Source organism: Copidosoma floridanum, unplaced genomic scaffold (genome assembly GCF_036245765.1).
Source record: "Copidosoma floridanum isolate Cflo_tuat_1 unplaced genomic scaffold, Cflo_Japanese_pri ptg000030l, whole genome shotgun sequence".
NCBI classification, from domain to species: Eukaryota; Metazoa; Arthropoda; class Insecta; order Hymenoptera; family Encyrtidae; genus Copidosoma; species Copidosoma floridanum.
In genome coordinates, this window is record NW_028321907.1 from 5,733,517 (window position 1) to 5,841,728 (window position 108,212).

A 108,212-nucleotide genomic window follows, 5' to 3' on the forward strand; every position below is an offset into this window, starting at 1 on the left:
TTATACATACCTAAAAATAATCGTATTAAAAAAAAAAACAAAAAAAAACAAAAAAAAAAAAAAAAAGAATAGAATATGATGAGTGAAAGATCGTGAGCCATGTTATACAAATAATGAAGCATGTGGCGCATTTTGTAATCTAGTGATAGCGGAATCGTCCAACTATTTACGTGCAAATTCACAGTAATTCGACAAAAAAAAAAATATACATATTTTTGCACCAACTTAGTCGTATTTAGTAAGATGTTAATAAGGGAACAGACTGGACAAACACAAGACTTTGAAAATCAATCATTTCCAACAGAAAGTAAAAAAAAAAAAAAAAAAAATCATACGTGAAATTATCAAAGCAATACAAGCACTTTTTATAATTAAATTTATGTTGTAAAAAAGTCTGATCTCTTGAGCGCAAAATACTTACGTGTAGGGTTGCACGATCTTATCGTGTGCTATTCGTGTAAGAATAATATTGCATAATTGGTAGCATTATTAATAGCAACAAAAATTAATTATCTGCTAGCGTGATTTTCTACGAAACTTTTTACCTTGTTCAAAATTTACATACCATTACTGTCTTGGTAAACAAATATTTTTTAAATTACATCTTGCATATTAAATTTACCATTTTTTACGGCCCAAAAACTTTTAACTTTTTGAACCTTTAAAAACTTTGAAAAAACATGTGATGGAACAAACCTTTCGTACGAAGAAAAATTGATTTTTCCTCGACACGCAATAATTAATACTAATTAAAAACCCTGTTTTATGTAGTAATCATTTTTATTTATCAAACAACATTCGATAAACTTTGTTGAATAAGCGTGTCAACCAATATCAAAATTTGTAATACTGACAACTTTTTACTGCGATTTTGAAAAAAAAAAAAAAAAAAAAAAAAAACCTTAAATTCTGAAGATTTCCCTGCGTTTTTGTACTTTCAATTGTATTAGCGTCCCTTTTACATGTATGCGAAAAAGTGTAACTTTTGTGTACTTTTGTAACATGTATAAACAAAAGATGTGCATCTTCTGCCTACCAACAGTATTATGAATTAGGCTAAGGATCAAGAATTTTGTGAGTCTTCATGAAACGTCGAAAAAAATCACAACCGAATGGTCTAATTGCGTGATTATATATAATATAAACTCACGTTAGATGCTCGCAAGTAGCACCACGGAAAAAATTTAGTCGTTAGGCATCAAGTCATTGTACGATATGGTCACTTAATTAAGTATCTCCAAGGGTTTACAGCTCTTCATGTTTATTAAGAATACTTGTATTAGGATTATAAAATAAAGTTTAAAACACAGTAAATCCCGATTAAGTGATTGTTTTAAAAAGTGCCTCGAAATTTTGATTAATTAAACAAACAAAATCGAGTCTTCGAAAAAGTGACGTCCTCATTCATACCTACACAAAACAGTAGGCACCTGCTTTCTTGCGCAATTTATGTAAAAATTATATAAAATAGTGCTCACCAAAAATGTTGATGTAAAGAAAATTTAGTCGTATAAGAAAAGGAAAAAAAAAAATTACACACATAAGAAAAAGCATGTATCTTATCTTATATAACTTATAGATAATAAAAAAAGCCGTATTAGACGTATAAAATTATAACGTGTAACTTTTTGTTTTCAATTTTCATTCATAGGCGTTGCTGTACATGTTGATGACGGCAGCGTCTTGAAAAAACGTGAATCACGTGCCAAAGCTTAGCATTTACTTAGTAGCGTAATTAGCGCGTAATCGTAACGAATAACGCGAGAGCATTTGTGCTTATTATCAAAGGCAAAAAATGCAGCCCAAACTTTATAAAGAGGCTTGTAGTACATAAGTTGTAAGTAATTATTAATTAGCCATAGTATTACGTTAAGTAATTTATTAAGTAATACTGTAATTAAATGTCTCTTGTATATCTTGTAAGCGAAAATTTTTCTTTGTTTTCCTGTTTGTGATTCTTTTAAAATTTGCTTGTCTTATACAATTGAAATTGTTTTGTTACTAAAAATTTTTTAAATACTTGTAAAAAAATGTAGAATTTAAAAATAAAACTTTTTTATCTTAAGTACAGTTATTGGATATACTTGGATGTTAACGTTTATGATAATAAAATTAAAAAAAGTGTTGAAAAAAATGGTTTCAAAAAAATTTTTCAATCGACACAGTTGATACTTGCACATAATTACACATAATTATGTATAATTATATGTGTACACACTTATAGATATTTAGTATTTTATAATAAAAAATGTATTAACAAAGAATCCAAATTTTACACAAACCCTAAGAACTATGTGAGGGTTTGAAAAAATTACGAGCATAAAAAATGTAGAAAAAGTATGTGTAACGTTTATTATTTATAGTGACTGTCGGATCAGTCATACGCACTTCATTACAAATAATCAAAATGGCGATGCACTCTCGTAAGCATCGAGACGATATTTTTTTACTCGTTATCTTATTTCAACCGATACAGTTCGGTGATCCGAACATTATTTTACCGAGTACTTACACAACTAAATTTAATTATCAATTTTTTTGTGTTTAATCATTTCGTGATTACTAACAACTAATTTGCAAGGAATAATAATGACGTTCGGCTTATCATAAGGTCGAATGAAAAAGCGTTGACAACTGCAACTAGACACGAAATACTAAACAAATAAGTAAGCTTAACAATTGTATTGTTTGTCGCTACATGACACATCGGTTAATCTAAAGTTAAAAATAGTGGGGTAAGAAGTTTACGAATTCTTACTTTTAAAAATAAAAAGTTTTATCAAATATTTTTCGATTTCAATCATCCAATGAAATTATTTGCCAAAATATTTTTTATTAAAATTTAAGCGTTGAACAAAAAAATTTTTAAAACTATATGAAATGATTTTGCTGATTTGAAATAATAAGAGTTAGCTAGTATGGATTATACCAAAATTATATTTTCACAGAACCTATTTTAACACATTATGCAAATATGAGTTTAGAATATTGTAATAGCAAATTTGTCATATAAAAAAACAAATTCTGATTAACAAAATTATAAGGGTAATGCACTACATAAAAAAATGTTATTCATTCAGTGCAAATTTTGTATCAGTAAGTCTGAATTTCCAAATTATCTTTAAAAAATTTCATTACATAAAGTATATATTTATAAATGTATATAATAGTAATGCAATTAGTGAAAAATCTTTACCCTAAGAATTACGACCCTCACTCGAGATAAACATCTCAACGGTTGCGTCTTGCATACCTTACATTATGTATCAAACTTTACGTCTCCAAGTATAAATACACTTCTTTCTCTTAATGTAAAAACTCGCATCTCTATAGTATTTTAACGATACACATTTACGTTTATGTTTCATTCAACCTGACACAATAAAAATAGGCGTCGGAAGAGTTTTATGACTAACTTTCCAGTAGTCGTATTTTGTTATTTTCAAAATCAACTGTTATTTAAAACAAAAATAGTTTAACACTCTGCCTTGGGAAAGAAAAATTAATCATGAAACAATAACGGTTTTTTTTTCTTCAAATACAGTTAAATTTCAGTACGTGTGGATTCTCAATTGAAGTTGTGTCACCCAATTAATTACAATTAAACTTATAGGTAGCCAGCTCACATAAAATAAAAAAAATAAAATAAAGAAAACTATTTCAAAATAGCAAAGAAATTTACACTTATGAATTTGAGGAAAAAAGCCACAGAATACTCGTCCTGTCATCTTCGTCGCACTTAAGAAAATACAAAAATTCTCGTCTCTTTGGAACATTCATTGGGTAGCTAGCGGATCGGTTTCTTCGATCTCGCTAGCATTCAACGAACATCAAGTGGTCTTTGAATGCGCTTCAGCGATATGTGATTTCAAATCATCGTGGGAAGGATACCTCTTTTTGCAATTCTGACAGAAGAAATTGTGCATTTTGTTCATGTGATCGCGCAGATCCGCTTCTGTATTAAAGAGCTGAGGTCTCGGACAAAAATCGCATACATAACAACAAACCTGTGAAGTTGTGTTTTGAGTGTGAGCAGTACCGTTGTGCTCCATCAATTCGCTATTCGTAACAAAATAAAGGTTACAAAGACGACAACAGAAACGCTTGTCCATGTTATGGACACTAATGGTCGCCCCACGGCTGGTCGGCATCGCATGACGCGTCCGCTCAGGCATCTGACAAACTGACACGTGCTTGCCAGAGAGTCGTTGTTGCTGGACCTGATATTGTTGTTGATGGTGCTTAACATGATTGACTGGTGTTATTTGGCTCCCCGCGTGGATTTTCTCATGCGTGCGAAGCACGCCATGATTTTCTGAACGGAAGTTACAGTTGGGGTACTTGCAAGAGTAGACCTTTGCCTGAGGCTGTTGTTGCTGCTGCTCTTGGACTTGTTGCGATTGAGTGGAGTAGTTCATAGTACTATTGTACGGATTGGCATAACTTCCATCACCCTGATGTCGACTGTAGGTTTTTCCTTGGTATTGACTCGGCCTAGACAGTATATTAGGCAACATTCTAGAATTGGCTTGTGAGGTAATTCTAGCTTGATCTTCATTTGTATTAAAACGAGCACGAAAATCCTGTTCAAAGAAAGCAATAACGTTATTAAAACGAAATACAAATATTCAACGTAATTAGTAATTCAAAGAAATTTACACTTTGACGTTGTTCAATGACATTTTCGTACGGAGGTGGCATACTCTGCTGAGGTATCCTGGTCGCAGCACCAGATGGTCGTTTGGTAGTTGGTGCATTATTGCTCATTGCATTTCTCTCGGGCAACTGTATGGCACCTGTTCTACTGGGCGACATTGTGCTTGGAGCAGCATTAGGATGCGAAGGTAATGGACCTCGAGTAGAGTAATTCATAGGAGGCATCACGTTGGCATTTGAAAATTGTCTTCGAGCAGCGTTTGACTGTTGCTGTTGTGCTCGATTGACACTAGTGTAGTTCACTGTGTTGTAATTAACGGTAGGCTGTTGCTGGACTGTGTCACTGTTGCCATTGCAAGCAGCAAACCAATATCCTTGCTGCTGAGTTTGGGCTTGACTAGGAATGGCTGACGAGTTTGGCCTTGTACCCATATCTGTAGTTAATAAATACATTTATACGAGTTAATTATAAAATTCCTTGAGAATAAGCAAGTTAATATCAACTAAATGAATTTTCTTACTGTTTGAAGACCCTTGACCTCCCGTGGAGAGCAACAACTTGTGTCGCAGCTGTGCAATCAGTGTAGTTTCATTAGCGTTCTGCTTGTTTTGCATCACCATCGGTGTGATCATTTGAACAGGCGTGTCGCGTCCCATTTCACTACCAGCAGCAATGCTCGATACCCCAGAATCTTTATCGTGGACACGTTGACGTCCGTCGAAAGCTTGGGGTGAGTCGTGTATCTTCATCTGTTGTAGTTCAGCCACTGAGCGCACTCGTAGGAATGACTTCGTAGAGGAGGAACCGTCGTTCGACGAGTCCGGCGTGACCGCTGTTTGCTGGAGTTGGTCCACAGGGGACGCGGTTTCTGTGAGTGGTTCTAGGATGTCGTTCATGGGAACGTCGTCGCTGGCGTTGTCTCCGAGTTCATCCGTTACGAGAACTATTTCAAACGGCTGGGGCGACATTACGTCCGTGTTGGACTGCTTGTCAGCGCCACTGCTTGTATTTAAGGGATCTTTATTTTTATTTGACGAAGAACTATCGCTGCCATCTGACGTCTGATTATCGTTCGTTCCTAATATAAATTCGAAATCTGGATTGACCATCGTCATATAAGATTTGCGCTGCGCCGTGGTTTCAGAAATGGACGACTTGTCGTTCGTAGCAACTGTACTCGACGTCGTTGGAGCTTGATTTTCCAAAACTGGACTATTCGATCGTGAGTCGAGGAATATCGTCTCTGGACTGGCTCGAGCGGCTGCTTGTTGTTGTACTGGAACTTGATTAAACGCATTTGAGGCCAGCAAATTGCGCAACACGTGATTCGGACCATTACTGTTTGACGCCTGTAATACGGTAGAGCCAGGTACTGTTACGTAGCTGACGTTGCTGTTCAGCACTGAGCTTAAATTGTGGTTCGACATTGACATCTGCTGCTGGCTTTGAGAGTTCAGTGGAACTAATTAAAAAAAAAGCAAAAAAAAAGCTATTAGTAAAATAAAATCCAAACTTGTACCACTCGACATTGAAAAAGAACACCTTACCTGTATTCTGGGGTAATTGAACATTGACTGTACCATTAACAGATGGGTACTGGAGATAAAGAGGATGCACTTGTCTACCACCATCAGGTGCTACATTCTTGTCAGTAACCCAAACCATAGCAGTCTGGGTATTGTTTGTCGAAAGATTAACGTTGCCCGATACTGTGTTGACAGTAGAAACTGTTCCAGGTGTCTTCTCATGAATGACTTCGTGTTCCTTCATCGATTTTTCCGTTTCAAAACCAAACTTGCAGATACTGCACACATATCGTGCAGTGACAAAGTATATGAGACACGTAATAACTTCGCTTTTGTGTACCAACTTGCAATGCTGCATGAACTTTTCGTACGTGTAATTGGTCACGTCGTTGGACGGTACGACGTTACAGGTTTTACAAGTGTAGAGCTCCATAATTGGACTGTGCACACGTTTCCAGTGTTCCCTCATTTCGTCTATAGACTTGCTCATTGCACGACATAAACTACAGACGATAGCTTGTTCGGTTTCGCTTACGGGTACACGTGAAAATTTAGTGATGGGCGTTTTGAGATGATTACGCTCGGTGCAATGACGATCAAAGCCTTCCTTGTTTACGTAATACTTTTTGCACAGATCACAGATTAGCTTTATCATCTGCGTGTTTTTATCTAAAGTATCGGTACGAGTAATGGACGGTGCGGGCTGGCAAGGTGTTGCCTTGTGTTTTTGTAAATCAGGTTCCGAACTGAATGGTAGTCTATGAAAAAAAAAAAAAAAAAAAAAATGAAAAACCGTAAAACAGCTAATGTTTACAGTAAGCTAAACATTTATCTCAATATGCGAACCAAACGTACCTGCATTGACGGCAAACATGTTCCGCTATGTAGAAGAAACCTTCTTGACTTTTATTCTGCGCCATGGCAATGTTTGAATCTTCAAGCACGGAGACGACGGATAGCTTGGGGAACGAGTATTTACTGGCCACGAAGTTTGGGCTTTTCGTATGGTTGTACCAATGATTATAAAAAATGCCACCAACACCAAAGAATGCGACTTTACAGATGTTGCAAACAAACGTAACCGTTCCTTGACAATTTTTTTGTGCATGCATCTCCAAATGTGTTCGCATATCCATCAACGAATTCAGGATGGATGGACAGCCACTGCAGAAGAGCTTCGGTGTTTTCGTGGTTTCATTCAACTGGCGCTTCTGTCTGCACTCGGAACTCGTGCGATAATGCACTTCGAAACAATCACGACGACGGAAAACAATGTTGCACGAATTACAGTGTAATACCATTTCAATCTGCAAATCCTGACCAGAATTTTCATGCGCATGACAAGAACATATTAAAACGGGCAATGTCTCTTGAGCATTGTTTGCTGATGCGTGCTCGGCTGCTGCATAATGTTCTAGACTAGCAGAGTTCGAGACCTGTAAATTTTTTTTTTTTAATTACTTTTTTATTTAAAACTAAAATTATTTAAAATAACGTATTCAATTATAAATAAAAAGACTAACCAGCTGCTCTCCTACAACAGGTACAGCGGTGTTACTTGAATCATCAACAATGATTTCTTCAATTTCCACAGACGATCTGCTACTGCACACAACGCTTTCCGTACTCTTCCTCTTGTCATTACTCTGATTGGTATTACCAACTTCCAAAGGCGGATTAGTATTCAACCCCTCGGATACATTTTGTTCAAGGCTCCGCTCGTGGGCAAGTTTTTTGTATGCCGCTTGCAGATCCTTTTCACTATGTTTCTGCAAATGCTGCCACAAATCATCTTTGGACGTAAATTCCTGCTTACAGACAGAGCATAGTGAACTGGTGGAGAAGCACTTCATCATCTTCTTTCTGGCCTTGGAGGCCTTTTTCAAAGCAGCCTTTTCTTTATCCTTTGTTTTGGAAGCATCGGAAGTTGATACAGGGTCTTTGTTTTGTAAAGGTACTTGCTCCTCGTGATCTGTCAAAATAAATTAGTTTATGATTGAAACATATCGATTCATATTCTGTATGTACATTATATTTATATGAGATGTTGTATGGCACTTACCAGCTTGCTTTTCTTGATTCTCTTCCGGGCCTTGGTTATTGTCCGCCACTTCACCATTTTGATTAAGAGCTGTTGAATCAGCAACGGTTGCAATGGATTCTTTTTCGATAAGCTGTACTGCTGCTCCATCTTCACCCATTATGACAATTTCATTTGGTAGACTCGACGTATCATCATCACTGGGAATGTGAGGTGATTCGCTTCGAGGAACCTGTGGAGAGGTGCCTGGCTGATGGTCGGGCTTCTTGGGCGTCGACTTCTTGGGTGATTCAGAACTTTTCTCAGTAATAACCATTAAAGGATCATCGTCAGCATCCTTAGTAAGTTCAACTATTGCGTCATTGTCATCTTGTGTGCCAGGATCAGACACACAGTCTGAATTGTCAATGAGATCCGTGACACACTGGAGTTGTCTATTATAATTAACTGGAGCCCGCCAATCACAAGTGAAATTTGAGTTCATCAAGAGATTAACATACTTTGTAGTCAATATTTCGAATTCAGTTGCAGAAAGATCTTTGAAGTCGTTACAAATAGTCTCCAGTTTAATCAATTGAACCTTTAATTTTTTCAGAGGTGGCACTACCAAGTCTATACATTCTGAATCGGGTTGCTTGCCAAACAAATTACTTCGAGGCCTATTGGCAGTCTTTACTAAATTAGCACATCTGTCGTCAACATTATCTAGCCTGTCCCTTTGGTTTGGAGTTCCTTGAATTGATTTCTTCGGAGTATCCGTCGTTTCATTGTTATTTAAAGACCTGGATTCATTTGAGGGAGTTACTGCGCTTTTAGGAGTGCCAGGTTCTTGCTGTTCTACTATTTGCAAAGCTGGAGTGAGTTTATCACTGAGAGGAATTTCTGCGTTGTTGATCTCGTTATTATTAGATTTAGATTGATTATCACAGCTTGTTAGTTGATATTCCAACTCCAAAGTAGTACTACATGATGTATTTTGTTTGTCTGCAATGAAGGCCTCTTTCTCTTTGTTTTTCTCGAAACTGACCTGCAAAATTTATTGACAATAATTTAGCTTAGTCTTTAAAAGTTAAAAGCCAGAAATAACAATAATAATTTTAGAAAATGAAAAAAAAACTGTTGTTCTTACCAATTGAGTTTCGTGGTGTTCATCAGGAACTTCTATTTGATTCTCCAACCCTTGAACCAACGAACCCAGACAAGGTGTCTTTGCTCTAACCTGTAGCACTGGTTTGACGATTTTCTTTTCAAGCACACTCTTTGGCCGTACTCTATCCTTAACAACATTCTTATTAATCGCGTCATCTAGGGTAATGCCAGCAGCTCGACTCTTTGCACGTGTCACGCGTGTGGCTTCCTGATCTAAACTTTCATCGTCATGATTTCTCAAATGCGTTTTACGAGTGGTCGGTGAGCACGCTTCCTGATCAGAGTCTTCGTCTCCGTTGGAGTTTAGCCAGCCCTGACGAGAGAATTCCGCCACTTCCATGTCATCTTCGTCTTGCTCGAAATTCAATCGCTTAGAACGCTCAATTCCGGCTGACTGTTTAATTTGTGACTTCGCTGCAGAGGAATTTTCCTCTTCCGAATCGCTGTCGATGCAGTTGACAGTGCGTTTACGTCTTCTGAAGGTATTGTCAACGGATTCGTTGGATTCTCTAGATTCGGTGCTGATTAACCGATGTGCCAATCTTGAAGTTTCGTTTATTTCTTTTTCTATGCTAGTTTCAGTCTGGTCCATTGCAGTTTCTGCGGTTGGAACTTCATTAATAGTATTTACTTCGGTGTCCATCGGTTTTGTTTTTTGAGGGGAAGAAACCTGTTGAGGCTTCTCTGGACTTGGCTGTTCATTATCATCCGGTTTGCGACTTTCTGAGGCCAACGGCAATTCTGTCCTACCGCCAAGAACTGGCTCAGCCTTTGTAAGGTATTGATCAACTAGAGGATTGTGCGAATCCTCAAGCTTGGTCAAAAACACAGCAACGTCCTTTAACTTTGATTGCTTTATTTTTCGAGACATCAGACATTCGTTAGTTTTAGCGTGATGATCACTTGGGCATTTTGTACAGTTCTTTGAAAACAGTGTACAGATGGTGTGTGCTGGTGAAGTGGGAATAGATTGGGGTGGTTGGTCTGTTTCCTTGGATATCGCTGATGGTTTATGTCTTTTGGTCTTGGACTGTGTACTACCGACCTGCTGAAAGAAATAAGACAATCATTTTATTGAAATAAATGAAGTATTTTTGGTAGAAATCGTAAAAATTTGTTTTCATTACCTGAGTATCTGTTTGTGGGTGCTCGCTACGTTTCCTTCTGAATTTCCACTCTTCATTACTGATTGCTGAATCGGATTTTGTGCCATCATTCAAAGTAACGCTAGAATCACAGAGTTGACTTGTAGGCTGATTATCCAGATTTGCAGGAACGTTATCACTGTTGCATTGTTTGACTTCTGCAATAAGTTTATCAGCATCAGTCGTAAGTGTCTTATTTTTTTCAGGTTCACGAAGCGAACTTGTGTTAAGTATATCAGTACTGGATCTTGCGTTTGGATCCCTCACTTTACGAGTTATCAGCGCAAAAGGTACTGTTCTGCTACATCTGTTCTTTCCTAGATAGGGTCTTGTTCTACAGCAACTCGATCCTGTATCATCATCGTCACTGTTGGCTAAATCCATCAAGTTTTCATGGATTTTTGAAGTTTCAGCTTTTTTATCACTCATGATGTTGCTTGAGTCCGTATTTTCTTCATTAGATTTAGCAGTTGCCAAATTACTTGATTCGCATAGTTCTGAGACAATTTCATTATTGGAGTAATTCAAATCAGTACTTGTGACATTCGACGTACACATGTTTAATGATGTATTGAACTCTGCAACTGACTCTACAAGAGTCGAGTTTATTTTATTTGTTTTCGAAGAAACGTTCATTTTTTTATTTACACTATTGGAAGAGTTTGATTCCGCGTCAACATCTTTAGAAGAAGAAATTAGATTTCCATCATTATTTTCAAGAGGAAGACGTATCCTCTTTTCGACTCCGTTTGATAAATCTAGTTGTGTGGAAGAGTTTGCCTTTTCTCTAGCATCAGTCGCTGAAATTACTTCTTTCTCTACATCTGGACATGGGCATGATGATGTGGCTTCAACGCTTTCAGGTACAGAATCCGACTTTTGATTAGAATCACTAGGTCCATCTAGTACGATTGGTCTGTCAGGAGCACCAGGTGGTATGACCTTGGGACCAGGTTTCGGATTACCTCTAAATGGAACAGTGCGGCTACAACTTTCAATCTCTTTGGTTTCATTTTTCTTGGGCACATCACTGGATTCTATTTCAGTCAATTCTTTATCCAAACTCTTGGCAACATTTACATTTTTTCTTTCATTACCACTCGTGCTTTTGCTTTTGTTTAACTCATTTTTGTTAACGCTTGCAGTCTTATTTTTTTCTGTTGTATTACTTTTAGATTGGTTTGCAACAGAGGTATCACTTTTAAAACTTGTTTCAGGTGAATCCTTATGTTTTTTGTCAGGAATAGATCCAATTTCGGCTATTATGATTTTTTCAGCATATGCCGCTCTAGCAGCTTTTGTATTTAATTTTCCAATAAACGGTAATGTTCGCCTGCAACTATCTTCCTCTGCAGAAGTTGCACTTTTTACACTTTCAATTTCTATATTTTCTTCATAAAGCACTGATTCATTATTTCTCAGACTTTTTTTTCGATTTTCTTTTTTATCTTGATGCACTGATTTTGACTTTTGTTCATCAATTAGTTTTCCTCCGAGTGATGCATAGATTTGTGTCTTTTCATTGACACTGACTTCTTTATTTTTTTGACAAACATTTTCATCGCTAGGACCCTTTGAACTTGTACTGGCTTTAGCTGTTTCACGATTTTTAGACGGTTTTTTCTTTTTTTTCATTATGCCCAACTTCCATTGACTTTTCTTTCTTCGACGAATCTTATTTTCCACTGTAGTAAGGATTTTTGGTACAGCCTTTGAAGCAATTCGTGTCACTTCAATGGAAACTGGTTTGCAAGAGGTTAGGACTTCTTCAGAACTGAGCTTTTTGAGTTTTTCTTCTTTTTTTCTGTTCCTCATTTTTGCTGCAAACACTGTATTACAAAATTTTTTCTGAGGTGGCTTCTGCACATTTTTTTCCACCAATGGACTTTGTTGTGAGTCCTTATCACGTGGATTTAGTTGTGTTTCTTCCAACAAAGCCATTATGATTGTTAGCTTTCTCACAGCTATTAAATATAACTTGTTTCATGCAAACTCATGAAAATAATTTTATAAGTTCACGATATTGTCAAAGCCCAATAATGCAATTGTTTGATTCCTGAAAGCACATATTATTTATTCTAATTGCATGTTAAATCTTTATAGAGGTTTTGTAAAATAACATAGTGACATAAATGTAAATAAAATAAAAACTGTTGGTAGGTACTCTAGCATAGGTAAAGAATAACAGACTTTTCTGGTGTGGTATTGATCACCATTGTATTCTTTGTGTTATTCCATGAAAAATTGTAATCGCACGGTTTGTAACAATATTGAATTTTATCATTTAAATTGTTGCTACTAAAATGATCATGAGTTTTTTCAAACAAAATTTTAGATAAGCTATTTCAAAAGCGTTAAGAAAAAAAAAAACTGAAAACTGAAAAAGTCCCATAAGAAGAATAAAAAGACAAAGGCAATAAGTATATCTGTGCCAAACATACAAGTCAGAACAGCGATGGTTTTAAACGCTTACCAATTCGAAAATTACGTCATTTTATACAATTTAAGTATATATATACGAGTTAAAGATTAGACAAAGACAATTAAGGATAAGCTGACTCAAAGTAATCCGAGGACTATACCTTAACGCACGTCGTCAATCTTGAATTTCTCAAGTAACCCAACACTAAGTGAAAATCACAGATACAAGGGCACATGTGTCTACATGAAACAATCGCCCTCGCAAATGGCGACGAATAAGAGAGAAAAAAAATATAAGATGCCAGAGTCTGATACGTATAAACAGTGATACGTGCTATGAGTAAGTATGCGGTTGCAAGTGGGATGAAAATTAATGTGTGTGTGGGTGCAATGTAAAAATGAGATCGCGATATTCGCGATCATGTCACATCATGAAAGTGTTACCGTGAAAGTCACATGGAACGAATACATCATGTTTCAGCTAAAATACTTTGACGAGGTAAGACTTAATTAGTATACCTACACGAAGATGAGGCGACCTAACACATTATTTTGCGTGTATATCGGCATACCTAGAGGAAGTGTGAAAAAGATACGAAAGGAATACGGTACTCGCTACTCGGTAACACACTCACCATTTCAGACGACAGGGGCAAGTTGATTCTTATTATTCTCAGACGTGCAGCTTATTTATTGCTTCTGTCCGAAGAACCACAGCGAAATTTAACACGTTAAGGAGGACAGAAAAAAATTAAGGCATGGGTTAGTAGTTAGTACTTATGTGAATGTATACAACAACACACAACCCAGAGCCGAAAGTCCTTCTCACTCGCACAGTTTATGCATTATCATACGTAAGAAACAATACGCGATGAGTAGGTAAGTATGCAGTGCAACACACAAGTAAGTACGACTACTTTCGATTCACACGTTGCAAACTTGCAATTTTTGCATGGCTGCTAAGTATTAGTATAGGTATAGCTAACAGAGTAGGTAGGCTAGTACTGATTACTGATCTGCTGATTTGCTGCGAAGTGACGAAAGACGCTGCAGTCTGCACACTAGCTCGTTGTGTATGTACACAAATATACATACCTATGTACCGTACTGGACTGGATGGCATTCAGAGACATCAACGAATCGGAGATGGAACAAATGGGAGTTCCACCAATCAAAAGAGCGGATTACAAAGTTGGTATTACACTCTCTCCCTCCCCTCCGCCCCGCCACTTTATGTTGTTGGTTGGTGCGCGCGGGAATATTTGAATCTTGTGGATTCGTAGTAAACCTCTTTGGTAAAATTTCAATAAACAAAAATTTTGTTACATGTTTACCGTACGAACATTAAAATAAATCAATCGAATGAGAAAATTGTGCTATTAGAAGAATAAAACAAATGTGAAACTTGAACTCGTGATTGTGCAAGGGGTATCAAAAAATAGTTTATGTGAGAGCCAACTTAAATACACTTTGTACTCTGTAGATATGGGCCTTTCACTTTGATAGAAAAAATAACAAATTTTGGAGAATACCCGGCCTGGTGTTATCTGCTTTCGGTGACGGATTAGAAATACATGCAGAAAGAAAAACACGCCAAGGTTAGAAAACGCACGTGTTGGTTTGATCACCACACACTAAGTAAGGTATGAAAATAAGTTGAAGACATTCAATATACAATCATCGACACAATTATTCATTACTTATATTCGATGACAGCAACAACGAAACATCCCAATAGTGTGAGATAAACAAACGAATTTTTTTTTTTCTTAGTTTGTATCGCTATAGGCTTACTACTACTAATACTTTGCTAAAAGATTTACAAACATTATAAGCATATCACCCAAGTAAAACAACAAAAATAGGTACACACTGCAACATTGCGTGCAACTTTTAAAATGTTTTTCTGTTTTACTTAAGTATTTATAATATTGATGATGGGCGTGCGATGAAGGTGTAAGTGTTTTGTGTACTTACATGAACGTGACGTAAGTATACTGTCCAAGTAATTGTTCGGTTGAACCGAAAATGGCAAAAATATAGCTTGTTTATAGTTTGCAGTTGTTTTGTTTACACACCCCGAATACCCCGACTTAATTCACATATATTTTAGCACGCTCAAGCACAAAGAAACGAAACTACTTCCCCTTTTCCACCACAATGACACAAAAATAGGCTTCTTTTTCTAATCCCACAGACTCCAACTCCATCTTTTACTCACACTCGAATTGCAAATTAAAAGAGAGTATATATAGTTAAAGTTGCCGTATGCCGCATCACACACTACCTGACCACATTCACCACACCGATGGAGCACCAAAAAAACTGCCGATCTATACAATTTAATGTGTATGATAAATACTCATTGTATTAATCAGTATCAGAAACAGACAGAATCTCTTTATATATATAGCTTTAAATAACTTCCATTGAGGACTGATAAAGTGTGTTTTTTTGTTAATTATGTTACCTTTATATCATACCTAGCATACCTATAACCGGTCGGCATTTTCAATCGGCAATCGATAAAACGATATGCAAGTATAAAATGTACATAATTAATATTATATGTATAATATATTATAGTAGCTTAATCAACAATTGCCGGTGTGAGTGACGTGAGCGGTGATCGGTTTGATATATATTAATAATGTTGTAGTCTCTTGTGACCATTACAACCGTGCCATATATTACGTTATTGCGTATTTTTCTCTCTCTTGCTTGCAGATGACGAGAGCTGCAAAAACATAACAGCTCACAGCGCGCCAAAATTTTGATGAAATTTAAAAAATTTCGGAGCACGCAATTATAAAAGCTGCAAAAGTACTGCAAGTAAGCTTAGATTTTATAGATTTTTAGATAACTATAATGCCTGTGTATTAGATGATGTGTGTATATACTTATACGTTATCAATTTAAACGCATAAAGAGCGAAAGAGAAAGAGAGAGAGGGTGGTTATTGAGGGGGAGGACCGGAAGACAGAGGAAGAGAGAGAGAGCTAAGGAGAGACTTCGTATACCTATATAAGATGAGAAGAAGAAAAAAGCGAAGATAGAGAGTAGAGAAAAGAGAGAGAGAGAGCTCTACGCGAATAAAAGACAGAAAGAAAGAGACGTACAGAAGGACATTATGGCTTCTACTGTTTCTCCGCCCTTTCTTCTTCTTCTTATTCTCATACAAAAACTTTTCTCCTTATAGTGCACTCTTTTTATTATTACTCATTGTTATCTTGATATTGAATAAAAAAAGATATATAAAAAGTGAATCAAGTGCTAGTGTTGTTGTTGGTGGCTAGATTTTGATAAGAAAAGGAGAAGAGAGGGTGGGGGGGTTATCAAGCTACGGTTGCTGCTGCTGATATGGATATTGAAATTTGAGACCGAGATAGATATTTTTTTTTCTTTTTCTACGAATAATTAAAAAATGTTTCGGGTACGAATGCGAGCGAGACGCATGTAAAAACAAAAACGTCGATTTTTTATCCCTTCTCATTCCGCGGCTCAATTTTTTATTTTCTTCTCTTGATCAAGCTTTCTGTCAGGAACACACTTGTGTAAGTATATATTTTGGATTAAATAGTGCATTTTCGTTGGATTTCTTTTTCTTTAAAGCTCTTGAATTTAAATCAAAAAGCTTGCACATTAAAATACAGAAAATAAAGATTCAATGAAATACTTGATGTTGACTGATGTTTTATTTATGTGATTACAGAAATGATCAAAATGTATGAGAACGAACCTGTGGAATATATTGTTATAAAACCAGAGTCCATTGAACTATTTAATGAGGATTGGATAAAAGATGATTCAATTAACCCTGATCAAGAGTTTCCAAGTGACAATATTGATGAGTGTTGTTTTGTGATTCCTTCAGGAGAAGTTATTAGATTAAATAACGAAGACACAATAAAAACTCCGTTTTATTTGGAAAGTTATTTTTTGGACAGTGATAGATTTAGGAGTAAGTCTCCTAGTGTACCTACTGTCCAGTATATCGTGGAAGTGGACAGAGTTTCGTGTTTTGAGTGTGACATTGTCTTTTGCAACGAGCACAAATTACTCGAGCACCTCATGACTCACATAGACATACATAGGATGGGATGTAACGTTTGTGATCGGGTAAGTTGTTGTAAATCTTGTACATTAATTAATATATTAGTATGTGTACTAAAACGTTGTTACTTATGAACTGTTATATGCAGGATTTAAATTCGGAAGAAAAGTTTCATCTTCATACTATGGCTGTAACTTGGCAAAGCGTGTACTATTGTGATTTTTGCAGAAAATCCTGTGCTGGTGTGGTTAGGTCCAAGGTAACGTATTTATTTTTGTATTGACCCATCATTTTCTCTACATTAAAGTTGTTTTTATTACAGAGCCAACCTCCACCTCCAGGAAAGACATACATGTGCCATGATTGTGAATACTTAACAAATCCTTATAATGTGAATTTTCAAAGTTTAAAGTCTAGAGCCATAAAACCAACATTCATCTCACTTCCTCCTCTAGAAGTTCCAATACTTAATCCAGTCTCACAACCGACAGAAGTGCTACAAGACCATAAACAGAAACCCGCCAATGAGGCAAAACACGAAAATTCCTCAACCGAAAATTCAACTCCCGAGATGCAAGACTGCTGCAAGCCCCACAAAGAAAACAAGAAAACAACGGGATCGAAACCTAGAGTTAAAGTTGTGAGTGAGTGCATGAAACAGACTCCAAAAATGACCACGCGATCACGGGCAAAAGAACAACTAGTTGAGTCTTATGAGTGCAGTGAGTGTCAAATTTCATTTAAAGATGAATATTGTCTGATGCAACACATGAAAAACAAGCATAAGTTCCACAAGCTCAGGTACATCTGTAAGTTCTGTGATAAGGAGTTTACTCAGCAGCGCAGTTACGAAAAACATGTAAGGATCCACCAGCTTGCAAAAAATTACATGTGCTTTCTCTGTAATATTGCATTTTTGTCTAAATCTGAACTCGTACATCATGCACGTTGTTATCATAACGTAACTGGGTTGATTAATACCTACTGTGATGATACGAACAATGTAGCTTTGGAGTTGCAAAGATCGTGAACTTTTATTTTTCTGTCAAAGTGAAAAATGTCTAAGGTATATTAACGAAGTTTTCAATGTAATAAATTACTTTCGTTATTTTCATTTTGATAGTTGCTGTAGCGTTTTACGGCGTTATCTGATAACGGTTAGAGCGCTTTCAGGACAGTAACAGAGCATTTATTATGATTATGGTTATTTTATTATTATTATTATTATTATTATGTTGCACTGTTTATAAAGTTTAGTTATTGTAAAATTAAATAAAAAAAAGTATATCATTTTGTTAAAAATTATGTAATAGTATTTTACGTAAAAAGTGCAGGAACTACGCTTTTTCAGCATGAATAATGATCTCGCTCCGACTCGTCACTATTGTCAATGAAGATAAATGATGAGGGCAATCGATCGCACAAGTTACCTTTTTTTTTTAAATGAGAGGGAAATTTTGACTATAACTTACACATAATGTATGCAAATATGCATAGGGATAGGCCATCATGTTATGTATGTACATGGTTTCAAACATGAGTATTGAGATCGTTGTATCCACCAACCTAATGTATATTAGTGAACAATATTTTGATAAAAATAGATTGCAAAAAATAGTAATGTGTATCAAGAAGAAGTAGGCCCTAAAATACGTTATTTTTAATTACTTCAGTGATTAAATTAATCTAATATTTGTTTTATCAAATAAAATTTTTACCAAATTTTCAGTCATGTTTTAATACCCAAATTCATCGGTTTTCTTTTTACATTAAAAAAATTAATATTTATTTTGATCTTACAGGATGCATTAAAAATTTAATAATTGCGAGATATTCGCAATCATACATCTGTATACAATATATAAACCTGAATTAAAAAAAAAATTTTTTTTATATATGGCTGTGAAAAACGTTTTTACAATTTTTAAACTACTAGCTCTGATGCCTGTTGTGTACCTTACAAATCCTGATTAACTCTTGTGAGATTTCGAAAACTTGCACTTTGTCATTAAGATTTTCTTTTCTTTTCTTCGAGATATTATCGATACAAATTGAACAACTGATAAAAAAAATGTTAAGTTAAAATGCATAATTTCCTTTATAATTAACTTGAAAAGTTATTGTAGCTAAAGCAAAAAAAAAAAAAATATTTTTGGGTTATTAACAAAATGTTCTTTTTATCCTCTTGATGAGTACAGCATAAAATATCTGCACTATTACATCAAAAAATTAATGAAAAAGTTTTTATGTGCAAAAGAAGAAGTGGGTCATTTAGTGGTTTCTCAAACAAAAATGGAATAAGAAATGAATAAATTTTCTTTTATTTTACATGCAAGTTAAATTTCTTAATAATTTACAATGCCAGTGATTTAAGGAGTACAAAAATAGTTTACAATAATGTGTCGGTCGAGCAAATGTGTGATCGTTACATTTGTTTCTTCTTAATAAACAAGGATGCATAATACCTTTTTTATTGTAATATATTTTTTTCCTAACTTATTTTTAAAATATATAGTTTTATATTTTTCGTTTAATTATATTTTATTTCAAAGCCCGATCGCTATGGCAAGCTTTTAGTGGCATATAACATTCGCCAAAGTTACAAGTGCTGTATAAAAATGGCTTTCAAGTCGTTTCTTTCATTTAATTATAACTTTTTTTTTTTTTTTTTTACTTGATTAATGCGTAATTTGAACGTATAATTTATTTATATTAATTCAGCCATAATTTTATCGACGCAAAATCATAGGCGAATTTTGCTCGTTCATCATTTTCACAACCGAATGAGGAGACGATCTCGATTTTAATTTGTTTATATACCTGTTATGCATTTATCATTACACAGCCCATTCGGGGATTTCGTTCAATACATATGCATGTGTATTATTACATATCCATATACACACATATATACATACACCATCGATTTAATCAATGACAACTTTTTTTTTCATTTTTCATTAAAATATTTAAATTACAGGTACAAATTCAAACATATTTTCATTGAATTTTCTATAATCTTATTCGATGATTAATTAAAGAAACATAAACCACATTTTCAACTACATAAAGTTTCAGTCCAAGCACAACCTGTTAAAAATTTCAACAGCTATCGAATGTATAAGTGAAATGCAGACATAAATTGACGGCTTGTTTATTAAATTAACAATCACTGCGCGCCGTACAAACTCTTTAATATATTTGAATGAACCACATCCATGCATATCGCGTTGGCGTTTCTAAACGAAAAACACGTAAATAGCTGGATCACTGTATACCTTATGTGGTTATGGAGTGTGCAGCTCATACGAATAATAAACTCTTGCTACGTACAAATATACAATATTTATGTAAACCAATTGCACAAATACTTAATAACGGTCGAAAAATTAATCAAAATTTCATTTCATCCATGGATTAAGAGGTGCTAGGGGAAAACAATTTCAAGGGATTATTTACACGCGGTTTATACATGATTTTTTTTTTTTTTTTAAATTTGTTTTATGTTTTTTTTTCAGTCTTCGAAGCAACTGATTATCATTTTTTATCGAGCACGAGCGCCACAAATAAAGTCCCATCAAAATCGGATGGAAAAACATCGACCAGTTACACGCTTCAAATTAATTAAATGTTAATGCACAACTTTTGCCGCCCCAAACGCATTTCAGTGCAATCCCAATCGTCAAACTACTGCATTGAAATTTCCCATACGATGCCCGATCAAGGTTTTTTCACTCTCAAATAGCCAATAAGCAAGATGCGACCTTCAGGGTGAACAATCTTTTATTCCACAACTAGTGCTCCTGCATTTCCTCCCTTCAGTTGTACAAATCATCTTCTCCATTTAGGTGAAAAAAAAAAAAAAAAAACTCTATTGCACGAATCACCAGCACGACGCAATCACGTTGGCCATTTTAAAATGCTGACACGATAAATGTTCCTTAAACATACTTGAGAGATAAAAAAAAAAAAGAAACTAAAAAGAAGAAGTACTGGAAAAAAAAAACCAATGAATTCAACTACAAACACTTGTCAACACGATTGTTTCAAGCCCATCGGCGCAAACGCGAGATCAAAAAGCTAATTGAAGAGAAAAAAAAAAAAAAAGAAAAAAAAATACACACGATCATTCTCGTCATCATCACAGAGCGCCGTTTGTCGTCCCCTGCATCAGCAAGCAACGGCGTACCGCAAATCGCGCATCATCGTCCCACGAACGTCGGCAACAATTGCCGGCGAGCCCGTACTGCCCGACTATCTCGCGGGCACGCTCGGCATCTTCTCGAGAAAGTCCTGCTCGATGACCGACTCGAGCTGGCCGACGTTCAAATTCGTGGACGATTCCTCGGAGCGGTGGCTTAGGGCCACGAAGAAACGATGCAGGTCCTGCAACGAGCGGATGTTGCTCGAGGTCAGCAATAGCTCGCCTTGGGGCAGGGCGGACGGCGACTCGCCACCTTTGAACTACAAAACACCATATATAATATATATATATTTAATGTACCTGTATATAATATAATGCCACGAGAGACGACGCACGCGTTACATATAATGTACACTTGGACGCAATCCAGATAAGCGCTAAAAACCGCGTCCACCTTACTTGCACTACACATACATATGTGTATGCCCCAAGAAATAACATAAAAGCTACCGCGCGTTATTTATAAACCCACGATATACAGCCACATGTCCAGTATAGATTCGCGAGGGAAGAGCACGTCATAAGACTTGTTCATCCGACGCTTTCTTCGTCAGGTGTAGTGCCGCTTGTATCATTTCCGTTGGGCTCGAGCTTTTTTCGTATTATTTTATAATACATTGTGGCAATGAGTGTCGCTTGCTAAGCTGTTTTCAATGCGCCGTTGGCAGAAGTAAGACAACGTATTTTCGTGTACCGAAATTAGGAAAAAAATGAAGGACAAGCATATCGCAAGTACAGCACAATACGGTATACATATGGTTGTACAAAAGTGAAGAATCGTCTCTTCCATCACATATGACAATGAGCCCTCGATTATTCGGCACGCGTCCACAAGCGCGTACATGTGTACAATGGACGAAATTAAATTTGCGGAAGCCGCTCTCGTACAAAGCTCTACTCTGCGTTGGCGGAGAAGCATCGTCACCGGTCGCGCGGCTATTATACGTGATAGTCAACGCTCGGTCGGCGTCATGGCTGGACCATCGCGCGCCAAGGTGCTCTGGTTCGTTTTGCTGTTCTGTCACCGTTTGGCTGCCGCCACGCGTAAGTCTATTACAATAATATTAACACCGTGCAACAACTATACCATGTATCGTTATACATTTTCGTTATTAAGATGCACAAATCGGTAATGTTACTGGATTACATTTTTTTTTTTAAATCTTATTTTCGTATAGTCGTCGATAGTGGAGTTATTGGATATAATCCATCGGGTGGATTAGATATGAGAATGTTTGATTTACTTGTGCGCACGATTGTCAACCGCAAGCAGCTGTAATCGGCTTTAATCGACTGTACTTGTAGAGTTGTACAGTAACGTCTTGATGTCGTAATAGTTTACTGGCCAAACTAAATGATTGATTAAATATGCTGAATCATTTTTACGATTAACAAAGAACCAAGGTTTGTTAAAAATAACACGTGTGAAGTGTACAAAGGTGCTCGTGAGAAAAAAAGCATTAGATCGAGAGAGGGAGATTTATATATATATATAGGTACAGGCAACACTTTGGGCAATTAGAGCCAACTGAAATTGCGACCGGTCATCTTTTGTCAGAATCTGTTGAGTGAACTTAAACTTGCGTCACGGCTGTTGAAAAACCATGTGACAGTGAAACGCTGTGAACATGAAATGATTTATTGTTGTTGTTTTTTTTTAATCTAAATCAAATTCAATTGAAAAATTTGACGCGCAGTCTAAGCACAAAAGAAAAATAAATCGTTTCAATAACTAACGTGATCGTTTCAAATTGGATTATCTCAAAGTCAACGAAAATCATGGACACGTGCACACTCGAGTAAAATCGTTGTTAGTAATTGAAACAAAGAAAACAAATTGTTTTACCAATCTGAAATTCTGTTTCAAATAAAAATGCTGTTTCAACATGTCATTAAAATCTGACTGAAGGAATTGATTGATCAAATAACTTTGATTAAAAGTAACATGAATCATTCAAGGGAGTCTTTAATTTATCAAACGCTGCCTATACCTCTGGATGCAGTCAACAAAAAGAATAGTACTAGTCAAATTAGTAAACAAGTCAGGTAAACGATAACAATGACTGAGGAGTACAATTACATCCTCAAATGGTCCACGTATATACTTCACTTCCTCCCAATAAATAAAGTATACACTGCAACTTGCCGCAAGAGCATAATAATACCTATACCGGCGAACAACCAAGTGAGCTTAATTCCTAGCCAGTTGGTATTAATTACAAACGACGAGCGCGAGAGGTCAAAGATAATTAACCAACAGATCGGAAAAGCACGTCTACGCTCCACCCCCGTAATCACGTGTTGGCGCAAGTTTGAAAACGTTTTCCCTTGATTGTTTCAGAGTACACCAACGACGACTCGGATTACAATGACTTTGATTTTTACAAAGACGGCCTGCCGGAGAAACGAGTCGATAGTACGGCTTATCGTCGACCCCAACAGGATGACTTTTACATGGTTGGCGACTCCGAGCGCGCGGACGATCCCAACAGACGTTCAAGCAGCGACGCGCTCAGAGATGAGCCGGCGATGTCCGACACGTCCAGTAGGATGAGCTCGCGCGAGTCCACTAACCCGGTAAGAAGGACATTCGTCGCTCAACTCTGGATTACATTGAATTAATATCGGCACTCGTGCGTATACAGCAAACAAAGTGGCCGTCGGCCGAGCGGGTCTACCGCTACACGAAGCACCGGATTCCTGGCTACGACTACGAGGAGTTGGACTTTTTGGAGCCGCGGAGCCGTCCAAGGAGATGCGACGAGCGCTCGGTTTACACGCACTGCCTATGTCAGTTCACCTGTGCCGAGCCGAACGTCGTCGATTGTTACACGCCTTGTTCGAGCGGATGCGAGTGCCGCGAGGATTACGTTTTTGATGAGCAGCTGGGCGAATGCGTCTCGCCCGAACAATGCCAGCCTGACGACGATTACTTGCTGTATTGACTGAATCAACCTCGAATCATGATGAGGGGCATTACTTTTAATAACGGGTTCTCTGAACAATTTCGCTCTCTATTGAATTTTAAGAAAATTTACGTGATCCCCGAGAAACGATATTTTTGACCATCAAGCACCTACTTGAAGTACTTTTTTTACTGTCTTTTTTTTTTTTTTTTTTTTTTTTATAATATACTTTACGCTGCTTTTTTTCTTAATTTAATCAACTACGTGTATCATTTACTTACTTTACTGTCCATGAGTTTGGCTATCCTGGTTATGTGCGGCACAAAGTCCGAACTCAAATTGTTATTATCCGTACTGCCCGACGCGGCATCTCCAACGAATGCCCAACGGTACCTTTAAAAAATGCAATCGTCGATTAATATTAAAACTTACTCTGTCGAAAAATAAACGATGATTCCTCGCAAATGCAAGCACTTACATTTGAAACTGGGGCAGTCGATGGGCCGGCAACAGAAGCGCTAGATCCAGCAGTTTGGCGGCTGCGAGCTGCAGCTGTAACCAGTGCGGATGTCCGTGCGCCTGGAGTCCGTTGTTAGCGTTAACGGCCCACGAGGAGTCCAGTGCCGACAGCAACTTGATGTGCGAACTTTCAATGTGAACAGAGAGAAAAACAAAAGATTCTTTGTTATTACAGTTGTAACGAGCTTTCCCACTGCGATACTAATGACTGTTTTTTTAATGGTAATAATACTATTTTTTTTTCGGAACGGAAAAATAATTTAGAACAATGATATCAATGTTCATTTTTTCTATCCGTGTAGACGACGAACAATAGCTTTTTTTTTTGCCCAATTTACGTTTGGGTGAGGAAAGTACTGATCCGATATTTTAGAACAATCGATCCTTTTTTTAACTCATTTTTTTAAAAGTACGTCTACTTTTTTACTAAACGGCTATATTTTTTTAAACTTAACACTCAATTTTTATGTGTATATTGTATATTGTTACTTATGTACGATGATAAATAAATAAATAAATAAATAAATAAGCGAGAGAGTAAATTTACTCTCATAATGGAGGACTCATTAAATGATAGCAGTCAAACAAATTGTTTACAAAACATTTTATAATAAATTACCTGTTCTGACGACTGCCAACCCAACACCGAACAACCACGTTGGCACCGTAAATCCCATCAAATCGAAGATGCGAAAACAGAGGAAAACAAAAGATCACATCATTAGGACATGTTGATTGTTAGTAGGAGACGTTTGGATATGATTGTAAGTTTTTTTTATTGATCGAAACTGAATTTTTTTTAATGGAAATTTTTTATGATCATAGAGTTTTCGCAAATTTAAACGATTCGATTTACGTATGATTATATTGAAAACCGTGTCCAAAGTATCCACTAATAGTATGTTACAAAATGCATAAAAAATTAGAAAGTTATATTCCTCATAAATCGAAAGATATATTTTCTTATTCATGTATAAAAAATACTTAAATTAAAATTAATATCCATGATTCATTGTGCACTGAAAGTTAGCGTACATTATGAATATTTTTAGAAAAAATTTTATTAAACATAGAGTGCATGTAGATCAAGAGATCATGAATTTTTTTTAATAGGGCTAGGCTTTTTCCTAGCACTATTTAAAAAAATTCATGATCTTAAAGGTTTAGTATTCTAATAGCATATGCAAATCTATTCTTTCCATTAATTTTGATAAGAATTAAAGTTTTAAATATACACCCTTTTAGAATAGTTTTTAAGGTTCTAAACACAAATGGTAGATGTTATTAAGGAAATTTAGTGTTAGTAGGATTACATTAAGTCTTGTAGCTATGGAAAATCCCAGATGAAAGATAGCACCATAATGACCATGAAAAATAACACAATAAGCGGAACAATCAACATGCAGTATTATTCATTTAAATAAAACATACCCAAACTCCTCAGTGTCGGTGCTCAATTCTTGCTCGATGTACAAAAACACTTGGACCAATTCACTGACTATAACTGGCCACAGCGAGGTAGCGTGTTGTGGTGATACACGTAGTAGCAAAACTCGAAAACATAGGAATACTTGAGCCTGAATTGAGGGCACTACCTGAGGTAATCGGAGACTGTCGGCAAGGCGTTCTATTGACAAAATAAAATCATCGCTAGCTTTTTGAAAAAGTTGGTTATTGTTAAAAATAATGTAAAAGGCAAAAAAGTAAGTTATCAGTTGATTAATGTGTCAAGGAGCATACAATCACATGTTGACTCAAAGTTCCTTGAACTTATTAATAAATTGCTGTCGTTACATTATACTCCATTATTAATTTCGAAAGCGCGTCGTCTTTATGACAATTTATCTAAACTATGGGTACTCGTTATTGAATTAAGTAATACCTTGAATTTCTGGCATGTATTTGTGATACTGGTCCATTTCACTGCACAGAATAACGAATGCTAGTCTTTTTAACAATTGTGCCCTCTGCTCGTACTCTTGTTCCTTTGACGAGAAAATGCTAATGCTGCTACTCTGTGCTAGTGATACTTTGGCTGAAAAATACAATACAAAGGACGCGTTTAAATGAAATAAACGTGTTGGAGATTAAACTCATAGAAATGTTTTTTGATAATTTTAATTTCAACTCACTCAATAAATCTCTAAACGTTGTATTGTCGTGTGTCATCAAATTGTCGATCACTGTTCTCCAGTAGGGTAAGCAAGCAGCTGTCATTTGGAAAAAGGCAGGATCCAAAAGTAGATCTAGGACGTCTTTACGCCATGCTTTGCGCGTGTATGGATATCCGGAGAGCGAGCTCAAGAGCTGAGAGCAGGCAGTGAACGATGCAATATTTTTCGTTCTGCAAAAGCACCATATTTATCAGCTTACAAATCACTTTTCATCTAATCCCAAAACTCAACCAAGAAAAATCGAAAGCTTGTACTCACGTGTGATTCTTCAGGTAAGGTGTGACGTTGTACATCAAATTGGTCAATAGAGTAGCGACGCGTTCTTTTTCTTGAGATCCGTAGCCAACATCGAGAAGCGGCGCCAAAATTTCCGCTAGCACGGCTTGCGCTTGTACGCTGTATGCGGAGTTTGGTGGAGTGCCAGGTGTGACTAAGAAAAAAAAAAAAAAAAAAGTAGTATAAAATCCAACAGCTTGAGCTAATGGACTCAATATGTATTTTATTAATGGAGGTAAGGCTCACTTGTGCCGGTTTTTCCCTCTTTACCCTCGGAAGAAGAGGGTTCCGACGTGTCGAAAACATCTTCACGCACAGCCAAGTTTCTTCGTAACCAAGTAGTTTGTTCGAGACACGCACCGGCAATTTGAGAGCACGATTCGACGAGCTAGAAACGAGAAACGAGGTGGTTGCTAACGATGTGTCATCAATTATATCACTAATTACTCAATCTACTTGAACATGAGGATGATTATTTGATCACGATGCGATCATTTTTTTATTCGATTTTGCAATGAAATGGGTAAAAAAAAGTTGAATATAATTATAATTCATCGATACCTTAGCCGTAATATCTAGTAAATCCCTCACATCTTTCTTCTCCTGCATTGGAGGGCACTTTTGTACATATTCATTCAAAATTGCTAACAGTAGAAATTGTGCAGGAGCAGTCAAAGAAATGCCATCTTTTAACAAGCCAAGAAGCGACGCCCACGACTCGACGAGAGTCTGCGACGTATTGCTTTGCATGTAAATGTAAAGTAATTCTAAAACCGAAACTTCCAGACAAAAGTCCTGCTTCACTCCATTAACGGGCGGTGGGGTTTTAATAACTTGGTGAACGGTTTGTACTAATGTATCAATAGGCATGACGCGAATTGCACTAACTAATTGAACTAAAACTTGCTGGTTTGGACAAGCCTCTGGTAATACCTGGATGATCAAAAATAAAAAAAAAATTACCTAACAAATAAATTACTGTGAAATAAATAAATAAACAAATACCTACCCTCTTAGAATTAGACGAGGGTTGCCTCCTTTCGTGCCAAGCTACGGCGACTGCAGCTAAGAAATTAACACCATGGTGGAAGGAAATGGGAGAAAGAAGTTCCAAAAGTTGATACTTAACTATCCGAGGGCTGCCTACGACGCACGTCGCCTGCTCGCTGTAAAAGGAAAAAATAATAATTACGCTATATCCACTTGATCAAAAGATAGGTAAAAAAAAACAAACATACTTGTCCTTAATAATTAAAACCGCTTGCCAGAGCGTAGAAAGCGAAGCTATTATCCTAGGTAGGTGACTTAGCGCCATTCTCCTCGCAGCAAGGAATTTCTCGTTTGTAGCATTTTTATCTTTGGGGCCATTGGCCTCGGTACTTAAAGAAGTGGGCATGAAAACGTGCATGAGGTTATTAAATATCTGACCAGGATTGGCCCCAGGCATTCCAGTTTGTATCGCGCTGCTTGGCTGATTGAACGAGAATACAATCTGTTGCGAGCTGTCGAGTAAGCAATAATGCAGCAAAAAAGTCAAAGCCTCTAAATGCGTGACGGTGTAGTCTGCGGGTAGGCAGCATTCAACCACACTGATATCCTCGCTTTTACGCGACAAAAGTAACGCGTCATCGCTCACGTAGTAAGATGCTAGCTGCTCGATGTTGCAGCAGAGCTGATGAATGACCGACATGACGATCTGCGTCAGTGATGAGCCCATGAATGGTAGACTAGATGTGACGAGCGTCGTCCAGTACTGATGCAGGTGTCTCATGTGCTCTAACTTTAAAGCACTGAGAATGCTCGCGATAAACATAGGTTGCTGGGTGATTGGAGCTCCAAGAACGTATTTCAACGTGTTGCTGGATAAGCTGTGATTATTCCGCGATGGGCTCGACGGTGTCGACGCAGCCGCCACGTCTTCGCTCTTCAGTGCTCCGCATTGATGCTCAAGCATTATCAAAGCTAACAATAATCTGTAGTAAAAGGAAAAAAACTGTAAGATTTGTACGAATTTTTTACAATTTTAATTTCGTTTTGTGAAAATATCATTTACCTTAATAATTGCATTTGGAAGGCTTCCGTATGATCGCTCGCTCTGTATTTACACTTATTAACATCGTTTTCCGTGACAGGATCGTTAAACTGCACAATTTCCTCGGTAAACGTAAAAATGTCGTCGCTGTCCTTCTGAGCGTTCTTCATCGTTAGCACACTCGACACAAGGCAGTGAAGTGCAACTTTTTGCACCTTACATTTCGTCAATAAATCCATGATATAACAACTAAAACCTTTTCCAGAATCTCGCACTATTGGTATCAGTTCCGAAAATATAAGCGTCAACAATTCCGAACTTGCCAGCTGAACCTGAAAGATACCAGACGAATGTAAAAAAGATTTAAACTCGGAAAAATTATCTCTCAAATTGGTTAATTAACTCACCTGTCTGTTGCCCGATATCTCCTCTTGTGTCAATCTCATCTGACCGAGATTTGGATAATAACTCCGCGAAAAGTAAAGGCACACGCTGATGAGCAGCTCCAAGTACATGCTGCTTCTGTACGCAGCGACAAACTCTGTATTCGCAACTTCGCCATAAAAGTTCCTGCCAAACACACTTTTACGATGACGAGCCAACAAAGTAAGGAGAGAAGCACTTCGTGAGTTTGTTGACACGCCGGTTGTCGCCGCGGCGCACAGAAACATCCGGGCGTTGGTTAGCACTTCGTTACGCAGGATTCGTAGGGCGTAAAGGGTACGAGTCGAGTCGTAAACACCGCAATACAGAAGCATGTGCGAGTGTAAGTTGTGCACGCCCACGCCACCCGTACTGCTGCGTTTAATGCCACCACTGTCCAAATGTATGGATTCTTCATTCTGAAAACATAATTTACAAAAGATTGAGTGCTTTTATTCATTTAGATGATATTTTTAAAAGTTGTCTAAAGTATTTAAAAAAAAAAAAAAAAAATGCACGCCCTTGCATACGTAAGATCCTTGCATAATAAGTGTCAGAGACTATATGAACATTATCAAGCGCACAATTGCGTAACTAAATATTAAAACCATTTCTTTGCTCGTCAAATCCTATTAACGGCTCATAACATCTTTATTTGTTTTCGAAATCCATTTTGTGTAATCGAATTATACTCTGGTACTAAATTTTAATTCACTTTTTTTAAATTCATGTCCGAAAATGATGTAATCCGCCAATGTAGAAAAATGTAAATTGTTTTAAATGTAGAGTGACAGCTCACCAATTTAGTCTCGTTGTTCTCCTCGCATAACTCAACAGCCTTATTGATTACTTCGTTGAGCACATCCTCTACTATACTGACACCGCTCGAGTTGCTGAAATATTCCTCGGCAGTAGTGCTTGTTTCCAGATCGCCCTCTTCATCTCCCATCGTCCAACTCGGTACCTCGTTGGTAGTCTCGAAACTACCGACCGTATCATTCATTTCATACGATGTAGCATTCAACTCGTGATTCGTTATATTGTATTTTCCCTTTATTATCGTTCCGGCAACTTCGCGTGAGCTATTGGGCATTAGCACTGGTTCTTTCTTCGATTTCTAAACGTATAAGAAGGTAAATGTAAAATTATACTTGAAAAATGTATGAAAAATTTTTTTTTTCAATAGGTACCAGTGTTATTTTATTGGTAGCAACGATCTCAGGACTGCTGGAAGCCAAACTATTCGTGATGGAGTCCAGAGACGACGAACCCGCCTCGCCATTCAACTTTTTCTCGTCTTCTTCACCTTTGTCTTTCGTTTGAACCGATTGCGTCACCGAATCCACAGACTCGAACAGACTCTCGTCCAAACTGCCCGTAGATCCTTTGCTGTATTCCGGCTTTTTGAACCTCCGGACGTTTCTCAGCATCTCATTCGTAAACGCGTTATGACCAGAACTACCTACAGGAGTAGAGGCATTTTTCTTCGACGTATGCTGGGAAGAGTCGTCTTCCGTGAGCGAATCGTTTGAGTTTTCATTGCCATTCATCGACAATGGATTCACAAAGACCGATATCCTACGATTGCCCGAGATTGCGGGTGGTACCTCGAGCTCGCGCATCGTCGTTTGATTTCGCTCGGTCACGTATTGGCTACCCTTGCTGTCGCTTGTTAACGTTGTTACCGCGAATATGCGTTTCACCTTCACTGGATTTATTATCGATTTTTTCTTGCGGTAGCCTTGAAAAATTCATAACTCATGCGATTAAAAATATTTGCGATTGCGCAACGATACTTGATTACTACAAATCTTATTATTAAACTTTTAAACAATAACTTTGACGTATATTAACAACAAGGTATAAAATTCGTAGAGGGTATCTGTGTAGTTAGTGTAAAAACAAAAAGAGCATGTGTACATTAATTACCTCGTTTCCATTTTTTGTCATCGTGCCGCTCTTCTTGGCTATTGCTCACGTGGTAGATGACATTACCATCGACAGAGCTAATAGCGTATATATTAGCTGTGCCCTCAGCGTCGTCCTGCGCGTTTTCAGATTTTTCTTGTAGAGTTGCTGGGTCGCTCCTCGTCAGCACGATGTTGCTGTGCTGGATGCTAACGTGAAGGACACTCATGCGACACGTAGAGGGATCGAGTAGCATCATCAGCACGGGGTTGACAATACGCGAAATGTCATTGCGCACAAGGCAGTGCAACAGCCAGGATTGCGACTGGAGTTTGAGCGGCGAGTTGTCAGCTAATTGAAGATTGTCGAGCAGTTTGAGCAGTGATCTGCAAGGGTGATGAGAAGCGTGTTAAATTTGTTTAAATTTTTGAGTAAATTCGCTAATTTGACGGGAAAATCTGCTAGCTTACTTATCAAAACCTCGTAAACATCCTCTCAATCGAGGATTGGTTTCGATGTCCCTTCCAAGATGCCACAGAGTGGAAAATCGATTGCACGCCTCGATTCTTTTCTCCATGCTCTCGGCCATTAGCGCTGACCCAATTACATCCTCAACAGCGTCGCAGGAATCACTCAGCGTGTGATGCAATTCGTGTAGTAATTCGACACAGCGGATTCTGTACTTGTGCACGGGGAGCTCTCCAAGATGATGCCACAAAGAGTGAGCCAAGATCTGTCATAACATGAATTATTAATAGATTCGCACATTTACCTAACGTTGTACGGTATTTTTTTTTATTTTTTCTTTTTTTTTATTCAAGACACCAATTAAATCACAAAAATCATTATACATACCTGGAATACGTTCGTGTAGTTTTTCAAGCACGACACGTGCCAGTGTTTCAACAAGGGCACGATTACAACTGTCGTTACACCCTCGCCGTGTGTCTGACTAGCCGAATCGCTGTGAGCCTTGGATAACGCGATCAAGTCCAACAGAGTCGCGATACTCGTGAGCTGGAGAGAAGGCTGCTTTCCAAGCCAACAACTGCACACTATTAGTACTTTCAGCCACTCGGGCAGCACGACTTTTTTATTCTTCGGCTCTTCCTCTTCAGGCAGACCGTCGCCCGACATAAAGTACGTTGGAAATGTGGACAGCTCGACAAAAAGACTCGAGGCAACCTTTAACGTATCTTCCCAATCGGATTGGTCCACCGATTCCACGTACGGATGCAATATGTCTGATTGAATAAATAATTATCTTACAAAATCGAGGCCAAAGCTTTTAATCAGCGTAAAACGGGCTTTTTCTTACCCAACTGCTGGTCCTCCGGCGAGGGAAAATCGTGACTGTAGAATCCCGAGTCCTCGGAATCAAGTTTCAACTTCAACAGCCGTTCCAAATGTCTGGTGCGCTCTTCGAAGCTCTCCTTGCAGGACGACACTTTCAGACAGTCGAAAAGTTCAGAAACGGACTTGTCGCGATCCAAAATCCTTCTCTCGACGAGTTTGACGTAAAAGAGCTCGTACAGGCGTAGGCACTTTTCAAGCATCGAGTGCTGAAGCTGCTGAGCCGGCGAGGGCTCCCGGTTCAGAGAGCTCAGCGAGCCAGCCCCCGAGGACGCCCTCTTCGTCGTATCGGAATTCTGGGCCTCGACGACCGCGCTGTTCTCCTGCTGATAGTCCGTCGACTTGAGATCCTCCATGCTCTTGTTCCGCGCCATCGTGGGAGACTTGGCATCTTCGCTCACGACCACGGATATGTTGCTACTGTCGGCTTGAATAGAGTAGGAATCCGAGAGCTTGGACGTGCTTTTGCTGGACTTCTTTTTGGACTTTTTGTCGTTCTTTTTCGGCGCACCGCTCGAGTTTGCTCTCCTCCGAGGACTTTAAACAACAAGATACACCATACGTTAGATCGAGCGTATCCTCGCACGGGATGAAACACCCACACACACACAACATACCTAGAGTTTAGAGCATTCCCGGTCAAAAGGTTGGTTACACTTTAGAGGGGGAAAAACAGAGTAAGGTTGCAACATAGAAAAACACAATCATGCAGTTATTAGTCAATAGTACAGTTCAGAGCAGCTATACTGAAAGTCGATGTAAATATTACATGAACAGAGAGTAATTTGAGACAAACATCGAGCTACGACTTGACACTTGTGTCAAGGATAAAAAAAATCCTCACCTGGGACTGCGATCCTGGAATGAGCTGTTGGCCGATTCGTTGAGTATCGGCTTGTTGAGTTTACTGTCCGATTGGCTCTTCTCCAAGGAAGTCGTACCCAAGTTACTCTCGACCGACACCGCAACTCCGTTTGCGTCGACCTTCGTCTCACCTTCCGGCTTCTCGGAGCTCGCGTTCGCCGCGACCACGGGTTGCACCTTAAGGAGGATTTTACTGCACAGCTCGAGACTTTTCGTTATCTCGATCGCTGAGAGGTAGTCGATGCGGCTCGTCAGTTTTTCGATTATGTGGTGAAACAGGCTGGAAACGAAGAGCGGTGGAACACCACCGTTATTATTCATCTCTCTCTCTCTCTTGCGCTGCATGTTAGTCAAGCGCAAAAGTTTGCATTCGCGATGCGATCGGTGGTACATGAAATCGATAAAAAAAAATACTGCAAGGGACATTTAAACGACTTATTCTCGTTAAAACTAAAAAAATCATCGCATAATTTTTTAGCCTGACCTCTTCTTTTTCTTTTTTGCATCACATTTTCTAATAAAAGATACAAAACTCACTAGACGTTTTGATACGGGCAGATATATTTTTATCTCATCCTGATAAACATACAGGACGCGCGATAGTAAAAACGCTCCACAATACTAACTGTATACACGCGCGCTACAAAATTTATAGATAATGTATGCGGCAACGATTACTATAATTTACACTGTGGCATAGATATGTGATGAAAAAAAAAAAAAAAAAAAAAAGAAAAAGAAAACCTATTGAAAAGCATTAAACAAGTACTTACGTCGTATTACGAAAAAAAAAATGATTCGATTGGAAAGATAAAAAATCGATTTGCACCAATGTAATGTAGCCTTAAAGATTTCTAGTAAAAAAAGGTAAACAAGAGTACAATCGAGTGCAAAATGAATACAATACCTCGGCAGGTGCTCGGACGGTGTGTCGATGAACGCGTCGAGCGAGACGGTATCGAGCAAAAACTCCGAGAGCAGGCAGACTTCAGCGAGATCGGGCATCGAGCTGCCGATTTGTTTGACCGAAGGCTCTTGATAGGTGCGCCGTAGCCTCGCCGATCTGCTCCCATAGTCCCTTTCGCAAGCCTTTTCGAATAGGTAGCCGCAATGGATCCACACGTACTGCGGCTCGAGGGTTGAGAACAAGAGGTTTACCGATTTTATCACCTCCGTCGATTTAGAGCCTTTGCCCGTCGCTGCGGTACAAGCGTTGTAAAATGTTCTGCAAACCATTTTTCGAGTTACGTATAGAAGTATACGGGGGATTACTCTCTTTTTTTTCTTTTAGCGAAGCTTTGAAAAACTCACTCGATTTAATACGATTCGATAGACGTTGGGATAAAAGTATAATTAAAAACTAATCTCCCGGCACTTATGAAAAAAAATACCACAGACAATTTTCCGTCTAGATAAGAGATACGCGCGATACCATTTTAATGGATAGTATACAAAATCATACAAAAGTTTTATCGAAAAAGTTGTGCAGGCAGAGTTGTTTATTTTATTTTTGTTTACTTGAGCATCGGGTAATAATGACAAACGCGCGCAAGAAATTTAAATGGCCACGGCTTGATTCATTCGTGCGAACATTTATTCCTTTAAAATTGTGCACTCGAGTTTTTATGGGAGATGAATAAGCACGAAAGGAATGAAAAAAATCTTTTATAACACATGTTGGACATCAAAGTTTTGTACTTTTCGACAACGAAGTCACAAAGAGATACGCATTCTGTATTTTCGAATTTCGAGTCACCTGTTTTAACATATTCGGTGTGTCACGTTGGATCATCAAACAACGAATACAAGAGGACTACGTCATTTCCTGTGAATCTATTCTGTAATTGTAAGGAGACAAAATAATCTCATACTGACACTTTGACAATATGTATACAGCAAGTGACGCTCGATTGAAGCGGTTTAACAAAAAATTTTCTTTAAAACAAAAAAAAAAAAAAAAAGTTTTAAATGAGCAAGTACACCATATGTAAATTTTTGACGTCGTGGCATAGGTATGTGCTTATACATACGCTATTTCTCTTCAATTCGACGTAGCTGAGTTTAGAGGCCAAGCCCGAGTTGTATAAATACGCAATTCTTTCGTTCATTTAATATTAAACGAATAAAATAAAAAAAAGAACAAACAATGACGGCTGTTTTCATTGAAATATATAACTTTTTGATGACTTTCAAAAAGACATGAAAAGACAATTGAGCAAAAAAATTTTTTAATTGACAACCGATCGATTTAAAGCAAATTGCAATACATACTTTGACAGCGACAAAAGCAATTACCCACGAGTGCATACCGAATAAGCGACGACAATCGTTAGAAACTGTAAACGTATTTATATACATTATACAAGCGAGTGCAGCAATATATAGATCGGGGGGGGACCTACAAAGTCTACATTATGTAAACAGTGGACGGACATAGCGTGAAAAAAAGAAAAAAAAAAAAAAAAATCAATAGGCAGGTAGAGTAGGCACTTGGAGTACACCGCAGCGGCAAATATATTTATAACCAGGACGCTGAAAACACAAAATCAAAGTTTCGAAGGGAAACTAAGTGGAGCGAGAGAGCGCATATACGTGTAATAGCCCCGATCGCCAACAATAGCCGCATCAGATTTTTTTACTAGGTATGACACACTGCATTTGTATGGTATACATTCGTGTAGGGTATACCTGTAGACCTCGTAGAGTATGTCGTCGAGTATGACGGGCCCGATGTCGGGCTTATCGAGCAGGGAGATGAGTATCCGGTAAGGCTTGAGGTCTTGCGGGTTGTCGGCGCATATGTTCCTGAGAGTCGCCTTGATCGCCTCGATCAGCATGTCCTTCGAGTACACCTCGAAGTAGGCGGCCGAGCTCTCGGCGGCCGCGGGATCGGCTTTCTTCTTCAGGATCGACGTGTTGACTTCCGTGCCCAGTAGCCAGGCGAACAACCGCCTGAGTGCGATTGTTTGACAAAAGAGAGAGAGAGAGAGAGGAAAAAAAAAAAAACACAATACCGCAGTGAATCATGATGATGATGAAAGAAGAGTCCTCCTTAGAGATAAAAAAGAAAACAGCATGTATAACGAGCGTGCTGGGTCATCATACCTGTTCAGGCTCATGTCGCGTCGTAATATCGTGGTGAGGGCGGCCGTGAGTATGTTGACCATGTCTTGGCGCGACAGTTGGCTATTGTGCACCGGAAAGCCCACGAGCAGCAGGTCCAAGGCGCTCCGTTGTACCAGCACCGAGTTGTCTTGAACTCCGGCGCACAGAGCGGCGACCTAAATTTTTTTTTTTTTTTTTTTTTCTATTTTGTCATGTTTATACTTGGAGTACATGTTGTTGTTTTTTTTTTTCTTTCTTTTCCCACCGTTTAAATGTACTCGGAGTGGACGGTAAAGTTTAACAATGAAGCGAAGGAGAAGAGAATGTCGCAACGTGACCTGTACACGCGTCCGTGATGGCTTTTGCGATTCCGAAGCACGCGCGCGTCTTGATGATTCGTACTTTCTGTACTTGGCGGTTGGGAAAAAAAAAAAAAAAATTAGGCTGATAAATGGTGATTTTTTTTTTTTTTTTTTCTTTCTTCTTAAAGAGCTGGAAGCATGAGATTTCGGCTTTTCTCTCCCGGCAATTTCGTAATCCGGCGATATGCCATTGCGAGATTAATGTTCGTAACGAGTCGGAGGTTTTTTAAAAACGTGCCGTTTGTACAAGAAAACTCGTTTGGTCAAGTTTGCGCGTACGATACTGGAATTAAGCGATAAAATTTTTTATGTTTTCACCGTTACCGATAAAGATATATGATTCACCGTCTCTTATCTTTTTCGCTTATTGTGAAAAATCCAAGCCTACTTGGGTTCGTTGAATAGAGTACGTATACTGACGTGTTATTTGTTTGAACAATAAAACCTACCATGATGTTGACATTGGTTCCCATGATGTAGAGTTGATCTTCCATGGTCGACTTTTTGTTAAAGTGCGACAGAGCAAACGATATGGCGGGCAGTCTGATTCCAGAATTAGAAGCCAAACAGTCCCACAGGCACGTGTAAAAATGTTCCGGACCAACTCCGTCGCAAACTTTTTCCAACAACGAATTGGTCCTGTCAAAGTGATCCGAACCCTCTTCCAGTCCTGGAAGGACCCCACTGAGAAAGCCACTCAAGCCAGGTCTCAGTCTTTCACCCAGAGGAACAAAATGTGTTTCGTAAACTGTTAGAAGCAATGGTCTCACGTTCATTGCTGCATTGCCCAACAGTGGAAAGAGACCTTTAACGATATAACTACAAGTTAAGCGGGGGAAAATTCGTGCAATGTATCAAAAAATTTATTACTATTTTTCAAAGTGATTGGCACAAGAGATTCCGTTTTAAAAAAAAGTCATATCAAACGCTTCTAAGTGTTCTGCATACCCTTAAAATAATTCTTACAAATAAATCAATATAGTTGTTAGTTTTTACTAAAATCTGGCTAAAATATTTAAAAAACATAAAGATTTTAAGAATCCGATTTTTTTTTTCTTTCAAACAAGTTCAAGGACAGTTACATGTACTAGAAAGCATTCATATGCGCTTGGAAATGTATACATTTCTACTGACAACCTGGCAACTGCCAGACTACTGTTGATTGAAATTCAAATTCAAGCCCATAAAATGTACTGACACAGATAAATACGTTTTAAATTTAAATTTTAAACAACTACTTGTTTATTTTATAATAAAAAAAAATAAAAATAAAAATAAAAAAAAACAACAACAAATAAATTTTCAACATAAAAATGAACATACCAGCACTGTAAATAAAAAGCTCGTGGCTTAATCTGTTTGTTCCCATGCATTTAAATATAATATCATAAGTTTCTAGAGCTTTTAGGTGAACTCCAGCTGGTAGGGCTGGATGCATACATTGAGCTAGCCTCTTGGAAATTTTAATCCTTCTTGGGATTACTGGAAATTTCATGTTAGTCAAGAGCACTTTGTTAAGCTTGCCCAGTGCAGATATTAAATCTGCCCATTCGCTGGTGTACTCAAAGCTTTTGAGTGCCTTGTCCACAGATGACACATAACTACAAGAAAGGCAAATATTATTTAATGCCCAAAGCTGATGATGCATGAAGACCTATTACTTTTACATCAATATCAACATTTGAATTGAAAAAGTTTGTTTGGTGTTTCTTTTACGAAAGCAAAACAATCCTTTGTATACCATCTTATCTATGCCAACATATCTTTTGTTTATCATTCTCCGTGATTGTGTGCCATAATTGTCATTACAATACTGCATATGAACAGTTTAAATAATAAAAAGTAAGTACATATGACGAGGGAGTAATTGTCAAAGAAAGTATTTACTATAATGTCAATTACAAATTATTTTTTTCTCATAACGTACAAGTTAACATTGAAAACTGGCTCTAGAGAAATTATTTAAAATACGTAGTAAAAAATAAAAAATTTGCTTAGTTTAAAAAAAAAAATATTTCCAATCATTTAGCATAGCAACAGACGATTTGTCATTGCTCGTAGAGTTAAGGCAGCCAGCAAAGCGACTCATTCACTCTGCTGGATTAACAAATGCTCAGCTACCTTCAAGGTTTCGATCTTGACATACTGTGACAACTGTTTTGTACTCTAATGTAACTTACCGCCAGCTTGAACCTCTCTTGAAAAACCAAACAAAACTACACCAATGAACAAACAGCAAAAAAACTAAAACACTGTGCACTTACACTCGATACTTTGAGTCCTTCATGAGTTCAAACTCTTCCAGAGCTATGGAACCCATCTTGACGGATTTTTCTGTTGTGACTTGTTGGGAGGAAAATAAACCAGCAGCAGCAGCAGTTGGAGTTTAGATCACTCGCACGTCCTGATGAGATTGCTGCTCTCCATCAGCATCCTTTCTCCTCTCTGCTGCTGTTCTTCTCCTTTGTCACTCATCAACTTTACAAGAGGTGATGCCACTACAGCTGATTTCATCAATCTGTATACACCAGCAGGAAAGAGACGCGCACGCTTTAAAAAAAAGAACCAATACCCGAGCACAGCACCCACACACATATACACATCAGCAGCATGCAGAACTTGCAGAAGGAGCGAGAGACATTACACCGTGCAGTGCACCGTGACAGAATAGAATCATACGAAAAGCAAGAGGCTGAGAGAAACAGAGAGAGGGGCACCATGTCTGATGTAAGCGAGCAACAATGAGGGCAGAGAGAGGAAAAAAATTATAGCAATCGAGCTAGTGGAGGTGGAGGGAAGGAGTAGAGGACAAAAGGTGTACAAGTATGCACTACAACTACACAGTACACAGACTATTTCCCTTCATGTAACTTATACAGTATAGACTGTATTTACAACTACAAAGTTGTTGTTCCAATGTCAAAGTCAGTGTGCAGACTTGCAGAGTTATCTGCAGCAGCTGTTATATTATATAGGTATACCACAACACCAAAATGTTGTGATGGCATGCACCGATACACGTATCATAATGTTTATCACGATATGTGGGGGAAGAGCACAGATGACAGAGAGAAATAAACTGCTCTCAGCTGAAGCAAAGCACGAATATCAGCAAATGTAAATATAGCATGTCACAGAACTGACAGAACACGCACAATCCACGATCATGAACACAACACCACTCCTTTTTTTCATTCCTTCGATGTATCATCTACAATTAACATGCACACACGTTCCGTTATTTTTTTTTGTTTTGTTTTCTTTACAAAAAATATATCATGCATAATACGCATGCAAGCACATTGTAAGAGCACCTGCAGTCATTGAGAGAAATTTTACAGAGAAAAAAAGCTCTTTACCCCCCAGAGCACAGTTGATTATTTCGGCAACGTTGGGTAAACTGTTCTGACTTTACACTTCTCGAATCTTTATACCTTAACTCAGCTAATGAACTGATAATTATTGAACATTAACATGCCACGCGTGAGATATGCGAAGGCGAAGCAGAGAGTAAAGAGGTAACGTGTCGTCTGCAGGAACGACGTCAAAAGAGAGAAGCTGACGGTGGTCGCGGGTCGACCATCGACACGGCGGACGGTGACGTCGGCGACTGCTGGCGAGCTGCAAACTGCGATTGATGCATGTGAAAAAATAAAAAAAATAAAAAATGGTGCACGAATGGTGTGCTACCTGCTACGTGCGACATTCTCTGACGGACGGTCTGAAAACTCGATATACAGTACTCAGTCAGTCTGTCAAGTAAATATATTACATAATATGGAAATATTATTGTCTCTTAATATCTATGCTATATATTTTTTCAGCATCTAATGTAATTTATATAATTAGATAAAGCGGTAATTGTCAAATGTAAATTTTAACGTAAGGTGGAGGCGAATTTTGAAAGCTCCAGAGTCTTGTCTTAAAAAAAACATACGTCTTCAATGTTTGACGAATTGACATTAGTTTGAACAATATCAGAGTAATAACCGCCATCATTTATACCTGTACTTATACGTAACGTCTCTCAACTTCAAAATTTGAAATAAACAAAGTGGAGAAAGATAAAATTGATAAGACCTGCAAGAAAAGCTCCAAGTCATTAATAGTGTACAACATAATTATATCGTTTTTCAAAATCATAAAATATTTTTTTACAGTAAAGATGAAATGTTAAGGAAATATTTGAGAATAAAGCAAGTCATGGGTATAGGTTGCATGTACTGTTGTACAACGTAAAATACGTGAGATGATGATTATAGGTATTATTTAGTGAGATTAAAGTTATATGGAATACCTATAGCTATGTGCATGACTGAATACTTTTACACCTATAATCAAAAGGTTTTATAGGGATCGCGTAATTTCATGTTCCAGTGTAAGTTGAATTTTTATTGCGGTGATGTCGTTAGAGGTCAAAATTGAAACAACGATCAACTCAACGATCGATGTATTTATTACATGAGGGAGTATACGTCACATGCATATGCATAGGTAGGTACAACAATATTCAGCACTCGCCGGTTTTTTTGGATTTATAATATTTCATATACCTCTTGCACAGCGTGTCTGATAGTGTACAAATACGGTTTTTGTTGTGTAGATCAAGTTTTTCATAATGTGTATAATTTCAACAAATGAATACAAATAAAATTTACACGCTTAGGTGATTTTGATGACGAATGCGATACGATTTAATGTGTAATGCACATAATCGTATGTTTGTTAACAGTAGATTTTTTATTATTTTTGTTCTGGTAAAAAATATAGCAATCATGCAATAAGTGCAAAAGTTTGGTTTGATTGCATAAGCTTATTGGCTGTTCACTTATTATTATGATACAATGTAATTATTTATCATTTATCTTTTCGTTATTACCTTATATAATACGATGTTTGGCTTCATTCCTTTATTTATTTGAAGAAACTTTATGTAATTTTATTATTGTATAAATAATACATTAATGACCCACTGGCTAAAGAATTGCTGCTTTTTTATTTCTTAATTACTTGTAATTGCACAATAGAAAAAAGTAAAGTGCTGACTGTCCTCATCATGTAAGCTGTTAATGCAATTGATATGTCCACCATGGTAGTCCAGTAGTCTCACGTATTTTTAAAAGTATTTGCTGAGCAACCTCGACAATTTTCGACTTTGAAAAAGTTCTGGTAAATTCTGGACAATTGTCCTATTGAAGGTTTTCTGCAATTCGGTGGGCATCAAGTTTCACTTGACTACTTTCTCTTTTGGAAATAAAAATACAATGGAGCTGATACAAGTAAGTTTTTTTGCAAAGCATATTTAGAAAATCCCAGACCAGAATACCGGTTTTTTTTTTGTAATTGTATTATATTAGAAGAAAAGTTAACAAACGACAAAATTTGTTTCATAAATTTATTAACGATTTTTTGATTCATTTTTTCAATTAAAACAATTGTTTAATAAACTGTTCTTTCAACTGAGAGTACAGCATTGTTTACAAAAGAACAAAATGCCGCTATCAAAGTTACAACTGAAGCAGACGACAGTGTAGTAAACTAGCTCATATATATATGTATTTGCTTATATAAAATGCATTAATTATAAGCGCGCTATTGATAGTATCGATACACTTGTACCTATATCAATACCTATATACATATACAATAAATTACATGATAGATGATAGGTCTCAGTACTTATGGCCTAGCGACTTGAACTTAGCACGACTTTCGGACGACTCTTATCTGCTCGTCGCCTCGTCGGCTACATAAATATGTTAACTTTTTTCATCTAAGTACCTATACTCACGATACCCTACGCTCACTTCCTGTAAAACTCACTTATATATATATAAGGCTAGTGTCCACCGCGGAGGGTCTTTGGAGCCGATCTACTAGACCCTATACGCTCACTTTCTAAAAATTCACTAGTTACACTCACTAGGCTAGTGTCCACAGCGGAGGGTCTATTGGAGCCGATCTACTAGACCCTATACAATCACTTTCTAAAAATTCACTATAGTTACACTCACTAGGCTAGTGTCCACAGCGGAGGGTCTATTGGAGCCGATCTACTAGACCCTATACGCTCACTTTCTAAAAATTCACTAGTTACACTCACTAGGCTAGTGTCCACAGCGGAGGGTCTATTGGAGCCGATCTGCTATACCCTATACGCTCACTTTCTAAAAATTCACTAGTTACACTCACTATATAGGCTAGTGTCCACAGCGGAGGTCGAGGTGGAGGTCTATTGAAGCCGCTCCAATAGACCCTGGGTGTATTCCGCAAATGCTGCCAGCAGTTAAGTTACGTAGGTCGTGGTAACGCCGCATGGTCGGGCAGCGCTAGCGTCAACCTGTACTAACTGTCGGTGGGTTCCGCATGTCAACAAACTTTGATATTTTTTACTATTTTCTCTCCCATGCCATCTGATATTTCGGAGTTTGTTGACATGCGGAACCCACCGACAGTTAGTACAGGTTGACGCTAGCGCCACCCGACCATGCGGCGTTACCACGACCTACGTAACTTAACTGCTGGCAGCATTTGCGGAATACACCCATAGTCCGCAGGCTAAGTATACGTCCTTAACCGCCTTTTTCACTAACGTTTAGAATAATGATTGAGACAATCAATGATTGTATCATGAGTTTTTGTATAAAGTTCAATTTATACAAATAAGTTGGTAAATATAGGCACACATGATTAATATTTAAACATTTTAAGCTGTATAAATATATAACATAGATTCCAAATATGCATTATTACCGCTGGAATATGCTAACAAAACCAAATATCCGTCTTTCTCACCCAGCAAAATAATAGGTATCTGTATAATCCTGTATCAATTTATTGCACACATGCGAAATGTTCAATGACAGTAAACAATGACATAATTTCAAACTTTACTTTTAACTCTTCATTTCACACGTAATTTTACAATGCAATTGATAAATTATTATTCATACAAAAGTATTAATATTCTTATAGGAGGTCGATTTTCAGGCAAAAGATTATTTGTAAACTTGCCGTAAACAGCACAGCCAATGTCAACTTTTTATTTTCTATCTACACAACTAGTTGCGGCTGGTTTTAGCGTTTCAGATTTCTAAACTAAAAAGTGGCCCTAAAATTCTGAAGGAAAGCTTTAGATATTTTAGGCCCTAGAGCCATGTTGTCAATTATAAACCAGCCGCAACTTATTTGACAGATACAAAATGAAAATTCAACATTTTCTGTGCTGTTTGCGGCAAGTTTACAATTTATTTCTATTACTCGAAAGTATACATACATAGGAGGTTAATATTCGTATAAAACATACACTGCAAACTTGCCGCAAGTAGCACAAACATCGTTAATTATTTATTTTGTATCTATTTCAAGAGTTGCGGCTGGTTTATAAGTGACTAAATGGCTCTAGGGCTAAGCTGCCTAAAGCTCTCCATCAGAATTTCAGAAGCAATTTTTGGCCAAAAAAATCACGACCGCTAGATGGCGCTGATCCAAATGATTATTACTATACTTATACTAGAGCCATTTAATTATTTATAAACCAGCCGCAACTAATTTGATAATTACAAAATAAAAAGTTAAAGATAATTGTGCTACTTGCGGCAAGTTTGCAGTGTATGTTTTACACCAATATCGACCTCCCTTATATTTACACTTTCGGGTAATAGATAAATTGTAAACTTGCCGCAAACAGCACAAACATCGTTAATTATTTATTTTGTATTTATCAAATTAGTTGCGGCTGGTTTATAAGTGATTGAACGGCTCTAGGGCCAAGCTGCCTAAAGCTCTCCATCAGAATTTCAGAAGCAATTTTTGGCCAAAAAAATCACTACCGCTAGATGGCGCTGATCCAAATGATTATTACTATACTTATACTAGAGCCATTTAATTATTTATAAACCAGCCGCAACTAACTTGATAAATACAAAATAAAAAGTTAAAGATAATTGTGCTACTTGCGGCAAGTTTGCAGTGTATGTTTTACACCAATATCGACCTCCCTTATATTTACACTTTCGGGTAATAGATAAATTGTAAACTTGCCGCAAACAGCACAAACATCGTTAATTATTTATTTTGTATTTATCAAATCAGTTGCGGCTGGTTTATAAATAATTAAATGGCTCTAGTATAAGTATAGTAATAATCATTTGGATCAGCGCCATCTAGCGGTAGTGATTTTTTTGGCCAAAAATTGCTTCTGAAATTCTGATGGAGAGCTTTAGGCAGCTTGGCCCTAGAGCCGTTCAATCACTTATAAACCAGCCGCAACTAATTTGATAAATACAAAATAAATAATTAACGATGTTTGTGCTGTTTGCGGCAAGTTTACAATTTATCTATTACCCGAAAGTGTAAATATAAGGGAGGTCGATATTGGTGTAAAACATACACTGCAAACTTGCCGCAAGTAGCACAATTATCTTTAACTTTTAATTTTGTATTTATCAAATTAGTTGCGGCTGGTTTATAAATAATTAAATGGCTCTAGTATAAGTATAGTAAAAATCATTTGGATCAGCGCCATCTAGCGGTCGTGATTTTTTTGGCCAAAAATTGCTTCTGAAATTCTGAAGGAGAGCTTTAGGCAGCTTAGCCCTAGAGCCATTTAGTCACTTATAAACCAGCCGCAACTAATTTGACAGATACAAAATGAAAATTCAACATTTTCTGTGCTGTTTGCGGCAAGTTTATAATTTATCTATTACTCGAAAGTATAAATATATAGGAGGTCAATATTCGTATAAAACATACACTGCAAACTTGCCGCAAGTAGCACAAACATCGTTAATTATTTATTTTGTATCTATTTCAAGAGTTGCGGCTGGTTTATAAGTGACTAAATGGCTCTAGGGCTAAGCTGCCTAAAGCTCTCCTTCAGAATTTCAGAAGCAATTTTTGGCCAAAAAAATCACGACCGCTAGATGGCGCTGATCCAAATGATTTTTACTATACTTATACTAGAGCCATTTAATTATTTATAAACCAGCCGCAACTAACTTGATAAATACAAAATAAAAAGTTAAAGATAATTGTGCTACTTGCGGCAAGTTTGCAGTGTATGTTTTACACCAATATCGACCTCCCTTATATTTACACTTTCGGGTAATAGATAAATTGTAAACTTGCCGCAAACAGCACAAACATCGTTAATTATTTATTTTGTATTTATCAAATCAGTTGCGGCTGGTTTATAAATAATTAAATGGCTCTAGTATAAGTATAGTAATAATCATTTGGATCAGCGCCATCTAGCGGTAGTGATTTTTTTGGCCAAAAATTGCTTCTGAAATTCTGATGGAGAGCTTTAGGCAGCTTGGCCCTAGAGCCGTTCAATCACTTATAAACCAGCCGCAACTAATTTGATAAATACAAAATAAAAAGTTAAAGATAATTGTGCTACTTGCGGCAAGTTTGCAGTGTATGTTTTACACCAATATCGACCTCCCTTATATTTACACTTTCGGGTAATAGATAAATTGTAAACTTGCCGCAAACAGCACAAACATCGTTAATTATTTATTTTGTATTTATCAAATTAGTTGCGGCTGGTTTATAAGTGACTAAATGGCTCTAGGGCTAAGCTGCCTAAAGCTCTCCTTCAGAATTTCAGAAGCAATTTTTGGCCAAAAAAATCACGACCGCTAGATGGCGCTGATCCAAATGATTTTTACTATACTTATACTAGAGCCATTTAATTATTTATAAACCAGCCGCAACTAACTTGATAAATACAAAATAAAAAGTTAAAGATAATTGTGCTACTTGCGGCAAGTTTGCAGTGTATGTTTTACACCAATATCGACCTCCCTTATATTTACACTTTCGGGTAATAGATAAATTGTAAACTTGCCGCAAACAGCACAAACATCGTTAATTATTTATTTTGTATTTATCAAATCAGTTGCGGCTGGTTTATAAATAATTAAATGGCTCTAGTATAAGTATAGTAATAATCATTTGGATCAGCGCCATCTAGCGGTAGTGATTTTTTTGGCCAAAAATTGCTTCTGAAATTCTGATGGAGAGCTTTAGGCAGCTTGGCCCTAGAGCCGTTCAATCACTTATAAACCAGCCGCAACTAATTTGATAAATACAAAATAAATAATTAACGATGTTTGTGCTGTTTGCGGCAAGTTTACAATTTATCTATTACCCGAAAGTGTAAATATAAGGGAGGTCGATATTGGTGTAAAACATACACTGCAAACTTGCCGCAAGTAGCACAATTATCTTTAACTTTTAATTTTGTATTTATCAAATTAGTTGCGGCTGGTTTATAAATAATTAAATGGCTCTAGTATAAGTGTAGTAAAAATCATTTGGATCAGCGCCATCTAGCGGTCGTGATTTTTTTGGCCAAAAATTGCTTCTGAAATTCTGAAGGAGAGCTTTAGGCAGCTTAGCCCTAGAGCCATTTAGTCACTTATAAACCAGCCGCAACTAATTTGACAGATACAAAATGAAAATTCAACATTTTCTGTGCTGTTTGCGGCAAGTTTATAATTTATCTATTACTCGAAAGTATAAATATATAGGAGGTCAATATTCGTATAAAACATACACTGCAAACTTGCCGCAAGTAGCACAAACATCGTTAATTATTTATTTTGTATCTATTTCAAGAGTTGCGGCTGGTTTATAAGTGACTAAATGGCTCTAGGGCTAAGCTGCCTAAAGCTCTCCTTCAGAATTTCAGAAGCAATTTTTGGCCAAAAAAATCACGACCGCTAGATGGCGCTGATCCAAATGATTTTTACTATACTTATACTAGAGCCATTTAATTATTTATAAACCAGCCGCAACTAACTTGATAAATACAAAATAAAAAGTTAAAGATAATTGTGCTACTTGCGGCAAGTTTGCAGTGTATGTTTTACACCAATATCGACCTCCCTTATATTTACACTTTCGGGTAATAGATAAATTGTAAACTTGCCGCAAACAGCACAAACATCGTTAATTATTTATTTTGTATTTATCAAATTAGTTGCGGCTGGTTTATAAGTGATTGAACGGCTCTAGGGCCAAGCTGCCTAAAGCTCTCCATCAGAATTTCAGAAGCAATTTTTGGCCAAAAAAATCACTACCGCTAGATGGCGCTGATCCAAATGATTATTACTATACTTATACTAGAGCCATTTAATTATTTATAAACCAGCCGCAACTAACTTGATAAATACAAAATAAAAAGTTAAAGATAATTGTGCTACTTGCGGCAAGTTTGCAGTGTATGTTTTACACCAATATCGACCTCCCTTATATTTACACTTTCGGGTAATAGATAAATTGTAAACTTGCCGCAAACAGCACAAACATCGTTAATTATTTATTTTGTATTTATCAAATCAGTTGCGGCTGGTTTATAAATAATTAAATGGCTCTAGTATAAGTATAGTAATAATCATTTGGATCAGCGCCATCTAGCGGTAGTGATTTTTTTGGCCAAAAATTGCTTCTGAAATTCTGATGGAGAGCTTTAGGCAGCTTGGCCCTAGAGCCGTTCAATCACTTATAAACCAGCCGCAACTAATTTGATAAATACAAAATAAATAATTAACGATGTTTGTGCTGTTTGCGGCAAGTTTACAATTTATCTATTACCCGAAAGTGTAAATATAAGGGAGGTCGATATTGGTGTAAAACATACACTGCAAACTTGCCGCAAGTAGCACAATTATCTTTAACTTTTTATTTTGTAATTATCAAATTAGTTGCGGCTGGTTTATAAATAATTAAATGGCTCTAGTATAAGTATAGTAATAATCATTTGGATCAGCGCCATCTAGCGGTCGTGATTTTTTTGGCCAAAAATTGCTTCTGAAATTCTGATGGAGAGCTTTAGGCAGCTTAGCCCTAGAGCCATTTAGTCACTTATAAACCAGCCGCAACTCTTGAAATAGATACAAAATAAATAATTAACGATGTTTGTGCTACTTGCGGCAAGTTTGCAGTGTATGTTTTATACGAATATTAACCTCCTATGTATGTATACTTTCGAGTAATAGAAATAAATTGTAAACTTGCCGCAAACAGCACAGAAAATGTTGAATTTTCATTTTGTATCTGTCAAATAAGTTGCGGCTGGTTTATAATTGACAACATGGCTCTATGGCCTAAAATATCTAAAGCTTTCCTTCAGAATTTTAGGGCCACTTTTTAGTTTAGAAATCTGAAACGCTAAAACCAGCCGCAACTAGTTGTGTAGATAGAAAATAAAAAGTTGACATTGGCTGTGCTGTTTACGGCAAGTTTACAAATAATCTTTTGCCTGAAAATCGACCTCCTATAAGAATATTAATACTTTTGTATGAATAATAATTTATCAATTGCATTGTAAAATTACGTGTGAAATGAAGAGTTAAAAGTAAAGTTTGAAATTATGTCATTGTTTACTGTCATTGAACATTTCGCATGTGTGCAATAAATTGATACAGGATTATACAGATACCTATTATTTTGCTGGGTGAGAAAGACGGATATTTGGTTTTGTTAGCATATTCCAGCGGTAATAATGCATATTTGGAATCTATGTTATATATTTATACAGCTTAAAATGTTTAAATATTAATCATGTGTGCCTATATTTACCAACTTATTTGTATAAATTGAACTTTATACAAAAACTCATGATACAATCATTGATTGTCTCAATCATTATTCTAAACGTTAGTGAAAAAGGCGGTTAAGGACGTATACTTAGCCTGCGGACTATGGGTGTATTCCGCAAATGCTGCCAGCAGTTAAGTTACGTAGGTCGTGGTAACGCCGCATGGTCGGGTAGCGCTAGCGTCAACCTGTACTAACTGTCGGTGGGTTCCGCATGTCAACAAACTCCGAAATATCAGATGGCATGGGAGAGAAAATAGTAAAAAATATCAAAGTTTGTTGACATGCGGAACCCACCGACAGTTAGTACAGGTTGACGCTAGCGCTGCCCGACCATGCGGCGTTACCACGACCTACGTAACTTAACTGCTGGCAGCATTTGCGGAATACACCCAGGGTCTATTGGAGCGGCTTCAATAGACCTCCGCCTCGACCTCCGCTGTGGACACTAGCCTATATAGTGAGTTTAACTAGTGAATTTTTAGGAAGTGAGCGTAGGGTCTAGTAGATCGGCTCCAATAGACCCTCCGCTGTGGACACTAGCCTAGTGAGTGTAACTAGTGAATTTTTAGAAAGTGAGCGTATAGGGTCTAGCAGATCGGCTCCAATAGACCCTCCGCTGTGGACACTAGCCTAGTGAGTGTAACTAGTGAATTTTTAGAAAGTGAGCGTATAGGGTCTAGCAGATCGGCTCCAATAGACCCTCCGCTGTGGACACTAGCCTAGTGAGTGTAACTAGTGAATTTTTAGAAAGTGAGCGTATAGGGTCTAGTAGATCGGCTCCAATAGACCCTCTGCTGTGGACACTAGCATGTAATAAGTTTTCTTAGTGAATTTTTAGAATGTGAGCGTAGGTCTAGCGGAGCCGCTTCAATAGACCCCCTATGACACTATAGCTTAGGAAGTTTCACTAGTGAATTTCTTTGAAAGAATTATGGTGTGTTGTTACGTTGTTGGTTGTTAGTTAGACTAAGTTTGAAATCAGCCTCGCTAGATAACGCTGATCATGTGGTAGCTGGATAATAAATAATAAAATACTAAAAATTTTATTAAATATAAAACACATCTCAAATCATCTATTTATTAAAGAACCATTAACTGAACGAATCCAAGTGTCCGTTCTCAGAGATTTGTAACAAGTTATTGTAGTGTTTAAGAGAAGGTGGCGTAAAAAATCACCTTTTTTCTCTCTTCCTTACGATGATGAAAAATACGTCCGCTTCTAGAATGTATAGTCAAAAAATTTCTTTGGGAACTTTACGATTAGCCTTGAAACTCTTTCTCACGATAAAAATAATCAATATGTTTATTACATGTATACATATGTTTCAGACTTTAGAGGGTGAGCTGAGGGAGTTTAGTAATTTACCGCGTTTTTGGGCTCCTTGGTGTCCTTGGGCATCTTCCAATGGGAATGGATTTTGCGAAAGAAAAGGACAGCGCTAATGGCGTCACAGTTTTCAGTATGGCGTTGTTGTTCGTGCTTGAAGGGAGCTAAAGCAAACATCTGCAGCTGCAGCAGCTCTTGTGTTGTGAGGGTCACTTTTATCTTGTCTCGCAGAGCAGCGTTAGCTTCGCTGAAAACTCGGTAGAATAAGCACACCCTCGTGCACCATCACCAAAGAGAGTGACGGAGAGAATCGTCAAGATAATCTCTCCCTACGGGTGTTCTCTAGGAGACGAAAAAAACCGTGGACGGGATCTGGTGCGCGTGTGTGTAGTGTGCGAGTGTGTGCGCGAAGAGCGCAAACAACAGCCAGCACGACGACGAGACCTTCGGCACCGAGGAGCTGCTGTAGGCCGCCTCAGGGTCGCCCTGCTGGCACGCGGTCGGTCTCGAGGAGAAACAGCAGCGGCGTCAGTAACCACGAGAACGGAAGGAACAACTGCTACGACAATAGCAGCAACAACAGCAACAAGAAAATGACGGATCCCTCGGAATTGCGCATGAATGTTGCCGCGCTCAAGCGCGTCGATCCCTATGCCAAGGACATCCTCGAGACCGCGACCCACGTCGCCCTGTACTTATTTATCAGTGAAGCCAACGAATGGGAAAAGACCGAGATCGAAGGCGCTCTTTTTATCTACTCGCGCATTGGCGAGCCCTACAACAGCTTTCTCATCATGAATAGGTTAGTGGCGTCATATTTTTTTTTAAGTTGGATTGTACTGAACAAATTTGGAAAGTTCCTTGAATAAGTACTGCACTTCTAAATATTGTTCCCGCGATTCGTATCATACGGTAAAAAGTAGAGAGGTACACACATAAGTAATTATGCTCTGCCGTCTACACACAAAACGTGCGCAGAAACGAGAGAAATGATGGAGGAAGCGGGTTATTTTTTGAAACAGCATGTATGCGTGTGTAGATGTTTTGCTTGTTTCTGGTTTGTTTACGCGTAGATGAGTATGGTATACAAACGAGAGTCGTTCGTTTATAGAATCGATATTCGTGAGAGATTCAGTTTTTAGTTAAAATTAAGAGGCGTTATAATTTCTCTTGGTATGATTGCCTGATCTTGAATGTGAAATTCCATAATCATTTTAAACCTAAGATGTTGGTCATGGAATAACCAGGTGATATGTGTTTTGTTTCAGATTAAGCACTAACAACCAAGTAGAGCCAGTGACTGAAGCTCTAGAAGTGCAGTGTCAAGAGCCCTTTTTGCTGTACAAAAATGGAAAGGGCATCATTTATGGTATTTGGTTTTACGACAAGGACGAGTGTATAAGAGTAGCAAGCATGCTGACAAAACTTGCCAAGGAGTCGTTCCAAGATACTCCGAACAAATCGACGCCAAAGAACAAAAAGCAGTCGCAAGGTGTACAGAAAAAGTCCAATGTTGATATATTTAGTATGCTGAGTAAGGCCCAGGAAGATTTTAACTCCAACAAATGTAACAACGTCATCAAAGGGTCGAAAGTTATGGAGCCCAAGTCACCCATGAGTAATGCTATTAGTGAACTGTCTGGAGTACTATCCTCTACGGCTCCCGATGTCACGTCAAAGAGCGTTATGGACTTCTTTGCTAAGGCTAAGGTCAGCAACACAGGACAATACAATTCTGGTGAGCATCAGGATTCACCGAATGCTGTTAACGAAGGAAAGCCACTGTTGGCACGTTTGATGTCTCATCCGGCAGCACACACGGTCGAGCACATTGAAAAACAACAGAGATCAACTACCCCTCAGCCAACTCCTTCTCAATCAGGAATGATACCCGTAAATAATCAAAGGTAGTTAATCTTTTGAATATTATTTTATGTTAAGTTTCAAATTAAAGTTAGAGTTCTGAAAATTTTTTTTATGTTGCAGCTGTGAAAATTCAATACTATCGAAATTACAAAAGTGTAAAATGCCAACAAAAAATTCAAATACAGTGGGACATCTTTATAACCAAGAATACAGTGGACTGAATTTATCAACGTGCAGTGGTGCTATGAACCGTTCGGAAATCTCCACTATTCCTGCTGAGGAATCAAATTCATCTGGTTTCCTTAGGATACAATCTCCCGTAGCTACTCCGAGCAAAATGAACAATCAACACAAAAACTCAACGAATCTCGAAAATGCGTTTGACAAGCTGTTTAGGGCAGGGAGTCCAGTTACAGCAGCAGAAAATGTTTATCAGCATAATTCAACGGTAATAAGTCAATGAATTATCTATGAAAAAACTAATTTCAACAAATTGGATGGGATAAATTTACTAACAAACAATTACTCTTCTCTTGTAGGCCTGTGATGACTTGTACGCGCCGCTTACACCGAAATCTTCGACCGCAGGCAACGACACGGCACCCGCATTGATCCCACCAGGTATGTTTGCAGCACCAAGCCCGGCCGCAGACCTTCTCAATCGACCTATTGAGCCCCTCACCAGGAATCAGTTACTTCAAGCCTTCAGTTACCTGTTACGCACCGATCCCGAATTTGTCAACAAGCTACACGAAGCGTATGTCAAATCCTTCAGTGAAATACTTTCCTAGATGTGCACGAAAGCATCAACGAGAGAGCGCCGCGACGAGCCATTTATTTAATTTTTTTTTTTTTTATCATTAACGTTGTCTTGTTTGTTGTCCATGTAAGAGGAAGTCGGATGAAATGAACTGGCAAAAAACTCTGAGACAAGAGTTTTAAATGCGTGAGCATGTCTTGTATGCGAAACATACGTAGCATTCTTGTTGATGCTCCCCTCGTGATTTTACGCTTGTGACTTTTTATTTTGTCTGTGTGTGTTACACGTACGAACTCACCGTTTGTTCGTTGCTGGTGACGAAATATATTGTAAATGCAGACTCTAAAGCATGTTGACTGAAAAATGAAGCACGCTCTCGCTGATCTACTGTTTTTTCGTTGAGCGAAGTTTAACGTAAATGTTATTCCTATCGAACTAAACTTGAATTGTGATGTATCTATCGTCCCGACTTTTTAAAAGCGTCCTCGTAACTCGACAAATGAAGAAAGCCGAGCGTACTCAAAGCAGTATTTTTTTATCACAATGTATGAGACAGAACGAATGAGTTGACGGGACGCTTAAATTTACTTCAAAGAAAACGCATGAAGGGATGGTCAGCACGAGGACTGTTTCGGCAGATAGAGCGTGATATCCTGTTTGTCTTGGTAGAAGAACGTGATAAAAAATTTTACTAAAAAAAACCTCTGATGCCAAAAGTAAGGAAGATTTGTAAAAATAATGAAACAAAAAAATTGAAAAACTTTTTTACTGCGATGCTTCAGAGATTGACGCTGTACTTACTCCGTAGTACGACAAGAACGATTCATTTTATGAAGTATGGTGCGCACCAGCTCTTTAACGAAAAAAAAATGGAAAACGTTCTCTGGTTGCGTACAGATGTGTTTATGTTTGAAATTAAAAGAAAAAAAAAGAAACGATTATCAACAGTAACAAAAAAAAAATTGAAGATTAAAATGTGGCAAGAGAAACAAATAAAAAAGATTACCAGATTTTGCAAAAATTGTTTCGTGTATTTCTTATTTTTTCAGTACCCGATCTCTCTCGAGAAAGACCATTTTACATGTCATGTTGTATCATATAACGGTGTACAATTACCATATAACCATTAATTGATGAGACATATCATTTCTTATTATCACAATATCGTGTTTTTTTTTGTAATGGAATACGATTAGAGTTATTATTGAGCTTCACTACACTTACATATACAATATATAATATACGTACTCATCTCTACATATGTTTTTTTTATTTTTTAGCACTGTATTTGTATTTCTAAGTAACATAAATTCTTTCTGACAATAAGTTCACGCGAATTTGTGAGCAAAAATAACGAGAAAATTTATAAGACATCCGCCGCATCAATAAATCGACAAACGAGATATTTTCATCTATTCGCGTTTCAAGGCAGCCAGTTGGTGTAAAATATTTGTTTTATTACGCATAACGCTGATACATATGGTCAACTTTTTTTTTTTTTTTTTTTTATTAATAACAGTTTTCATATTTACAACGTACGATCCTCGTACTCGATGAAGCAACAACTTACGTTTATACATTACAATCTCATTCATACAAAAATGACGTGTCGCTGGTATTTTTAGTCTTTTTTTTATTTATTTTTTAATTTTTTTTTTACAAAAATCTACATACGTATATTTTCTCAACAGACAAACATCATTGCAAGTATAGCAAACTTATGATAAAATTCGTGTACATAATTTACAATGTCGTTCCCCTTGAGAAAAATTCACAGCCGTATGGAACCAAGTGAGGCACGCTGTAATAATAATCATAATGTCATGATTCTTTATTTTTCGAACGGTTTTTCCTTTGCTCCTGAAAAACGTAAAATAACTAAGGGACAAACTTACATTCTTGAAATAGAAAAATGTTTCATTTGGGGCAAAAAAATCTCGCAGAACCTCGACTATACGTCCATAAATGCCACTTTTTTTTCACTCACACATATTCGACCATCGTATATATATAATATATATATATTCATCTTACAGATATAAATTTATGTTTATGCCTACTTAATAAATCCTAAGTAACTAGAAAAGGCAATAATTTAAAAGTTCTGTACAAATTTGAAAAATCTCTCAAGGCGGCACTCGTTTTTGCTCGACTACACAAACGAGACTCGCTGTGGTTGTTGCAAATATGTAATGTCGACGAATGGACCAAAAAGCACAGATTCAAGACATTATAAAAAAAAAAAAAAAAACCATAAATCAACACACACACATCCGGAATGGCTATAGATCTCCCAATGCGATCTTTCGCGTTTAGTAATGAATGAAAAAACCAAAAAAAAAAAAAAACCCACCCACGAAAGATCGGCACTTGGCTTCTACGATCAAACAGAAAAGCGAGTTGCACTTACGCACGAGCAGTGTACTGCACAAGAAAGATGAACAAGGAATCAAAAGTTCCGAGAGATTGAAAAAACATCGAGATTCGCGTCGCTATCGGCAATACCGATCCCTTCCCCTCGAAAGGGAGGAAAGAAAAACCATGAGCATCCAGAGGGGAAGGGAAAAAGAAAAAAGAAAAATAGTTGAATCAAATTTCCCAGCCCGTCTCCCGATGAAAGTCTTTGGCCCGTGGTGTGTGCAAGAGGGTTGCTCCTCGATTAGACGAGCGGCATCTTGGAGGGCCCGAGCAGCGGCGGCGCGTTCTCCGGCATCCTCAGCCCGTTGAGCTTGTCGGACTGGAGGGGCATCGGCTGGAGCAGTCTAATGGCCAAACTCGCGAGTATCACGAGGATGACGAAGCCGCAGATCGGTATGGCGATCGTCGCCATTCGGAACCAGCTGTCCGCACCCAGGAGCTCGTCCTCGCGACCCGAGCCCAGGTACGCTCGGCGCTCGCCCATCAGCACTGCAACAGATCATCAGAAAATCGGTAAACATCATCATCATCATCATCATCATCATCGCCGGCCACCACGATAAAATAAACGCGCATTATTCCAGTTGGCCGTTAAAATATCCCGCGGCAGTGACTCTCGGTAATTATTATTTATGAGTAAACACCAGAGTAACTCTTTTACAGCATCTGCGGTGTATATATTATTACTGTAACGCGGCACGTTATCACAAATTATCCAGCTCTTATCCGATCCTATCGGTTTTGCCAAACGGTATACGTATATATAAAACTTTGGCCGATACCGATTTTTCTCATCCTCGCGTCGAACAATTGTAAAATTGCAACCCGTAGTTATAGGTATACCGTACCTTGGAGTGTCTTGTTGAGCCTGAGCCTCATGGCCGGACTGTCGATGTGGTTGCAGAGGTCCTGCTCGCAGCACAGCTTTCCGGGGGGACAGTCGCGCTCGGCGGAGCTTCTATCGAGGCAGCCGCTGTACGAGGCGTGCTCGGGCCTGAAGGTGAGCTCGGCGACCGTGGAATCGGAGCCGAGGATCGGCAGATCGGTAAAACAACCCCGGCCACGGCACATGTAGTTCGTCGAAACGCAGAGCGGCTGGTTACAGTAACACCGTACCTCCCGGTTGTGCTTGCTGTTGGTGTGGTGGCCGTGGCCGTGGTGCTGGTGCCCGTGGTGCAGACCCGCGGCGTTTGAGCCGGTGCGCGCATGGCTGGAGAAACGAGGGCCTTCTGAAACATTTGACAAGAAGATTTTTTATTTTATTTATCGTTATAGCTGTAATATACATTATATGGGATAGGATAGGGTTGTCCTAATGTCAACACCCCCTGCAAACGGCGACAAATGAATCAAAGCAGGGACAGTTCATCTAAACAAAAGACGGCTGTCGATGCGGTGTAGATCCCGTGCTCGATAACTTGGGGCCCCTTTCCTTTGCGAGGAACCGCGAAAGACGAGCGACCGAGTTAATCCTCTCAACGAGAGAGCGGCCACCGACGGGATCGGGAGGAAAAAAAAGTTTGGGGAACAAAATAACCTCCCCCCCTCCCTAAAAAAAAATAAAGAAGAAAGGAAAAAAGAGCAATCAAAGGGACGACCCTTGGCGCACACGAAAGTATAGACTCGCGGGTGGTCCGCGTGTCCTGGACGTATACACACTGAGCCTGTGTGTGTGTATATATGCATGTATAAACTGTATCGGGCTCGCAGAGACGAAATTACGATGTACCGACTACCCGATGCTCCCAGTATATATATATGAGGTGTATATTGTGCACGTGGTATAAAGAGAGCTGCATTATTCGCGACTCTTGGGCCCCGAAAAAAGAAAAAAAGAAAAGATCAAGTATGAGACAAAGTAGGGCCGTTAACTTTGCTTTTTGGCGCACACGGCGACTTTGATGTATAGGGTGTACGACTTATATGTACATGCAGGGGGTATAAAATATAATGTGCGCGCGATTATAAAATTACAGGAGACACAACGACTTATTGGAAATAATTTTCGATCCCACGTGCATATACTGCACTTGAGTGGGGCCACATTGATACGCGTGGTGTGTGTGCAAAAAGAAAAAGAAGTGCAATTTACGCAATTTAATTGGATTTCTTTTTTCTTTTTTTTTTTTTTTTTTTTTTTTTTTTCACGTCTACTGGCCTTTTTTAAGAGTAAATTTTCCGAAACGAATACGATGATTTCCAACAAGTATTCAGCTCCAAGCCGAGATTGGAATGCCTATAATCAAAGTATTGGCTCTGGCTCTCATTTTTTAACTACTTACGTAATCAACTAAAGTCTATGCACAAACTTGTATTTATAAACTTTATTTTCCCCATATACACAGACCCACACGTTGCAATTGATGGAATAACGTATAAACCTGGAGCACGTTCGGTGTATATACATATACAATATACACATCAGCGAAATAGTAGACGCGTATACGCGCTGAAGAAATCAACGATAATACACGATTCGCTCATGGGCACCGATTTGGCCTGTTTGGTTTTACATTTTCTAGTAAAAAAATGAATCATGTTACACATGTAAATGTGTGTTTATAGGAACCGCATTTATCTAAATATACTTTTTGTCATGTTTAAAATAGTAGTGATGAAAAAAGCAGAGCATAATAGTATGGTCTTTCAAATGAGTATGTACGCACAACTAAGATCGCCAAAATCGTAAAAAATAATCTCTATGCTCCTCCCCCTCATTTCGTACTTTTTTTTTTATACACAAATGTGTTTATACCCAATGTAGTCTTGTCGTATAATGTACCGCCTTTCGCAACTTACTGCCGATTTCTAACAAATGACATTATTGTTGGATGCAAATATTCCACTCGTCCGCACGTTGAAAACCCGAGCACGTATATGCGTACACCACGAAGACTCGCTACGAATTCAAATCGACAAGTCTTTTAAAGGAATCAGCGCAACTCTAATTTTTTTTTTTTTTTTCATTTTCACGCTTATTCAATTTACTATTCGCGTCGCGTGCAGAGAGTCCACTCGCGTCGTCGGCGATAACGCGACTCCAGTGTTTTTACATACTTATATCGTATAAACGCATTATACAAGTAAATGCAAAACTCGGGCTGGTGCAAAGAAAAAGCTCCATCGATTAATCTACATTGGGTAGAGTACAGTGTGTTTTCCCATTTCGATAATACCTGATATATGTATAAGTGCGTGCAACATACGTACGGAGGATCAATCAACGTCGCGATGTTTTGTCTGCTACCGATTTAAGTACAAGGAAACGCGACGATAACGGTGTGTTATTGATATTTCTCTGTTTGCGGTGAAAGCGGAAAAAAAAAAAAAAAAAAGAAAGAAAAAATACAGCCGATCTCTACTGTAAAGATGAGTTACTGGTGTAGCGTGTGTTTTGACATACCGCTGTTTTCGCAAATGTCCAGCGATAAGGGCGCAATAACAATACATAACGAAGAGGGATCGCTTGCCGCGCCGAAGATAGCCGGCGTCGGCGATTGCAACCGGAGCTCTCCGTCTCCCGTACAACTCGTCAAAGTGATCCGTGGACTCGATGGACTTGGATTACTCGACAAAAATAACGAACCCATGATTACTTTCGCCAATAACGATATTACTGCAACAATGTATTTTTCGAAATTCACTCGTACCTTGCACGTAAAACACGGAGAGCTAATTAACGACATAGAAATTGAAGAAAAACGCGAGCAACATCGGCTAATCGAGCGCATACACTAATAAATATATAATGACTTATCATCATCAGAGTACCTACAAAGGGACGAGGTAAGTAGTGGATGATGCACAGTTACACGCGAGACGATATAAAACACAAAGCTTATTTCCGAGAATAGAGAGTTCTCCTTTTCTCTCGGAAAGCGCGGCGATCAATAATTCATTAATTAAATGCACCTCCACGTGCACGTGTATATATATACCTCATACATACATACCTATACGTACGAAATACCGGAGAGCGAATTTTAAAGAGGCGCCGTGGCTCGCGAAAAAAGAGCAAAGCCCGCGGAATTGAGGTGACTAACCGGCTCTTTCTCTCTCTCCAGTGCACGGCCCCGGGCAGCAACGCATTATCATAATGCAGGCCGATCTTTTTTTTTTTTTTTTTTTTTTCTGGCCCCCAACGTTGCACGTTCCGCGCGTTCCTCAACCCCTACACATACTCTCTTGTTTATCTTCTCTCTCTTTACCCTTTCTGCGCCGACCGGCTCGCGGTTCGTACCACGGTACATTATTTTGTTGTGTATAATCGTATACTTGGAGAAAATCGGCGTACACATATTATACACGACTCACTCTGCTATATATGCCTTTACCGTATACAAGAGAAACAAAACCAAAGGCACCGTCACTCTGTTTTAATTTTAATTTCGTCTCCGATTTTTTTTTTTTTTTTTTCTTTTTTTTTTTTTTGGAAAACGAGGAAAAATCAAGAACTATCGGCGTGTTTTTCCTTTCGCTCTCATCGATGATTAATCGCATCAGCGAGGGCAATATCAAGATGACGCTGGTGCTTTCTCGATAGATCCTCTCTTGTGTTTTTGCGGCAATATATATATTCTCCCTCCAACTTGTAAATGTCGTTTGGGCGCTGAATCTCCGATCCTCAGGTCTTGAAAAAAAAAAAGGAAAAAAAAGAACTTGGCAAAAGTACACAGACGATTAATTAATCCACCGGCGAGATCCGATCCCTCCGATAGAGAGAGAGAGAGAGAAAGGGGGGGGGGGAAAGAGACGAAATGAGTTTACGATCGAACTGGGCCATGAAGTATCTATATGCCCTGCACATGATATACGTGTATACGTAAGTACCGGGACACACATACAATGCCCCGTGGCAGCTGGTGAAAAAATGTAACGCACGACGAGCTCGACGTATCCTTTGTCTTCCCCCCCCCTCCACCGCCAATCGCGCACACACTTATGGACCTGTTGAGAGTAAATAAGGGTGGATTCAGGGCAGAGACTCCTCGCTAATAAGCTCGCGGCGTGTATCTTACACGGATACACTCACACAAGGAGGGAGGAAGATGCCAAAGAGAGAGAGAGAGAAGGGAAGGGAAGAAAGGATCGAGGTATGTGTGTGTGCATGGGTAAGGGACCATCGCTGGCCGGCTGACTCTCTCTCTCTCTCTCCCTGTCCCGGTCGGCGTTTCGTCGAATAAAAAACGCTAAAACAGTCGAGTCACAAAAGAAAGATCAAAGTGGAGGAGAATATATATGTATATTACTCATATGGGGGAAAGAAACGAGGAGAATCGGAATACCTGCACCGCGAGATAGTACACAATATACTAAGGTATATTATGTTTGAGGAGGGAACTTCACATCCACGTTTTCAGAAAGATATCAATGATTATTGTCTGCGAAAAAAAAAAAAAAAAAAAAAAAAAAAAGTTATACAATAAAGCCCTTTTAACATCCATACAGCTGTGCAATTGTAATCGAGAGTACTTTTATCGGCGATGAAAAGTACATCACTTTGCATAGAGCTCCGCGAAACTCGAGAGTGCAAGTACGAGGACACCGATGCACAACTCTAGTCTCTACGTTTCGCGTTGCAATTAAAATAATCCAGCAACAATGGGGGAGAAAAAGGACAACACCTCCCGAGAACGTGCAGTGTCGCCCGCAATGCCCATACCGATGTGGATGGCAACATTATTATTATGTATATATGTATACATACTTAAGGTATAAATATACGCTCGAGCGAGTGTCCACTCTCTTTAATCCCCCCGTGCACGCTTGCCTCTCGATTTCTCTCGACTCGTATACGTATACCTATACATACTTATAAGTAGGTATCGGCCGCCGTATATATAGTTGGACGAGTGCATTCACATGCACACACTTACTGGATCTCAATACCCGGGGCGCTCGTAAATTTTCCCACAGCAGGCACATCGTCGCTGTGTCCCTCCTCTACCCATGGTGTGTACCACCGCGTGGCACATAATGAAAATTAATTACTCCTATATATGTGTAAACATATAAGTTCCCCGAGAGAGAAAGCGAGAGCCCGTGTAGGTATATATATATATAACTTAACGATCGGTAAGGGTTATTGTGGGTACTTATTGGGTACAACGAAAGTTTTTCACGACTTTCAAAACCATCGATCGTTCCTCCGTACCGCACTCTCGCATCACCTGTACTTATTACACCTATGCTTGAGTATAACATTTTCATCATTTCATATTTCTTCCTTTTTGTTTCGTTACGCGCTCACACGTGTGTGTATATAATATATACACGATGCACGATGCAATCGCATCAATATAGCTGTACGCATTAGCAAGCAATCGTCGGAGCTCCATGGAAATAATTATCAAAAAACAAAGAAGGAGCCAGCGAAAAGGACCGAGCCCTGGAATGTACTCGAGGGTTTACACCGCGGACCCCTGCAACTATAACCAGTGCGTTTCGAAATGAGACCAGAGAGAGAGAGAGCAAAAGAAAAAAAAGAAACGGCATCAGCGGGCGGTCGACAAGAGAGAGAGAGAGAGAGGGGAAAGCTTATACATGTATAATTCAAACTTTAAAGAGAAGAGAGTGTATTATATCTGACGAGGACACTGCAGGACGAAAGGGAGGGAGAGGAAGCGCGCCCCCGAAAACAAACACGCGCCCTCGCGTATATACACATGACATGTATGTGTATACAGGTATATATAACGCGAACACGCGCGCAAGTTCGTTATATTATATTCCTCTCGGCAGCGCGGCATATTAATTATTTTTCGACAAGCTCGCCCGTGTGTAACGTTCTTTCTTTTCTCTACCTCCCTTGTCTCGGTTTCTTTTCTTTTTCTTTCTTTTTTTTTTTCTTCTTCTTCTTCTTCGTCGTGTGCTGCCGCTTTATATCGGGGCGATGAGAATCGAGAGATGGTTATCGCAAGAGAGAGAGAGAGGGAGGGTCCACAGTCTGCCGTACACGTATATATACATGTATACGCTGCTCCGCTGTGGGCCCTTGTTTTAAGTTTTTTTTTTTTTTTTTTTTTTACGTGGAAAAAAGAAAAGGAGGAAAAGTATTTCGACATGGTCATCCTCGTTTTTGAGGTTTACACAGGGGGGGGGCCAAAAACGCGGCTGTCGAGTCCACTGATTACCCAGTGTGTACACGATGCGAAGGGAGAGAGAGAGAAGGGGATGATTATAATTTCATCGCGTGTTCTGTGCGATTTGCTGCTTGAATTTTTTTTTACGAATTTTCAATATACTTAAACATAGTACTGTTTGATCGGTAACTCGTGCGACTGATATTTAAAGCACCGTTTCATTCTTTGAATATTATATTCTTTAAAATTCATCGATACACCGATCGACAACTCGATTGATCAACGGGGAACAAAAAAAAGCCAATTGTAGAGCACCTTCGCGGAAAAATCGGTTAATTAAAAAACAGGGCGCACCGAAAGCACCAGCGCTCAATTACTTTTCAGGTAATAAAATCGATGCCAATGTAAGTAAGCGCAGTTTCCGACCAAACTGGTATGTCCATATGAATATATACATATAGAGACGCTGGGCGCTTGCGTTGCTCAATCATAATTCCGTTCGACTTGACTTTTCCTCACGGGGTCCTGGAATTTTCTGCGGTTGCGAAACTCCCTGCGGTGTATATAACATTATATATACCGTCGTCGATCGGCTCGATTTATGCGACCGTACGTATAATGCGTCGCTCGAGCGTATATATATACAGATCGGATCGGCCGAGCGGGTGATACTAAATGTATTTTTTTTTTTTTTTTTTTTACATATATATACCTCGTGTACGGTAATTAGTATACATCGATGAGATGGAGCTGATTATTTGTATTGGGCAACGAGACACCTGCCTGACGGTGTTTTGTGTGGTGCGACTGAGGCAGGTGACACTCACGGTATAGGTATACAATATCATGAGCTTTGTCGGCCCTCTCGGCGAGGACGACTGTTAAACGTATATCATACCGATCGGGGGTATTGTGTTGACTTTTTTTTTTTTTTTTTTTTTCCCTAAGCGCGGTAAGGATAATTAGGTATTATAATGAGACGTGTTTTCGTAACCACGTACAATACATTACTGTAGGTGCAGGTGTTCTTTGGTGATTTATATTATATTGTACATGTTACATGTATACGGATGACTCGGGGAAGATTTATCAAAGAGAGAGAGAGAGGCCTCACCTCGAATTTTCAAGCACAGGAAAATCGATGCTACGGGTTAAATTTATATCAGGTGTAATTAAAGATGCGGGACAAAAGATACAGGCATTTATCAGGCAAAGAATTTTTACCGCACACATCCAGGCTACTGACATTTTGCACGTGTGCGCATATCTCATTATCCCTAGTATACATATAGGTATACAGCACGCGAGGTGCGGTATATATTTATACGTATACGTGCATACTACAGAGCTCGGGTGAAGGGACTTATATATACATGTGTACGTATATTATATACTGTGTTCTTTAATATATATTATTTTGTAGATGTTGCACAAGCTACGGAGCGACTTGAAAGTACTTTGCTCCAATCGGGCATTATTATCTTTCGACTCGCGAGGACATTTTTTTTTCTTTTTTTTTAATGTGTGTGTATGGGTTACGCGATATACAAGTAATGTGGTTGCGGTAACTTTTGTGATTGTCGCTGAACACGTGCGGGTGACTGTTGCCCATACCAGCGGCAACAACCGATCGCGGTAATCGTCCATCGGTTCGTTGAGGTGAGAGAGATGTCTAGACGTTGTATTTTTTTTTTTTTTTTTTTTTTTTGTAGGCTGTGTACTGTATAACGATGGCCGACAGTTTTGCGTATTGTGTAGGTGAGGTTTGAGCGATCTGTTTTTTAATATACGATTGTTTAAAGCTACTCGATTTTATACACAAAAAGACAAAAAAAAGGATGATCGTCAGTAGTAACCAGAAGCACATAATTATGTATGATAGTTAAAACAATGTAAATGCTGTGTCGATTTATCAGATTTTCTGCTAATCGAAGGAGGAGCAAGTGCTGTGTTCCGTACGATGTGTATACATATACCGATGCACAGAGAGGGACCGGTTCGACTTTTACCGCCGATCGCGGGCTGTATATAACCGTATACACACAGCCGCGGGCTAAACAAACTCGCGCAACGTTTTAATGAGCTTAAAACGCTTCCTCGAACACTTTTTCTTTCTTTTTTTTTTTTTTTTTTTTACTTACGCGATTTTTTCTGTATATACGTGTTTTCTTTCATACGTTTCGGGGTTTTTTGACACTAGGACTGTTCGCCGATGTGTACTTTGGCTTGATATTGAGAACTATGAACGATATAGTTTATAACAATCGCTTATCTATACTCACAATGTATCCTTATGTGTGTTGACACAATAAATACTAACGCTACTTAAATTAACCACTACTTATACGGGTCGAAAAATATTTTCCAAAAATAACCGATTTGGTTTTGTATTTCCTACAATAATTGTTTTTGCAGGCGCGTAAAAGTTTGTATCTACAGGGTCTTTGTCAGAAATCCGAGGTCATTCACTCGTGCGAGTCGTTTTCAACATTTTACATCCCAATCGCGTATTCCTCGTGCGAAGCTGCGGGTTACGTGTATATACGTATGCACATGCGATAGCGCGCCACCGTCCAAGTTATTTTTATGCCGTTTACTGGCTTAAAACTGCGTGATACTTTTTTTTTTTTTTTTTTTTTTTTTTTTTTCTTTTGCGTCGACTCGTTGTGGGTATATAAGTGCGTGCAGCGTTTAAAAAATTTGGTGAACGTAACGTTGAGCTTCGCACGATTCAAGTGAAACTTGTTACTTTTTTGACTTTTCGAAAATCATACCGATCGAAATTCATGTATTTTATAAAACACATAAATAGTTTCAACAGGCGTTTCACCCAATGTGTAAATTACTTAGTGAAATCTGAATAAATCAATTGGTTTTATTAACACTTGAAAAAAAAATAATGCTCGTGCCATCTGAGTTAAATCTGGAGTAAAAAGCAATTCAATTCAACTACCCAGGAAATATATCGACGTTGTCTGACCAGCGAGTCATTATTACTCTATATGTCAGTTCGGTCTTTTCAACACCTCTTAAAAAAAAAAAAAAAAAAAAACATTCACGCGTAAGCCAATGACTTGCAAAACGGTGCCGTCCTCGAAATTTTCGTTTACATATAGGCCTAAACAGCCCGTGTCCGTGCAACAAGCTCCCGTACAAATTCCGGCTAATTTTTCGCCTCTCTTGGGGAGCGATAAAATCGAATAAAATCCCGCGGTAGCACACCACAAAAAGATGTCTCCTCGTAGATAAGTGTACATCTGCAGGTATAGGGGCGCGCAAAAATGCGAGAAACGCCGGAAATAGAGTCATTAGAGGAGATAATGTATGTACGCGTGTATAATATACACATATCTTGTTTGTAGCTCTCCCATATGTGTACATTGTAGGTAGGTATACGAAGGAAGGATATGTGGAAGGACCTTGTGCGTGAAGACACATACAGAGGCAGGCAGGTATACACGAGAACCACCTCGAGGAAAAAAAAAAAAAAAAAAAAAAAAAGAATTCCGTGCCTCGCGGTCTGCGGAACTTCTCTCAGGAATGCGCGCTCGCGAAGGGACTCCAAAAGAAAAGGAGCGAAGGGGAGGCTCTCTCTCTCTTTGCCCTCCTGCCTTCGAAAGGCAAAATAAGAGCGCGGGCTGGGGGGGGCTCCGCGAAAGGGGCATCGTGAGAACATCACGGCTCTGGACCCGTCCGTGAGAGATTTCAGCCCAGGCGACGCTGATTAATAATATACACATAAGAGATATGTATCTCTCTCGCGTGATGGCCAGCTTCTGTGGTGTTTCGTCATAATTATCCCCTGTATATAGAGTCGTGTATTTTACGATGAGTTTTCTTTTTTACTTTTTGCGGAAACTATTGAAATTTCGCGCGATTTTTTTGTTCCATTGGATTCAGCAAGGATGGTGGGACTGGGAAAAATCAAAACGGACCATTAGGGCTTCTTCGACATGTATTTTAAAATTATAGGCTTGGGGCCTCGATGATCTTCCGAAGAGAGAGCCGATAACTAACGAAAAGGAGGGATCCCGAAATTAGTGCGAATTTCGTCGACTCATCGTCCCACAGCGACGCACGTGAATTAAAACAAAAAACATACCGGGATTTTTGATTTCCGGCGGGTCCCTCTCCCGAGTCGCTGAGAGAACTCTATAAAAAGCTCGCGTCACGCGTATACCCAAGTGTACACGATAGGAGGGCAGTTGCGAAAAGGGCTCGTGTCGAGCTTCAAGCATCGAAAACAATGAAAAAAAGAAAAAGAGGAGAGAACTGCAACGACCATCATCTCTCTTTCTGCAGCACTGCAGCCTCGGTAAATATTATATTCATAAAGTCTCTTATTAAAAAGAGCCGGGAAAGAAGAAGAAGAAGAAGAAGAGGAGGATGTGTGTATACATGTCGATGCAAAGTGCTTCGGGGAACAGAAGGCCCCTGCGGTTCTGGGCTCTCTTAGGCCCGACGATAAGTGCACGCGCGCTTTTATAATGCCACACGTATATATACTGCTTTTGCTCTCCTCGAGAGAGAAGCTGCGTTGTGAATGTACAGGGGTTTTTTTTTCCTCTTTTTCTCCTGGGTGGGACCTACGCATACATCGACAGTATTCGGGAGGATAGGAGAAGAAAAAAACGTGTACAGGTGTAGTAGGCTCGCATAATATCTATACATGTATACATATATACACAAAATACACGCGATACCGTAAAAAAAAAAAAAAAACGTGGTCGCGGCTATGTCGCCAATTTCTCGGGAGGTATACACGTACAAGACGTAACATGTTACGAGCGCATATATAATTAGCGAGTCTCCCTCGTGTACAAAATTGTGACAGCTGGACGTTGATTTCGAGTGTTATTTTTGAAGGAGAAGCGTGTCTCTTTTATTATTTTAACGAGCTGTACACGAGGGAGACGAGTTAATACGATCCCGAGATCGGACGCGCGATTATCGGGGATTGGGGCTTGTAAAACCTATTGGATCGACAAGCGTCTAATCGTCCATCTCGCGGCATAATAGAGGTACATACACGTTGTAATCCATTGCGATATGGTATGAAAGTTAAAGTTATGGTATATGGCGGAGGAACGGCTGCGCTTTCAGCGATATTTATGACAAAGCAAAGAGTCATTACCCGGGGGTGGGGAGGGGATGAAGCCACAAGAAAAACCATTAAAGCCGCGCGGGACCCGGTTTCGCGCTCCTTCCTTTGTCCATTGTATCCATGCACCGGCCCCTTCTTCTTTTCCCACGTGATTCAGGGTCCTTGGCTGATGTGCCGTCCTACCTATCATCTCCCTTGCAATATTTTGCGAAAAACAGAGCCAAGGGGGTTACGAAAAATCACACCCTCCGATTAGGAACAGTCGAGATTTGTCACCTTTTTTTGTTGTAATCGGACGATTGCCCCTTTTTTAGCCGATCAACGGTGTCATTTGCGGTGATGAAAGAGGATCGACGAAAGAAACAAAAAAAAAAAAAAAAACAGCTATAGTGATTCTGTCGATCTTTATGTATACCCTCGTTGTAGGGAGCGAAGGGAAAAAAAGGGATCCAAAAGATAACAAAACCAAAGCACAAAGAGAACATAATATATAGCATATACGTGTGGCACGCGTCGGTCGTTTTTTAAAAAAAAACCCTCTCGCTCTTCTTCCCGCGCCACCACATCTCCGATGATACTTTGCATCACTTTCGTAAGTGGGTAAAACAAGTCCGTTTGCTCACAGTAGCGGCGCTCGCGTTGAAGAAAGAGACGTCTCGCGCTCCGATGGGCTTCAATGCGATTAGCCAGGATATACCTATTTATGTATACCTATATATACGCTTTGTCTCCATTATTCTCTTTTCAATCTATTCGTCTTTCTGTGAATGTTTTTTCGTTTGGGGTGCACGGCGTCAGGTATACTCGTGATGGAGCTGTTGGCCCTATACTTATACCTCGTATAGTTTTTGTTTCTTCATTTTAGAATGGACAATAAAATCGGCCAATATTAAGGCCCGTTTTCGCAACAAGAGGGCAAACAAGTGTACACGTGCATCGCAAGGAGGACTCCGTGTATCCATCCGGATCCTGCCGTTAATCCGAACGAACCAACTGCACGCGCATCCCCGAAATCGGCGCTCTTTTTTTATATATATATATATACACAGCACATCAGAGCCACTTAGACGGTAATTACGGGCGGAAGTCTGGAGGATCCTCTTCCCCGTCCCCGTTTGCTGCTGTACGGCGAAAAATTCTCCGACCACTCGAGCGCTCCCTCTTTCTTTCGAGAATAACCAGCGAGGCGCCTACAGGCCGAAACGAGGAGGTATTCGGACGGACAAGAAGAAGAAGAAAAAGGCCCTTCTCTCTCTCTCTCTCTCGTCCCTTTACCCACTTGATTTATACGCGGCCTCCAACATCCCCCCGTGCCCTTTCGTTATACCTTCTCTGATGCGGAAAACGAGACACAGGCCGCGTAGTATGACACACGACGACTGTATCGCCCCCCACCCCCCAACTACACTGCGAATATATACATATATATTCTGTCTATATGTATATCCCGTGGAGGGACTTTCGCCTATATATATACTCGAGGAGTATCCCGCGGTGGAGTGATGGGCCTTTTTTCTTTCCTTCTCAAGGCACATGCACATACCTGTCGACAACGTTCCGTATATATTTGTACAATACACGGACACTGCAAAGACGGTGAAAGCAAGTAGCTCCAGGGATAATATACAAATGGGGTGTGCATTACACGGTTTTTATTGCTCGAGGGCTACGATATATTATGTGTACACATTTGCGAGATATATTGCAGGGGATTGATTTTTACTGCCTGTCCCGTGCCGCACTCGTAGCGAGGCGGATCTATTTCGCTGGGGAAAGATCATTTTTGTTTTGTTCTCACAGGTGTATATGTATGTATAGACATTGGGTACGGGTGAATCGACAGTCGTGGGATCGCAAAGTTTGCAAGGATGAGACAGAGTGAAGGTATTTGGAAGAAAACGGGGGAAAAGTCGATGTTACAGGGCAGAGGAGATGACGGCTCGTTTGGTGGTGCTCATTTTATTCAATCGAGTCTTCGATAATTGTGTAGTCGCGTCGCATAGCTTTTTATACTCTTCTTTACAGTTGTCCCACCCATGAAGAAGAAGAAGAAAAAAAAAAAAAAAACAAACGTCACCGATAGTCATTTCGAAATAAAAGCCCATGGCGATTTCTCGGCTTTGAAAAACCGCAGCAAACCATTACACGGTATACATTCCGCATCCGCGCTGCGCCGCACGACACCCACCAAAGTCAATTTCCGAGATATAAAACGAAATGATGAAACGTAAAAAAAAAGGAAAAAAAAAAGGAAACAATTCACGTCTGTCGTTATTTCGCGAGTATATACATACCCACCCTGCCGCTGTTGATATTAAAACTACGGGAGAGTTTCGTACTTTGTTAGGTGGTCGCTCGTGTATATATATATATATATATATATATATATATATATATATGTATATTTATGTGTGTGTGTGTGTATAAGTACTTGCGTCGCGAAATGATGATGATGCCGAGAGCAAAGTCCTCGAGAGCGGCACGGCGATTATAAGCTCTTTCTCTCTTGGGCTCTGGGCACAAGTTATGTCCAGGGGGAGGGTAGCTAGTTATTACGCTGATGCCCCATACGGTGTCCCGAGGGCTTCTTTTTTCCTTTTAATATTCAGTCATCCGTGGGATGGTCCCTGAGAGAAAGTTTTTTTAACTTACTCACGGGCTCTCTCTCTTTATCTTCTTTTTCACGTGCGCATAAATATACTTATATTGTGTGTGATTTATCGCGAGATACCGATTTATACCGATCGGCACCGGTTAACAGTTGCGAAAGAATACACTTAACGTCCCAATCAATTAAAAATAAACAATGATAACAGTAAAATAAATCACGTGAAAAGGATCGATCGACAGCCCTTTGATTTCCCGTGCTTATCTGTATTATGTACACCCATATATATGTATACATTTATTCGCGGTGCGAAGCGGCAATAACAGATTGATCGAGTGAGTGGAGAGGTATAGACATCGGGTACTTGCTTATAAAGGGGGGTAAAATTGCGGTGCGCCAACAAGCGAATTCCAGCGGCGGCGCTACCTCGATTTCTTTTTCTTACTTTTTCCTCTTCTTCTGTACATACGGTCCTGTGGCTGCATACCTGGGCGATTGATGATCGCGTGCCGAAGGAAGAAGAAGCGGAGATACTTAAAGGGAGAGAGGAGAACAAGCTGAAAAAGAGTCTATACATACATATATACATCACGTGCGTCGGTTTACGTATAAAGGAGGTTAAGCACCAGCAGGTGAGCCGCAGAAGCAGCGGTGCAATGTTTGTTTGTCTCATTGCCGTAAGGTATATTTATATACCTGTACAATATACGCTGGAATATTTTCGTCTTTATTTTCGAGAGCACCCCGCGCTCGTTTTTTTTTTTTCCAATTTTTTCGGCTTGTCTCCCTGTATCATTTACAGATGGTTAATACTTTTTAAAATACCTCCCAATCTCTTTATGCGTATACGTTGCGATGTGCAATCGAGCAAAAAGCTTTGGAGGGGAGTCCTTAAAGTTTTTGTTTTTTTTGTTTTTTCAGGCTCATCCTTAGTGACCAAGACTTTTGTATCTTTCACGCGTCTTTAATGATACTCGTACGTTTAGGGAAATGTGGAATTAAAAAAAAAAACTCAAAGAAAACGCGTCACGTGTACACACGATACTTGATTTTTTTTCACAGCGAGAGATTCAGCTGCATTCGATTACAGTGCCGAGGGTAAGCAAATACCACCCTCCTTCCCAGCTGTATACAGAAAAAGAGCCAGAGACGAGTTGAAGGAAAAAAAAAAAAAAAAAAAAACTGCTACCACTGCAGACAATAGTCTTGCGATTACACTCGCCATACACACAATGTACTCATGCAAGCACAACGTAAGAAGAAACTTTGTAAATTTCATACGAAGGGGGGGGGGGTGTGTGCGCACGAGCGCGGTTCGATGTACCTTTTTTTTTTTTCCAGTTGATTTTGCACGCGCGCACTATAAACCATATCTCAACCTACTCATTGTCATGTGAGAACGCCCGAGAGAAGAAAGAGGGCAAGTTACATCAGGAGATGAAGCCGCTCGCGGACTACCGTTTGCCCTTTGTATTCCTCACGCGAGCATATAAGATTTCGCTCGGGGGAGGCCTCACAATCCTCTTTTTGTTATTCTACTCGAGCGTTCACGTCCACACGCACGAGCAAACATTATATCCGCGCAACCACTGCTGCAGAGGACGGTAATTCGATATTCATCTCGGCTTTTATCGTCAAAATGTAATCTCTGCTCCTTCGTGTCGAATATACTCATAGCGTACTATAAAAGTTACCTCTATTATGTTGTCATTCCTACTGTGCAGCGTCGACCGAGTATCCCATTCGTCCGACGATTTTGGGGCTCAGCCTCGATGCCAAAGTAGGTGTATATATATATATATCCGTAGCTACAGCCCCCCAAACCCATATGTATACGTAGGTGCCACGTGTTGCTTGTTGTTTTTTTCCACGAGAGAAAAAGAGAAACCCCGGGATAAGGTACGCGTCTCCTCGGGGGTCGCGATAATTGTGCGATTTGAAATTTCGGCGAAAATTACCCCCTTCGGTTCGTCCTTGGCCCTCTCGCGAGCCCCTTCGGATGCACCCCTCGAGACCTTTTACGCACCGGGCGCGGGGCACGTCCAACATTATTCGAGGATGAACGAGGCATTGACGCATAAACGTACGTATTAAACCCTCAATCACGGAGTATTGGGAGGGGGGGGGATGAAAGATAAAATAGGGGGCGTCGCGTGTGCCAAGGAAGAGCTATTTTTTGCCCCATCCGTACCTTTTTTTCCGTGTTAATGTAAAGGGGACGCGGACTTGGACTTTTCGAGATTCCTGCCGGGATGCATATGGTACATAGGTAAGTATATATGGAGTGTAGCGGATGAGAGAAAAAGATCCCCCACTGCGCGACGTTGTCCAGCTGTCTTTTTATTGAGACAACAGGTATCAGAGAGAGATGGGTTTGGTCTTCATTCGCGAATATGCATCGCGTGCACGATACAAAAAAGGGGACTCGTTTGCCTTGATTCATTAATTATTATTTTATTTTAGTTTTTTTTGTACGAGCAAAGTATACCGTATACAGAAACGAAAATGCTCCGTCGATTAATTACATTGTTTTATTACAGCTGTTAAGTTGGTAGCTTGACACTGTACATATTATACATGTTGTAGATATGACGAAAAAGTAAATGTATCCAAACGAGACTGAAAATTCATCGAACCCAGTTGAATAACATGTTAATACGTGAAGTTAGCAGGTGAGTCTTTTGTTCCCAAATGGCAAAACTCGTCATCATCATCATTATCACCGACGGGGGCGAAAGAAGGAAGAAAATAATTAAAAAGAAAAAAAAAAAAATACCAATCATCGCTCAATTATACGCGGAGTCGGAGCTTTAACGCTTTTGCGATAAATAATGCATGAAGCGTGTGTGTCCCCCTGCCCCATCAGCTCTCATCGACACGTTAAACGAGTCGCCTTTCTTCCGAACGAACCAACTCGCGGAGGAGGGAGAGAATCCGTACATCTCTCGTTATGTCTTTGTGCCACGACGTAAAAGGAAAGACGAGTACTAGAGCGATGATGCTTGGGTATGTGTATATATATACATTGCTTGGTAGTGGACCTGTATATAAATGTACACACACACTCATACACTAGTGGGTAATTATGTGTAAAGGAATGACGGATGTAATTATATATAATTACTTGCAAATAAAAACAAATTGGACCGATAAACATTTTTATGCATTTATACAGACAATAAAACCCGGGCGTGCGAGTGACTGTCAAATAAACGTCAGATCGCGATGGTGCACTCTATTGTTCAACGCGCGTGTACTTTTCAATTACACCTGGTTCAGGGCATCTGGATACATGTATATACGTAGATGAAAAAATGTGCGTTTTCTACCCTTGCAATGTATAACCCAGTATCCCGCGGTGAAACACTTTGAGAGCCAAAAATCTATACATAAGGTGATGCACGATTGTTCGAGGGGGTTTCGACAAACACACGAGTATAATGTATAGGTATACATACGTATTAGTCAACAGGAAAAGGGCGAGCTAAATTTTTTAGGTCCCACTCGAGATGTACATTACACGCGAGCACCGCCCGGGGCGCATACCTCGCGACCATATACTTGAGCCGAGCAAATTAAGAAAGAAAAAAAAAAAAAAAAAAAGAGCCACAGCCAGTTTCTCCTCCGGTCGCAGGGTCAGGGCCGCCCCCTGTGGGATTACAAGCACCGGGACGGGGTGGCAATTAGCAAGAACAATAGGGACGGACTGCTAGGGAGGGATGGGGGTGCCTGCTCTCCTTATTTCTGGGAAGCGCGGAGGCTGTCTTGCGTGCTCCTTTCTTCCCTTCCGACTGTATATATCTATATTTATATTTTCGGCTGGTCCCCCTTGTTCTCGTCCTCCTCTCCTGCTTCGGGGCCCTTGCGTATACCTAACTTGTAAAAATACAGATATGCTCACATCAGGTATAGGTATATTATATACATACGGGGCTCTTGGAGGAAAACGATGGGTCGAGAGGCTCTTCTTCTCCTCCTCCTCCAACTAAACATGCATGTATATATATAGGCTCTCGAGGGAAGCTGAAAATGCGATTATAACGCGCGTGTGTGAGTGCGCGTCTGTATAGCACCAGCAGGCGGGTCCGCATTTTTTCGACTTTTGCTCTTCGCATGTAACATTATATAGATAAATACGTTACAGCGCTGGGTTGCGTTACGAAGAAAGGGCTGCGCCCCACTTCTTTGACGTGGTGACGGTCTAATTGCCACGCACGGTTATGGGAGTGAGTTATGATGCTCGCGCCGGTGCCTTGTTTTTTCTATGTTTGTCTCAACGCAGGGAAATCGAGTGACAATTTAACGCATATGGGATTTTTTTTCTCCCCATTTCCAAAGTGCAAAGTAAGTTGTCGAAATTGGTTTTCAGAAGAGGTTTCTCTTGAGAAGCGGTGACGCGAAGGTTTGACATTGAAGAAATGAGAGTAGAGAGAGAGAGAGAGAGGGTAGGGGTGTACATAATATATACATAGGAGCTTAGGTATTTATAGAACGAGAGCAAAAGTAGAAGTGCGCCCTCGTGCTCCATTTGGAGGAGCAGAGAAGCGTGGTGAGTGTATTATACACGCATTTTAGAACTAGAAGAAGCACCGAAAGATAGATGGAGGAGAGCGTGTGCCCCATCCCGGCTCTTAATTGTCTCTCTATATATGGGTATATATACTATAATGTGTACACGTACAATCCCTCAAGAGGCGCAACAGGCGCTCTTTTTACTGCTACACCATATATAATACGCGCATTCCCGAGTTTCTGTTTTTCGTCTCTGTATCTGTATATAACATAATATCCCTCTCCGTTGCTCGCTCGGTTTTATGTAAGCATATATATACGTGCCTCATCTCTCCTCCTCTCGGCCGATGACGTTTTTCTAATCTGCAGCTTCTTACTCTGTGGCCTCCTCGCGAGAATCGACGGAGAACCTAACGTATTTTTGGTAACCGTAGGCAAAAGACAATACTCTCTAGAGATGTCTAAGGTGTACGTGAGAAATGATTTTTTTCTTCTTTTCTTTCATTACCGATGAGTTATTAATTTTCAAATAGTCTCACGAAGGCGCCACGATCACGATTTCTGCACACGTATCCAATAACAGTCTATTACATAATACATAACAACGCAAGCAGTATAGTAGCGCACTTATATATACGATTCCGTTAACTCGCAAGTAAATACATCTTATCTCCCCGCGCCACTATACGTACGTAGAGATACACTTATAAAAATATATACCTACACGCTCGTAAGGCTGCAGCCTCGATATTATTTATATTTATTTATGAGCTCCGATCACTCCGTACGCGTATACAGCTATATACCAACACTCGATGCAATGGTCCCGACTGCAAGGAGATAGACAGATAATGAGATATACATATTGTACCTATGTATATGTTCTAGAAAAACGTCATATTTAATGAGCTGCACCAGGGGCACCCCCCGTTACCTTCACCCAACGGACTACCGTGCATTTATACATTTTATAAGCGCGGCGCTCGTTCTCTCGCGTTCCATGTACCACATTTTATATTATATCGCATGCAGGCGAGCGCCACGAAATTATTGCGCAAATCTTGTATACGTATACTGAATCGGACGGCGTCGCGCTCGAGGTATATATTGCCAATTTTCTTTTCTTGTCTTTTTTTTTTTTTTTTTTTTTTTCCCAGCGCCGCTATTTTTACGTTACGTGTGTACCTACACGTGAGAAAAAAGAGAAACAATCGCAGCAATAAGGATACGTTATATCTGCAACTGTGCTTGTTTCCAAATAAATTGGTTGTGGTGTGTATTTTTTGTTTTTATTGCCTTGTTTGAGAGTTTGTACACGATTATCTGTTTGTACGAGCAATTGCGTGCATTGAGTAACACGAGCATGGGAGGTATCGAGTTATAATAATTGTTACCAAATGAGCGATTCTTTTGAGCCATTCGATGCTGAGGAAAAGAAGGACAAAAATACAAATTCGAAAAGTTCAGTAGCGACCGCAAAACTTGAAACAAAAGAATAATAGGCGATGTATAAATCATACACAGGTAGGTATACATGTATACATGCAAACAAGGACGAGGCTACGGGAGAGGAGAATCAATTCGCGCGCGGGGGCTTAATTGATTGGAATCAATGTCGTCGCATCGCTCCTGCTCCTGTATATCCCCGTCTCTACCTACTTTTCTGCAGAAAAAAAAAAATCTCTGTGCACGTATTTACTCTTTTTTGCCGCGAATTGAAGAAAAAAAAAAAAAAAACACGTGCTACCTGTTCACGGAGACTCGAAAACCATCAAGATGATGAAACAGAAGAAGAAGAAGATGAGAGGAGGAGCGGACCTGCCGATCTGGACGCACAATACCCGAGTACATTCATATACGAAGGGCTGTGTTGTTTCTTTGGAATGCATCGCACGCAAGTTCGCATTATATATATATATATATATACCTACACGTAGAAAAAAAAAAGGTAGGAAAGAGGAGGGAGCCTAGAACACAAATTCTTTTCTTTTTTTTTTTTTCGGGACCATCCGCAAGCCAGACAAGAAAAAGAAGAGGAACCCGGTGATTAGGACTGCCTAAAGATTCGACGGGAAAAAAGATAGCCGGGGAAAAAGTAAAAGGCCCCCATCATGCTTTATATTATATAGCAACCCAGGCCGCGTGTGTCCAGTGCACCTATATTATTATGTGTGCCGTGTATAAGCTCCATACGTCTAGCCCTTGACTGATCACTTTTTCGCGGAGGAAAGAACACGAGTATGCATTTTACACGCACCCCCGGCAATTACGTGCAATTGCCAAAAATTACGGTCCACCATATATATACGATATGCCCGTCGCTGATGGCTCCTTATTATTATTACAATATATTTTGCGTGCGAGTAGTTTACACATGTATAGGATACGTAGGAGAGCCTCGTTTATTTGTTGTTGGTTCTTGGAGGAGGTAGGACAACCAATGCTCGAGAGACGGTATAAACTGCGAAAATAATCTTTCAAACCCCACCCCGAAAGCACGTATTTAACCAAATGTATCTTTGGGGACAGTGAAATTTTATTGGATCCACGGGCGGGATGTTTCCAAGCTTACGTGGGTTATTGGGTTTTCAGTGCGAGTGTGCGTTTATAATATCAGTTTGTTTTGACGGCCCTGAGAACCATCCAGGGACTCTTTCTCTCTATCTCGCTGTTGTTACGCATAACGATACAACTATCCACGTGGATGATTGTTTATCTATACATATATTATTTGAGCAAATTTCAAAAACTCCTCACTCAGGCGAACCCTCCATCACGTTTGTTTACTCGATCTCCCAACCGATTTCGAGACCGATAAAAAAAAAAAGGTCCCCGTCAAAATTGTCCATCCCAGAGATGGAGAGGGCAGCTAATCGCCCTTCGAAAATCAAAGGCGCGCGCGCCCTACAAAAATCATCAAATTTCCGATGTGTGCCTCGTAATTCTCGTGTGTATAGGGTATACCTAATATATATAAATACATAATACGCCGCGGATCGAATATCACCCGCGCGTATCTTTGAAAATTGGCTGTCGCCGCCTTTACTTAAGCGGCTCTTCGAGGCACAAAAAGAAAGAACCCAATCGGTAGGGAAGGAGCGGCTCTGCAGATTGGCTCGTTCGAGAAGGGATCCCTGAGTACATATATATATACACGTGTATAAAATAAGCGCACTCGGCCGTCCTGTAATCTTCTCGTCCCGAAAAACCCATACCCCCGCTCGCTCGAGAGCGTAATTAGGCCTCCGAGCTCGGCTGGAACTCCAGAGGTCGGGTCGCAATTACCGCATCGGATACAGGGACCCACCCCCCTCTATCTTAGCTCCGTCCTGTTGTGTACGCGGATACGAATCGCGCAAATAAACGCCAGGGCAAACAATGAGGAATTCATACCTCTGCGAAGGATGGGTTATACATGGACCTCTCAACTGCGGGGTTTGGCATATAGGCGCAAGTTTGAGCGTTGCAAGCTCGGTGCTATCATTCATTTATCCCGAATCACCTGGAAACAAAGGGATAAAAAAAAAAAGAGAAAAAAAAACCTGTCGATTTTGCCATCGCTTATACTTACAATTTCGCCCCCTCGAGCTTCCCCCGAAAAATCGACAGCGTGCAACGATGCGCTCTCGATGGCCAGCGCCCTGATGCCCCTTCTCTCGAAGGTATATGTATAAGTTGTTGCTAGACGAGCGCGCCGAGAAATTTACAGTTTAACGAGCAGTCCGGGACCAAGCCAACAACCACCCCATTGTATACGTGTTTACTCACGCATGGTTTTTATTCAAAAAAGCTCCTCGAAACGCGTCGTGACAGGCTCGTATTTACACAGACGTGGTCGAATGGGAAGGAATCCGAGAGGCGCAATAACAGGTTGTATATTATATCAGATGCCTATATGAACGGCTATGTAGGGTTGGACCGGCGTATATATATTAGAGGATGTTCCAGGATTACAGTGTATCCCTGTAGTTACTAAATGCGTGTGCGTGTGCTCGTTTGGAATGCGAATATAAGTGGCTCGAATGGAAGGTGGATAAGGATAAAAGCTTATATATTTTATACCTATACATTGCGTGATCCTCTTATCGACTTTGGCCGTGCGCTGTTATACCTGTACATAAATTAGCTAATGGGAAGATTAAAAGGCAAATAGTATAGGGTTGACTTTACGTGACGATTATTTTATTTTCAGAAAAAAAAAACGTCAAGATTCCCTCTTGTGACTACTTGTATCAGTAACGTTGCAGTACACGAAGAGCTTTTCATCCGAGTTCCCGATTACCTGTATACCTTGAAATAATAACGACTATTATTGCCGATTCTCGTTACACACTTCCGCACTATCGTATACGTTATACATGTAATATTTAGGTATATAAATGGCTACTCAACGCCTTTCACCGTTACGTATATGCATGTACCCAATGAGTTTAGCGGTTGCGTTACGCGACTCGATTTTTTTTTTTTCCACTGATTTGTTGGCTTTCTCTGTTTTTTTTTTTTTTTGAGCGAGATCTGCCGAAAGTGCCGAGTATGTAATTAATTGGTCCGAGTTCTTAGTACATCGATCAATGTACCCTTTTCAGTGTACACATGGTGTGATCTATATACCGAACCTTCTTTTATTTCGGTATAATAAAGTATTATTGGCTCAATGTGTGAATTAATCAATTAACGAGGTAAACACCGCTAAGAGGAAATTCAATTCAATCCTCGTTTGATAAATGCTAATTTATTAGGAACCAGCGTGCAAACCGTGTCTACTACGATGCACGATATGATGTTTACTCACTCAGTGGTAAGAGTCCTCTTTTTTAAGTACTTATTATGTTGTGCGTGTGAAAAGTCATTAATATTGTTTACGTAAGTTTTTTTACATTTTTCCACCGTAGCGTCATTGATCAATTGGGATGACGAAGAAATAGTGTATCAACTCTATCAATCGACCTATACGAATACCTCGAAAGTTGATTGTCGAATGACACACAAATAGTAAAAAATGAAGGTGATGCGTATGCTCATAGCAGCTACTTTATAATGTATCTCGTTTGAACCGAAAATTCGTATTACTTTTTGTGAAATTGAAACGTACGTGAAATGGTACTTGTTGATGAAAAAAAAAAAAGAAAAAAAAAAATGTACATTCCCAATGAAAAAGCAGTTGGAGATCACAATCGCCGTGCGAGCAACGCGACAAACAAATTGCCCGAGTAAGAGAGAGGAAAAAAAAAAAGGCGTCAAGCGAGCGCGAAAAAAAACTTATAACACACACCCGTGCGTAGATTAGAATCGGAGCTGGATTTCTGCCCTCGGCAATCTGTAAACGGCTCCGCGTACTGCCGCAAGATAAATCGGAGCGAGAGTATAAAGTAGGTGCGCAAAACCCGACGCGGAAAGAGAAAGCCGCGAAAAATATATATATGCACTCGCGGTACGTGTATCTCGTTTTTCGATCCAAGAGAGAGAGGTGACAAAATAATATAAGAAGGGGGAGGGGGCTCCCTGTGGTCGGATGTGTGTGTATATTTTTACATCATCTCTCGCAAAGACACCCAACGGCTACATATACACGTTGCATTACCGAGTGACCCTTTCTCTGCTTTTTTTTTTTTTTCACGCAACAAAATATTGTGCTTCCAGCGTACACGCGCTCCGTTGTATACGGATATCGCGGCGAGGCGTTTTATCGTCGCAGCAGATATATTATAAGTATATATTGGCGAGCATCACGTATACCCAAGTTTGGCGTTGCTTCGAAATATTATTACCGATATCTTAATGCGAAGAGAAACGAAACGTCATTTAATTAATTCGATTGCCCCGTTGGTCTGCATCTATGAGTATCGATGGATATAGGATACATATATGTATGTATAATTTTGTACCTGCAGACAGAGAGAGGAAAAGCGTCCTAACGAGCGTTGAGTAAATCCAACAGGAGGCTCATTAGGCTCCGTATTTTCAAGAGATCGAGCGATATTGCTCTCCCTTCCTCTCTCTCCTTGCGTGTACTTGAAAAAACTCTCTGGTTCGAGAAAAATTAAATAAACAAACGAAAAAAAAAATATTTGCGCGGCTCATGTATATACCTACGTGTATGTATCTGATTTCGCGATAAGCTTCGCGTAAAACGAAAATAAAATCCACGACAAGCTGCTCGATGCGCGACAACTTACTGCTCCGCATTCCTCCATATGTGTGTATATAAGTGTATATACCCTCGTCGAAAAAACTTTTACCGTAAGCGTAAAAGTATACGTATTAAAGGTACTTTGCGTTTCGCAAAGGTATATTTTGCAAGAAACGTCGGTGATAAACGTGAACGAGGGAGAGAGAGATTTTTTTTTTTTCGTTCCACCACCGATGTTAATTTCTTCGTAGCGAGATGTGATGGTTTAATTTTTGCTCGTAGGTTAAATCTTGTTTTTTATTGGTAAAAAAACAATTTCCTACAAATCCAAATGTTTCAATTTTCAAACGACGACTAGATGTATTCCAAACATGTACTTTTTATCCATGGGGAAAAAAAGTTGGGAAACATGGGAACAATAACCTCATCTGCCGCGCAAAAAAAAAAAAAAAAAAAAAGGCAATCGTCGATCATCGCCTCGCAGCCGCGCACTTCGCAAAGCGGGAGAGAAAGCCCTTAGGCGACTATTGCATAAGAGAGTGCTCGAGGGGGAGACACACAATTGCAAGCGTGCGCGAGAGCGGCGGCGTAATTGCGCGTAAATTGCGGCGCCGCTGCCGATATTTATTTACGCTCGGCTCGGCTCGAGAGAGACAGATAGATATGTACATATGGAGAAGGGATCCTTTTATGCCGACGCGCCGAGTCTTAACGAGCCGATGTAGCTTATAGCTCCAGAGCTTTTCCTTACTTTCCATCGTATGTGCCCTTTTGCAATGCGTCTGATCGGTTTTTTTTTTTTTTTTTTTTTCTTGTAGAAAAATGGAATTTTTTTTTTATTTTCAGGTACTTACGAATGATTACCAGGGCGTTTGAGTTATCTTGAAGGTACTCACCTGAAACAAAAAAAGAAAACAGAAATGTTTTAAGTCTATTGGTCATTGATTTTGAGCTAAATAACTTATTAATAGCTAAAAAAAAAAAAAAAATCAGGGATGGTCTAGAGAGTAAAAAAAAAAGTCTAATCGAGAATCAAAAAATAAAAATATAGACACTTTGAGCCCCCTCCCTTGAGCATGAAAATAGGTGTACACCCACACACCTCTATTGTATGTAATTTATTTATAGAAGATTTCCAAGGCGCGCAGAGAGTAAAGCACCGTCCCCTTGAGACGATTGCTGCCATACTTCACTTCTGCATATACTCATTACATGTAAAACACAACGAGCAGAGATGGAATGTATAAGCACCCCCTTATATTTGTATTTCATTTGTAGGCACTACTTCGGGCCCAACTGTAGTCCCACTCGAGAAATGCTCGTGTCCTGTTGCATCATTTTAAACAAACGCAACACCAGATTATACATATTAAAAATATGTAACTCGAACATTTTTCTATAAGCCAATGCACCTATAATGATTTATCGCCAACTCACGAGTATATAGGTATATATAATAATGTATTAACCGAGTAGTCGAGAAAAAACCCCGTTAACGCATGACCTCCTCTCCCTCCAGTTTCACACGCGCGGGTCCACGTCTGTTGATTGCTGTTAACTTTTCGTCCAACGATACACAATGTTATCCATCGCGTAAAAGGGGGGCAAAAGGCGTTAACTACATGTTCATATATACAGGTCTTACGCCAGCGATCGCGCCGAACAATCAGAGGGGGAGGGGGTAATGTTGCATGTAATAAATAAAGCATGCGATTATCGAGGAGCGCGAGTCTCCGTTTTTGCGCCCCTTGTGCCTTTTGTTTCGAAACCAAGATGTCCGAGGGACGGTGATAACGAGAGTGATGGTGGAGTTGGGGAGGGGAAACAATGAGATTTTTAGCTGAAAGGCGCGCGCGGGAGAGAGAGAGATCGGTTTGCTCAGATATAGGTGTACATGTTTGCGGGCAGGAGTGATCGAGGCCTGTATGGATACTTTGCTCTCGGTGTTGAAAGCGGGGTTTCGTATACAACGTACATATAGGGATGTACAAACCGATATAGATTGCACCGTTTCGATGGATAACGAGCGTGTAATGAGAACCTATAAAGTATGTATATAATGGAAAAAAATGACGCTTTTGGCACGATACGTCAAGTGTCATTGATTGTTAAGAAAAATAACGAAATCGATACTTGATCGTTAAGCTATGGGGGTTGTTTACATACATATATATAAATTTCGTCGCGTGTGAAAATTGTATACTTTTTTGTGACTCAATACATACTTATACTTAGGTACAGTTCTTTTGGTAGCGCGTGAATGCACTACTTATTTCGCGCGTTTCTCTATTTTTCAAGTAAAAATACATCGGTGTATAACAACAACAGCAAAAAAAAAGACTCATGCGTCTCCATTAACTGAATATTTAACGTGTGTGTGCATGTATATAGTCGTCCAAGACCGCGTGACAATGTAGCATATTTATCATCGTTTATATTTGAAATTCTATTTCCAACGCGGAGAAGGATGATGACTCTCGAACATTGAAAAGCGTCCGTGGCTATTGAAAATCATGTATACATATGCTAAGAGTATACATAACGTACGTCGTGGCTTTGCAACTTTCTGAATGTGCGAGAATATCAACGCGTCAAAGAAACTGTGAATGCACGTGTGTGTGAGATTTGCCAACCCCAAGAGAAATAGCTCGAAAGCCGCTAAACGGAGAAAAAATGACTCAAGAGAAGGCAAGTGTTGGCTTCTGTATTTTTTTCATGTGCCGTTAAATTTTTTTTTTTTTTTTTTTTTTTTTTTTTTTTGTACGATGCATGTATACTTGTGGCGAGCGAAACCGATATTTTTCAACTACTGTTGCTTAAAAAAAAAAAAAAAAAAAAAAAAAAATTCGAGGATACGTTCAATCGATAAATACAATCAAACAAACGAATGGAGGTGCAAGTGGCACCTGGTGCACCGTCAGGGGATGCAACAACGCTTTGCGCACGCAACTCGCGTCCATTTGTCGAAAGAGGATGACACCTGCATGCCGAACACGTGATTGTTATGCACGTCGCGATCTCTTCCGATGTCCGTAGGTTGACTGCACGTCATATCGTTATATGCATACAAAAACTTTATTGCACGGATACATGTCTTATTATATTTATAACACACGTATTATATAGTACAGTGGACGATCGTTGATGGGCTTGTGAAATCGAAGCGAAAATTTTGACAAGCGAGTAACATCAGTTACACTATTTAGTAGAAATGTATATCTCTAGTCCTTCCCCCTTTTTTTTTTGGCCATCCTGTACAAGCCCATCCCGGAGTCATAAATACTTATGAAAAATCGTCCGCTGCAGGGGCAAAAAGCGTGATTTAATAAAATGCTTATTCAATAAGCCGCGCAGGATTCTTCTGAGAATCGAGAAAGGAGGGAGGGAGGAGGCGAACAGGGGGAGCCGAATCAAAAGATAAAAAACGATCGGCAAGCTGAACGAGCGGGTTAGCGAACTTGAGCGAAAGAACCGAGCACAGAGGACGAGGGACAAAGGATGGGGAAGCAGATAGAGGAAAAAAAAGAGCGGTGAAGCGCGGTTACGGCGCTTAGGGGAACGTTCATCCATACCGATAAATACAAACCGATCGTGCTCTTGTCAATCGGATATCTCTGTCCCTCTCTCCTGTTATACATTTTTAAACGATACAATATCCGCAAAGTTTGGTGAGCTGATTTTCCAATCGATCGGTAGTATAAAAAAAAAAAAAAAAAAATCGGTATGAAAATTTTTTGTTCCGACGTATACGAGAACTCGAGGTGAGTCACTATACAGCGCCTGATTTGCAATTATCATTCCTACAATCGCATTTAGAACGTTTGTCTGGGAGAAAAAAAAAGCTATTGTTGCCGCGCTCTCTCATCGATTCGTCGGCGGTTTATTTACCGTGCATGCAGATTGCCAACAGCCGTCGCGACCGACCTCAAGCAAGTGTATAGATTCGCGAGAATTACTTATCTAGCGTGTCCTATTTTATTTGAAATTCGATTTTTTCCTGTTTCCTCCTCGAGTGTAATACGACTCGGGCACTCCTCGTCGGGCCTTGTCGTTTTTTATGCCCCTTTTTTCGCCAGATGATCGCTCTTTTGCCTTCGTCGCGGTTAGCTCTCGAGAGTTTTTTTCGATACGTTCGCTTTTCAAGCCTCTGTCTTTGTCGCCGTGTGTATTTTTCCGCAAAATAACCGATCGGAGTGTTTATGCAAAAAAACTCCGAGAGCGAAGCTTTATTTCTCAGTACAAGTAAACAAAACTACAATACTGCTCAGATCTGCCAGATTTTTTAAAATGTTGCGAAAAAAAAAAAAAAAATGAAAAATCACTTCAATTCTGATGAATTACGCCGGTACATTGGTCCATCCACGTAAAAACGAAGCCCCATGACACCAAGTTAAACAAATTTATCCAATTAGCGGACACAACATCATACTCTACTTACAAAACGAATAAGGGTTTTCGTCCACCCGATTTGCGAAACGAGCTCGAAAATAGTTGGGGCCTGCATGGCTTCTAAATATCCCCGAGGTGGCGTAAATGCCGCTTGTAGCGTGTTGTGCAATGTATTTTACGAAAAAAAAAAAAAAAAAAAAAAAAAAAGGAAAAAAACCTCAAGAGTTGTACTTTAGATTGATTCGAATGTTATTTATTAACCACGGGGCAGCGAGCATTGGCAATAACGAGCGCTATTTCACCTCGAAGAGGAAGCTCGAAACGAGCTAAAAGAGCGCGCCCAATTAAGGCTCGCCGTCGTGCCCCGGCGTGTAATGTGTACGTATATATTTCACGTACATATACCGTGCAGTTTATCTCGTCTCATTAATCCGCTAATACTTCATTAAAATTACCCAACCCGAGCAATTAAAACTGTATGGGTAATGCACGATGTATATATGTATATATATAAAATGTTATCCCCCCCCCGAGGTGGTGCATTGCGCGAGTAATCGAACGTCGCGCCATAATATGCGAGGAGTATTGTACATATACGTACACATATTATATATACCCGATATGATGTTGGTGCACCCTTCGTGTCGAGCATTAAAAGCGCCGCGTCGTAAATCACACGAGTGAGTTTTCTCGCGCATCGAGTGCACCAACATCTACATATAATATTACGCGCATATTACCTATATACGTATATATAGGGGCAAACTTTATACATTAGCACCGATGACACGAGAGATGTATAAATGGTACATCAGAGCTCGCGGATGTGTTATTTTTCGTTTTGTGTGAACCACATACATATACTCCCTTGGTACCTATACGGCCCTGGAAAACGTTTTAATTGACTCTTCGCGGTAACTCGGGATGCTCGCGAGGTTTCTCTCTCCCTCTCCGCAAAGGTTGCAATACAAGATCCTTGTTTATCATTTGGAGTGGCCATTTTTCACAGGGACATCATTGCAATCTTAAAGTGTCGAAGAGAAGGAAAGGAAAAACAAAAGTATGGTACTGAACTGCATTATATATAAGTATAAATCATAGTCGGCAACGCCTAAAGACCGCAGGAATTACTAGACGTGAGAAAAAAAAAAAAAAAAAAAAAAAAAAAAAAAAAAAAAAAAAAAACTACAATACTTAATAGCCTGGGAGAATTTTCAAGCGCCAGGCTTTTGTCGTTGTACAGCTGTTGCGTTATATTAATATTGCGGAGTGACGAGGAAGTTTATGTTACGTCGAGTTATTCGCATCCATTTACCCGGAGCTTTGAGAGGAAAAAAAAGAGGATAAACAATATACCAGCTCACTGTCAAACGAAAACACTTGCGTGAAAAAAAAAAAAAAAAAAAGCACGAATACATACGTATATTACGCCAGTGGCGGTACATAAATATGTATACGCGCGTAATACACATATATATGTATGTATATCGCAAAAAAGCAGCACGCGTCGGACCCTCGTGTATACGTATTATAATTGAAAGCGCCAACGTAACGCACACGCGCTGCTTTCGCAACAGCGGCACACGTATTATCTATGTACAGTATGTATGTATATATATAGGGAAATTAGCATATAATCGAAGGAAGCGTGGCATCGTAAATTTGCGCGAGTTTCTAGCCGCGGGCCAGATAGAAGAGAGAAAGAAAGGAAAGTGTCAAGGGCTGCAGCTGCCGATCCGGAGCTATAATACACACATCGCGGCACTCAAGTCCGATCTTTAGGGTTTGATATACTTGCTTTTTTCCCTCTCCATGCTAGAAGGATACAAAGGAAAGAAAGGAAAAGAAAAAAAAAAAAAAAAAGATTTCAACATGGAGCTATGGATACTATGCTTTGTTATCACTACATGGAATTTCCCGCAAGCAACGGCTGAAAAAAAAGAGCCAACCGATCATTTATAGGTATACGTATAAATCCTGAGCAAAAAGCAACGCGCCAATAGTATATATACACTCAAGCGCGTATTTGTGAAACAAGCCAAGCTAACTGACGGAAAAGTGCCGCTGCGCGCAAAAGCTATACAAACGCAGAACCGACGAATATAATATACTTTGAAGAGAACGGAAGTGCCAAAAGACGAGGCGCCGCTGCGTGCGTGATTAATTATATATATATGCGTGTATCTTTTTCTTTCGCTCCGCCCAAACGAGAGAGGGCATACGTTTTAACTCGAGCATTCACAAGTGCATATATGTATAATAAACTTGGGCGGCGATCGAGAGTTGGTTGGGAAATTTCCGTAAAAGCCGTCGGGGTTTGCAACGCAACAACGGTGTATAAGTTTATAAGTGGCAGGGGCCCGTGCCAGTGGGCTGTTTTATTTATAGAGCCCGTCGCGCACGAGGCAGAGCCAAAAGTCGCGAAAAGACGCGATGCGAGGGAGAGAGAGAGGTGGTGATGCGTGCATCTCAATGTTGTTAAATACGTGGTTGACATGTATATAGGTACATGTTATTGCAGTAGGGTATTTTATCGGCATCAAAAAAGGCCCAAACCTCGAGTTTACCGATCGCCGATCGTCATGGATCGGTATAGATCGTTCGCAGCGGATGGAACGCCAGACAATAGATCACGTATGCGTATAGTGTGAAAAAAAAAGGTCGATCAGCAGAACAGTATATGGGTACCGACCCTGATACTTAAACAATAGGGTCGCGCAAAAGCTACAGGTAACACACAAAAAAATCCTCGTTCACGGCCGTACATGTATACCGATCGCAATCTCGACATAACGATCTCGAATGTTATACTTGCACGAGACTGTAGTCTTTTGTGAGTGAAAAGGTATACCTATGTACAAGTCGAGACATCACTCGACAAAAATGTATGTAATTATAACATGGTGTACAAGTACCCAAGCTGGTGAGAATGACTCGGTTGCACGCGAAATCTAGGCGCCAGTGGTATATATAGCCACCGGGGCCCCGAGATAGGCGCACACTTAGTTAATTGTACGTGTATGAAAGAAATATTATAAAAAAAAAAAAAAAAAAAAAACTCCAAGTAAGTTACTCACACGTACAAGGGCCGCACGGGGGGCAAGTAAGTATAAGGTATACCATCAAATGCGGCAATCGTGTACATACGGTCAAATGGCGTGTCGTCACGCACGCAGGGGCACACACACACACAGGATGTGGTATAGCTGCGGCGCTTCTCATCTATGCAATGTTAAAGTACATCACGCCGATTTTATATGGCTGGCTGTGTGGCAGATAGGCGCCACTCCGAGGTCCCCGTGTGCGCTCGTGCATAACCAGTAGCATGGCATGTTATATACATATATATTATAGCCTATATAGTATGCATCTCTCTGTCTCTCTCTATATAGGCTTTATATATTGTATAGAAAGAGAGGGAGAGAGAGTGGGTTCTTCTCTTTGTCCCGCTCATTCGTCCGATTACGTGCGGGCACGTCTTTCCGCCGCTATGTTTCACATGAAATATAATAGCCGGTATATATACATGTACGTATGCTCACAATGAACTCGCGCTTTTATTTCCTACCTTCTGGTATTGTAATGGATAATTTTTTTTTTTTTTTTTTTTTTCATTTTAGACAAACAGGGGAAACGAGCCAACTCCGCCCCACGCCGTAAACCACCGGCAGAAGCTTTGTCCGTCCAGTATGTGTGTATCCTGTATACGCGAGCGTGTTGTACTTACGTGCGGATGAGTTCACCCGAAATTTCGGTATGTTATATACCGCTTCCGTACACGTATATAATATGCGGATGCTAAAAGGTCGGACCGCCTCGCAGGAAGTTTGGTTTCCAGCTCCCATCGGGGCGATGGCCAATGTAGGGGAAACTTTGGAAGGGTTGCAGATGCGGAAAAGGGCTCTAACGATCACATATTATGTATAAAAATATATATATATATATATATATATATATATATATATATATATATATTAGATTAGATTAGATTAATTCTTTATTCAAACCTTGTGGTATAACCACGTATGGTTCTCAAATAATTTACAGATAATTAATAGAGTAATAAGATACATAACAAATTATCAACATAATTAATAACAATGGAATAAGAATACAGTGAAGATGACAAAAGTAATAGTTCGTAGAATACATATAATTATAATTGTATACACGATGTATGTTGTGTTGTATATATGTATACACGATGGAAGGGGATACGTGGCTTGATGGGTGGAGGCGATGGATTTTGAAAATGTTGTATTTTTTTTTTTTTTTCATACATAATATGATGGTCATTCGTCGCGATGTGTTTCCTTGTTATTTGTATCGTCTCAAAGCCACATACGAGGAATGTATACGAGACCTCGACGGTCAAGCCAAAAGTGCGAATCGATTCACCGTCGAATTGATTACCCAAATAAACCCAGCGCAACAACTACTGTACCGTCTCATTGTAAAACAACCGGGAAAACACATATACACCAAACGCCCTCCTCTTCCTCTTTCCCTTCCTCCGAAGCAAGCAGCAAGAAAAGCTCGAAAAATCACCGATCGCGCGGGTTTTTCCCCGCGAAAGAGCACGTACATATACGTACATGTGTACCGTTGCTGGCGCGAAGAAGCACCGCGAATAGACGCGCCCCTGTCTATCCAAAGCCATAGACATACGCTCTCCATTTCACTCTCGAGTTGTCGAATTGTTTCTACTGCATTGCCAGTTTTTGTAAGTACTGTATATACATCTCACATACGAATAAAAGTGCGGGGGGGGGGTTCCTTTTGTTGCCAGAGAAAGAGAGAGGAAGGAGGTCTGGCACTGTTGTCTCTTGTTGTTTATATGTAGGTATATAGGTTGTTGTACACTCACAGTCCGCGACAGCTGTATGGATAACGACGCTCGTTGCGTGAGAGCTAGATAGACATGTCGCTCGATTGTGATTTGTATAAATATTGTACACGCCGACGCACGGTATGTAGAGAAAGTCGCTTGTTTTTTTTTTGTTTTGCTTCCAACATATTTCTTTTTTTTTTTTTTTTTTTTTTTTTTTACAAATTATCGTATAAAATGGACGGAGAAAGGGGGCTAAAAAATGTTTTGTCGTACGTATAACAATCGATTTCGCTGACGCTACGGATACACCCCCGCACCCATACTTGAGTAACGGACCAAGCAAATCGAAAGCAACTTTTCGATCGACTCGTAAATATTAACTACTTACCGATCGGGGAAACGTGTACGATTGTGCGGAGGAAGAAAAAAAGCCACACTTTATCTCGTTATAAAACGCTTGTAATAGCGCCTATACGCGTATTGTGCGCACGTCGCCACTGACTGTCCGCTCACTTATTTATTTTTACTTTATTCCAAAAAAATCGCTTTGCGCGTAACAAACATGACGGAACAATTGTATATACGTGCGGTCAACGATCTGCCGTATATACGGTGGTGGTGCGCAGCGTTATCGAATAACCGAGCGAGCGGCAGAAATCGGCGAGAGATTATACGTATACGCGTACGCGTACAGAAGAAAAAAGGCACTCGGGTCGACGTGTTTTAAAACACAGAAACCGAGAAAAGTGATAAGTAAGCAATGGATGCTGATCTGGATGTCGTGGAAAAGCGGAGGGAAAAGATCTCAACGTATAGGTGTACCCCCACACCAGAAGCTCCAAGGGTATCGGGTTACGCGCTCGTCTGTATAATATCTTATATATTCTTTGCAGTGCGCTCTCTAAGCGTGTATAATATAATATACGTGTATACGTGTGAGATAAAAAGCATCGGTGTCCGAGTATGATATACCAACATCAGCAGCAAAGTGGAGACAGGGAAACGATTCACAGCGTGTACAGCTCTGCTTTCGTCGAATGCTGACGGAATAGGAGAGCTGGGAGATAAGCGGCTGACGATGCTAGCTGTGTATACATCGGGATAATCATGCATGCAAGTATCATATTATATACATATTATATAAACGAGTAATATATTGAGAAAATCGGTTGCCACGGTACAACCGATTTTTTTGTTCGTAATACGCGACGATTAGTGTAACAATTGTGTAGATGTATCTTTTTTCAAGGAAGCATTTGTAGATTCGATTGTAGATTTTGGAAGAAACGCATGAACCGATACATTTAACAAATGTCACTTGTACATGTACAAATAATGATGTAACGTAAAGTCCAAGCTTCACGAAAACTTTAACGTGTCTACATGTAGGTATGATTGTATCAAGTGTACAAGTAGGTCGTCTAATATATAGGTAAACGTATACATCCATGACAATTGAAATCGTTAATTTTTACTATGCTGCCGCACGCGAGGCGTCTCAATAATTTTTCTACTCGTACTTCATTCGACTCGGTACGGCGCGACGTCGAAAAATCAACAGCTGGCGCCAGCCTATACGGTAAACCAAGACTTTGAATCACTCGCGGTCAAAGCACGCGTCGGTGCGGCTCTTTTTTATACCATTATTATTATTTTTGCCCCCACCCAATGTTGATGCCCCGAACGATACGTGCAATCGTCGGGATGTACGCGAACAGGTATATACCTACAACCCCGTGCATGGGGTCGCATATACAACATCACCGCTATACAGTATGACACGAAATGGCCGATGCAGTAGCTCGTTGCTCGTCTACTCGGCGCTCGGCCATGTACTCATTAATTTGCCCCGCGGTGTGTACCAGTCATTTACTTCCTTGCCGCACACACTCTCGCAATATATATACTTATAAGTATAGGTATACATGCACATACACCTAATATCATAGTCCAAAGTCATCGTTCGCTGATGTAGCTGCCAAGCAGCTCGGACTCTGTACCTATCTTGTGGTATCGAGGCTCGATACTTACGAGTTTTTTTTTTTTTTTCTTTCTTCCCCCCCCCCCCGCCCAACTGCGCACGACACGCGCTAATCATAGACTTATATACGTGGATACACCAACGTGTACAGTTTTACTATCTCTCGCATAGATTTACATGCTTGTATCGTCTGCATCATCAAATGGCTTGTGTATAATGACTATAACGTGTAGATATAACGTACGGAAAATGGTCCCGTATGTGTAATTCGTCATTTATATGTACACACATAGCTCATTCGCGGACGACCGGCCGGCGCCCGGCGTCCGTATGTATATGATACAGGTTTTTTTTTTTTTTTTTGTTTTTTACTCGTCATAGTTTCCTTTTATTTTTCTGTGACATATTCATGTAATTTATTAGGTTCACTCGCGGGTAATTATGGGTCAAGCAATTACATCAATAACGGAAAGTGGACGGCGCCTCGCCGTGGCTGTGTGTGAACGGAGGAAACGGCTTTTGCTTCAAGAGTTACAGCTTGCGCGTGAGATTAAACATAAATGGTCCGAGGAGGGAAAACTTGGAGTGACCGATCGATTTGCCATTGGTGCCTTTGTATGTATAATTCAAAGTGTGTGGGCAGAGCTGTTCGTCCAGGGAGGGAAAAGTGCGAAAAACAGAAAATAAGAAAAAGAGTTATGAACTTGGGCGTGGGCGTGCACCTCGACGATTGTGTGTGTATGTGTGTATAATATAACATGTATGCGATGTGTACGGAGGCGCTGAAAAATTTGGCGCCGGCTTTCGCGTGTGTTGTCGGTATAAGCCGCTTTCAAGGCTGCTGGAGAACACAGCCCGGAATGCACATCTATTTTTTTCTTGTGAGCAACAGATTTCTCTTTTTTTTTAATTTTGTTAATTATAGATTTACGTACGATCGTTTTATTGGCTTGTAACTTGTAACTTTCCATAGACAAGTCAGCAAGCTCTTCCACCATTTTTTCTTAAGAGGTACAATTTTCCTTTCAACAATAAAAATAACAGTCATAAGTACACCCATTGCCATTAGCTCGAAGAAACACGTACAGGTATACCTGGATAATTTTTATCTAAAAACACGTTCTCTCCTCATATTTAACCCTTTTTCCTTACAGTATAGGTATACTTGAAAAAAGAAAACAAAAAAAAATCCTCAAGCCCATCGATCAGAGGCACGCGTTCGAGCTCCGGCGAGCAAATTGATCGATCTCCGCAAAACTCCTCTTTCAGACTCCTTTTGCGCGGATCTACGTGTATTACACTATACCATGTAGGAGGCGCCTGCTGTTACCGTATACCCCCTTGCAGTATATATATATATATTTTTTTTTACCTTACGCCCCGCGAGATTTCCTGTCCATAGGTACTTATCCGTGCATGCACATGTACAAGATGCACACATCTCGTGCTCTCGGCACGCGGTCAGTACAAAGTATGAGGTATATAAGAGATGTGGTTGTATAGGAAAGAGAGCCGGCTTCGCGGTGTAACACCAGTCGTTGCCGGTTTTCGTTGTAACCGGTAATACGGGAACGAGGCAGCACTGCGCGCGTGAAAACGGCAAAAGTAAAACAACGCGATAACCGGTCATGAGTATACAGTATATTATACACCGAGAGAGTTTCTTTAATTTAATTATCGGCGATGCGTTGTTTTTTAACCGGTACGGCATCACACCCACGCGAATCGGCATAAAATCGTGCGATCGCCGATCATCGCGATGCTTGTTATTAATTTTGTGCACGCAAATGAATAAGATTATCATCGATCGGCTGTTTAATCTTAGTCGTCGTCGGATCATTGATGTAACAGTCAACGATACACGAAAAAGATCGCTTATCCCTAATGCGGATGGCTACGATGGCGCCTCGCTCTTATCTCCGTATAAGCTTGTCGAAAAAATAATATACGTCCTCGTCATCACGAAGAGAGAGAGAGAGAGAGAGAGCTCTCATCGGCACGACATTTACATCATCCTCCGATGACGCGTCTATAAATTGTCCTCCCGTTCGCATTCCACGGGCAATCAAGATTCCGCTCTCCCGATCTCAATCGAGGTCTCTCCTCCCTTGCATTTGCTTTTATCGCGATTTTATTGATACCCCCCCTCGTCTCATCCTCTCCGCGCTAAACATCGGCAAGATCTGTTTGTTTTTTGTAATTGCTCTCCCCCCCCCCGTCCCTGGGATTTCTCGGTCTGTTTTTTTAAAGGAGTTGGATCAATAAACCGAAACGAGGGGAAGCTCGGTCTTTCCTCAAATATTTAATCCACCGCGTTGATTGAAGACTCGAGCTTCCTGCCGGGCTTTGCCTCCACCGGGTCGTGTTATTTCTGGGCTATCGGCTTCAGCGTGTATATAAACACCAAAGGTATAAAGAAAAGATGCTGCGTATCCGCGGGCCCCCACCGCGTGCTCTCTCTTTCTTTTCTCTCGCGGTGTAAGTGCGCGCATGTATGTATACAACAGCGCGTGGCTATTATTAAACCCACTACAGTTTGGATTTGTATGGGTGTGTGTATCGAGGAGTGTTTGCGTGATCGTTACAAGCTGGTTATGGTCCGCAGAAGTGTGCGCGAATTTCGAGAAGCAATGAAACGAGAGCGAGAGAGGAGGATAAAAAAAAAAGAAAAAAGAGATCGTATGTGTCGTTTATGCGCATGTGGTTGTAAAAAATTACGGTACGTAGGTCCGATATTGAAGAAGCTGTGGGTTTGTTGTGTTATTTAATGTGGTCATCCCCATAAGTCGTTTGCAATTTTGAAAAGAGATGCCTTTTCACTGCTGATTTAACATGTTGTGATTGGAATTTGGAAACTTTACGATAAGAGCTTTCAATTGAGAGTTGTTGAAACAGGTGACAGTGATGGTGATGCTGGGGCGTAAAAGTTACGCGACTCTTGTGAAATTTTGACGAAAGTTCGGCAATTTTTAGTATGACTTTTGGTACAACATTTTTGAAAGCTCGATTTTTCACTAGAGCTTTTGTTCCTCACTTTTTTTGTTTTTTGGTCCCGTTTATAATACGAGCTAGGGTTACTCGGCTGCTTTGCGCGACCAGCATATAGACACACATGAACACTGAGCAGTAGATTTATGTACCCCATTTTAAGGATTTATGCTCTTCCGCATATCATTTGATGATTACGTACATTTTCTTGTTGCTTATTATACAATTATATTCAATTATTGTTGCTGGTGTAATTCCACGCGAATTTAATTAAAAATGAGGGATCTTTTTCGAGAGTAAGTATTTAACAAAAGGAAGTAATGAAAAACAAATCCAAAATATTTTGCATAACAAAGGCGTTTTTTACCTCTTAGGAGCACGAAAAGCATAACGATTTAATACCTCACGAATGATAGCATCATTCAAATGATTACAAAAAAAATGTAGCCTTCCGTTGGTTTGCGATTTCTCATTCTCGCTCTTTTCCCTTTGTCAACGAGATGAGGCACACACAGCAGCTCATTATTTCGCCAACAAAAACGGACGAACAAAAGCGAGAGTCGAGCGTAAGAAAAGCTGCAACGCGACAATTACCCCGAGCCGATGCGTTTTAAATTGAGAGCACCCGGAGATACGTGTATTCATATACACTTGCGAGGCTTCTTCTTTTTCCCCTACCGTATACATATTATATACACGTATATGTATAAGTTTTGGAGCGGGGGAGTTCACGTGCAAGGTAAATCGTTCACGGTTGATCTTTGACATGGATTCACTGTTCGCGTTGACCCTCTAAAGAGTTTGGTGGTGCAGCGCTTTCGAACAATATCGGTAGACGCGATCGCACACACAAGTGCATAATTATAGGTGTTATATACACCCATCGATTCCCCACAGTAGCGCGGACAGCTGTTTCCTCCAAGTGCTATTGATCGAGGGAGCTGCCGTTGCACTCTATATCCATGCGCGCGCGGTAATTTTTCAACGAGCCTGTTTGTGCGCGGCTCGCGTATGGACTTTGACACCGAGAGCCTTCAGATAAGGAATTATCGGTACATACATTACACAGCGCGGCCACGTCCAAGTGTGTCGGCGCACTTGGATAATTATTAAATGTATACCGAAAGTAATGAGCGCTCGTTGCTTTTGTTCGTGGCAGACGCCTTGTTTGTTTCCACGTACAATGTTTTTAATATATATATATATACACACGCGGATAAAACGTACGATTGCGGGGTTTATTTTTACATACGAAAGGTGCATCTATTATTTGTTAACCGGTGAAGAGGGTGTTGTTGTACAATGTGCTTTAGCCTGGAAATTTGTTTTCATCAAGGCTTCGCTATTGTTTGATTCGATGTAATCGTCGCTTGTGATAACGAGGGGTCGGGGGTGTGATTAATCCAATTGTATTCTTTACCGATCAATCGCAATATAGCCACTGTTGTTTGATCAGATCGTGATATCACGACGATATGACAGTTCAAGGTACATGTAAACAATCTGTGCTAACGTAATCCGTAACATCGGGACTTGCGTTTTTTTACACTTTGCCATGTAAACATTGAATCATCTCCATCATCTTTATACAATTAATGTTGAAACTAATGGCATTTACACGAATAAGTAAATTCTACATACTGAAGCATGACAAAAAGCGTATGTATTCGTAAACCTGGTCGATTTTACCGAGTCTTGGAGTAAGTGTATACTTCGGAGCCACATTTGCGGATAACCGATCGCTACCGATTTTCTTCCTTGTAGGGAGAAAATAAAAGGAGTGAAATAAAGTAAAAGAAAACAAAAAAAAAACCTACCGGCAACATCGGCATCGGTGTCTGTCGACTTGTCCTCATCGACGTCGGACACCACCTCGTAGTCTACGTCACCAGTGAGATCGAAATCAATCGCTTCGGCCGGTGCCACTGACTCGGACGCCGTCGCCGCGACGGCAGCAGCGACGGCCGACGTCGCGACACACAAAAGCGTCGCCAGTGCGATCAACAGCTCCCGTGGCATCATATCAATCTTTTAGGTGTACTCCCTCTTTTTTTTTTTTCTCCCCCGCGTCTCGGTGAACGCACTTCTCCCGAGTACTCGTATACTACACTCGATTTTTCAACCCTTGGCTATTGCAGTCGTTTGCTACTGTTTACGACACCGCGTTTATCACGAAGGTGGCGCACACGCGCACATGTACAACTGTGTGTCCTTGTCGATCGGCGTCGAGAATCGGTATTGGCCACCGATGACGATCTATATTCAAAGTCACAGATCGCACGTGTGCAATAATTTATTTTCGAGTGATCGTCGTTTTGAAAATCGCCCGAAACCGAGGTAAAATCGGCATAAAATCGGCACTGGCGGAAACTGATAAGTAAGTACACACTGTGATTAAACGAGATTTTTTTTTTTTCAACGAGGACGACGAAGACCAGCTCGACGAAGCGCTCGGCGGCGACTGAGCGCCAATAGCCGTGCTGGCTCTTGGAAAAGGTCGTTCGGCGCTCCGTTTCTCTTTTGAAGAAGGAGAGAGACGGCGGCGCTTGAAACCGGCGCGCCGTCGTGGTGGTGGTGCACCCGCTACCTACTCTCTGTGTATAATATAGGTACCCTCGACTCCGGTTGGCAGCCGAGCAGCAGGCAGGCAAGAGTCAGGAGGACGTGCGTGTGTGCATGTATACGTTGGGCGCCAGCAGGCGCAGGGGAAACAGAGAGGAGAAAGAGAGGCAGCACGTGCAGGGGAGAGATCGGTTTGTATCGTTATAGCGCGTTGTAAGTGTGTGCGGCTGGCGCCTGGGGCCAGAGAGACGCCAAAGACGAGGCGAGCGTTATACTTAGGTATACCTATTCGTGTGTGTGTGTGTGGCGGCGCCGAGCCGGTGGGTATACAGAAAGCAGCACGTGTGCGATGCGCCAGAAGCTCTATAGCCCGGCTGTGGACTCGCCAAGAGGGGTGCGAGGGACGCCATGCGGACGGGTGTTCACGACGCTGTCATTTTTCATGTTTTATTTTGGTGAATTTTTCATTTGGGAGAAAAAAAAAATTTTTTTTTCTGATCCATGTAAAACCATACCGATCGGCGGTGATCGGTTGTTCCAGCGAAAGCTTCGCGACCGACCGGTTGGATAAAAAAGCCGCGTCCACCGGATGAGTTTTCGGGTCAACTGAGTATTAATTTTGTCGGTCGCAGTACTTATTTAGTGTAAGTAAAAGCAAGAGATCGGTTTCAAGTTTTTTTACCTTTAATGTGGTAAAATCTAAAATAATCCAAGAAACCAGCTTCATCGCAACGATATACATACAGCCCAAGGTATCTTGGTCAAAGTGACGAGTAAAAATTTTGATAAAAAGTCAACTGGAACTTTTTTACATCTTGCGCATCCTCATATGTACACGCATCCACATCCGCGGTACAATTAATCTCAAGCGCGGATAAAGAGCGAAAATGAGCGGCATCGCAAGTAAAATCGGGATGCACGTACTATGTAAATTTTATATATTATTATAATACCGATCAATATTCATATTCCGTTTCGTCGTGTGTGCAAGCCAATGCGTGGCATATTGTGCACATACTCGTTACATTATCTTGACTCCTTCTGTCTCCGTCGTTGTACCGTCTACACCAGCTGAGGTACTTTTTTTCCTCAATTTTTTTTTTCTCGGCATATTTCTCTCGACTTTTTCCTCCTATACAATTCCCTACTCTGGGCCCCGACTTATTTATCACTCGCTCTCGTATGTGCACGTACGTGTATATAAACCGACGTCCCTCGGTGTGCTCTATTTTGGTCCTTTTTATACTTTCAGGCCACCGCATGTGTGTTTGTAATTTCTCTGAGCCGCGTTTTGCCTTTTACGCTACTTTTTGCCATCCCGTGACTTACCAATGTCGCTGGGCTACGCTCTTTGCAACGACAGCAGCAAGTACCTTTTTTATTTGTTTTTTTTTTAATTGCGTTTTTGATGCAGAACTGACACAACGAGTGAGAGAGAGAGAGAGAGAGAAAAAAATTGTTTAGTTTATTTGATTACCGTCTCGTGTAGTTATCTGCAAAATTGACCGGCTACGTCTGTTATTCAGATTCATCATAAAAACATCACGTAATGTCAAAATATGACATCGAACGTATAGCGCTCGCTATTGGTGCAGATTATATTATCATCTGGCACTGGATCCTCCGAATTTCAAGCGACACTCCGATGCAAGGTCAAAAGAGTTCTCTGGCCGATTGAAATTACGCGCCAAAGTTACATCACTCCCGGCACAATAAGACCTCGGCGATTCCATCCTCAAATATATATGTATATATTTTTTTTTTTTTTACGTGATCGTGTACAAACAACAAAAACGTCTTCGTCACCATTGCATACTATCTGAAATATCGTTTTCATAAAAATAGTTTGTCGAAATAATAATAATAATAGAAAAAGTTTAATTTATTATATATACGAGTGTACCTCTCTTTGCTTACTTGTCCATCAAAATTTATTTTACTTCAACAACGCGCAATGTAAACTCTAGTCCACAGCAAATCGACAAGCTATTTTTTTTTACGTATACATAGCAAAAAGTTGAAGAATGAAGGGATGGAATCGAATGGATCAGGCTGCCGATGGCCAACAAAAATGTATATGCACAAACGCAGCAAAGACAGCAACAACAATAGCATTCCCTTTAAAGTATCCTCCCAAGCTTCATTTTTATTCACCGAGAACTATAATAAAGTATACCATATCTGTCTCTCCTCCACCTTCGCTTTCTCTTCCCTGTCCGTCTTCTCTTATCGTCGCTCCCGCATCGAATTGCGAAGAAGAAGAAGAAGAAACACCTGCGGGGGCTCTTTCTCTCGTATATTTGTGTGTGTATTTACACGTGTGCATAATAGATATATACACATGTATATACAATGTGGCATCGCATTGTACATGGGGTTATTGAGACGTGACGACCGACTGTTTACTCCCTCCTTCCTCTCTCCTTTATTCCTTTCGTCGGGCGAATTAGCACCTCGATTTATATCGACAAGGGGGTCGCTCCCTCCGAGCTCCATATACGTATACCTATACGTCACCGTATCTTTTTTTCATTCGTCTTTATACAATGCCATTCCAATTGATTCTTCAAATAAAGATGTCTCTCTCTCTCTCTCTCTTGTCCCAAATATATTCGGTAATTTCACTGAGATGACCTTTGTGCCTCGAGATTTATCGTAATCACAATCACGCTGTATCTGAAAATTGCACGCAATGAACCTTTTGCGCGTCGTACGTTGTAGCCCAAAATCAGAGATTCTCCGAGATTCTCTCGATTCTTCGAGCATCATTATGGTGTAAGCGACGTTTTTCAGGAGACTCGCGCAAAACGGAAACATCCCATTTTCCCATTGCCCCCCTTTCCGCGAAGTTCCAGCAATAATATCGCGCATACCTACCTCGTTTGGCAATCGCAACTCATTCCGACGTCCGTATACGTGATGGAAATCCTCGAGTTCGCCGCGAAACGTAAGGAACTATTATTACCACCTCAAGTGGGCTCTCTCGTGCAAATCCCTCCCCCCAGAAAATTGGTCACAGGCACACGCGCTCGTCATCGCACGCACGGTATAATGCACATTGCGTATACTTACCCTCTCAAAATTAATTGCTATACGTGTGTGTACAGATTTTAGACCCAAATCACCGTGCGACGTGTTATTATAATTGTACGCTGAAGGAGGGCAGCGCGTGGACGCGTAAAGAAACGTCCAATGCCTATCCCCTTTGGTCTGACCACAGCTGAATCTACTTACTTGTTGAAAAAAAAAAAAAAAAAAAAAAAAAAAAAAAAAAAAAAAAAAAAAAAAAGAGGGAAGAACAAGAATGAGCTGATGAAACACGAATAGCTTCCAACTGTTTTGTCTTTGTCATCTTCTTTGGATTATAACATACGAGTCGAGTCTCTTGTGTATACATAAACACATATACATGTGTATTTATATGCACATTACGAGTGTGCGTGAGAGAGAAAAAGAAGCACAGGAAGGGAATGACTCGTAGAATGAAAAGAATTCGTCTTCGCATGGGAGAGAGAGAGAGAGAAAAAAAAGGGAAAGGAACTGATGGTCGTATACGGCCTTTCCAGTGGGAGGAAAGAGGATGGAAGGAGTCGAGTGCGTGTGTGTGCGGCTATACGACGACGGCATCAGTCAAAGGGACGCCTCCTCCTGCGGGAGTCTCTCTCGTTCTAAATTGAGGATGAATAGGACCTTTTTTTTTTTTTTTTTTTTCGTTGCGTCATTTTCTTTCTTTTTTAATAAACAGCAAACCTTTTTGTTTTTTTTTCAATATCGACATCGTCCCCGAGACAAGAAATGGTTAAAATGTTATGCGCGTAAAAAAGATCGGTATAAGTAATCATGTAGACGTTTGCGTTGCCATTGTGTACACACAACTTGTTGAACAACATACTATGGACGAAACAAGGATGTAAAAAAAAATAATAATACATAAAAAAAGTACCATCCACGCGATGATGATCGGTAAGGAGCGAGAGGAACCTTTTGACTATTTACTATGTCATCGCTATTACGTAACTGCGCGACCAGTGTAATTATCAAAATATAAACAAAGAAAGGGTGAAAAAAAAAAAAGAATAAAAATAAGAGAAACAGTGGGAGTAGAGTAACGATAAACAAATATACACCGAAGGGGAGAGAAGAGCATTGTAGCGGTATGTCCACAAACATGTTGGAACAGGCATAGGTTTATACAGCCATTCTTGTGAATGGTCCGGGGCCTCCTCCAAAAGTTCATTCTTCTTTCTCGGCTCCTCTCGACCGGAGAGACAAGGGAGAGAGAGAGAGAGAAAAAAAGAGAGCGGCCACGGCAAAGAGAGAGGGTCGGAAGAAAAAGACCATATCTTATTTGCCGCACAAGAAGCAGGGGGACACTGCGGAGAGGGTCCTCTCGACGGCGACCGCAACCAGGTAGAAGAAGAAGAAGAAGACCTGCACACGGTGGAGGGGGTCGGCGATTCTTATCTCGGGAATTCGGTCGCCCCCTCATCCCCCGCGTGCCCTGGTTAGAGACGAGGGAGATCGCATCCATTTAGCGGGCTGATTGATTTTTTGCCCCTCTCTCCCACTGCATCGTTCGCCTCTTTTTTTTTTTTTTTTTTTTTTTTCTTTTTTTTAGGTCCACCCGCGTCCGTACACACTACTCCCCGAGAGATAAGCATCGAGGCTTGCTAACGCCGCGCACACGTTTCCCGGAAAAGCCGGGCTTGGTTTTCCGGAAACAAGCGCCTCCTTGTTTCTCCCCCACCCCCATCTCTCTTCTGTTTTTTTCAGATATTTCGAAAATGATGCACCGAGGGAGGGTCCTCCGAGGGGCTATCTCTCCTTGCGGTGCGTAGTCGAGGCTTTTAAGCCGGTTATCCGAGCTTGGCTTAAGTGAGGAACTGTGTTCGGGAGGACCGATGCATTCGAGCGTTAATTTGCCACTTTAGATTACGCACGGCTATATAACTCGGCAAGACCGAGGCAAGGTCGCTTTGGTTCACTCTCTCTCTTTATCTCTCGGCGCTTTACCGAGGGTATATTGTGCGATTGTTTTGTATAATTTCGTTTGTTTGACCCTTTTTTTCCCCTCTCCTTCCTTCGTTCACGTGTCGTGAAATTTTTATTTACAACACGCCCCGAGGGGTGAGTGGGCTTTTATGGCAGATGCGACCATTACTCATCCCTGGACTACCCAAGTTGATCACGTCTTTTCGAGCGGAAATGACGATATTTGCAGGTGTACGCGGAAAAAAGTAATTGTATGGGTACCCTTGGGGTATAATATCTCGGTCAATGTGCATTTTAAGGATTATTTTTTTAATCCATAGGTAGGAATACAGGGTACGGGAGGTGCCGGTACTTTTGTTTTGCGGTTCAGCATGTGGGAAGAAATGGATAACAATAGTTTTCAACTAATAATTCCAACAACAACACGTTTTGTACTACTATACAATCTTTCGTTCCCTACCTCGTATCCATCTCTACCATCGACCAAAAATGCGTCGCTTTTGGCGACAGGCTGGTGCAATCCTTACTTTCAGGGATACATTAATTACGTTTTCAATATGCACTTTCATTTACGAAGATAAAAAAAAAAAAAAAAAAAAAAGAGATGCTGTTGGCCATAAAACGCGTTTGCCGTATCATCGCGTACCCAATTGTGTATAGGTATATATGGTACATATTGGAGGACCACCTGTGTATACACGAACAGAGCGAGGGGCAAAAAATCTTACCTTCCTCTCCGATTCTCCATTATCCCGTTTTTATCGGCAATGATGGACCCCCCCATGTGTTTATAGGCATGCTTGATCTGTTCTCACGATCCCGTATATGTATATTACACATATATACCTTCGAGTCTCAATGATGCGCAATTTTGGAATATATTTTATTATTGATGTTGGAATTTTGGAAATCGGCATGGTTCGATCGGCAGAGGTTCGGAACACTTGGGACCAGGAGATCGTTGCATATCGACACCCCGTCTTAAAAATTACAATATGACGATTAAGTAAATTTTAATAGCGAACTCAGTAGTTTAGCCACATCAATATTTTTTTTTCCAACACTTATTTGATTTATTAATCACTTTTACAATAATTAAAACAAAATAGAACAAGATGGTCTAGATCAGCTTACGCACATCGCAATCGCTTCCAATCTAACTCGCATAATTTTCGCGTGCCTACGATATCCCAGGAAAATAATTACCTCCGCCTTATCTGCAGAAAAAAACAAAAAGAAGTAACCAATATATACTCGCAATTAGCTCGATTACGGGCACCGGTGAAACCCCGTGCCATTAATAAACCCTCCTTTGCTTATCAATCGGTAAATTTCTTCTTCTTCTCTCGCCGCGTGTATGGTACGGGTATGTACAGGTATCCTACATAATAAAAACTTTAGAGCAATGACAAAACCCCCGGACCTTCGACGTACGTTGTACCAAAGAGCTTATCTCGAAGCAACGTAGCATCACCATGCGCGGCATCGTGAATTTTTTGTATACCCCCTTCTCGTTATCAAACGCATTATCGAGCGACAAGAGCCGCCGACTAATGGTTTCCTCCGGTGATGCACTTACGCCTCGTATCTTTTTCTCTCTGCTTCTCAGCGTTTCTACGGTGTCGTATAACATATATATACATACAACGCGAGTGTGAGTTTGTTGCACCGTTTTTCCGTTCCGTGATGGAATTCCCTCATACACCTATACGTGTACTTATACATACAGAGCCGAGCGACAGATAAAATCGGCTTTTCTCCATTTTTTCACGTTTCAGGGATACGTGTTTGGAATACACGAACCTCCTTTTCTTTTTTTCTTTTTTTTTTTTCCCTCCATCTCCATGAAGTGGGCATAGTCATGTGGTATAAATGGATTTCGGAGATTATTGCGCTTCGAGGAAATAATTGTCGTGAACTTTGAACGAAAGATAAAAAAATAGAAGACGTGGTCAACTCGTCGAGACACATGTTACATTGAACCGTGACGCGACACATTCTCCATTCCAATCAGTTCAATCGAGCGTCAAAAGAATCGATCGGAAATCAATCAAGGGTGGACTGTACTTTGACGCCTTGGATCGAGGCGTATCGCATACATACACGTCTCAATTTTTCGATGGGAAAATAAATAAAGGTAAAAATATATACCTGCAGTGTATAACCTTGTTTTGCATACAATCGAGGTGAAAAAATGCTGCGATAATCATCCAAAGAGTAAAAAAAAAAAAAAAAAACTGCGCTTACCGTGAACATAAAAAGGGCGCCTTATAGCTCAAGATTTACCGCTACGCGTACATCCGTTATATATGTCTTATTCTTGGGGCTCAGCCCCTATACGCTCACGTATATATATGTATATTGTAGACACCGGTGGCTTTGCCTCCTCGTTGGCGTCGTCGTTGTCGCTGTCGTCCGACTGAATATTCAATGAGCAATGGTGATCGATCGCTCGTATATATATGTGCCTCCACCTCCCATCAGCTTTTCTATAAGACGCATCGCGTTTGCTGCACACATATAGGTACCGTTTGATATTTTTTCAAGGCAGATAGGTGCACTGCACGCATACCTTATTTTCGTAGCTGCAGTCCCGATGGATATCAGAGGAGAGGACTTGATTATTGATTAACATGTTGAGAAATTTTTTTTTTTTTTTTTTTTTTTGTACATGCGTTATTGCCTTGACTATAACATGTTATAATCGTTGCGAACTGAAACTGCATTAATTTAAGAGCACGAGTTATAGAGACAGGAGGTTGTTTTGAAATTGTTTCTGTTTTAACGAGGCGATAACCAACTCCGTAAAACTTTTGTAGAAACCAATAATTTTAAAAATCTACAAAATCCGGATTTTTGTCATTAGAAAAAAAAATCAGGAAACCCTTTAGTCTTGCAAACTAAAAGATGTGGCAAGTGTAATGTAGCTGATACTGTGAAGCTTCCTTCACCTCAACGTGCAGTTTCTCTTTCTCTTTTTTTTTTCCATCAAATTGATACTCTCGAGTACGTGTTGGTACGTGACGGAGTGCAACCGAGGAACGTAAAAATCAACGATAAATAATACAGAAGGAGTAGAGGGGGAGGTGTGTTCACCGACTACAACGTGCTCGACCGTACATTATACATGTAACCGAAGATGCGTTACGCCCTCGAGCGAATTCAAGATTCGAAAAATGCCCTGCATATACGTGCACTCCTTACTCCACTGCCACGACGATAATGATGATGATGATGATGATGCGAGAGAAATCGTGCAGCTTATGATGTGCGCCGCTCTGCCAAGGGTACGTATACACATAAGTAATTTATTTTCGGCTGTCTCGGACTCTCGAGCGCCTCCCATCAACCTTTATGACTTACCTATTTCTCTCTTTCTCGTGTGTACACCTATACAGATAATGTGTTGTGTATAGTTGGCTCCTGATTGATTGTTTGGTTTGTGGTGCTTTTTTTTCCTTCTGATTCGTAAGATGAATTATATCGATGCATGCAAGTTAATCTTGAAAAAGATCCCACAAATTGTTTCTGTTCCTATAGTACATATATATATATATATGTGTACCCATGCATTACATTGTCTATTCGAGTCCTCCGCGAGTATAGTTCACAATGCCAAGAATGTTTTCATCCACTGAATGGCTAATTCAATAAGTACGTGGTTTGAATCATGTCGACGCCGGTTACTTATAGAAATTCAATGACAGGTACATTAACAGATTCCATATAGTGGGGCTATAAAAATTTGACCCCCTTAAAGAGCATTATTTTATTATAAAAACGCATGTTACATACCATCCACATACTATGCATAAGTATACCTGTACACACACTGTGTAAAGGATAAAGATGAAATTGTTCAATTAAGTTCACATGAAAAAAAAAAAAAAAAAAAAAAAAGCTAACGCATCATAAACGAGTTGTAGTGGACGGAGGAAAGAGAGCCGAGAACAACGGGCTTTAATTATTATTTTGTGCCTCCTCCCTCACCGCGACGTGTGCACAAGCTATCAATCATCCCAGCAGTTTTCCCATGTATTCACCCTTCCTCTCGTTATTGCCCCTTTAAACGAACAAAACTTTGAAAAAGAAAAAAATTTATATGTATATACACATTCGCGCATTATAATTATATGTACGTGGGATCTGGGTCCTAGAGGGTGTCAAAATACAACCCCCGGCCACACACATACATCGTGTACAGGAATGCATGAATGTATATTATACTTGTACTATATATGTAGATTTTACCCTCGACCCTGACTCATGCAGCCGGTGATGGCTAATTATAATGCACCCATATACAATGAATAGGCCGTTGTTTCCCGTCTCGTTGACGTCGAGCACCTGGTCCTCTCCACCCTCGCACATACATATATATATATCGTGCTTTTCAACCGTTCCTCCTCCAAACTTTACTAACGTATACCTACATGGAACAAACATAAGACATAATTGTCTTTTTAAAACATAAGACACAATGTGATGGGTGTAATTTTTCGTGCACCGTCATCGCAAACAGTGACGAAATTCAAGAGGTATAACTCGTGTGTTAATTCTGTCGTGGTATTTTGTTCAAGAGACGAGAAAACTTACTGTAACCCGGTTGCAACGTGTCGGTGTAGTGGGTCTGTGATGATTATCTGTTTAACGGTTCCCACCCGACGGCGCCTCGTTAAAAATCCTCGGTTGCACTTTCGTACGGGCCGTACGCGTATGCCTATACACGCCCCCGCCTCAAATTGTTGGTTGTGGAAATGATTTGATTATCGGGTTCCCTTTGAACGTAGGTACGACCAAATCGTGATTTTTAAACAAACTTCCGTCTCACGTTTTTTTTTTTTTTTCTTTTTTTTTTTTTTTTCAATGGCCCCAAGATTGAAAAAAAAAAAAAAAAATGAAAGACCATATGCCAACGCGTATTTATTCCT

General features: G+C 39.9%; 6 protein-coding genes across 13 annotated transcripts; 3 read left to right on the plus strand and 3 right to left on the minus strand.

Moving 5' to 3' along the window:
- Positions 1–2,347: 2,347 nt before the first annotated feature.
- On the minus strand, positions 2,348–15,210 carry LOC106643415 (uncharacterized). 5 transcript variants are annotated; one of them, XM_014358544.2, is made up of 10 exons: positions 14,917–15,210; positions 10,501–12,574; positions 9,354–10,421; positions 8,246–9,251; positions 7,707–8,155; positions 7,039–7,619; positions 6,205–6,941; positions 5,178–6,119; positions 4,660–5,090; positions 2,348–4,583 (listed from the first exon to the last, which is right to left on the minus strand). In XM_014358544.2, exons 2-10 carry the CDS (start codon positions 12,457–12,459, stop codon positions 3,831–3,833), a joined length of 7,926 nt encoding a protein of 2,641 aa, XP_014214030.2. In that variant the 5' UTR covers positions 12,460–12,574; positions 14,917–15,210; the 3' UTR covers positions 2,348–3,830. The 5 variants fall into 5 exon arrangements, with proteins under 5 accessions (XP_014214030.2, XP_089452727.1, XP_089452728.1 ...); XM_089596601.1 differs by lacking the exon at positions 14,917–15,210 and adding an exon at positions 14,035–14,078; XM_089596602.1 differs by lacking the exon at positions 14,917–15,210 and adding an exon at positions 13,575–14,003 and having other exon boundaries at positions 9,354–10,418.
- A 735-nt stretch (positions 15,211–15,945) lies between these two features.
- On the plus strand, positions 15,946–18,631 carry LOC106643372 (uncharacterized). The gene is made up of 4 exons (XM_014358474.2): positions 15,946–16,493; positions 16,652–17,058; positions 17,142–17,252; positions 17,316–18,631. Exons 2-4 carry the CDS (start codon positions 16,654–16,656, stop codon positions 18,021–18,023), a joined length of 1,224 nt encoding a protein of 407 aa, XP_014213960.2. The 5' UTR covers positions 15,946–16,493; positions 16,652–16,653; the 3' UTR covers positions 18,024–18,631.
- A 2,462-nt stretch (positions 18,632–21,093) lies between these two features.
- On the minus strand, positions 21,094–40,671 carry LOC106643411 (protein DOP1 homolog). 4 transcript variants are annotated; one of them, XM_014358535.3, is made up of 29 exons: positions 40,479–40,671; positions 39,384–39,637; positions 38,443–38,720; positions 37,569–37,924; positions 36,758–36,933; positions 36,341–36,604; positions 34,560–34,877; positions 33,633–33,932; positions 33,406–33,444; positions 32,754–33,325; positions 32,291–32,679; positions 31,906–32,168; positions 31,457–31,821; positions 30,718–31,268; positions 30,327–30,644; positions 29,512–29,946; positions 29,126–29,436; positions 28,311–29,045; positions 28,082–28,238; positions 27,634–28,005; positions 27,319–27,460; positions 27,055–27,226; positions 26,755–26,966; positions 26,505–26,657; positions 26,054–26,249; positions 25,242–25,253; positions 24,582–24,749; positions 24,385–24,496; positions 21,094–21,457 (listed from the first exon to the last, which is right to left on the minus strand). In XM_014358535.3, exons 2-29 carry the CDS (start codon positions 39,437–39,439, stop codon positions 21,248–21,250), a joined length of 7,632 nt encoding a protein of 2,543 aa, XP_014214021.2. In that variant the 5' UTR covers positions 39,440–39,637; positions 40,479–40,671; the 3' UTR covers positions 21,094–21,247. The 4 variants fall into 4 exon arrangements, with proteins under 4 accessions (XP_014214021.2, XP_014214024.2, XP_089453184.1 ...); XM_014358538.3 differs by lacking the exon at positions 33,406–33,444; XM_089597058.1 differs by lacking the exon at positions 25,242–25,253.
- Positions 22,013–25,211, plus strand: LOC106643412 (uncharacterized). Its single transcript, XM_014358541.2, has 3 exons — positions 22,013–22,241; positions 23,539–23,774; positions 23,843–25,211. The coding sequence occupies exons 1-3, from the start codon at positions 22,040–22,042 to the stop codon at positions 24,140–24,142; spliced, it is 738 nt and encodes a 245-aa protein (XP_014214027.2). The 5' UTR covers positions 22,013–22,039; the 3' UTR covers positions 24,143–25,211.
- Positions 40,672–50,700: 10,029 nt separating the features above from the next.
- DCP1 (decapping mRNA 1) lies at positions 50,701–54,705 on the plus strand. The gene is made up of 5 exons (XM_014358493.2): positions 50,701–50,890; positions 51,061–51,860; positions 52,327–52,965; positions 53,045–53,372; positions 53,464–54,705. Exons 2-5 carry the CDS (start codon positions 51,652–51,654, stop codon positions 53,713–53,715), a joined length of 1,428 nt encoding a protein of 475 aa, XP_014213979.2. The 5' UTR covers positions 50,701–50,890; positions 51,061–51,651; the 3' UTR covers positions 53,716–54,705.
- Positions 54,706–54,718: 13 nt separating this feature from the next.
- On the minus strand, positions 54,719–98,169 carry LOC106643386 (uncharacterized). Its single transcript, XM_014358492.3, has 3 exons — positions 97,545–98,169; positions 56,951–57,331; positions 54,719–56,591 (listed from the first exon to the last, which is right to left on the minus strand). The coding sequence occupies exons 1-3, from the start codon at positions 97,747–97,749 to the stop codon at positions 56,344–56,346; spliced, it is 834 nt and encodes a 277-aa protein (XP_014213978.2). The 5' UTR covers positions 97,750–98,169; the 3' UTR covers positions 54,719–56,343.
- Between the last annotated feature and the right edge of the window lie 10,043 nt (positions 98,170–108,212).

Bases quoted from the DNA above. Each gene is read 5' to 3' on its own strand.
- LOC106643415 (XM_014358544.2), bottom strand. From the start codon at position 12,459: ATGGCTTTGTTGGAAGAAACACAACTAAATCCACGTGATAAGGACTCA. The intron at 7,620-7,706 runs GTTAGTCTTTTT...AAAAATTTACAG, and splicing joins CTGTTGTAGGAGAGCAGCTG to GTCTCGAACTCTGCTAGTCT. The intron at 6,942-7,038 runs GTACGTTTGGTT...TTTTTTTCATAG, and splicing joins CATGTTTGCCGTCAATGCAG to ACTACCATTCAGTTCGGAAC.
- LOC106643372 (XM_014358474.2), top strand. From the start codon at position 16,654: ATGATCAAAATGTATGAGAACGAACCTGTGGAATATATTGTTATAAAA. The intron at 17,059-17,141 runs GTAAGTTGTTGT...TGTTATATGCAG, and splicing joins GATGTAACGTTTGTGATCGG to GATTTAAATTCGGAAGAAAA. The intron at 17,253-17,315 runs GTAACGTATTTA...TTTTTATTACAG, and splicing joins CTGGTGTGGTTAGGTCCAAG to AGCCAACCTCCACCTCCAGG.
- LOC106643412 (XM_014358541.2), top strand. From the start codon at position 22,040: ATGTGTACAATGGACGAAATTAAATTTGCGGAAGCCGCTCTCGTACAA. The intron at 22,242-23,538 runs GTAAGTCTATTA...TGATTGTTTCAG, and splicing joins CCGTTTGGCTGCCGCCACGC to AGTACACCAACGACGACTCG. The intron at 23,775-23,842 runs GTAAGAAGGACA...GTGCGTATACAG, and splicing joins CGCGCGAGTCCACTAACCCG to CAAACAAAGTGGCCGTCGGC.
- LOC106643411 (XM_014358535.3), bottom strand. From the start codon at position 39,439: ATGGGTTCCATAGCTCTGGAAGAGTTTGAACTCATGAAGGACTCAAAG. The intron at 33,933-34,559 runs GTATTGTATTCA...CTTCGTTTCCAG, and splicing joins CCGTCCGAGCACCTGCCGAG to CCTGTTTCACCACATAATCG. The intron at 29,947-30,326 runs GTGAGCTGTCAC...TTATGTTTTCAG, and splicing joins AGAACAACGAGACTAAATTG to AATGAAGAATCCATACATTT.
- DCP1 (XM_014358493.2), top strand. From the start codon at position 51,652: ATGACGGATCCCTCGGAATTGCGCATGAATGTTGCCGCGCTCAAGCGC. The intron at 51,861-52,326 runs GTTAGTGGCGTC...GTTTTGTTTCAG, and splicing joins AGCTTTCTCATCATGAATAG to ATTAAGCACTAACAACCAAG. The intron at 52,966-53,044 runs GTAGTTAATCTT...TTTATGTTGCAG, and splicing joins ATACCCGTAAATAATCAAAG to CTGTGAAAATTCAATACTAT.
- LOC106643386 (XM_014358492.3), bottom strand. From the start codon at position 97,749: ATGATGCCACGGGAGCTGTTGATCGCACTGGCGACGCTTTTGTGTGTC. The intron at 57,332-97,544 runs GTAGGTTTTTTT...CAAATGTTTCAG, and splicing joins CACCGATGCCGATGTTGCCG to AAGGCCCTCGTTTCTCCAGC. The intron at 56,592-56,950 runs GTACGGTATACC...GATCTGTTGCAG, and splicing joins GCTCAACAAGACACTCCAAG to TGCTGATGGGCGAGCGCCGA.